General features: G+C 37.4%; 7 protein-coding genes across 7 annotated transcripts; 3 read left to right on the top strand and 4 right to left on the bottom strand.

Moving 5' to 3' along the window:
• Positions 1-14,876: 14,876 nt before the first annotated feature.
• LOC115926887 lies at positions 14,877-19,207 on the top strand. The gene is made up of 2 exons (XM_030992488.1): positions 14,877-15,595; positions 17,158-19,207. The coding sequence occupies exons 1-2, from the start codon at positions 15,097-15,099 to the stop codon at positions 17,778-17,780; spliced, it is 1,122 nt and encodes a 373-aa protein (XP_030848348.1). The 5' UTR covers positions 14,877-15,096; the 3' UTR covers positions 17,781-19,207.
• Positions 19,208-19,578: 371 nt separating this feature from the next.
• On the bottom strand, positions 19,579-31,949 carry LOC115926888 (carboxypeptidase B-like). Its single transcript, XM_030992489.1, has 10 exons — positions 31,840-31,949; positions 30,298-30,379; positions 29,459-29,662; positions 28,769-28,867; positions 28,041-28,139; positions 26,121-26,234; positions 24,257-24,347; positions 23,262-23,476; positions 22,241-22,325; positions 19,579-20,283 (listed from the first exon to the last, which is right to left on the bottom strand). Exons 1-10 carry the CDS (start codon positions 31,902-31,904, stop codon positions 20,099-20,101), a joined length of 1,239 nt encoding a protein of 412 aa, XP_030848349.1. The 5' UTR covers positions 31,905-31,949; the 3' UTR covers positions 19,579-20,098.
• A 2,389-nt stretch (positions 31,950-34,338) lies between these two features.
• On the bottom strand, positions 34,339-47,312 carry LOC580915 (carboxypeptidase B). Its single transcript, XM_780943.5, has 10 exons — positions 47,216-47,312; positions 45,520-45,601; positions 40,915-41,136; positions 39,988-40,089; positions 39,533-39,637; positions 38,913-39,023; positions 37,965-38,055; positions 37,188-37,396; positions 35,763-35,847; positions 34,339-34,898 (listed from the first exon to the last, which is right to left on the bottom strand). Exons 1-10 carry the CDS (start codon positions 47,272-47,274, stop codon positions 34,711-34,713), a joined length of 1,254 nt encoding a protein of 417 aa, XP_786036.3. The 5' UTR covers positions 47,275-47,312; the 3' UTR covers positions 34,339-34,710.
• Positions 47,313-55,411: 8,099 nt separating this feature from the next.
• LOC115926889 (proline-rich protein 11-like) lies at positions 55,412-63,746 on the bottom strand. Its single transcript, XM_030992490.1, has 9 exons — positions 63,637-63,746; positions 62,261-62,433; positions 61,520-61,706; positions 60,861-60,989; positions 60,113-60,437; positions 59,382-59,459; positions 56,976-57,112; positions 56,192-56,342; positions 55,412-55,776 (listed from the first exon to the last, which is right to left on the bottom strand). Exons 4-9 carry the CDS (start codon positions 60,929-60,931, stop codon positions 55,702-55,704), a joined length of 837 nt encoding a protein of 278 aa, XP_030848350.1. The 5' UTR covers positions 60,932-60,989; positions 61,520-61,706; positions 62,261-62,433; positions 63,637-63,746; the 3' UTR covers positions 55,412-55,701.
• A 6,988-nt stretch (positions 63,747-70,734) lies between these two features.
• Positions 70,735-86,122, top strand: LOC115926890 (spindle and kinetochore-associated protein 2-like). The gene is made up of 8 exons (XM_030992491.1): positions 70,735-70,875; positions 72,219-72,302; positions 73,285-73,461; positions 74,289-74,420; positions 74,921-74,999; positions 83,990-84,108; positions 85,123-85,242; positions 85,967-86,122. Exons 1-8 carry the CDS (start codon positions 70,810-70,812, stop codon positions 86,024-86,026), a joined length of 837 nt encoding a protein of 278 aa, XP_030848351.1. The 5' UTR covers positions 70,735-70,809; the 3' UTR covers positions 86,027-86,122.
• Positions 75,124-82,569, bottom strand: LOC115926891 (RE1-silencing transcription factor-like). Its single transcript, XM_030992492.1, has 2 exons — positions 82,447-82,569; positions 75,124-76,503 (listed from the first exon to the last, which is right to left on the bottom strand). Exon 2 carries the CDS (start codon positions 76,497-76,499, stop codon positions 75,831-75,833), a length of 669 nt encoding a protein of 222 aa, XP_030848352.1. The 5' UTR covers positions 76,500-76,503; positions 82,447-82,569; the 3' UTR covers positions 75,124-75,830.
• Positions 86,123-96,370: 10,248 nt separating the features above from the next.
• On the top strand, positions 96,371-135,496 carry LOC578449 (sodium-dependent alanine transporter 3; the record flags this gene model as incomplete). The annotated part of the gene is given in 14 exon segments (NM_001146194.1): positions 96,371-96,478; positions 104,294-104,493; positions 105,310-105,444; positions 118,591-118,822; positions 119,524-119,656; positions 123,573-123,707; positions 125,174-125,280; positions 128,334-128,458; positions 129,046-129,158; positions 129,932-130,072; positions 131,178-131,277; positions 132,236-132,336; positions 132,781-132,948; positions 134,466-135,496. Coding segments are annotated over 13 exon segments (1,821 nt in total). The 5' UTR covers positions 96,371-96,478; positions 104,294-104,315.
• Between the last annotated feature and the right edge of the window lie 8,683 nt (positions 135,497-144,179).

Below are 144,179 nucleotides of genomic sequence, written 5' to 3' on the forward strand. Positions count from 1 at the left end.
GCTTCATTCAGATAAGGATTAAGAGTCGAGAACAGTACACCGAATTGTCTGCTTTTAATTCTCATAATTTAATGAAACGTCAAAGCTTCCGCGCTTCGCGCGGGTGGGGGAGAAACTGAATTCAGACAAGGATTAAGAGTCGAGAACAGTACACCGAATCGTCTGCTTTTTCTCATAATTTAATGAAACGTCAAAGCTTCCGCGCTTCGCGCGGGTGGGGGAGAAACTGAATTCAGACAAGGATTAAGAGTCGAAAACAGTACACCGAATCGTCTGCTTTTTCTCATAATTTAATGAAACGTCAAAGCTTCCGCGCTTCGCGCGGGTGGGGGAGAAACTGAATTCAGACAAGGATAAACAGTCGAGAACGGTACAGCAAATCGTCTTCTTTTTTATAATAATTTAATGAAACGTCAAAGTTTCCGCGCTTCGCGCGGGAGGAGGGGAAAACTTCATTCAGCCAAGGATTACCAGTCGAAAACGGTACAATTAATCGTCTTCTTTTCCTAATAATTTAAGGAAACGTCTAAGCTTTCGCGCTTCGCGCGGGAGGCCCATCACTCACACCCCCCTAATGAGCGCGCTTTTAAGTGATTCTCTTGCTCACTACCGCCCCTCCCTAAAATAAGATCCTAGCTCCGCGCCTGCATTAAAATATATAGCTATGATGCTGACTAAATTGGAGAAATAATTCGTATATTTATGTCGTCGAGGAAAATGACCATTTTGCGCATATGCAAGTACTATAGATAGTCCATAGGCCCCAGGTTTATAGGGTTGAATTTGTAGATATTGGACATTTAATTTTGTCGGTAATTGGTGGCTGGTTTTGTCGGTAATCGTTGGCCTCTACACCCCCCACTGAAAAAGGTCTAGCGACGCCCCTGCACCCACGATGTATCACTTCATTGCCTTCAGCTTATAGTGCTTTTTCGTGTTTTTCTTTAATCGAAAAGGTGGCTTCTGCTCCCGAGACATGAATATGCTGTACGCACGGCAAATAATAATATACCGCAATTAACATGTACAGTGTACATAGCGTTTTACATAACATAAAATAAAAAACTTATACACAAAAATTATGGATACAATAATAAGATCGAGAATATACATAGAAATACATTGTATAATAACTGCGCAAATTTATCATGCAAAAAGCTATATACAAGGAAAAGAAACATAAACTTTTAAAAAGTATGTCAGGAATGTTTGACACTAGACAATGATAGATGCATGACACACCTTTGCCTTCAGCCCTCGTTTATCTGAAGTCTTCATGTACAAAGCGACACCTCTATCGGGTAAACCAATCAGGAGCTGACAGCCAATGTCAAAGATAATTATCATCAGGGCTGGAAATTGTCTAAACGGGTAAGTGAAAGAAATTGGCTAACCTGGCAGGCAAAACAAGGGTGGCGCGAAGGAATGCTATCTCTATAATATTAATTTTGAATGGCTTATAACCTAAATGAAGTTTAAGAATTGATGGGAGGGGGTAAATGCATCAATCACCATGGAAACCGATCAATTATTTACTGTGATAAAATTGAGTTATACTTATAAAAACACTTTTAATATGTTGTGCATATTAAGTATTTTAATACATAAAATAATGCTAGGATATGATGAAGGGAAGATAGGGAAGCTACGTATCTCTGCAACCTTCTCTACAAATAGAAAAGCATAGTGAATATAATGCATCTGTAAACAGAATTCAATCTTCGAAATCCCAATACAGCAATTGTCCCGTATTCTATTGTAGTGAATTTAGCATTCACGGGTTTATTGGAAACACAAGTATCTGTCATGTTGCGTTTTTTTTCTTTTCTTGAAGGTCTCGTTAAATGTTTTGCTCGTTACAAGGGTTAACGGATCTGATATTATGAAGTGATTTCCGGTTCTTCAGGTTATGGATTCAGCTAGGTAGCTAGTCCTACATTTTCAAGAGGCATTAAGTTATTTTTAGCGAACTTACATATAGCTGAAGATTTACTATATGCTTAGATCTGATGTAGATTAAGACCCAGCTGGTTCATCGGTATATCTGACATGTCTCTGATTGCAATTAGCGTATAGACATAACTTTCCGAAACACGCCAAAATATCTTGAATGAAATTAATTAGGCAAGGCCTTCAAATATGTACTCTATTAAATAAAGAATAAAGTAAATGAGATATATCGCAGCGATGGAATATGATAATGATCTCAAGCCTATATCTTATATCGTTTACCAAGACTCCCTCCCCCTTTACCCCAAGAATTCTAATTTAAACAATATGTAATAAATCGGTATAATAAGTTAAAGATGACGGAGGGTCCTACTTTATGGTTATTATATTCAGAACAATATCAAGTAGGCCGCCTACAGCTAAAGGGGAACGAGTTATTCTTCTCTGTGTATTAAAGCCTTATCGCTATTTTTCTTCACTATAAAATTACCATAGCATTTCAAAACAAATAATTTTGAATCGTAACAGGTGTGTTTGTTTCTTGTTGTCTGCAGGTGTCATTTCTGTTTATCGATATTCTGTGATATTAACCATAGCACTCATAGCTCCAGGATGGACCCATCACTTCACGCCTGTCTCTCGGGGGAGCTGACAGTCAATATAAGGGGGTAGACGGTAGTTGCTTCCTGCTTTCCATCATACCATATTCATTGTTTTACCCACACTCTGCCTGGCTTTAATGAATCTAAATTACTGACTGAGTGACAGGTTATTACAGACTATAAACGATTCAGATTAATTTGTTCGATTGATCATCATCTGCTCGTTATGCCGTGAGTCATGCGGGGTCGATGGGAAGGTAGCAAGCGGTTGAAAGGGCTCTTTTTCACTCTTGTTTCATAGACGAGCAGATACACAAGTCTCTGATTGAAACTGGCACTAATCCTTGTAATTTGGGAGTAACAATTTAGTGAAAACCTGTCCCAACTTCACTTGTGGTCCCTTTTAACAGTTATGCGAAAATGAGATTGTAATCAAAACAAAAATAACGATGAAACGATCTCCTTTTCTTTGTCCCCTCCCCTCTTGTAGTTGTACACAGGTTCTTCTCTGCCCTTCTATCCTAGACCTGGCCTCATAACTAAGGTATCCTACAGCACCTTCTGGATTTCTCCCGGCCATCTCAATACTCCAACGGCACACCTGCACACCTGCCTCATCCACCTCCTCAACCAACTATCCGTTTGAGCATCATCTCCTTCCCCATTTTTTCCTTTAAAAATCTCTCCTTCAATACCCCCCTTTCCAAACTTTCCTCGGTGTTTCCCTTCTACCCCATCAGCCTTCGACGGTTGCAAAGATCACTCGGAGTGTACTTGTACAATCTGCACGATGGTAATAACCTGAATCACATCGAAACATATGATACCAATCAAGACAACTCCCCGTCGAGCTGAGACGAGTAATATTAGATGAGAGACAAGCAAAATGACTTCAGCTGGACATACTTATATATACATTTCCTTTTTGCCAAAAAAGTACTCGACTTGACCGTGGAACTATTATGTTGCCAAGCTTCGTAAGAGAGATATAATATTTGGCATAGATATTAAACGGACCACCTGAGCGAACGCCATAGGATTGTCAATGGCCCTAAAGAACTCAATTCTATATCAGGAAAAGCCGTCAACCGATGGGGCGATCAAAATTGCAAATGCAAGAAGACAAGTCTTATAGCTATATTAAACCTATTAAATCTACGACGACTGTTTTCAGTGAAAGTCATATTAGGGGTTGTGAACATGAATACAGTAATTATTGTACGACAGAGGTGTCGGGGCCGAGTGGTTTAATCACTATATAAAGGGATACAAAGGTCGAGGGTTCGAGCTCTGAACGTCGCTTACCTGTCCCTATGCAAGGCAATAGGGACTTTTAGATTCGCACCAAGACAATAGGTCTATGCTACTATCGACGTCCTTTTAATGCACTGCCTTGAATGGACGTCACACGTATCAGTCCACGCAAATCTAAAAGTCCCTATTTTATCTACAAGGTGTCGTGGCTTATGCCGTAGTGGATAACGTGACCGGACTGTGGATCACATGGTTCGCGGAATCGCGGTTCAAGTCCCGCCGCGACACAACTGCCCATTGAGCTTTAGCAGGACATTAATATGCATTTGCCATTCTTTACCCAACTGTGGTGAATGGGTACTTCGTCATGCTCGTAGGTATTTATTCAATGAATGATTTTAGCATTATGTTTATAGCTTTTGTGCAGTTGGGCTAAATCTAAGGTAAGAATACTTTGTCATCGCCTTGGGCATCCCCTGGGATGGATCATCATTATTATCATCATCATCATCATTATAGTCGTTGTTCTTTATCAAGGAGTTATAAATGTATAACCTCTTGTCTTTATATTTCTGTTGTCGCTACTATACACCAGGTGCAAGATAGGTAGAAGTAGAACCCATTCCTATCCCATCACTTCCGCTATGATCCCCCAGGTGAGCATGACAAAATGTGGTATTGAGTTCCAGCATTCAAATCACATGATCAAATGACACATTAATGTTCTCGATACGTTCCAACAGAAATATGAGATCGTTCATACGCAAGTCACATCAAGAAGACCAGGGCCCTCCTTGTCTTACAAAGATTGCGATTGATCCGAATCAATCGCAAGTCCTCTAATCAATCGCAAGTCTGCAGTCTTCTATCTCCTATGGACATAGTTGTGATTGATATCAGTAGCTAATAAGTAACTTTTTGTAAGACAGGGCCCAGACCGAAAAACATTACGTACCTATCGGATTAAGGCGCATGCAGATCACGTTCTAGGATGAAATTTATGTTCTGGATGCGTTTTCACGGAATATCGTATCTTTCGAGCCTCAGTCACACCGACGAGCTTTAGACACCAAACCCATCGACCGATCGAACTATAGATCTATCACACAATGGCTAAGATCATCAGTCAGTTTGGAATCGGTTTGTTCATGTGGGTGGGGGTATCACGTATCATTTTATCATTTGTTTTTAGATCTGCAATGGCTGATACCTTCAACATGTCTGGATTATCCTTCCAACATATTTGGACCCCATTAATATACAAATTAAAGACGAAAACACATTTTACCATGGAGTTATAATAATAATAATAATAGCTCACATTTATAATGCGCCTAATACTACGTTTCTAGGCGCGGAACATATTATTACCCCGGTCATCGGATTCAGGCTTACCCGCACACAAGGTATGCACATTCTCCACTCCCTGGGGAGCATTCCAGCCAGTCGCCATTTTACAAGCGCCACTTGCTAATCAAACCACATTAGCTTTCGCATCCTACCGGGTACCCATTTTAACACCTGGGTGGAGAGTGGCAAATGTAGATCAATGTCTTGCCAAAGGACATTAGTGCCGCGGCGGGACTTGAACCGCGGACCTTGTGATCCACAGTCCGGTGACTTATCCACTCGACCACGACACCTCTACATATAAGCCGTATAACTACTTGGCTTTACAAGAAATATATTTTTGGCTACATCAGTTTTAACAATTATCAGGTCCTGAAATAATTGGAAGACCGTGTTTGAGAGCCTTGTTTGTTAATAAAAATAAACAAAAAACCTGCCGTTCGTCAAGATATGCAGCAATTTTGTGAAGGACAAGATTAAAATTGTTGAGTGTTTATGTCACTCCCAATCTCTTAAAAGTTTCCTTGGCCTGACGGACTTGACCCCGGCGTTGACCTCTTCTCGACTAGGCTGAGCTTGGTCAAGTTATCCATTGAGACCATAATGATTACCTACTTAGGTACAACGGTCAGCGTAAGATACAAAACTCTTGAGAAGGTGGAGATGGAAGGGTGAGGGGGAGGGGCGATTTCGTACTTTTTGAGACGTCTAAACCTTTTTTTTTTAAAGTCTATTTATCACATGTTTTATATTACGAAACAAAATAAGACAGGACAGACCGTCCTTCAAAGTTTATCCTAATCTCCCCTGATTATAATTGTATATGTTTCACACACACTTGCATTAATTAAAGTTTGACATTTTTGCCTGAGACTATGGTCCTGTCTAATGTCATCATCAGTCGATGTCTGACCTGGTCACTTTAATTAATCCGAAGGAAACTTTGACAGATTCAAGCCTCTAGTGACATGACTGAATGATTCATAACATGTCTTTCTTTAAGTTAAACCTTGATTAAAATAATTGATACATCATGACTTGACAATGTTTAGCAAACAGACAAGAATTTTCGCGATTTTTCTGTGCCTACGTTTTGTTACCTTTGATAATGCCATGTAGATAACATATAGATAACAAACGTAAACGGTACTACTACACTGCTACTACTACTGCCAGTTGCGTACGCAGGATTTTTTCAAGGGGGGGTTTAAAATCGGGCCCAAAATTTCGCAACGACTCCACCAGCCGCTGAATAAGCGGGGCAGGGGGGGGGGGGGGGGGGGGGGGGGAGGGTAAGAGGACATTTTTTTTTTTGGTCTCGAAATTTGAAAATTTTGTTCCGTTGGTGGGGGGGGGGTAAGGCCACCTTTTTTAGGTCAGCCATTGGCATAAATTTTGTTCTTTTTTTTTTCTTCTTTTTTTAAAATTAAAAAAAAAAAAAAAAAAAATCAAATTCAAAAGGGTTGGGTTTTCCCCCAAAACGTACACAAAACATACACATACAACAACCCAAGGGGGGGGGGGTTAACCCCGAACCCCCCCCCCCCCCCCCCCCCCTGCGTACGCGCCTGACTACTGCTACTATTTCTATTGCTACTTTTACTACAATTTCTACTACTACTTCTATTATTATTCCTACTACTACTACTGCGTTTGCTACTGTTGCTGAAGTGGGTCTTTAGTAGCAGCCCCCCCCCCCCCCCCCACAGAGTGGGGAGGATTTTGCCTCATGTTTACACGTTTCTGGATACGCCAGTGCATGTTGAATCTAGGTATAATTCATCACTGGCACGACCACCATCAAACTGATTTCATTTTCTTCAATTTCTCATGGGTATTATGTTTTTAAGTTCTACGGTCTATGGTCAAGGCCTAGAATCATATTGTAATACCCACCCCAGGGCAGCTCTTCTATTGTATTCCCCTAACAACCCTCTCTTTCATAATTATATTGGAGCTCTAATCAAGTTACAAGAATTCATTCATAAAATTCATTTCATATACATGCATTCTTCTCTCATACCCCGACCCCAACTCTCCCCCTCCCTGTCTCTCTCCCACATCTCTTGTAGTGTATTCTGTTTGTATGTCTGGTCGTGATTTACCTGTCTCTGTTTCCGTGTTTTTCTCGTTATCCTCCACCCTCTCTCCCTTTCACCCACTATATACTTGTCCTGGATACGGCCGAAGCTCAATATTATTCTCTAACCTATATGTATCCTGTGGCCTTCATTCTAAATCAGGTTACTCGATGTTATTAATATCTATTCTTAAGTTCTAAACCTCACAAAATACGAACATTGATATTTGTTCTGAGTTGCTCTATCTGATTTTACGAAGATCAACTGGGAGTGGATGGAAGGAGGGAAAATAAAATTAAGTAGGTTCTGTTGAAATGGTAACCAATTCTATAGAGTGCATGTATACATCCAACAACCTTCAACCTATCATAATAATAACTGAAAACTTGTGGGGCAAGAGGGCTAGGGGGTATGGGTTGCAGCAACACAGAACTTGACACGCTTCAGAGTTATATTAATTCCACCATAACTAATTTCATGTCAGATTGTAACACCTGCCCCGGGCCAATCTGCGCTATGTAAACGTAATTAGGCCATACGAATGGATGTATAATAACACAAGGCTATTGAGTAGATGAACAACGCACGAGGTGACATGAACAAGGACAACTTGAATGCACCTGTTCATGTCTTGTAATGTATCATGTTCATGGTGTCATGAAACGGTATTACCTCCCTGTCAGATTTGAAATTTCACTGCAAGGTTTATATGAAATCATTAGACAAAAACAAAACAAAATTTTAAAGAAAAGTCAGACAAATAAGCGATCAAGCCAAAAAAGAAAGAAAGAAGAAATTTAACCAATAAATCTCCCCAGGTGCTATATTTCTTTCGGAACAAATACCCCCCCCCCCCCCCCCTCTGGAATTGAACTGAAATCTTACGACAGGCCGGTGGTACACCAATCATAGCTCATCGGCTCATCCTGTCATTTTATCAGATTGCATGACATTATCTTTCCTGTGTCTCTCATTTATTTACTCTGAGGACAGACAGTGTCTTCCTATTCTCATACTTTGTGGTGATCTCGACCGACGTCGCGTGCGGCAGTTTTGTTTACAATTCGATCATTAAGGGGCTTTAAAATATGACAGTTATCAATGTCTACAGAACAGGGCCTACTAACGGAGGCGGGGGGGGGGGGGAGGGGGTAGAAGGGTTGTTGGCACCATGGGCACTTACCCCCCCCCCCCCATTGAATTGTGAAAAAGGGGAATAGAGAGATGGGGAAAGAAAGAAAGAGAGAGAGAGAGAGTCAAGGGGATGGGTAGAGGGGGAGAGGGGGGGGGGGGACGCAAATGGAAGATAAATACGAGGCCCTCCCACACATCCCCCCTCCAAAAAAAAATAATGGCCCAGATAGTAAGAACATCCCCCTTTACACATGACACCAGTGCCCCCCCCCCCCCCTCTCATGGCTGAGCTCATGCTATTATTCATGTGTGTTCTGATTTTTTTTTTTAATAGGCCTATAGTTTGGTGCTAATAATACATTTTAGGAGAAGTAATATAAATCAGGCTTCATATCATCTAGATCAAATAACCAGGTTCCCTTTCCCCCCATCTCCACGAATTAATAATTAACCATCGGGAACTTAAGCATTTATAGCAAACATTTTCAGAATGGAAACACGATACAGACTACAAAGCCCATAAAACACGACATTCGGAATGAACAAGATTGTAAAGACTTCCAGGAAATTAACTAAAGTCCAAATGCAATAGCCTCCTGTATTGGCTAGAAAATGATGGTTGGATAATCCAATATGTTATTGTAACACCTGTCAATAAGTGCTTTACGGGGCTTCGGAAATTTTGTTTTAAATATAGTTTTAGTCATCGCGTTAATTGTACTACTGTTTTAATACTTATACTTGGGTAGTGCTTACTTTATCCCAAGAGGTTGGGATAGAATTAAATATGATTCTTTAATATATATATATATCATTATGTACATGTTTTTCTGATAACCAGTGTATTTCTGGATTTTGTGACTGTACGGCTATTCTGTATAAAGAAACCCTCTCCTTTCCCGATACGGTTGAAACATTTTTTTTTGCGGCGTTAACAGTGATAATTACTCAACATCGCATGAAGCCATCCTCTCCCATCATCTCGCTCACAATCATGAGAAGTAATGATCGCTCGATATGCTATTTATGAGTCCGGATGTAATGAGATAAACAGTCATTTCATGGATTTCCGCGTCAAATTTTGGAATCAGATTGGAGAAAAGTTTGGCTGGCTTCCATACAACATCACCTGAAGCTAATGTTCGTACGTCAGTGATGATAGTAACGTGATGAACTGAGTAACCTATCCACCGACTGGGAGGGTTGATGTGAATTGTGATAACTTAATCCATGCGATAATGGTCGAAAATGATAATTGTATTACACATTTTAAAGAAAATACCATTTTGTAACAGAATGCTCAATCAATACAAAAACACGCTTATAGTTACCCTAATAATCAACTTTGTCAAGAACTTTATAATGTTTAACCGAAAAATTTAGCGAGAATGAAGTTAAACAACATATGAAGTTATAACGTTTTAAACCCGACATGAAAAATACAGCACGGTTCCAACGAAATCAATGTAGCAAGGTTAAGTGTTATTGCTTTTTACTCCACATTTGCAATTAATATTTTTGCCATGATTGTATGACTTCATCAAAATGCTTAATCTCTTTAGTCTCTTTACTTAATTTATAAAAAAATATATTTTAACAAAAACGCACATGTATAATGAAGTTAAAAATACAAGATCTTTCTCTAGCATCGTAGACAGGCTCTCAGCAGGGTCTCGCTCCAAGAATGCAAAGAGGGTATCTCACTTTAAACATTCATGTTTTTTGTTTGCATGCAGTTCGCATGCCACATTCTTGTAATATAATCTAAATAATGAGATCAAGGACACATTCGAGAAAAAAAGAGTTGTGATTAGTTCAAAATAGTTTGAAATGAATATCGATTGCAATAAAGAGATATGAGATGAGATTGGTGTCAATTGCAAATTATTTGTAATCAATCGCAACCCTTTTATAAGACGGGGCTCAGAAGATAATTATCGCTGTGATGATGACGATCATAATAATACAGCCAATGACAGTCAGAAGAACCCTGAGATAAGAAGACGACGGAGGAGCAAGGAGGATGACATGAAAAAATCCCTAACCCAACTCTACTTTCACCGTCCAAACAATAAGATTACCTCGAAATTCCTCGAGGATCTTAACATCGTCTACCAAGGCGTCTCGAACTCTTATCATAATAGCAGGGTATACAGAGCTGCTGAGAAACTAAGATGGCTTCCAACTTGACATGCAGGAGCCTTCCTCAAGGCTAGGATTTGACCCTCGTCAGTCAGGAGTTTGAGTTGTCTGACTCAAAATATTTCTAAGAAGGGAAGACCATCACTGACCATCTTCCATTATACATAACAAAATTACAAACAGCTCCAGTCTCATCTTACTAACCTTTTAAAAACGTTTAATTTATTATATTTGCAAAGCATTCAGGTCATTTTGAATCAAGTATTCATTCATAACAAGAATAATTAGTGGTTAATCTGTTGCCAACACTATATATGCACATATGAATAAGTGCAAAATCTTTTAGTTTAGAGAGACCCATGACACACGAGACCAACAACGAAGAACTCTACTACAGCCTACGAGACCGATCATTGGTGATGGTGGTTATTTTACCCGACTGCTAAGAATGCATAAATGCTTGTAAGTAAGCAGCCAGATCATTAGGCCAACATACGAACAATGTCGGTCTCATGAGACTGTCAACTTATTAAGTTTCTGATGGACCACGATAACGACAGCCCATGAGGTCGAATAAGTCCAGGTTCTTGTGTCTTAATCTATCTTTTTTCAGAGGGTTCAGTGGTCTGACGACCCACTAGACCGATATGCCGACGGTCCGGTGGGATGTCGGTCTACTGAACCATTATGTAATCATGTAAAGATAGCATAACATTGATATCAATCAATTACCTAGTATATCATACTGTCTATGCTATAATTCCCCTTGATGGTTTTTTAAAGTTTGATCATGGCATATTCGATCGAGTTGAAAATAAATTGGCCTATATCAAATTATTATTGATTTCATGACATTTATTACCATGACTTAGTATAATCAACATAATGACATATAGCACAACATGTGCCATTTCACCATCCGTTGTTGAGTAAAATTGTGAATTTGTCATTTATGATTTTGAAAGAAGGTAGTAGCTTACCTGGTGCGACTTCTTGGATATGCTCCCGAGTAGGAGACTTGACATGAAGCTAGCACAATCTGCATCAGAAGTACAATCCATGTAAGGTGTATACCCTTCATCATGAAACACACCCCTGAGCTTCCCCGGGATCTCGGCCCTACACGTCCGCTACAATGCTTCCACGGCATCACTTTTTAGGAAGTTATTTAAAAAGTAGATTCCTGCTCGCAGTCGTGACATGAAAATCACGACAACAAAGATTCTTCCTCTTTTGTTCTCCGGCTCAAATTGTTCTTTCCAAGTTCCCGTGAAGATGGGGACTTCAATTATTTGAAACCAATTCTAGTTGTACATTGTCGGGTTTCTGCTTCTAACAAAGTGCGTTCTCGATAAAGTACTGTCTCAGGACGTCGTCTGCTCTATGAACTTTCGTCTTCTAGTGGTCATCGCGCCAAGTACTTTCCTGGTGAACGCGCGCTCTGAGTGAACCAACTTTTCCTGCCCGTCTGTATAATGGTCGTCTGCTATCAACTCGCGTGAAACGCACGCAGAACCTCTTTATCAGCCAGGAACGTAGAGTATTTACTCAGAAGAACATGTGCATTTTAGGTTGACTCTTCGGTAGGGTCAGAAAAGAAATCAATTTTCAACAAATAAAAAGCTGATACTTATTTTTTTTTAAATATACAATAAATCAAACATCCGTAATGTTCTGTAAGACCTGCCGAACTATACAGGTGGCGCTGTTTAGAAGAGCTGAATCAGAGGGATGAAGCCTTTTGCTCTTTTAGGCCGTGCAGGCGTAAGCAGATAGATCGAGCTTTCGTTTGGGGCTTCCCCGTCGCGGGGAATACCCGTACTGAAGATGTTTTAAACGTTTAAAATGAATATTATATATTGATGAACAAGTGTATTGATATATTGATGAACACCTTTTGTATGATGTGCCTAATGGGCCCGGCCCCCTCACTCAGTGTTATTTAGGGTACGCATATGCGTGTTCCCTCCTTTTGAAAACACCCCTAAGTCCGGTGGGTAAAGTCAATTTTGCGTTGGTGCGTGAAAAGTACCCCTTTACCGGACATTTTGGTAACACGCATGCGGTCATTCTGACCCCGGAGTGGGGGGGGGGGGGGCTAATGGGTAATCATCGTTTCGATTGGTTAATGGTAAGAGGCAATGTTGGTTTTCTAGTCAATTTGTAATCATGGTGAAATAAACACAGCAAAAAAAGAAAAAAGAAAAATGGGGAAAACAAGAAAGAAAAGAAATTCATGAGCAACTCCTACTAATTTCTGAACCACAGGAGTTTCAACGAATTTACTTATAAGGGAGTGTGTCTATGGTTCTCAGTTAGCCTCGTCATAACACAATGAAGAACATTACTTTAATCAATGTTAAAGTAGCTTAATTACATTGAGTAGTTATATTCGTGATCTATTCTTTTTTTAAATACAAGTACTTAATAAACTGTACTTACATGTTTGTGACCCATTATTTATTTTTCATTACAAACGTGCAAATGTTGGGGTTAGAGCTTGGGTTAAATAATATTCATTTGAAATTGATTTCTAAACTTTTCTTAACATTTAGTGATTTTTTCACAAATAAATCAATTTGTCTACTTTTTGAGTATTTCTGTTATAGCGCATAACTAACAATCATTAATTCACGCCTGTTTTTGTTTTGCTTTTTATGATCAATAACTAAAAAAGTGTGTATCTTGGCTAACGATTTAGGTGCTGACCCTGTTTGGTTCACCAGGGTAAAGGTTTCGTATGAACTAGATTTGTCAACTGCTATGTTTTAGTATTTTTAAATAAATGAGTGAAAATTGTTTCCCTCTTATACCTTCTTAGCTATAAATTCCCATCACTTGAAATGTTAAGGTTTTGTTATCAAATTAAAAAGTATTTCCAACTAGAGTTTGGTGCATAATAGTCCAAAGCCGCCTGGTACGTCACATTATCAAGACAACAAATGGGCCTATGTCATGCTAAGAATAGTTGCATTTATAAATCTCTTGTACAATTTCGAAAGGAATATTGTTTATCATTAGGCAGGAATAAATCTCATTTTCCCTACACTTTTTCTTTAGAGTAAGATTTCCTTTAACGGGCTGAGGGCCCGGCCCGCACCCCACCCCCTCACTCAGTGTTATTTAGGGTACGCGTATGCATGTTCCCTCCCTTTGAAAACACCCCCTAAAGTTCGGTGTGTAAAGTCAAAAATGGGCCAATTTGTTGTGTAACACGAGCCGGACTTTGTTGAGTGAAAAGTACCCCTTTACCGGATTTGGGGAACATGAATGCGGTCCTTCCGTTCCCGGAGTTGGGGAGGGGGGCTGAGGGTTAAACCAATATGATAGAAATCGAAGTTGAAGTGCATTAGAGGGTTGCATGAAGGGATGGTCAGACCTGAACGAGATGTTTGATTAAAGGTTTACACTTTACCATGTTTTCGTGGTGTGTGTTAAGATCAGGGTGTTAGCAATTACTTAGCATGATGAAGTTGGACTTTAAAGTTTACCTTTCAAATCATGGATGATTGTATAGTCACACCTCCCTGGGATGATTGACATCAGCGCAAGGTCATTGTTGACCTTTATAAGCATGGCTATCTCGTGGTGGTTTATAGCCTTTTGGTCAACAACCACTTCGTCTACTACCTAATTGGTATATTCCCATATGGTCTACACACAGTCAGTCTACCAACCACATGGTCTAATAATCATTTCGTTTAATGACCTTTTGGGTCAATATAGTCATTTGGTCTAATTTTCATTTCATCTAATCTCCAATAAGTCTAATACCCATTTCGTCTATTGCTCATTTAGTCAATTGTTCAGTCATTCTAATTCCCATTTCGTCCTATACCCATTTCGTCTACTAATACTATTCACAAAGTCGATGACTTGTATTACTTTTGATTGAATGATTATACCTTTGATTTGATGCTTTAAAAACTGGTCATTAGACTTTGATGAACAATAGACCAAAGGGCTTGGCCTAAATTTTTATTAGACCAAATGACAATCAGGCGAAATGATTTGTATTATACCACATAGAGAATAGACGAGCTGGCTGTAGACCAAACGGCATTTCACTACTCGTGGTACCAAAATACTACACAACGGAAATATATCGCTTACGTAATTTGTCAATGTTCATTTGCATAACACTGTCAAGACACCATGAATATGACGGACACAGAAAGCGGACAAAATATACATTTCCACAGGTAGGCGAAGGAATATCCCTTCACTGATATTATGTAAAAAGGTGAATATGCATGTGACACCTGTTCTACACATTTTTACAAAATAGCAGTGAAGGGATGTTCCTTTGTCTACCTGAGGAACTGTATATTTTGTACGCTTTCTTTGTCAGTCATATTCAGAGTGAGATCACCGACGACGCAACAGGGTCAATAACGAAAATATACTGTTGCATAAACAAGATTAGCGATGTTGCGCAACATCCCCTGCTTTCACACAGTTAAGGACTTATAAACGTTGTACGCTCATCCATTGTGTGTTATACAACTGTAGAATTTGAGAGACGAGTTGACTATATTACCACAAATCGTTCTTTATCTATAAGAGATACAGTGTGACCAGCGATGTATTTCTTAGTCTTAATACTGTGTGTCGTGGTGATCAATGATGCCAGCCAGTATGACCCTCATCTTTACCCACCGACAGGGCCTTTCTTTGAGGGTTGGTACACCAGACTAACAGATACAGACAACGACAGATCATTTGGTGTCCTCTTTGGTCGTGTACTCCCGAGAAACAGCCAGTCGACATCAACATCGACATCAACATGGGACTCGAACCCGACTACCTACATCAGTCTGGTGTGCAGCAAAGGTCAAGGGTCACCCATGGTCGTCGTCCAGGCTTACCCTGATGAAGACGACATCGAGGTTACGGTGCGTGGTGGTCGACCGATAAACAAAGACCCCTCTCTGCAGGCACCATCTTACTTCGAGTACGTTGTACGTCCGTATGGATTCTACAACGTAACTCCTAACTCGACTGTTTTTAGTTTCACCATTGATGGGGTGACGTTTGCAGGAAACTTTACCAGACCTCTACTGTGGGATTCGACTGGGCAAGGTGAGCTTTCACAGATTCGGCTAATTGGTTATCTTTTCGTGATTTTTTTTTTTTTTTTTAAAGCAAGGAAATAACAGGAGAATCGTGATATGATAAGATTTTTTAAAAATTAAGGAAAAAGATTTGAAAAAATAAAATAATGAAAATGCAGCACATAACATGGATACAAATAAAAACTAAAGCGGTTTCAACTATAAGTTATTGCAAGTGAAAACTACATTCACGAAAATGTATAGTTAGTTTACAATTCCTTTTTGCCACCCGATATTCGCTTTCCTTGTTGACATAGGAACTTTAAAGCCTTGAAAATTGGGAGATTTATTCTGAAATTTACAAATGTAATATAGTTACTTCAATGTAAGAAACAATTATTATACAAGTGTATTTTTTTGATAACCAAATATGACACAACAAGTAGAGGGATTGAGAGTTGTATTACTTTTTGTTTGTTCCATGAAGTTGTTTATTTATCAAAACAGCAGTAGAACAAATCAAAACAAAATTAAAACAAATTAATCATTCAGATGTTAATCAATTACAAGGCAAAACTAAATTTTCTTTTTCATCCAAAACAATATACAAAAAAACAATATTCAAAATGTACATACCATTCTACACCAAAAAACAACAACACGTACATAACATGACAATAATCTTGCAGTATATTATTATTACCCAGTGGCGCAGCGTGGGTTCCGTCATGGGAGACCAGTCTTTGGTCTACTAGATCAGCGTTTGTCAAACCCATATTTAGTCACGGTACCCTTTTAGAAGTTGAAAATTTTCGCATCATCCCAATCCAAAATTCAGCAAAAAGGTTTTGTTTTCAATCCCTCCTATAGACGTACGGACACATTTTCGTGTGTGGGCCGTGAGGGCCTTTTGCCAGAAAATGTTCTATTCTGATTTGAAATATTGCGAGCGAGCGAGAAAAAAATATCACTTTGGTTAAAGATACTTTGTCCCTTTTGCAGCCAATATCAAATTATGTAGAACTTTGCAGTAATTATGAATATGTCACGTATGTCCTATCTGTGAAATCCAAACGTTAGTAATGTCCTACATGTAGTATTCATATTATGCAAGGAAACCTGTTGACTTTCTAGACTTCCCTGTCAGTCACTATTGAGGGACTGACTGACATCTTTTGTTCTCTGGTAATAACATACATAAAATGAGCTGTGAAGGGTACACATGAGCATTATTTTGTCTACATCAATAACCCACTTCTTGTAATGGCAAAAATTAAGACGAAAAATTGAATGAAATGCCCGGCCCTCACTCCGGGAACGGAGGGACCGCATGCGTGTTCCCAACATCTCCGGCTCGTAACAAAAGAAAAAGATCTACCCGTATTGACTTTACACACCGGACTTATGCTGAAAGGAGGGGGGTGCTGGGAACACGCATAGGCGTACCCTAAATAACACTAAGTGGGTGGAGGGGGTGGAGGGCGGGATAAAATGAAACAAAACAAAAATAATCAATACCCGCCCCCTCATGCTGCTCTTTAGGCCGCATCCATAGTAGGAAATCTCATTTTGTATTTTGTGTATGTTTAGGTCCAGAAGGCTGGCTTACTGACCTGCCGATGTTACCCATCCATTGGTTCGTCTACAGCCTTGGGACCCCAGGAAGCTATACATGGAACCAATCAGGACGAGTCATATCAGGCAAGGCTCATGCTCATCAGGAGAAGAACTGGGGACAGGGATTCCCGGCAGGTTGGATGTGGACCCAAGCATACAATCGTACCGCAAACGCAACATTCGCGGGAACCTTTGGAGTCGTGTCCTTTAATCCGGTTATCAGAGGCCCTGCCCATCTCTTCGGCTACAGAAATTTTGCGCGAAATCTTCGTCTTGATTTCAGGCCAGACAACTCGTTTACTACTCAGGACCGGCGTCCTTGTGAGGGTAAGGCTACAGTGAACATCTACAGTCTACTTCACACCGTGGAGTTAACAATGAGTGCTCCGGTAGAGACCTTTCAGAAGTGTCTACGTGGTCCAGTGGAATCAGGCTTCCAGTACAACTTGGTAGAGACGTATGTGGCCACCATACGGGTAGTTATCAAGAAACTTGGATTTAGGGGTTTTAGTGTAATTGAAGATCAGATATTCTATGGAGCGGCGTATGAGTTCGGTAGAGAGTACCTTTGTCCTCAGAATCCGTGCACTGATTGATTTCTTTAGCAGTCGTCTGATGTATGAGAATTCTTAGTCCACTGACATGACTGTGACATATGATATTCATGATACTGGGCAGCTTTAAGGGAAAGAAAAACGATCTTTACATATATGTTTGTTATTTTCGAGCCAATCTTGAGCTCTGGTATGGGAATCCTATTTTGACAGAAAATTGCTATGATTTATTCTTGATTTGTTTATCCTGCAGTAGAGTGGTTGTTTGGAACAGTGAAATTAATACAAACGCACAAAAACTTACCTAAAGGGCATTATCTTCGATAAAAACCACATCTCCCATTTGCACATAGTGACCTGTGTTAAGCACGTGTCGGGCCTACTTACCCAGATTCCTTAACTTTCCATGCTCATTTCCTAGCCACTAAACATTTTCTACCAAAATTGTTCGGCACTCGTCATTTATTTTTAATCTTGAACATTCAGTGTCAGTTTCATTGGATTCTGTAAGAATGTATTTTCTATATTTACCAGAACTCAAGTTTATCTTTAATTGACATGGAGGTACATAGTAATTTTCTTTTTATTTAGTTGATGTTGTTACTTTGGCAGTCTGTCTGTTTAACTTACTATATGGCAAAGGAGTTCCTTTTTAATGTTCACGAAAATGTTAATTGTTAAATAAAGTTGGAATAACAACCCTCCAAATATTAAATACCTTTATTTGGATATTGTGAAATAGTAAAGAAACTTCATACTTCTACGATTGCCCTTTGTTTTACGAGTTGGTCGTATGCATATGGATGTACGTGCCATGCACTTGTAGAGTATAATTTTATATCCTTGCCTTTTTGGTACCATATTTATGAGATGAGATTTCATGATTGGCTACACACAGGTCAATTTAGGTAACTTGGTCAAAATCCACTTGAATCTACTGAGAAGGTGGGTAAAGGATTGAAAAACAAGCAAGAAAGGGTGTTTATTTATCATATTTGGTTATAAAATCATGTTCAGGTTCAATTTCTTGGAATATTTTCGATCGCATATGACCACTTATCGATTTATCATCCATGGCAGAAACATCTCTGGAGAAGCATAGTTGTCTTGCCTGGTTCATAAGCCTATATGTGAGGGAGAACCTCTTGGACATGTTGGATGAAGTTCATACCTAAATCATCAGGAATTGATACAGTTTCACGTCCAGTGGAGTAAACCACTTCTGCTATGACCTCTAGGACAAGCCAATCCCATCTCCACGTGAAAAGCAGTGCTTACATTATCTGAATATCATTCCGGCCCTAACCATCAAAATACCCCCTTGAATATGGTATGGTGAGAAGCCAGCACGATTACTCTATATACAGGTGCATTTACATTTTTACCTGTGGCCAATTTCGTCCACTTTCAAGGCTCATGATAAACTTGCTATTGTTATTATTATTTGTATCTTCATAATAACTATTACAATTATTATAATTATTATCATTGTTGTTATGATGATGATGACTACTATTAATTATTATTTTAAAGGGGGTCGAGTTTTGGTCATAGGTATTCATGGGTTCCGTGATCCGGTGATATCATCTATTAATTTGAGATCCGTATTGTATTGTTAAATTGGCATTTTGGGTTTGTGGTATATTTTCTTTCTACCTGATATGTGCGGTTTCGAATGCTTTTCACCGTACTCATCAGTTGGTGGTAAATTAGAATTACTTATGATTAAAAGTCTGTGGGAATTATATAACAATGTCTTTTGCATTTATTTCGTCTCTACTAGAATCCAATATTCCACATATCACAACAGGTAGAATGAAATGAAATTTAACTACAGTAGTGATGCAGATATATTTTTATTGTATTTATTCGTGTTTTACAATATGCACAGTATAAACCGCATGAAGCATATGACATAAACATTTGTGTTTCATTAATTGTTTCATCACAATCTATTGCTTTTATAGTATCTATAACAAGTGTTTGGACATAGATACTGAAGGATACGATCCACTTGGTCCCTCCTAGTTAACCATTAACTTAGAACCAAGTTTACAGACATGTAAATCACGAAGTAGATTCCTTCAGACGAACCGTCAATCGTGGATTTCTTTTTCATTGCTAGTCTTATTTCAGTATGTCTACATCACAATTCGTAAACTGGGTTTGGATTTCAAAAAGAAAGAAGAGTTTTTCTATGTTCAAAATGAATGTCAAATGGTTAACATATAAGCTACTTAACATTATATGAATTTTAGATGTTCGTAAGGTTAATATTAGGTTCATGAACTTTGATTTCATTTCATGCTTCGAATCAATCAGGAATCATATGATGAATGTCGGGAAGGAAATCAAATACTTTAGTTGGCTTTGACGTACTCGAGAAGGGCCATGACTCCTGCATATGTCTCCTCACCAGTGGGGATGATCTGGCTCTCGGGAAGCTGGAAGCCGTACCTTCCTGTATCCCTCAGCTCCACCACGTAGGAGTACTTGGCTCCCAATGTACCATGACCCCAGTCAACACTGCAACCATCCGCAGCATCTACAATCATGATCATAATTACGATATAATAATGATCATTGATACAGCCAGGGAGACGTTCCCCATCCCCGAGAATATTTGATAACCCTTTTTTTACAGCCTTTATAGTTGTCAATGATGTTGTTCTTGTTTCGCTTCTCAGATAGTGACGTCAGAGCATCTTATGCCCCATCTAAGATCCACCTATAAGTGATAATCAGTGGCTAATGCCCGCTGGCTTCTGCTAAACTGTCGGGTAAAGCCGACCATAGCTGCACAGTTTCTTAAAGGGAACCAAAACTTTCATACTAAGTTACTTTTATTGTAAAGTTTAAGATATTTGAAAAATATGAGTGAAAATTTGAACAAAATCGGGCAAGGAATAAGATTTTATTCAAATCTTTTAAACTTTACAATAAAAGTAACTTAGTATGAAGGTTTTGGTTCCCTTTAACGGAGCCTTCCAGTGTCATATTTAAGGGGGAGGGAGCTTGAAGACATGTCCAGATCGGGATAAGTTTCAGGGTTTCAGTTACTCATTACGTACAGACATGAAAGAATGAAAACTAAACGAAATGTTTAAAGGTTCTAATTTTAAACCTCACATACAATTTCAAAAACTGAGTTATTGTTTTCCCGGGCTCCACATCAAAATGAATAATCTAAATCCATATAGGACTACATGTATGACATATGTTCCATGGACAACCCGTCAATTACCCCCCCCCCCCAAACCCCGATGACAATAACCCCAGACAAATACCTCTTCTTTGTGAACTACCCGATAATTTATTTTTCTTCAGGGGATAAAGGCACTTATCAGAAGTGAAAATCAGAGTACTTATCAGATTTGAAAGCGGCAATCGATGTAGAAAGGCAATTTTTCAAAAGAAGAAACGGACACTTACCTTATGTTTATTTAGATATCCTAATTTATATACATACCTGCATTAATCTTCATAATACAAGCTTTGCTTTTTAGTAGATCCCCTACTTTATTAAGCTTTTTCATTGTAAGTATTTTACTTTTGATTGTATCTTTTATTATAACTATCACCATGTACATTTTGTTCCTTTATTGTATGATAAACTATAATTATTAGTATGTATACTTTGTTCAATTATGTTATTTTCGATGAAGTGGAAATAAATTAACTTAACTTGAAACTTGAAACAATTACTACAAAAAGCACTAGTCAGATTTGAAAAGAGAACTTTGAGGTGAAGGACATTTATCAGAAGAGGAAACAAGCGCTTATCAGAAGTGAAAGGACAGAAAAAAAAGACACTTTTGGGGTACATGAAAATGTGGGGGCACTGCGGCCCCCTTCCTTCTGTAGCTAGGGGGTAACCTTTCAATTTTCCTTGGGGGGGGGGGGCGGGGTAATTGTCAAGGTGGTAGTTGTCACAGACATTTTGAAAGCGTTGTTTATTCCGAATAATGTTATACAGGGTGGCCCAAAACCAAAGCAACACTTAAGATCTGCTATTGAAACGACATCACTGACACCGTGTCATTTTTAATAAGGTATCAAATTCTCTTCCGAGTAAAATTTTGAAAAAGGCGTTTTTCTTCTACGGCTGTTTGTGTGAGGCAATTTCGTTCTTTTGCTTCTTTTGCAACTGTAGTGATGCTTGAAGAAGTGAGAAATTTGCGCATGGCGCCTTCCCGTTCAATCTTCAATGACTGATCTAGTTTTTGGCTCACAAAAAAAAAAAAAAAAAAAATGGCTAACCCAAAATTGATGATCTAGGAAGATAATTTTCTACCCAATAACACCAAACCAATGACACTGTGCAATATAAATCTAGATTAATGGTAGTAGTTTCATTATTGCGTTAGTATTGAGATGGGTGAAGGAGTCGAGCGACCAACAAGTAGGGAGGTGTGGGAGGGGTCTTCCCCTAGGTTAGGGACTTCTTAAACTTTAACAAACTTAAACTATGTTTGGTTTGATAGGGCTGAAGAGCAACTTACAAAGTGTCTGTGCTGAAGGTCCATATGTGTAGCTAGTCCCATGCACACTCTGCAGAGCAGCACATGCTTGTTTGGCACCTTCGACCTATTCATTACAAACATATATTAAAGCAAACTTTTTGAATAAAATATCTTGAAATGTTAAGTTCGACAATAAATAATGAGAGAAGTTGGGAAGAAAAACAGTCGAATGGTATCAACTAGCTTTTATAAGTTGTATCGAAGCAATTCCACGGAAAATGTTCACTTGCTGAAATTCATGACTATAAAAAGTCTGGAAATACTACGATAAACAAACAAAAGAGCTTTGAAAGGTCTTTGATTTGATGGGTATATCAATAGGTTTAAAAATATTTGGGTATGATTTTTTGATAAATAATAATAATAATAATAATAATAATAATAGTGGGTTCTTGTATAGCGCTCATGTCAGTCAGATTTGACCCTCCTGGCGCTCCCGATTATTACACTGGCTTTAGCACGGCTACCAAACGGCGCTCTAGCATTTCAGATTCAACAGCGCTCGTCTTTGCTATTAATACGTGTATCATTTAACACATTTTGTGTTATTTGTGTTGATCTGTTAGCTCTGTTAAAGGGATATTTGAGTATTGATATAGAGGGCGATAAAATATTATTTCGTTGTGAGATAATGAAAAACTGAGTGTCAAATTTGAAAGAGCATACAATTTAAATGACAAAATCATCTTTGATCAAAATCGGTCTTGACCATCGACTGCGAAAAATTGCATTCCGATCGTATTTTGCCCAAATACACATGATATATTCCCGGGGTAACTCAGCTAAAACTACAGTAGTAATAACGGCAGGGTCCTCTGGAAGAACAGTTTTAATACTTCCGAGGCTACCGTTGGTAAACAAGACATAATATCCCTAATAAAATAATAGTAATAACAATACCCGGCTCCAATCTCTGTCCCTCACCCAGACAAATTACATAAAAACAATATTTGATTCAATCAAGGGTCACAAATCATGATGGAAAAAGAAAGCAGCTTACTTGGTCCGCATATTGTGATGGTTTGGTTGCTCGATAAGACCACGGAGAAAGCCACAGCTGGGAGTAGGAGTGGAAGTCGATAAACAATGATATTGTGTTGCCCTGGTTCTTGAGATTCAACAGAAACTCAGTAGTCTGGGAGACTTCCGGTTCAGTATTGTAGTTTGTTCCTCGATATGTATCGGAGCACGCACTCCCACTGGATCCAGATCCCCCTGCATCAATGACAAGAAAAAAAAAACTTTTTAAAGTAAACCTCTAGGTTAGCTCAAAACAAAGATACCTGACTGTACTTATATCTAAATTAGGTCTAAGAGAAAGACGAATTATTGTGATAGTTGTGAAAAATATGCGCTCTATCATAATTATTTGTCATTCTTGTGGAAGAGTATTATAATAGGAATCGCTCCTTAAAAATATTGCTCTTCAAATGCCCTTATATTCGAAACATTACTAGAAAGACTTTCAAAGAATTATAATCGATGGGCTCTTGAAACCTGTAGCAGTATTAAAAGCAATATTTTTATCAAATAGATAGGAATTTGGCCGAAAGCATTTCGAATCGGGATGTCAGACCAAATTTGCCAACAGATTTGTCAACATTCTGATATTCACACCCGGTCTCCAGATTTTGAAGTTTAGCGACAGAAGTTCAAAACTTCTCATCCAACAAATGAAAAACAAAATCATCAATGTTGGTGATGTTCCGACAAATTTACCAAAATTCTATTTTAGTCAAAGACAAAATCCTGAATGGGAGTGTAACTCATACATACATCCTACTTATATGGGCTCCTCTGCTGAAATTTATTTCATGATATTTAACCGTAAAATAATTCTTATCTTGTTACTTAGTTTTAATCATCGTTTTAAAAACTTAGGCCTACTATTGTTATAATCTAAATAGTCATGTTCATCAGTTTTGCATGGCAATTTTGTCCTCCCGCACAATTGAGAAAAGCTATTATGTGTACAAAAGAAATAATGATAATTACCGTTCCACTTGTATTGGTAATTGCGGTTGGGGTCCACACCCATGCATACAGAGCCAACGTTGTTGCTTCGTGTCTTCCTCCACATTCGGTTCTGTATAAAGATGGAAAGGAATATAACATGTTAGTTGGGCCGTCGGGGAGATACTAAAGTAAGGAGAAATAAGGAGATGGTGGGCGCGTGTGTGTGGGGGGGGGGGGGGGGATGAGCAAGTAAGAATTGAAATGTTTTGCCCAATAGGAAGAGAATGACTTTGAATAATTTTCACCATACGTTAGTTGTGTATTATTAAAAACGGATAGGCTGTCTTCCTAAGTTCCACTTTTGCAGACGCAAAATATAGCCATTTTTAAACGCTGACCTTTCATTTGAAACCCTGCATCTTATCAAGCAACAGTAGATGGTGCATCTCACGTGGTAATGCATAAGCATCGATCCTTTAAATTAAGGTGGGTTTACACTTTAATTTTCACTTGACTAGTTCCTTAAAACGAATCAACAACTAAAAAGTTTTTTTGTTGCACCAAACAGTGGTACTCTTAAATCCAAAGAGGTCACGACTTCCGTGATTTTGTTTAATCTTTAGGGGGTGATAATCAAATAATTGAGCCATTTAATCGTTTGAAAGACGAAGTGTTCATGCGGTCTTACACATTATTTTATTCATGCAGTGCATGTATTATTATGTTCTTTAAACGTGACATAGATCCACCAGGCACCATCAGTACGTCACTATCGATAAGTAGAATCAGCAGAAGGATAACAAAACTTATAGGGACCCTGATGATTTGATAACATTTTGGTGTCAAAACATATTAATAAGTTGAATCTAATGGGAAATTTTTTACCATAAATTAATATAGCCCGAGTTAATCAAGACGAAAATGAATAGGTCAATTTTTAATTTGCAAAATAAACTATATTTGAATTAAAGTATGAAAGAATGTAAGAATAATCTTCAAAACAGTAAAGCCTGGCGCACAGTACACGATTATCCTGCGATTCGATGTTCGTAAAAGGGGTGGTTTTATTAGTTATGGAAACCTAAACAATCACTTTCCTTCTGATTTAGGTTATAAATATAAACAACCGGAATTTTAATTTATTCAACTCTCCTAGTCAGAATAAAAGCTGAATCGGCTTCAAATTGTAGACAATCACACTACTGGTCTGACGTCACTGGGATTCTAAGCCGATTTAGCCCCCCCCCCCCCCCCCCTCCTAGGGAGGATGGAATCCTTTGAAATTTAGATTTTATTAATCATATGAATATTCAGATCCTCGGTCATTAAAGTCTTACAAGTCTGAATGTTTATTTAAAATGCTGTCACAAATTCTTCCCGAATGGGATCGTAGTCAGATCGCGAAGTGTGCAGTGGGTCTGAGATAAAGACTACATAATTCCATAATACGATGAATCACTTCGTTAGATTTTCCATAAATAGATAAGGACATCAATTAATTAAAAAAAGACAATCAATTAAATCATATACAGCAATCAGTCAATCGAAAGATCAATCAAAGCATTACAAATAATTTTTTAAAACATCATTACATAGTTTTTATTCAATTTTCACTGTCAAAAGTATTGTTAGAAGGCAAATTTCGTTTTAAAGAGATAACTGTTTTTGGAGGACAAAAATGCACCTCCAAAACATAACGACCCGTTGAGCATTTTTTCCGGTGGGGGGGGGGGGGACTTTGATTTTATTTTTTGCTCATTATATATTTTGTTGTGCCCCCTCCCCTTCCATGCAGAGAATCCGGGATTACGCTAATGCGAGCTTGTCATCAATTCTTTTTTTTTAAACATCCCCCATAACAAAAAAAGTCCGATTGGGAACATGAAGATAGTTCAATACTTACGTCGGTATGAGTGTAAACATATCCATCGACGTTGAGTGACGGCACGATGTAGATGTCGAACTCTTTGAGGAGGTTTGTTTCTTGCGAATTACCATTAGCAAGATTTGTCAACAGCTAGCCACGGTTGACGGCAAGGGGTGAAGAGTTGTAACATGTTAACGAATAATTATCTTCTTGATTTCATTTAATTATTTATCTCTTTCATAGCGAATGTGGTGAGCAATTGAATTGGAGTTCGCAAATGTAAAAAGACAACATCTTAAGGTTTCAGTTGCTCCAAGTCATAAATTACTCTAGCAAATTGCCTCTCACATCAGCAAATATAATTAAACAAGTACATATATATATATATATACATAATGAAAGTTTATACAATGTACATGCAGCAATGGAAACACCCATCTGAAAGTTAACTTGGGGTCGGGCGACCTTAAGTCGACCGACCCTGAGTCGACTTCTGAACTTGGAAAAATTCATGCAGGATATTACGTTGTTTTGTATGGTAGTAACGCACAGTCATAAACTGTGGAGTGGACTTCTGGATGTCGTATTTTTAAAAATTATTATTAATGTTAGTGGAATAAACAATTTAATAACCACAATAGTATACCTTTAATGCAATGTCTAAATCAAAATTATTGCTCTTGATGATTCAACAATCACAGGGAGGATTTTTGTTTATTAGAACAGCCACCGTTTTTTGTTGTTATTGTTTTAGTTTTTAGGCGTGTGTCATTCTATTATCAATATTTACACGAATGACGTTCTGAATAGTCTCATTCAAAGGCTGAAGAAAAGAGCTTTAAACAAAAATGAATTTTGTCGGTATAATTCTCAAGCCAATACTCCCCCTCCATTCTTCTTTCTCTCTCCTCTCACACTTTCTCTTACTGGCTGTGCAACGAGGGAGCGATGTGAAATACATGGTATAGTATGGGGGGGGGGGGGTTGCTTGCGGCGCGTGTATGCTCTTATTAGCGAATGGAGCAAGTGAAGCGCGCGGAGCGGAGTATGTAGCCAGTGCTACTATATGGCTGCACTGTATACAGTCTATCAGAATACACATGTGATAATCATTGTGAATCAGCCCTCAATGTTGAAAGATGACGGTTTCAAGCTACGAATGAAGGTATTATTGGCAGCACAAAAAGGTTAATGCCCTTTGATGTCAATTTGTTGACTTTAAGATATCCTTTCCTTATATCTAATGTCTGGCAAAGTGGTTTCAATCGTCAATAGTAAATAATCAACCTCCAAAATATTATGAAAATGATATTAAAATGGGCTTTGATTTCATGCACTGTTCACACTGAGTTGCTTTTGAGGTCAGTATTAGTCGACTTCAAGACACCTTATACATTGTAGTATCTGGTAAGTTGGTAACCCAAGGTTGAATCTGAAATTTGTATTTTCCCTCAAGAAAATTTCCGAACATACATACAACCTATATATAATTAATGCAAATATGTTTCTATACAACACTTAAATGAAAAAAAAATCTATTACGTCATCAATAACGAAGAAAATGAAAGTTTATGAAATTGTATGTACTGGGCAAATGGGAGGGGAGCTCGCAAGATACGTCACAGTGTTGCAAATTTGTGTTTAATTGATCGCAACTTCAAAAAATCAAAAAAATCAACAACAACAAAAAAAAATCATAATTTCCTCATTTTAAATGAAATTTGCTCAAACGTTCACTGACCTGTTCTTCGCAATCTTCTGCTTTTATTAAAACAAACTTAATATCGGGGTGGACTTCCCCTTTGATAATAGATCGCACTCAATTTTTTCTTCTCCGCAATATATACTATGTAAAAGTTGTAAACAATCTCGAAACTCTGTAAAGTGCATAAAGCTAAACCAGTTTCGATGTAAGGCACAACTGAATGAGTAAATCAATTTTAAAAGTAGACTAACCTCGTTTGTCATATACATAAGAGTAGCTGGAGAAACCCATTCACGAGCATGAATACCGCCTTGGAAGTAGACTACGTTCCTTCCAGAGCCAGTGCTAATCTGTGAAAAGGTTGATATTGTGTACTCACTAATTTATTGGATTTTCTGTTCCAAACAAAGTCCTATTTCTGTTGGACAATTGCCTATTTATTGTGATATTGAACTTGTCACAAAATTATTGAGGGGATTTAGGCTTACCCTATACATAACCCCTTAACCCCTTAACCCCTTCTGATGGGTTTATTATCATTAGTTTCGAACTTCTGCGTAACCTTTTTACGGCGTGAATCTGACACAAAAGAACCGCCGAAGTTCACAGAGCCAAATAAACCTTCTAAAAAAATATGGACCAGCGAATCTAGACCTGAGTGATGATGCTAGCGGATAAACCATTCGTTTATATTCAAGCGAAGTAAAGTCACACACGTGATATAACATACATGTATGAATCATGTGATTTTTTTAATTTATTTATATTTTATTTATTTCGTTTTATTTAAACAGGGTAGCCCCATCAGTAGTTAAATTACTGTCATACTTGGGGGCCCCGCATAACATAAAAATACATATAAAGACATACATATACATGAAAACAGCATTACATGGTAAATAGTAAACATGATATACCAGAAAGAATACAGATTAAATTTCAAAAATTTCAAATGTAAATGTGAATGAAAAATAAATACCTTGAGCGCGTTGATAGCACGGTTCTCTGAAGATGTAGCAATTTGGAACTGCTGTGCGCTAGAGAACTGACTAGCCATGTCTTTCACCCATTGTTGTATCTGGCGTGAGGGGGGGGGGGGGGGGGGGAGAGAGAGAGAGAGAGAGAGAGAGGGAGTGGATGCTCTTTAAACTTGGAATGCAAATCGCAGCATTATTCAGATTCCTGTATATTCCTTTTTTTCAAATCTGTTCACACTTTGCGATAATTGAGATGTTGTCGAATGCAATGCGACCATAATTATGTCCAGTATTTGTATTTTTTTCTACCATTTGTCTTTGTTTTGCTGAGGTTTAGCGTATACCTCTATTTTTGCTTTGCTTGTATTTTTGTATAATCCTATTATGGTAGGATTTGATTTGAATACATTATTTTGAAAGTCATTATGAATATACAAATTTATTTTGTTGATATGAAAATGAAATCAGACTAATGTCATTTGATATTGCAAGGCAATTATGACTTTAAATCGTGTAAAGTAAATAATAAGACGAAAGGCTTGAATTGATCAGAGGCAGGAAATGAACGTTAGTAAAATAATCCATTTCATTCATTTATATGTGCTTATTCAACCGTGATATGTCCATGTACACTTACATAAAGCACGTATCTTTAGATACAAAAGATTATGAGTTTAGTTTATGATATATACCGCATCGTAATCGTTGTATTGATCATAGCTGAATCCAGCAGTTGGCAGAACGTCGCTCTCGTTATCGATGAGGGTTTGGACGTCCTCGACCATGACATGGTAGTCGATATTCTTGGAGTCTAGGAGATACTTCAAACCGCCTACCAGGTTTGGTGCCATCATAACATCGGTGTAAGCATTGGGAACGTGAGCCCAGAAGTCGTACTAAATATAACAGAGTAAAGTGAGAGTAGAAGTGGACATTTCGTTCTATCAAATTAAAAGAAATAAAGAAAAAATACGTCTCTTATCAAACTTTAGATCTTCCATTGGGGGGGGGGGTACAATTTTTAGGACTGGGGCTCATGATATTTCACCAATTATACTTAAGGAAATAATGTTTAGGATTCTTAATAAAATTTCCTCACTAGAGCAGGACAGAGCAACACCCTAAAAATGCATTTGTACAACTGTACGGTTATTATTATTATTTCGCACCACGTTAATACTGACTTGGCATTCACAGAACCTTCTCATATATAATTCGGGAGATAGGATCATGAACTTTTAATGACCTGGTGAGGTATATAAACGGTAGATCAAAATAGGGCAAGTGTTCAGCTTTTAAAGATAAAACTAGAGATCGTGTCTTCATTGAAAGTCGAAATCCACTAACCTTAAACCTCCATCAACCGTCATAAAAAACATCAAGGTTAATATCTTTATTGTAATTATCATTGATAATATCATCGATAATATCATTGTTATCATCATCATCATCATCATCATCATCATCATCATTATAAACCAATAAACTGGCACTCTACCGCATTGCAATATTAACAGACGGTAAGAATTACCTTCGCATCCACTGACTCGGCTAAGTGGTGAACGTAGTCATTCTGGATTGTGCCTTTGGGTTCGATGCGAAGAGTTTGGTAGCTGAGTTAATGAAAATGATATGATTATATCAATCATCTTTATTTCAGAGGAAAAAAATCAAAGAAGTTACAGGAAAAATGATTTGGTCCTCTGCTTGAAGAAGAGGAATATTTCTCATCAAATGATAATAAGCAGGGTCAGAGATACAATTACAAATACAAAAACAAATAGAGTAACAAACATAACGTAACAAATACAAAAACAAGAAACAAAAAATAATAAGAAAATCGATAATGTAGCAATTATAGCATAATGTGAATGTCACACTAAAATTATGCAACGTCAATACATAAGTATACTAAAAGTTTGATAAAAAAAAAACGAAGCAATTCGCCTAGTGGACACTACTTAGAGTTGGGATTTTTAAATGAATGTTAAATATAAACTTATCTTTTATAAATAGAAATAAAACAATTAATTCCCTTTAAGATGCTATGCAACTGTAATCATACCATTTACAATTGAGTGAGCATAGCCATTTTACAATAATTGAGTCTTTGAAAGAAAATGCAATAATAGGGCATCTGGCCATTCAAAATGGTGATGAGCATTTACAACTTGTACAGTCAAAGATAGGAGAATCATCTTTACCGTGATTGTAAAAACCATATAGCCCTGAGACTACAGCTGACATCCAGAGCTCAATCTTCCTATTTTGTTTTCCATCCTAAGCTTTCATTGCTTAATCAGTGTCTTACAGATGCACTTTTTTAAAATCTACATTTGAATAGCTGTCTGCTCTATTTTTTGAATTTTCTTTATCAGACTTTCTTACGGTAAGATGAATTTGCCCATCCAAGTGTTAAAGTTCAAATCTTGATCTTAATTGATTACGTGTTGGTAGATATTGATTTTCGTTTAATTTGATATATGTATATCATCGTATTTTATTGACGGTTTATATGAAATTCCTTAACAATGAAGAGTGTCCACTTTATTTCTTTTGCTGACTATATATTAACAATCAAGTAAGTACCATGCGTGGACACTGTATGGTTTCAGTTATAATAATCATTAACAAGAAGAGAATTTGAAGACATAAACTATTATTTATAAAAGGCGAGAGGAAATACACAAGGAAGAGTGGGAGAGGGAATATGCAAATGGGTAAAGCGATAATGAAAATGTATGGGGACAGAAAACGTGAATTTACACAACTAAATGGAAAATTCAAGAGAGTAAAACAACAGGGAAATTAATAAGAGCTGATACTGATGTAAAATATCTTCTACATATTAAACACAACCGGAAAACCGAATATAACCTGAGGCAATTTCAATAGTTTTGTGCGGGAATTACTTAGAGATTGCCTTTGGGTTATTTCTCCCAAGTTTTATTTCGTGTTATAGGTGTAAAAAGGGCCTCATGGAAGACCACTATAATTGGTGAAATGTGCCACCCTGTGTCAATATCAGACATAAATGAATAAATAAATATGATGAGATGGAGAATAGACTCACCCATCATAGCGAACCTTCTCGGCTACAGCTACAGCGATCAGTAGAGAGAGAATAAAGAGCTTCATGATGAAGTTTCAGTCTTGACGGACATCGATGATGACGAAGAGATAAGTGAGGGGTAAGACCACTTCTGGTCCTGTTTATAGTTTCTCCAAGCCCAGAGTACGGGGGTCCCGTTCCTATAATTAAGTGAATTCTTATGTATTAATAATTATGTAGGCCTCTGTCAATATTTGATTTTGAGTTTATGTGCGTATTATCTACGTGGTGGTTATATTTTATGGTCAGCCTAGTACTAATACGAACTCTGTGAATTTATGTTTCTCATTTCATTAAAGGCCAATATGCAACGTAATAAGATATTAGGCAAAAAACCCAACTTCTTTCAATATTTACATTGATATTTTCCATCTCAGCAAATAATGATAATGTTTACTCAACTCCAAAATGTCTAATTGAATAATTATAGCAGGTATTATATAGTTGCAATATTCATCCCATTATCATGCCTGCATATACTGTAAATAATAAATAATATGAAAAAGATTTTTGTTTTACCTGAATTTTTCCTAAATACAATAATCGACTAACAAAGAATTATGTGAACGTATAATACAGATATACAAACAATAATAACTTCATGTCGAAATGTGATTTACAAATATAAATATTAAACGAACTCATTATTTCTTTAACATATTATCCAAAGTATCTGCGGAAAAAATGCGGGAGACTGCAATTATTAGCAACGCTTGTACCGGATGGCGGCCTCAAAAGAAAAATCTTTAGGTGAAACTTTAAAATGAAAATGTGTTAATACGATCTAAGGGTATGAGTTTGTGAGTGTAATGTGTATGTGAAGTAGTATTAGTCGCAAAAATGACTTGCAATGCGACCTAAATTAGAGACATCACTAATCGCCTATTGAATGATGATATTTCGATATAAGAGGTTGTTTTAAAGATGCTTTAAAAGAAAAGATAGATGAACATTGCCTTAATGAATTTGGTAAGGAGTTCCAAACATCTGGGCCACGATGTCTTACTGAAAGTTGGGCTGAAATTGTTTCTTATAAATAATTAATTGATTTCAACTTGACCAATTGTTCCTCCGTTAAAACCTGTATGTTTATTTCGTTATTTAAAAAAAAACAGATATCCCATTCGGAAATTGGCCGCGATCAGGTTTTACTATATACTAACCCATTGAAATCTAATTCTCACACAGGAAAGTTCTCACTGGCCCTCACCAACACCAGAAACTCACACACACACACACACACGCAGAACTCACACACACAAACTCACACACGCGCGCACACGCACATGTACACAACGCACACACGCGCCCGTATCACCCATTCACGTTGGAATATGCCACCTACAACATATTTTCTTGAACCTTCATCATCCACACATTTCTTTATAAAACTTCTCATTCAGCTTTCTTTAAATAATTCAATCGGAACAGGTACAAAACATCTCAGTCTTGTTGTTATAACAGTTGCGATTATTTGGAATTTATTGTTTGGATAAAACATGAATCCTAGAAGGTTGTGTATTGTAAGAAGGAAATATAGAGAACAACAGCACCACCACCAATCACCACCATCAACACCACCACCACCAACAACAAGAACAAGAACAAGCACATGAACAAGATGGATGCAAAAAAAAAATAATTTGGGAATGAACTCAGATTCATACGGATATGAATATACTGGCCACTGACAGTGGGTTCACCTTGGTAAAACCCTCGATATGTTTTGAATACATCTGTAATGGTTTAAATTATGATTATACCCTCTGCGATTAGGACTACAGTTTGAACACAGCATTGAAATAGCATTTTGATTAATGTTTTCTTAAAAAACATGACATAAGAATTACAAAATCGGGCTTCAGCGTGCATACCGTAATATAATTGTCATAATGATGAAGTCGCTTCCCCCGTCCCCTATCATACATGGTATTGCTTTCTTGCAGACGAGACGAATGAATCGTTCATACGTGGCATATCAATATTACAAAGCCCAGCTATTAAATATGAGTATAACCCCTTATTTTGAATCGTTATCAATAATCCATCGATCATTTTGACATTATCTTATTTCAAGTTTGTGTCAGCCAAAGAAAAACTGCTAACAGGCTGGTCTTTTCTCATCGATGATTAGGAATATTTTTTGCGTCACGTTTTTAACACGTCTAGTTACAGAAAGGGAAGTTCGTGCATGTTATCTGTCATTTGGTATTACAGTTGTTTGAAATTGTTGAATTTCATAGGAGGGGCAATAACTTACATGTATTATTAATGTGTATCATCCATGAAACCAAGATAACGCTCTGAGTATTATCATCTTATTCTTCATTCCTTTATGTGTGTTTATTGGAATCTACACTTGAAATTAATATTTAAAAGACGCACAATGATACACCACTGCGTCACATTCACGTTCACCCTACATACACAAGAAAAACACAATTTTAACACAATGTAAGGATTTCAAATATATTTCTTTCTTTTTTCCGTTAACAATCATATACATTTACATATACACAACTGGGTATAATTAGTACGTCCTATGTTTGAACTAAGAATAAATGATGATATGATTATTTCATGCCAATGTTAGACCGATCCATTCAATAAACTCCAAGGAAACGTCATATGCGGTAGAGGCATCGAAATAATTCCTTCATAAGACGACATTAAATTATACAGTGCAGAGAGAGTGAGAGAGAGAAAGAGAGAGAGAGAGAGAGGGTAAATTTTTATGACATCTATTTTAATCTATGATCCGTTTCATACAAGATTGCTACAGTCCAGATAAGTGTTTTTGAATATTGTGAGCAATGGTCGCTGAATGATCTACTAGTATTCGTCCGCCATATGTTTGCAGAGTGCCTTGACTGCTTCATATGTCTCCTGACCAGTCGGGATGATCTGGTTAGCAGGGAGCAGGAAGCCGTACCTTCCTGTATCCCTCAGCTCCACCACGTACGAGTACTTGGCCCCCAGAGTGGCGTAGCCCCAATCTTCACTACATCCAGAGGCGGCGTCTGGTAAATATTGAAAAAGAAAAAAAAGGGGGGGGGTCAATACAATTTTTGACTATTTAAAGGCTATTACACGCCTGTTGACTGACTTTCATTTGATTTGGAGATAAATTACAATATCATTTAAAACCAAATGTCGAAAACGTATTGTCAGAGTGTTGAGTGTTGAATGTCATGGTACTTTAAAAGGCCAAGTCGGTTACCAGTTGGTGGCTAGTCTTACGACTGTTTGTTAGTGATGTCACTAACGTAACCACAGTTTGCTACTTCTTAGGACTTTTTCCCCTACTTGAAAGCTCGAAACATAAGTCCGATCCTAAGACAAGAAACATTAATATTTCGGAAAAATTATTTATATACATGTATGTACACTTGTTTTAATTTATTTTCAAATCCAAAGGAAGTCATTCTTTTAAAGTATGCTGTTGACTTGAGATCTTCAGGAAAATTCTACTTCACTCTTTTTTTTTTAATTTATAAAGGTATTACGCCCTTGTTATAAAATTGTTTTTCTGGATAAGGAAGAAAGTTATATATTATCTTAAGGCTAGAGATAAACTTTATTTCTGTTACGATATCAGATTTTCGTTTTACCCGCTTGCTTGTCTTTCTTAATTATATTTCGTTAACAAGCTTCAAATGTATTTATAAACTAACATGAACAAACATTAAAAATGGCGAAAAAGATGGATGCCCGATTCTGAGCTGCTTCTGCTGTTGCAAAGGCTCGATAAATATTCCCCGGCCTTTAAGTCTTCAGAATGCCTATTCGTATAAAATCTAAAAGTTTCATAATCTAAAGTAGAAATTAGTTTGAAATCTCCTAGGCTGGAGTATCAATAGATAGTTGTAATCATGGTAACTTACAGAGTGTCCTAGCAGACGGTCCATAGATATATTCGGTACCATACACACTCTGTAGAGCATTCACAGCCTTGGCTGCAGCCTCATCCTGTATACAAGAGATTAGTGTTACTATGTTAATATTGTTACTAGGTTAATAAATCATACAATACAATACTTATAATAATGATAATGATAATAAAAGCAAGAAAAGTAGAATTAATAAGAATGACAATAATAATGATAATAACAATTATAATATTTATAATATTATTATTATCATCATCATTATTAGTATAGTATTATTAAAATGTAACATTTTAATAATATTACTAATAATGATGATGATAATAATAATAATAATAATAACAATAATGACAATAATGACAATTATGATAATGATAATGATAATAATTTTCATGATACAATATGTTACAAAAATTGCTTATAGTACGATCGTAGCCGTGCAACATGTTCCATCGAAATTTCAGTTTTTTTTTTAAAATCGCCATTGTCATCAGCATGCAGCATATCGCCTTCATCACAAACAAGTAAACACATGAAATGTTACCTGCTGTCACATTATCATCACTAACGAGCACAGTTGAACATGAACATTTCTTTACACAATTTTCTCAATCATTCTGATAGTCATTATCACCAAATTGCTGTCACTGTCATCATCATAATCTTCATCATCATAATCACCACCATCATCACAGTATATTCCTCATGTTCACCAGCATCATCACAGTATATTCCTCATGTTCACCAGCATCATCACAGCATAATCCTCATGTTCACCACCAGCATCACAGTATAATCCTCATGTTCACCACCAGCATCACAGTATAATCCTCATGTTCACCACCATCATCACATTATAATCCTCATGTTCACCAGCATCTCCACATCATAACCTGCCTCATTTTAACAACCATTATCATGACCACGACCATGACGACAACCATGATCGTTACCACGATGTTCATCATTAGAAACGAAAGTAGCACCATCACCATCCATCCGTCTTCATCCTCCTCCTCCTCCTCCTCCTCCTCCTCCTCATCATCAATTTTAAGATCCAGACCCATTATCATTAACATCATTATCATCCCCATCTACTATGCCTATAATCATCTTTATCTCAATTGCCATCAATATCCATCATCATCGTAATCATCATCACATTCAACATAATCATTGTCATGATGAAATTAATAGGAGTAGCATACTCATCAGTATTTTCACCTCCGTTCATCATAATCACCGTCACCTGTCCATCAATATCATCATCATCCGTCATTATTGTCATCATCATTATAATGATCAAGAGTCATCATCACCATTATCTCACCGTCAATCACCATACTCACTACCACCATCATCGTCATCATCGTCCTTCTTTGCGTCATACATCATCACAACTCCTAATCGTTAATTTCTTACGTGATCATCCATGTCATTTGGAAGGCGAGCTCTGGCCGTGTATGACCAGGGAGCAAGCCAGAGCTGAGAGTAACTATGGAAGTCGATGTAGCACACGAACTCCTGGTTAGCGTTCAGAAGGAAAGAGGAGGATCCAGCGATCTCGGGTTCAGAGAAAGCTGTAGGGCCTCGGTACGTGTCTGAGCAGGCACTGGTGCTGGCACCCTCGCCTGAAATTAAAAAGGACACATTGACTAACAGCATTGGTAATGTAGGGATTACATGTAACAATCAAACTGTTGATGAAATGGGCGGTTTGGTCAATAAGTTATCTGCGTAAAGTCTTTAATAGCACCAACCCCCCATTAATTTCTTGTGCAATCGTTTACCAAGTATTAACAGTATACCCTTATAATTTTTATTATTAAAAACACTACTCATACATATATAGGACAGATAAGTTAAACTTCGGGTAACGATAAACTAGAATAAGAAAATAGAACATAAACTCTTTCTCTCACACACTTATTCTGTGCTTGAAGAGTTGTGTAAGTCATTATTCTTAATAATGCATATATTATGGCATAAGTACAGAAATTGAAATCGATCAGGGTAAACGAAAATAACTCCTAAACAAAAAAATAGAAAGAAAATGTTCATAACGATTTGCAAAAAGGGATAGTATTTAACTACATGTAGTTTGTATTTGGTAAAGATGTACCAATATAATTAGAGCAACAGAATTTATGAAATTAACAAAGGTGACAAACTATCTGGCAATAGCCTATTTGTACGTACCTCCCCATTCATACTCATAGTTTCTGTTAGGATCTACTCCTCGGCAAACGCTACCGCTGTTAATTGATCGAGTCTTTCTCCACAAACGGTCCTGTAATATCATGAAAATAATTTGACACCATTATAAACGAAATGGTATTTATTTCATAAACAAGTTCGTGTCACTGTTTGAGGAACGCTATGCTACTGTTAATATTCTCTGATCTTGTTAGTTCATGCTTGATATATTGCCAATACAACATAATTTCATTTTTTTTGTCTAGAAAGGTCTTTTTGAGGGCCAAATGAATTATTGAAAAAAAAAACCTGTTTAAACATTGCGTTTAAAGCCCGAGAGAGCTAATCTTTACACTGAATAAATCATGGACTTATGAATGAAGGGGGAATCAAAACGATTTCTCTTCCCCTTGAAAGAAGGACAGATCGTCCGACGCCTTGAGTACACGGGGTTTACAGGTTTACACTGCTTCTATCTATTATCATGTCAGAGGGCATCGAGAGCTATAATGCCAGAATCTCGGTCTTAGAATGACGAACCTTGTATTTAAGAGCATTGGAACGCCGCAGAACATAATTATAGTCATCATTATTATATTTTTTTCCAAACCCTCCGATGTGTAAGATGGAATAATGTTGCGCTCCGGATTCCGGTGCCTATGGTAGATAGAGTTTTTACACTTTCCTGATACACAATCTGTGCTCATATTCGAGGTAGCATTGATTCTGAAATGCCGAAAGTTTGCATTTGATTGCACTAAAAATTATCTGATTTATTTATCCATTACAATGATAAATATTGTAATGAAACTGATGCTATTTTCTCTATTTCTTGCAAAGAAGAAAACAGAAAAAAGAGGGAGAGGGCAAACTCGAGTATGCCCCCCTTGAAATTTTTGAGGGGCATCAGCCATCTCCCCCCCCCCCCCCGATTTGGTGGTCTATGCTTACCATAGTCCATGTATAAGAATATCCATCGACGTTGAGCGAGGGCACGATGTAGTAATCGAATTTGTCTAGGATCTCAGTCACATCGCTGTCAACACCGTAGTTCTCAAGCAGCTGTCAGGGGAAAGATAAAGTAGGGTCAGTTAAAACGAGGGTCAAACATAATGTTCGATCACATTATTTTGAAATGGATTGTTTTTAATTGAGCTGGCTTGTACTGAATGGGATTGAAGCAAATGGGCATAATGGTGTAATGAATTTCACTACATTATAGTTAACTTATTGTTTATATTTAAATGCAGCGAGACAAATTGGGTAATTTGAGGAACCAAAAGATATGAAAAAGGCTGTATCGCATCGAAGCGCACAGTGCATTTTAAGGAATAGATCCTGCCAGGGACCCAATTAACAGTGCTGAGCAACGCCTTAGAGAAAATGCCTTATAAACATACGCATCAATTGTTCATTTGAATTGAATTGAATCAGGTAAGTATTCGATCCCTAATCCTTTTGTTTCTATGTCTAGGAAGACTATTTCATGATGTAAAGATTTCAGAAGCCTTCCTTTTTTTTAATAATGTGCTCTCATGATTGATTTTTACTTAATAAGGAACATTGCTTACAGACTTAGTAATGAACATGACAGTAGCTGGCGAAACCCACTCACGAGCGTGGATACCTCCCTGCCAGTAGACGGCCTTCTTTGTACCAACACCTCCAGTCATTATCTAGAAGGAAAAGAGAGGATGTGGAGGAAAATGTGAAAAACTATTTGAGAGAGGAACAGAGAGATCTATGAAAGAAACGGTGAAGAGAGAGAGAGAGAGAGATAGTGTGACGAACGGATTCACAGTTAGGAGGATAACATACATCTCGATAATAATGAACAAAAATAATAATGGATGTTCTTATTTATGGAGTTCATATTCATCTCGATCCTGCAAAGAACATGAGAAGACCTTATCAAGAGAAACATTATACATTTTTCCTCACATAAGTCGACTCGCGTATTTAAATTTGTTTAATGCTGACAAAAAGGCAAACTAAAAGTTGTAATCGTTAAGATGTTATTGCTTACCTTTACAGCATTGATAGGACGGCCTTCAGAAGACGTAGCGATCTGGAATTGTTGAGCAATGGCGCTGTGTGCGGCAGTGATCTCAAATACCCAAGCTTGGATCTATCAAACAAGTGAAAAAATAACAGTCAAAATAATCAGACCTAATAAATAAATTCATATGATAAAACAAAAACGACATTCAAACACCAGAAGATGATAGAAAATAATATTCATTTTAAAGTACAGCATTCATTGCTTTAGTATATGGTACAAATTGTTTACATTCATGAATTAAGATAAGAGAAGGACATTCCGTATACTTTAATTGGTAACACAGTAAGGAAGAAAACATTCGGCATCTATTCTGCTTTATAGATATACAAACTCTTGCCAATTGACATTTTACATCGTTTTCATCTGATTGGCATGTAATATTTTAATGTAGAAATCTATATCTAGTGTCTTGAACAAGTAGCAAGTTTGAAATTATTATACACTTGTCAATCTTTCCCTTTCGATACATAAATTGCTTAATTCTTTTTAAAATAAATTATGCTACTTTCACATTTTTAAGATAAACTTGAGTTCTGGTAAAAAAGGAAAATGAATTCTCACAGAATCAAACGAAACTTCCACTGAATGTTCGAGATTACAAATAAATGTCATTTGCCGAACAATTTTGGTAGAAAATGTATCCTGGCTGGATAATGAGCATAGAAGGATGAGGAATTCAAGGTAAGTAGGCCCGACACCATTTGTGTAGTCCCATGTACTTCTTTCTGTGTGCAGTGCTTGTTACTTTACCAAGATTGGGCCAAATTTATAATGATTTGATGACTCCAGAACCTTCTTTCACAATGCAATCGCATGACCAGAACTCAAATTTACCTTTAAGCTTTTCCATTTCATTTTACTTAAATTGATTTCTCGTTAGGATAACTTCACCTCTTCGTATGTGTGGTAGACACTGTAGTCGAAATCCGCACTGATCTTGACATCATCGTCGGAGCGGGACTGGGAGTCGATCAAGGTCTGGACATCATCGATCATGACAGAGTACTTGATCTGTTTGGCATCCAGGATTTCCTTGAGGTCATCTTGGAAACGAGGTTGGACCACGATGTCGGTCGGCCGCTTGGTGGTCAGGGGTTGAGACCAGAAAGATATCTATGGAAGGAAGGGAAAATTAATTTTTTACTTCTTCACAAATAATGGATTACATGATTAACTATCGTACTTTTTTTACAGCAGGTAATTTTCTGTTTGGTAACAGAAACATCGAACATATTCGAAATGACACACTACTACGCATTGTGCGAACAGTTTGATTACATCATTAAAAGTGTAAAAGTGTTCACATTACACTTAGTGATCACATTGCAGTGCTTAAACTCACTTTGGTGCTTTCATCTTGTGATCATTTTTTTCTTCAATCTGTGTTCTCACTTTGATGTTTACTTACTGTGTTCAAACTTGAATTTTAGATATTTGATCAAACTGTGGTTTTCACAGATTATACTCTGTATATACAGTGTGAGTCAAAAAAAAGTTTTCACCTAGAAAATTGCTAATTATTTTAAAAATCATGTATGAACAGTAAATTAGTATACATATTATAAAAGAGTGTTTTATCCCGAATCTTTTAGTAACATTTTGTTTGGTATGTGTTCACGTTTGGATGAACAGGAGGCTCTGTTTGCGAGAGTGCAAAAATCGACTTGCGCCAAAGATGCTTATGTGATGTTTGAATAAAACACTTGGGCCCGTATTCTGAAGTCAGGTTTAACTTTAAACCTAGGTTTAAGTCTAGTCTAAGCCTCGCCTAACTCTCAGATTTAAACCTAGGTTTAATTTTGCGTTTCTGAAGTCAGGTTTAACTTAAACCTAGGTTTAAGCCTGGTCTAACTCTGTGGAAATTGTACACATATTTAAACCTGGGGTACACCTAGTTTAAGTCTGGCTTAAGTCAGGTCTAACTATTTGTTGGAAATTCAGAGGAGAAGAAGACACCATTAAAAGGCATTACGACGAATTATTGCAAATAATGAGACCGGAGAGACCTCTTGTGGAAAGAAAAGAACCTTTCATAATCATTGCGACGATGATTTTTTTGCATCGCTGTTGTTTTTTAAATACCAAACAAACATCGATTTGCACTGACTCCAACAGTACAAGGTGACACACACATCGCTTGCGGATGAAAGTGGGCCTTGCGATTTTATGCCTTCGGCAAGTTTGAACATTAATTTGGATACTTCATTTGCTTATTGAATCTTTATGCCTAATATTTTCTAAGTCTTAAGATTTTATATTTTATATAAGATTGTGTGATTTGTATAGTACGACAATACTTGAAACTAAAAAGTTGCCAAAGTAAATCGACAACACGTATCACTTTGTTGCAGAGGAAAACAAATATAGTAGCCCCATACCTTTAGTTTGACGTTATGCTCACGTAGTTTTGAAACTGTGAGTGCAATGCACATTTTTGAATTGGGTCCCAACGAAGTAAACAAATGCGAGTTAAAATAAAACTGTAGGCCTAAGGTTGAATTAGAATTAAGAGTAAATTAATGAAGAGCTAAATCTATATTTATAAGACAATCATGGATTAGCATAATTAAGAGCCAACGAGTGTGTTAAGCCGGAACTCTAGACCTAGTAGAGTTTTGGGTAGAATCTAATCCTACAATTTCTGCCCTAGATCTAGTCTAGACTCTAGACCGATTAGGCGCGCCTAGTCTATTAATATTATGATGTCAAAACATCCATAACATCCTAAAGATGCCCCGAAAGATGCATATAGAGGTCTAGATCTAGATATCTAGATCTAGACCTAAATAAGATTAAAATGACTTAAAGAGAAATGATCACAAATACCTTCTTGATGCAGAATAACTAGTCCAAAGTCAACATTGAAGCTCATATAATATGGTCGAATTTCAAGCGTTTTTTTTAGGACAATGCAATATTTCTAAACTGTGTGTACTTGAACGAATGAATGCGCGCACGATCGATGATGCGCGCACGGTGACCAAGAAGGAGATTGTGATACCCGAGGTATCCGATACCCGACACGTCGGTTCGAAAAAGGATTCCATTGTCCTAAAAAAAAACTAAAAATCAAACAAATGAGCTTCTGCAATGTTGACTTTGGACTAGTTATTTTGCATCAAGAAGGTATTTTTGATCGTTTTTTAGTTTCTCTTTTAGTCATTTAAATCTTATTTAGAGCATTTGTATGATGTTCTGGAATTGTAGAATCCTGATTTTTGTATCATTTATTTTTCGTAAAGAACAATTCCACCTCGATTCAGACTTTTTCAGCAGTTTAACAATAAATCAAAGGGTAAAACAAAACAAAAAATCAGGTCATAACGTTCAATGGTTGCTTCGAAAGAGATTTGTTTGTGTCGAATATTTTAAATTGAAGTTATTAAATTTGCAGCACGAAATCCAGCTATAAAAAAGCCTATATCAGCTACCCTTGAAGATGGATGAGCTGTACTGAGCATGTGCAGTAGAAGCAGACTACATCTCCATGGTAGTTAAACCTTGGCTTAACTTTAAACCTGGGTTTTAGACTTAAACCTGGGTTTAACTAAACCTGGCTTTCAGAAACTGAAATGATACTTAGACCTGAAGTCTGGCTTAGTTAAACCCGGGTTTAAAGTTAAACCTAGGTTTAACTAAACCTGACTTCAGAATACGGGCCTTGGGATTTGGGTAATAATTCGGTCTTTGCAGATCCAAATAACATCTCTAACAAATTTAATCATGCCACACATATCAAATATCGAATATCAAACATCAAACGACATTTTGCGTATGTGTGTGTGTGTGTGTGTGTGTGACTTTGCTTCTGCAAAAAGCATAGCAATGCGTTTCATTCTATACATTCAATCCATTCTCTCACTCCGCTAATCTCAACATAATACATACTGTAGGCATCACTCTGGCGCAAGTCGATTTTTGCACTCTCGCAAACAATGCCTCCTGTTTATACAAGCGTGGGCACATTCCACGCAAAAATGATACCAAATGATTTGGGATAAAACACTCTTTCATAATATGTATACTAATCTACTGTTCATAGATGATTTTTAAAATAATTAGCAATTTTCTAGGTGTAAATTTTTTTTTTACTCACACGGTACATTGCAGTGTTCACACTGTGGCGCTTGCACTCTGAGATCACACTAGTGATTAAAACTTTTTTATCACACTGTGCTATTCACACTCTGTGATCACATTATGGTGCACACACTCTGTGATCACGCTGTGGTGTTCACACTCTTTGACCACACTGTGGTGTTCACACTCTGAGATAACACTGTGGTGCACACACTCTGTGATCCCAGTGTGGTGTACATACTCCACGGTGATCACGCTGTGGTGTTCACACTCTGTGACCACACTGTGGTGCACACACTCTGTGATCCCAGTGTGGTGTTCATACTCCACGGTGATCACGCTGTGGTGTTCACACTCTGTGACCACACTGTGGTGTTCACACTCTGAGATAACACTGTGGTGCACACACTCTGTGATCCCAGTGTGGTGTACATACTCCACGGTGATCACGCTGTGGTGTTCACACTCTGTGACCACACTGTGGTGCACACACTCTGTGATCCCAGTGTGGTGTTCATACTCCACGGTGATCACGCTGCGGTGCACACACTCTGTGATCACAATGTGGTGCACACACTCTGAGATAACACTGTGGTGCACACACTCTGTGATCCCAGTGTGGTGTTCATACTCCGCGGTGATCACGCTGCGGTGCACACACACTGTGATCACACTGTGGTGCACACACTCTGAGATTACACTGTGGTACACACACTGTGATCACGCTGTAGTGTTCACTTTTTTTTCTTCTTCAAATTTGCACTTCCCCTATTGGTTTATTATGTTGGAAATCTTTTTTTTTATTTTATTGATTCCAAACAATACAAATTAATTTTAGAAATAAAATACAGTTGTTTTTTCTTGACATGAATTTAAACATTTTCATTACATAAATTGTACAATTGTTGAAAACAAAATTGAAAATCGGTTGTAACATAAAACAAATAACCCCATCCAACCAAACACCCTACTCCCCCCACCCCCTCCCCACCATGTGACACACACATCACCCGATCACACTTCCACCACACACTGTTCCTAGCCTCCTCAGAAAACCCCAAATCTGTGATCACGCTGTGCTGCATACACACTGTGATTACGCTGTGGTGCACACACTCTGAGATCACATTATGGTGCATGCGCACTGTGATCAAGCTGCGGTGCACACACTCTAGGCCACACAATGGTGTTCACACACTCTAGGCTACACAGCGGTGTTCACACACTCTAGGCCACACTGTGGTGTTCACACTCTGTGATCACACTGTGGTGTTCACACTCTGTGATCACACTGTGGTGTTTACAGAGTGTGAACACCACAGTGTGATCACAGAGTGTGAACACCACAGTGTGATCACAGAGTGTGAACACCACAGTGTGTTCACAGAGATCCAACCGTGACCGCTTGTTGCCTACCTTTCCTTCTAGTTCCTTTTGCAATGAGTTGAGGAAGTCAAGCTGAAGGTCATCCCGTGGCTCCACACGAAGAGCCTGGTATCTAATAGAAATGAAGAAAAAATGTGAATATCGAAAGAGAAAAAATGCCTCAGAACATTTATTTCTTATTATATATATTTCTTTTCAATTCAAAACAGTATTTCCAACTCATTCTAGAAAGCAAACAATGATATTATATATATATATATATATATATATATATATATATATAATGATATGCATACAGAATAACATAGCGAAATACAAAAATAGAACAAATAATAAAAACAGACTACAAAAATACTTATATTACAAAACCAAGTAGGTTACTCAGAATCATTTACAGACGTGACAAATGCACAACAAATTCTAAAGAATGAAAAGAAAAGGAAGAGGACAGGATTTTGTGCGTAAAATGCCTTAATTAGGCTTTTGAAAATCGCTCATACCAATTTCGCTTTTGCTTACTAATTTCAATAACGATATGATATAAATAATTGAGTAGCAGGTTAATAATATAGTTCTTTAAGGCACAACGAAACAAAGCAATACACATAAATAGGACTAATAGAGATTATATGGGATATTCAAGAAATTCTATAATTACGGAACAGTAATTTTATCGATATCTTCTGACAATCTACTTATTTTATTGGAATTATCATACATTTCTTGTTTCATCATCCCGTTTACAATGATATTTTTTGTGTTCCCAGCGATGTCGGACTTAATGGTTTTCAAATATTTTGCTCCCGCCTCCCTTTGACATTTTGGAATACAGTTTTACAGTTTCCCCCTCAATAAATGCCTTAAATGTACTACAACTCTTTTGCTGTGTTTTCAAGCGTAATGCCATTTGGCTTTGATCAGTTTTTTTAAACATAATTATCATTGCTTAAATCCCACAGACATAGTTATAGATTATACAATATTAAAAAACATCCATCAAATAAATGCTGATCATGGGGAGCCAAGTGAAACAGTCATCATTGTCACGAATTGCTTCCATGGGCAAAACCATTCCCAACATCGATTTCGAGAACAAACCATTTGGTACATTTCATTTCTTTTGAGAATCACTATTGTGCTTGAGATTTCAAGTGTTGCTCTTTTCGCTTCGTACAACTTATTTCCTCTATTGCTCCTCGCCTGTGGAATTCCCTCCCATCGTCTATTCGCGAAATTGACAACCTGAACCACTTCAAAGCTTCACTCAAGACTCACATCTTCCTTCAGACATTTAAATGCTAATTTTATTGGAGGAGCTCGCGCCTTTGAATGTTTTTTGAGACAGATATATTATGGCGCCATACAAATGCTGTGAATCATCATCATCATTTAAGACACATTTCTGCAAGGATTTTAAAAACAAATATGTTTGAAGTCGAATATAGATGAAGGAATACTAAATTTTTCTGGGGGGGGGGGGAATCTGGGCAGAAGTGTGTCTTAGATGACATCGTCTTTCACATTATGATGCAGTTTAAGTGAAATTTGCCATCAAATTTGGGGCGAATTTGGGGCTCCCAACGCTTTAGAGGGGCTTTAATGAAAACTGGTTACAATGACTTTTTGTTAACATATATCTTTTTTTAATAGTCCTTTTAGCAAAGTTTGAGAGGTAATGAAGTAACCCTCACAATGAACGAAAGTTTAGTGATTATTAGAGACTCACCCATCATATCGTACGGCTGAAGCCGCAGCAACGAGAGCAACAAGAATAAACAGCTTCATCTTGAAGAACCTATCGTCCGGTTTCCCACAAGAACAACAATTTGAATCTTTTATATGGATTTCATTGACTCATTTATATTTCATTATCTAACGCTATCTTAATCACAGGACGATTATAATGACATGCCTGCTTTAAAAATAATACTAAGCGGATCAATAACCGCAGGTTAAATACGTAAGCAAACTGTGAAGACAGCTTATCAGTTTGCGATTGAAATGCTATTTTATGATATATCATCAATATTCTCTATAAGCGGGCCTGTACGACGCGCATGTGGTCAGGTTCTAAATAATGTTAGCTAAAGTCACTAAAAATAGTATCTTTTTCTGGGGGGGGGGGTGTGAAAGTATACTGAAGTTTACATCAGCACCTGAGTGCATGTATATGGAAGTCATGGATTCGAGCATTGCTCGGAACCTAGGTTTGTTAATTACCCATTGACCGATGAACCGGTATGCAATATAAGTATTACATTCTTTTAAGTTGCATCTCGAGCTCCATATGGACATTATAGACAGAGTCAAGTACTGATCATGTAACTAAATTGTAGAAACCATCCGGAAGCAATTTGGAAACATTGACGAAGCAGTAAAATAAGAATTGATAAATACTGTTAGGTTTTCGTAGGATCAACATGAAAATAAATGTACTCATTCTTGCTCAAAATAACATAGATTCCACATGAAGGTATATGTGACTACACAAACAAGAGGAATACAAGTTTTTGTCTCGTCATATTTCCTCAATGAGATTTTTTGAAGGAGTAATCTTTCAGGGGACATTTCCTCTGTGAATTTCTTCCAAACAGACATCAAACATGTCAAAGAAATGGGAAAGTTCAAAAATTATTATTCATCTTACGCAATACTCATATTTATCTTCTGTGTTTATTCAGATATGGGTCGAACTTCTTTCATTTTTCTGATTTTCTGATCAGGGTGGACTTCCCTTTTTACTTCAATTGAGTTACAGCCCATCCATTTCTTTATCATTAATAAAAGTCCCAAACTTTCGAATAATACCAATGACATTTGTTTGGGTAGGTAACATTATGTATACACTTAGTTATCATCTGCAGAACAATGACAATTAAAAGAGTGACATTGCAAAGTCTGTTTTAGACCACTTAAATAAATTGAAAAGAGAATGACATTTTCTGGTACCGATCGGTGGTAATAATAATAATAATACTCAGTTTTTATATAGCGCTTATCAGAATGACTAAGCGCTTCCAAACTTGGAGATTATTACCCCGGCTTTAGCTGTAAATAGGCCCCTGAAGATGCGTTTTGCTACCTTGCTCTCTCTGTCTCTCTGTCTCTCTCTATCTGTCTCTCTGTCTCTCTCTATCTATCTATCTATCTATCCCTATCTATCTAACTATTTTTCTTACAACAATATATTATAAGGAATATTTCTCAAACATATCTTTCTTGCAACTATATATACGGTTATTGAATAAATGGAAATACATATCTCCTAAGGATTATTCTTTCCTCAAAATATTGTGGTTTTGATTAATTTCGTCGTGTTTACTATACGGATAAAAAAAGAAGACACTAAGGATATTCCAATATTCCAAGCATGAGGGAGTGAGATCAGAGAAGAAACACCGGTAGAAATAAAGTGAGGTGGCCATACAATTACAGAGGAGAGGGTATTGGACGAGGGGCAGAGGGGCAGAAATAAAGGAAGCGAGATAATAGATTGAGGTAGATATATATATATATATATATATATATAGAGAGAGAGAGAGAGAGAGAGAGAGAGAGAGAGAGAGAGAGAGAGAGAGAGGGAGAGAGATAGAGATAGAGAGAGAGAGAGAGAGAGGAGGGGGTAGAAGAAGAAAAAGAAGGGGGGCAGAAAGGTTCATGTGGAGGAAGATAAAGAGCGCTACAGGGCAGAGACTGTGAAAAGAAAAAGGGAGAAAGATATTAAAATAGGAAAACAAAAATCAGCTATTATAACGAATTGTGCAGGCAAATACAATAAGAAGGGACAAAAAGTTCCCTGAGATATAAGGCGGATTCACGAAAATATCTCCGAAATATTCGTACATGTACATGGATAGAAAATGTATATGATTATGGTTATAGCAGTGGGTTATGATTATTGATATGATTATTGAGTATGGTATTGCCTTTGGTTATGGGGTTATAATCAGCCAGCACATCTTCCATACATCTTTACCCCAGAGACAAATGTTTGACTTAGAGGATCATCCAAGGGAGTCCATGTTTGATGAGAATGATGCAGATGTTATTCTATCCAGGTAAGCTTCTAAATGAGGATCGTGCACATCGCATAATCTTAATCTCACTAAATCAATACAAAATAGACTATGATTAGGGGATGTTGATAGTCATTTACTAACATATGCTCTAAATCGCAGAAGATATTGACCTGGCCACACGTATTGAATTGAGGGCCGTGTGCAACTCTGAACACTTTACGTCAAAGGACAACAAATAGAAAGGAGGGGTTTAGCTGCCACTGATCTACAAAACCAAGATATAACATCTTGAAAGCAATTCAACACAATTAGTATGTGGTCTTTTTTGTATTTCTCCTACATTACTTTTCTTAATTTCATAATTAGCCTCTGAATAGTTTCACTAGTCTTAGTGGTTGTATGATTATGTTTATGATTTATTATCTTCAATATTATGATTATTACGATCATTAAAATTATTCTCATTATTATTATTATCGTCATAATTGTTATCATTATTATTATTATTTCGGAACATACAATTTCGGAGATGTACTCTCAAAACTTTGTTGTGATCACCTCTTGATGTAGAAACTGGCTGCACTTTTAAAGAAGAATAAAAATGTACATATTATGTTCTAATGAAGCCTTCTCTAACCGTCCGATCAATCCAACCCACCGAGTATTCACTATAGCGTACGTTCATTGTAGGTTTTGTATTGGTTTGTATCACATTCCATATAGCAAGATTGCCTCATACATAAGATTTACCAAGGGAATGCATAATAAAACAAAGATAGAGACGAAACATGTTTTTCCGCCATCGAAATAATCGTTCATGAATCAAAATCTGTGTGATCACTTTCTAAAAAATGGTTTATTGTAGTAAATGGGAACTGTTAATTATCATGAACTATGTCTCTCAAAGCAGTCATTATTACTATACTATCCTGTCAACTAATGAAATCAATTAGTCAATCAATCAATCAATATAACATTGTCATGAGGTTACGTGAGCGCCAAATTATGATTGATTCTATATTTACCAAACGCTTCAACTCGTTCAAAATACGACATTTAAAAGCTTTGTTTGTTTGTTAATTCTGCTTTGATAAATACAAATTGTTAATCGTTCTATAAAGATCAATTTGCAAAAAGGTTCATGAAACCTTCGTGCAATGATTATGTGAAAACAATTATTTTCTATCTTACAAGGGTCCATGTATGAGAATATCAATCGACGTTGAGCAAGGGTACCCGGGGAGGGTACGATGTAAGAATTGAATGTATCTAGGATCTCAGTCACATGATCACTGTCAACGCCGTAGTTCCCCAGTAGCTGTCAGTGAACACAATGTTCCATCACAAAATTAAAATTGCCTTGTAACTTTTTCCTCAGACTTTTATTCATATCTTTCCTCATCTTTTGGTCAACAACTCACACTATCTTGACTATATTAGCAGGGTGTATTTTCCCTCTTAATCCTCTATTCAGTTTTCATATCAGAATGAGATATAGGACCTATACAATCATTTTGAAAGTAATGTCTCAGAAAAAGTATGGGCAGATACAAACAACAAAATAGTGCATTAGAGTAAAGTGAATGAAGGACCATACATGTACCATGATGTTATGTTAAACCAGTTTTTCTCATGATGATTTGTTTTTAATTGAATAAAGAACTTTCTTAATTGAGTTTAATTGAAATAAGGACCAGTTTTTACAGACTTGGTGATGAACATTACAGTAGCTGATGAGATCCATTCAATAACATAGCATCTGAACGTTTTTTTAATAATTAATTGAAATATTATTCAATCTATACATATTCTTTACCCCTCCATGTTTTCAAAAACAAAAGTTTGACTTGGAGGTTGATCGAAATCCACCACGATTGGTGGTAATGACGCAGATGTTATTTCATCAAGCTCAGCTTACATTGGAGAATAGTGCATGACCCATAATCTTTATCTCACCAAATCAATACAAAATAGATTGTCAAAAGGGTATTGATATACGTCATGTAGTATCACAAAATATGTTTACGTCTGCCAATGACTTGAGGGCCGCGTGCAATACTTAACTTAGCCAATTAGGCCTATATGTAAAAAAAATACCATTACACGAGGCCTAATAAAAATGAATAACCAACTGTAATGTCTCAGTGTGAGAATGATATTAGTCTTAGAATAACAAAAAATATACTGTTTGTAATGAGGTATTTGGGTACTTTAATTTTAACATGATATAACATAATGTGTTCAGCTCAGAAGGGTTTATGGGGCCGTGTGCAATGTAGGTGCTGAATGCAAAACTCTGTGACCTTTGTTCATCATTATATACACTGAATTGAAGACGCCACGTCATATTTTTGGACAAAAAGATAAAATTCTGTTTTTAGCCTAAACGTTGACAGTGTTTGTATTGCGGTTGGTATAAATGATAAATGGAAAAACGTAACGATACAAAATTAATTTACATGTAGAACCACAAGTTAATATATCACCTTCTTAAGTAATCGAAACGGAATTCCCATTTAAGATATACAGTGGGAGACAGGACAGGGAGAGACAGACAGGGGCACAGCCCCCCACCCCCACCCCCCAAGATTGAAGTGATATTTCATTGTTTGTTGGTTTGATTTTTGTGTCCTCATTTGTTTTAATTTTCACATTATGTTTGGTTAATTTTTGTTTTGGTTTGTTCTGTTTTCGCTTGATCGACCTGGAATTTTCGGACGTCAGTTGTGCTCCTCAAGCTGAAGAAAAGTCGAATTTTCAAACTCAATTCGTGCGATTTGGTGTAAATTTTTTGCCAGGAATTGATTTTTTGGGGTCATGTTATTAGAAAGAATGGTTTGGAAAATCTTGCACTGACTGGAAGAATCGAGGGGGAGGAGGAGTTGGGGTTGAAGGAGGACTCTGTGGATGAGTAGCTCAAGGAGTGGGATTTCTGAAAATGGAATTGATCTTGGGGAGAATGAATTACTTCATAGAATATGGGACAGAGAGTTGTGGCACTCCATGGTCGCCAACGTCTCAGCACATCCCCTCTCAGACACTCTTACACACATACACACACACACACATCTCTAACCCCACACAAATCAGCCCAAGTCAATCAAAAACGACATGTACATCATTCTTTTCAAATATGATCATAAGCAAATGCTAAATAGAGCTTTTTATTGCAACTTTTGAGTAATAAAAGAAAAACTTTTATCATAAACCTAACTCTAAAATATATAAGCACAAATACAAGTTGCATATAATCTGCTGTAGTTAATAATTCATGCCATACGCTATCTAATGAAGCATATTATTCATGATAAATTAGTACTGTCAAAATTGACATATGGTGGAGGCCAAAGTTCTTTGAAATTTGTAGTATAATTTTTAAAAAAATTGTACAAACACTAATTAGGCAATTTATACGTATATAATTTTTTGCTTTACTAATTCTAGATATTATAAATGTTTATAATACAAATAACACAAAAATCAAAAACTTTACATCAAATTTGATAGAAATGCTCAAAGGTTGATATATATACACATAATTAAATAATGCACCAATGATCCAGTAGTAGCATAAATAGACAGTAATTGAAAACCACTTGTATTGTGACTCAATGAATGTCATGAATACAAAATACATCATAATTGTACATCCACAGGTTATATCAGCTACAAATTCAATTGAGCCACCATACCACTACTTCCTGTAAAAATGAAGTCATCATTGAATGAATGTGATAGATTGAAGTTAAAGAATCTACAATCCCAGCGCAAAATATTTTCTAGTATTTAACTACTAAAACTCTTAGTCTTTTGTGATCTTCTTTAATGAGCGAAAATTCTAATCTTAACAAAACATTTAAAACTTAACTGACAAACATGCAGTTCAACAAAAACATTTAATACATTGTATCGTACATTAAATATCTAACTTGAATGGAAGACAGGTTTTGAATCTCAAGCTTATGTACTGAAATAAAAATAGGTCAAAATTTGAAAGACTTTATTTATTACACAAGAAGCACATCGAGAAGCTAGTACATATCATGTGCTTCATGAATTTAGTAGTACATGTTTTTCACTGTTATTATTAATATGTATTGTAACACTTTACCTTGAAGTCACTACATTAGCCATGCTCTTTTACTTTCAAACAAATTTGGCATCTGTGCCCTGCATGACCAAAGGACTTGCCTCTGAAACTTACAACATATGAGTCAGATGTAAGGATGTATTAATGTACATTACATCTGCTCACTAATACGTTATTATATCAAAATTGCTGAAAAAGAAAACACATCCATAAATGCATTCAATATAAATACAAACTTATCCTCCGTTCACCGGAATATAATGTATAAATATGTCTCTCTCTCAAAAAAAGTTTATAGTAGGTGACATCTTGCCTGTCATAGTAAAATACGTAAATGCATTCCATATAGATAAAATGTATCCTCTACTCACAAGAAATTTGTAAAATTCCGGGAAACAGCAGGAAATTTCTGTAGCGTAATACTCCACCTACATCAAAAGGCAAAGTGAACAACTCTTTATCAAGTATAGCTTGATGAAGTGATCATACATAAACCCACTTTCACTATCCATTACTCAATCACTATAAGCATAATATATGTAGCAAGATATTTAAACAAAATAAACATATCTATGAGTTTTCATGAGTAAATTGACATATTATGTTTGAAAATAAAATATTTACATGATGACTATAAATACATCAGCAATAGAAAAGAGGAAAAAAGCAATGTAAAAAATCTTCAATAGAAATATGGAATATCAAAAATATAATTGGAACAATGCAACTGCATATCCAATATAACTTAGCCTATAATCACTAAATACCAATGACCATTTGCAAATGTTTGTGTACATGCATTAAAAAAATATACAGCAATCAATAATACAAGATTTACATTTATGTGTCATTACAGCGCAAAGTGAACTAAAACACTATCTGGCGCCAGGTTGAATTAACATGAGAAAACTGATGGTTCACTGACTAAATGCACTTATAGTACAGGCATATGTTGTTTGCTGGCAACTCAACCTTGTACAGATATTAGAATAAGGGCCTACGATTAACAACATTTGATTTGACCTTTGACCTTTGAACTTGTCATGTACTATAATTAGGTCATGAGTCCACCTGTATTGGTTTGTGTGATGAATTAATACAAATATAGCAGGATCAAATGATTTTACACACAGGCTGACACTAAGAAAACTTGTCAACATTAAGCCTCTTCATAACAAAATTATTTGGCAATTTATCCCTATCATTCATTTGAACATTTAGTAAAGGAGTCGTATGATTCTAGAAGAATTTATCTTTATTTTCCCTCAATACCATAACTCAAGATTACCTTAAAGTGTATGATTCATGAAAACATCTTTCTCTCTTGATGTATGGCTTTCTTTGGCACATTAATGTATTCAAAATATAAGCTTCATGTATTACTTCTACAAAGAGATATTGCAGTTTAAATACATTCTAAGTGAACAGTAAAACATCTTGTTGAGTAAAGGCCAATGTCTTTTGACAATGCTCCCTCAGACAGAGGTCTGAAGAAGCTTGCAGCACAGCGAGTGAAAGCTTACCAAAGCAGGACAATTTCTACTGATTATGAAGAAAAAATTAATTAAGTTAAATTACCAATCAGATGAACCTCTTCAGTGATCACCATCACCATCACAATCATAACTGTCATTATCATTACCATCATCAATAACATCATCATCGTCATCACCATCACCATCACCATCATAACTATCATTACTGTCATTATCATCACCATCATCAACAACATCAACATCAGCATCATCATTGTCATCATCACTATCACCATCATAAATCTTAGTACTGTCATTATCATCACCCACATCCTAATCAACATCATCACTATCACTATAGTTCATCATTGCCAGCTATGACAAAGGTCTGAAAAATCCTGCAGCACAGCGAGTGAAAGCTTACCAAAACAGGACATTTTCCACTGACTGTGAAGAATTTTTTTTCTTCAAATACCCAAATCTCCCTTGGGTGGTTTGATGTCTCCTTATTCATTTTTTGCTATGAACTCAGCATGTAGAAACAAGCTCAATAGTCACATGAGAAATATTTGGTTGTGTAGAGATGTAAAGTGTTCTCTTCTGAATGGTGGATGGGTGACCTTTGACCTCAGATTCTAAACCCCGGTGGTGTGGCAGGTGATGTATCGCTACTACAAGGTGATCGATGAGGAGTTGTCACACTCTACAATAAAACAAAAACAAAATTCAATTGAAATAGAAAGACGAAAATCATGAAGTTCAGGACTGCAATAGAACAACTCAATTATTAATATGCAAAAGGCTTTACAATTCTTACAAGTTACTTACATAGATTGAATTTTACAGGCACCTCAATCTGGAGAAATATATGTTATATGCAGGGATCATAAGAACCTCAGCGTGGGTAGCATATATTTGGAAGTTGGGAAATACAAAAAAGAAAATACTTCTTTTTGACGCAGTGCAAATGTTATTCGGGGGGGGGGGGGGGGGGGAGGGGCCGCATGTAGCTTTCCTGAATGCTTCATGAAACAGTTCAGGATAAATAAGTACCTCAGATAATATGATCTACATTAAAGTTGTCTTCATCACAAGGAAGAGCATATTAATTTACTCACCCTAAATTTCCTCTTGAGGGCCCTAGTCATGATAGGAGTAAGACCCACTCCACTTTCAGCAGGCTTGGTGCGTAACGGGGTACCTCCTGGACTCCTGGGAAAGCCAACCCTCTTCAGAGAGGTCCTAAACTCTATTGCCTCTAATGATAGCCTGTCAAAATACAAGGTACATTTATATAACAGCCTGAAAATTTATGCCATTAAAATGTCATTAATATGTGCTCAATATTTATTGATACTATACTGAAATAACAAAGAGAAAAGGTTTTATTTAATAACATCAAAATTATCATGATATGGGTTGAAAAAATCTATTCGATAACTAATTACATTCATCTATGCATCAGATCTTTTGAGACAGCAAAAAATAGTTCAAATTATGAAGTGTAAATTACACATTTTGCATAGATTGGTTTAGGAAAATTGATTCAACTTAAAAGGGAAAATTAGATTTGTGCGACTTGGAGTAATGCAGAGTTAACTGCATATCATTGTTCACTGTTTTTATTTCATGTGATCCAAAGGTAGACGCAGTTGCCTTTATATATTTCATATGTGTCGACTATAAGGCAGCATGGAAGTCAATTTGTAGCTAACTTCTGCTTACTCCATATTTCATGCGAGTGTGAGTCCAAATAAGGGTGTCAACTGTTGCAATCATAGTTGTCTATTCAATCATTTCTTTGCAGAAGTATTAAGGTGATTGGAAAGCATCATGGATTCCCTAACATGCATCGCAGAGCAACATATTATGTGGAGATTGGTTTCCTTGATAAACACTCACCTTGTCCTAAGATTCATGGGAGATGTGATTTGAGTGGATTGAGTTGGATGCTTGAAGGATTTCTTGAGTTGTACAGCTTGAAGATCTAACAATGTTACAAGAGGACCACCACCACCTGCTGTAGAGGAGCCAGACTTCTGTCAAAGGAAATAGCATTAGCAACACAATGTTAAGAAAGTGTCTTGCTTTTAATTTGGATGTAGCTGGAATGCTGAACAAAGGGGACTATTTCACATACATGTAGCTGCACTTCACCCCATCAAATGTAGGTATCATAGAAAACTAAATTGGTTCAACACATGTATTTCGTGGAAGTGTCTATGAATTTAGGGTACGATGCTTTTTTCAAAGGGCCCAAGGCACGCGATTGTGCTGAGAGATCATTAGTCATCATGAAACAGAGTGCACCATCAGCAGAACAGTAGGTCAAAGGCTATGATATGGAAACAATCACATACAAATATATTCGTTTACAGCTAGTATACATGTATATAATCAACAATAACATGTTATTCCGGCATTCTGTCGGTAGACTGTTAAGGAATATGATAGAGGATACAGGGATAACATTAAAAAGGAAAAAAAAACAAAAAAGAAGAAGAAAAAAGAAATGCACATCCGACTAGGGTTCCCTTCACATGCATGTGTGTACAGTTTTTTCAACCAGTCCACTCATTAGACAGTTGTTACCTTCATTGAGACAATAATTTTGAATTTCTCATTACAGAAGGAATTGTATAGCTAATGGAAGCCGATTATATGAATATATAGTATACCAGCAGAGCTGCCAACCTTGTGCGACCAAAAAAAGGAGTCATGATGGCAAAAAAAAGGAATATCAAGCAAAAAAAAGGAATTTGTGATCAAATCACCATCTTAGGGCAGTTGTTTAATGTGCGGTATGTAAAAAAAAAAAAAAAAAAAAAAAATTATTAAAAGACGTATTTTATGTAGAAAAAACGGAGTAATTCCGGCAAAAACGGAATCGTTGGCAGCTCTGTACCGGCATGGAAAAAAAAAGATTCAGAGAAAGAAATTAAAAAAAATCCTTTTCGGACTTTGGTGACTGGTCATCTTTAATGCCTTCATACCAAACAGCATAAGGCCCTGTTTCATAAAAAAAAATTAACAAGTTAAAATAACCATTACACACTAATGAAATCATGGCATTTGATTGGATGAGAACATACTAAATATTCGATATTATTATTATACTACCATCATCAAATCTTGTCTATATTCAACAATATCTCAGAAATCTCAAAGATTGAGTTCTACCATTTAACTACCAACGACTTCATCATCGCCCATTTCAAGGAGTGATTCCTGCCACATTCCTTCTTATCACATCATGACATGGACCAAGAGGAGACTGACCGGTGATGAATGGTATTGAGCAGGATATATGCACCAGGCAGAGATTTGAACCCTCAACCACTCATCTGAGATTGACAGTGAAGTCAATTTAAATTGCTTTACTAAGGTGCTCCAAAGACTATTAAAGCCCCACTGTCCTACTTGTAGCTACTTGCTCCCTCTACATAGAAAACTATCTCTAATCGGTAACCATTGGTCCCCCATGATCCTCTTTTTCTTATGTTAATTGAGAGCTGAGTTGATGAGATAGCCACCTGTCATTGACCACGCTGTGTGGTCTAATCCCTCCTGGCCAAACTAGTACTCTCTCTCTCTCTCTCTCTCTCTAAGTGCCATATCGTTTGACTTTGGCGATCAAGCTGTTCCACAACCCTCGGCTCCTAGCCTTCTGTATTAGTGCCACTCCCAGTTCTTTCACTCCTCTCTCTTCCAACAATTTCTGCAGACTGTCCATCCAAAGTATCCTCCTTCTTCCCACAATTTTCCCTGTCAAAGCAAGATTCTCTAGGCCTTCTTTATGTGTAATGGACCCATGAACTGCAACTGCCTACCGGGTAATCAACATCTCACGTATCATTTTCCTTTGCACTCCAGCTCGTGTAAGAACTTCCTCATTACTAACTTTGTCAGTCCAGGGGATTTTCATCATTCTTCTTAAAAACCACATTTCGAAACTTTCCAAACGCTTTTTAGTATCAGAGGCTAAAGTCAATGTTTCACTACCATACATAACTAGTACAGCTGGCCTTTAAAGACCGTCAATACTACTGGGCCAGAAGGGATTAGACCACACAGCAAGGTCACTGACAGGTGGCTATCTCATTAACTCAGCTCTCAATGAACATAAGAAAAAGAGGATCATGGGGAACCAACAGGCACCGATTGGGGAAGTTTTCTATATAGAGGGAACAAGTGGCTACAAGTAGGACAGTGGGGCTTTAAGCCATTGACTACTGAAGTCACTTATTTCCATAGGCTTCAATACAGGAGCAATCAGTTTCTGTAGGCAATGGGATAATATGATCTCACCTTATTTTTCCTGTCCACTTTCTTTAGTTTCACTCCTTTGATATCAGCCAAAGAAATCCCAGGATTCGTATTGGATTCCTGGCGTTGGAAAAGATATGAACGGAAACAGTGTAAACTAAAGGCATTATTAACTGTTTTAGTGAAAAGGCAAAATGATAAGGTATTCACAAACACACTTTAGTGATGTGTATTGTTTGCAGGCCTAACAACACATGCACACAAAGCTGCTTGGATTTGTGCCTTTTCTAAAGACTCTAATAGATTGCTAGGATCGTTGCTAGAGTGAGACCATCATAATGACTTGCTGGATACATGTATGCTCTGCAACGATAGGTTTCAATGTAATACAAGTTTTACAGTATCACACAAAGACAGCAGGAATTCAAAATTATATTCTTGTTTGGGTGGGAGGCTTATCCAATCCCTATTCCATAATGATGTTCAAATTTCTGGCAAAAGTATTATAGAACTTTCAGAGGAGGTACTAGTACATACTGAAAGGAATTTTTATCCATTTATGAAATGAACATTAGTAAATACCTGGATTATAATTTGAATCTCAGTTAGGAATAGTAAAACCTAAAATAGGATATTGATATTGATTATTATTGAGTGGAAAAGTAGACAGCATAGCAACAAATCCTCCGTTCATTCACAGATCTACATACCCACATGGTACAAGAGGTCCATGACTCACATAATTGTACACTGTAATCAAATTATAGAATTACCTTTTTGCCACTGTTGGGGCCTTTTTTCCTCTTTGGTAAATTTAGTCTCCAGTCTTTGGGTGGTGCAACTGCTGGAGGAGGAGGGGGGCGGCGGGGGAGGAGGAGGGGGAGGCATAAGAGCTGCTGGTGGTGGTGGTGTCGGTGGTGCTGCTGGTGGTGGTGGTGGTGGTGGTGGTGGTAGAGTAGGTGGAGCTGAGGATCCTGGTGATAATGATAAAAGTTGATGTACTGTACCCAGTACAGTATGTGTGGTGGTTGTAGAGCTGTGTAGTGGACAGCAACAATGGGAGCAACTTGTGACTGCAGGAATGTTTGTAGCAGAGTTCTGAAATATGTGACACAAAATAATCACAAATGCATTGAAAGTAATTGGGGAAAACCAGAGTTTTTTTTCCATAATGTAAATAAACAATATCACATCACATTTCTTGTTTACCATGCCTAACAATTATTCTCTTGACATGAGTATGTACATGTAAATACAGTTGAATATTATTTAGCACTCTTACAAACTTAATAAGGTTTTCACATTTCTTTACAGCAGCGAAAGTTGTCAAAACATATACATATAATTTATTTTATTCAATGATCTAAAAGGAGAATTTTGACAGACGTCTTAAAAACATTTTTTGTTTAAAGGATAGGCCTATAACATACATGTATGTGTATACATAAATAAATCATAGAATGAAAAGAAGAAAAAAATGAATGAAATCTTCATACTGGCTTCCATATAAGAACCCCTTACCTTAGATTCCATCTCTTGTTTGACTCTCTGAAGCTGTTCTTGTAGGAGATTAATCTGCTCCTGAGTGGCATAAAGCTCTCTCCGGTAAACACGAGATGGAAACACTACATCCTTCGCCAGCTCAAAGCTCTGTAGTAGTTGTATTTAAGCAAATAATTTGTTCCATCTTATCCTGTATTCATTACTCTGTCATTATAAATTACAATTAGCATAGTAACACTTAATTTCAAGTCAGTTATTTCAAGATTAGTATATTAGTGAAATAAAGAGGATATAAGAATAAAGAAGACAACAATCATGCTTCTATATTTCTTAACCTTTTTTTATCAAATTACTAAACACTCAAATTTCATAGCTTTCACCATCTTAGAATTTAAAAAAAATAATGAAATGACCACAAGTTTACACTTTGTGAAGAAAATAATACACCTTTTTGATTAATGACTGAGGGAGGCTTGCCTGGGAAAAAAAAGACTATTATTATTTTTCATTATATTACGATCCACGTCCTGTGTGATTTCAGAAAGACCTACAAAGAAGCAAAACACCATGCTAAAGCATTCCAAGCTTCAGAAACATCCAAAGGTATCTCCTATGCTAACTAATGCCTTCAGAGCAGTATTCTACAAATTTTTAAAAAAGTTGTTGCATTACATTACCTCGTTCACTTTGGTTTTCCACCAATTACACACATGATACAGAGCAGATGGCAGCTTGGTTAGACTCAGTTCTCCAGCCGCTCCTAGCCAAGAGCTTGCATCTATGAATGGAATCATACTGCCAGCAGATGATGATGAATGATCTAACTCCTGGACATGATCCCCATCACCATCATCATCAAGTAACCTGTGCCATAGACATATAAAAAGGTTTCAGAATCAATTTTTCTTTTTTTCTCGTCACTGGTCATGCTAAACGGGGACAAACTTATTACACAAGACTTTGTACAAAACTTGTATAACAATGCACTTTCCACAATGTACCAGTATTCGAAATGTGATAATTTGGCAGCCCATCAGCAATTACTTGCATACAGAACTATATCTTCTTTTACACTTGGAGCTAAATTTATCGGCACCTGTTCTAGGTTTGAATGATTTACATGCAGTACTGTAGATCTGACTACAAATTGTCAATGATATGATATGATAATGAACATTTGTATAGCGCCTTTTCTACAAGTAGATACAAAGCGCTTAATCAAATTTGGATACCTTGCATTTAGATGCCAAAGAGTTTCAAATCAGCTATCATTCCTATCTTGTAAAAATACCAAAATGATCCGAACCAATAGAAATTGTTCCAGGAAACTGCAAGTCTACAAATTTGTGATAATCTTGACTAAATCAATTACAACTTTTAAAGATGTCCAGAATCATTACAATAACTGAAAGGCTTACATTTGAGAGACATCAATCTCCATAGTACATGAAGCACCACTCTCCTCAACGAGTCCTGAATTTGTTGAGTCTGACAGACTTTTGGACAGTTCCCTAACTTTCCTCCGATTGCCTCTTCTCTTACGCCGAGATGAAAATGACAAGAAGTTCACTTTATTGCTGCGGTGCTTCATCTGGTAGAAATAGAGAAATAGAGAGGGAGAGAGAAAGAGAGAGGAGAGAGAAAGAGAGAGAGAGAGAGAGAGAGAGAGAGAGAGAGAGAGAGCAGGATTAAAGCCAAGAATGTGAAAACAGTAAGCATTGTAATTTGCTGGTGTATTTCTATCTCTAGGGGTATGGTATGCCATAAATCTTAATGCAACTCTCAACTCCTTACATCAAATGATATTCCTTGAACTGACCAAATCTGTGATTCTCATTGGATAAACAGATGAAGTTGCGTTTCATTTTTGAAAATGCATTACATGGCATACTTTTGTATACCCGGTATATTTGTTTTCCTGTTAATGTTGTTTTTGTTAATTTCTTGATATATGTGTCATGGTTGGTGCCCCAACCACAAGTTTGTTTTCAAACTTCTTCAGGGGCTCCTAACCCCATGTTTTTATGTTTTCATGAATTATTATATTCAGCTTGGCCTGAGGCCGTGTTCTGAAACTTGTTTTATCTCTAATATTGTTGTATCTTTGCTGTTATTGTTGGTTTTATAGATTGACCAAGTTGGTTTTCTGAAAATTGTTGTAACTTTTGTCTTCTTTTCTGACATCTCTTTGAGCTTTGCCTGTGCTCAAACTTTTGACCTAGTACTAGCTAGTACTTATCATGCTTATATATAATAGATATTGATTGGTATTGATTGGTACTAATTTGGTAGGGTCCACAAAAATGGGCGTGTCAAACTCAAAGAAAAAGATAAGATAGAATTAGAGGCGCGGCGGTCCTTCAATTCAAGAGATTATAATTAATAATAAGGCCGGCTAAGATAATTTGCAGAATACCAACTTTTAACAATATTAGCACTCTATTATGTCTGGAAGATACAACAACAGATGAGACAAAACTTACAACAATCTAAAATACTGCCCCTGGCCTTTGCCTTTTTGAATGCTGCATGCAGCTGAGCTGCGGACGTACGCATTGACAATGAATGTAATCACACACACAGATCATCACATGCACGATCACTACCACTGTACACAACTCCACATTCAGAAGTGGCACAACGCGAGGGCATGCAATTCAAGCTGTTATTCAGGGCCTTATTCAAATTAATATAAATGTATATAAGACAAAAGAGCAAAGCATTTATGTCCCTGAAGTTAATTTAATCAATTCTTTCTTTTCTGTAATAAAATGTAATTTTAGAAGTTGCTTACCTTAAGGCTTAAAAGTTAGGAGGGCACATCTGTTTCCGTATTTACCGCTGCCAGCTGATCAAACTGACGTTTACATTGAGCTCAACCAATCAGAATTCTTTATATTATGTTGAAACGGCGGGTTGATATTTCAGCGATGATTTTATGGTACCTTTCAGATGACGGTAAAGAAGTAATTTCAAGACAGTGAAAAATAAATAACGATGTATTGTGTTTAGGCCCACTTTTTGATGATAGTATAATACAGTATTTATTTTTATTGCAAAATCAAAGGCATCTGATTGTACTTGAAGACAATAAGATAATAATAGGTATTAAAAAGTAAAAATTGGGATTCTTGGTGTGACAAGAGTACAGTAGGCCTACATTGTATAAACATATGACACATGAAGAAAAAGTATTTAGGTATTATTGTTTATTGCTCATGATAGCACTTTGTACTGAAAAATATCACCAGTAGAGAAAAAGATGGAGAGGGGGAGGAGGAGGAGGAGGAGGAGGAGCCTGTGTCGGAGAGGGGGGGGGGGAGAGAGGGAGAGAGAGAGCAGAGAGAGATATAGCTCGGAGACTAGGGAGTGGGAGGGAAATAGAAACTGAGAGATAAGGAAAGATGGGATGTAGTTCGTTGAGATATAGCCCAGGTCGAAAATCCCATATAATAGAGACCATTAGAACAATTATATTGGTCTCTGTTGGAGTCTATCAGTTTATGTTGGACCCCTAGAATTGAATCCAATAGAGACCATTCAAACCATCAGAAACCAATAGAAACCAATCGCACCCATAGAAACCAATAGAAATAGAAACCAATAGGAATAGGACCAATAGAAAACCAACTTGAGACAATGTAGAACCCAATGGGACCAATAGAAACTAATATGACCAATAAAATTGAGAAACATAGAAACCAACAGCCTAATATATCTCATGCATATTCATGATTACTTTACATTTATCATAATTTGTTAAGTAACTTATGACCATGCATCAATTTTGTGATTTTCATTTTCTTTCGGCAACTAATGACCAATAGATTATTTGTCTGACCATGTTACAATTACATTCACGTTCTAGCAATAGATATATTGATTATAATGATTACTAACCAAGATTACTATCTCGTACCCCGGGGCAACGTGTCTGACACGGCCGGCCTTTTGTAGCAAGTGAGATCAAGATTACATTGATCTTGATCTAAGGAGACACGAACGAACGAACTAACCAAGACACAACATGTATGTTTATCATCTAGAATCCCTTACAAAAAAGTTCTATAGAATTCTATAAAAAAAATTCTATAGAATTTCTATACGCAATTCTATAGAAATGTTTTATAGAGATTCTATAGAAAAGTGGGCCACTTTTCTATACGAATTCTATAGAAATCTATAACGGACCTCTATAGAATCTCTTTAAAACATTCTATAGAATGGCCTATAGAAATTCTATAGAATTTGTTTTATAGAATTCTATAGAAATGTTTTATAGAGATTCTATAGAAAAGTGGGCCACTTTTCTATAAAAATTCTATAGAAATTTGTAACGGACCTCTATAGAATCTCTATAAAACATTCTATAGAAAGAATGGCCTATAGAAATTCTATAGATTTTTTTTATAGAATTCTATAGAACTTTTTTTGTAAATAATTCTATAGACCATTTTTTACCAGTTGAAAACCAGTTTACTATTCAGTAGCGACCAGCAATCAATTGATTATTAATAATCAATATTGCATGACATCTAGCCACCGACTACACCATAATATACCCAGATAGCAAAATATCTGGGGCCCATCTGGGTTTTGTATGGGATGGCTAAAGCCCACGTGGCCCATACAAAAACCAGATGGGCCTTCCCACCCAGAACCCACGCATATGGGCCCCATGTGGGCCCCATGTGGGCCCCATGTGGGTTTTTGGTGGTGAAAATCGCACGTCGAGCATTGGCTGGGCCCAGCTAAAAACCAGGGGTATACCAGATGGGCCTTCCCACCAAAAACCCACAAGTACCAACACATATGTGCCCCATGTGGGCCCCATGTGGGTTTTTGGTGGTGAAAATCGCACGTCGAACATCGGCTGGGCCTAGCTAAAAACCAGATGTATACCAGATGGGCCTTCCCACCAAAAACCCACAAGTACCAACACATATGTGCCCCTTGTGGGCCCCATGTGGGTTTTTGGTGGTGAAAATCGCAAGTCCAACATTGTCTTCGCCCAGCTGAAAACCAGATGTATACCAGATGGGCCTTCCCACCCAAAACCCACAAAATATACCCAGAATTTGCATAATGAATATGGGGTGCGTGCATATCTATGTTTTTTTACAATTTATCTGAATTTACAGGATCTTTCCTAATTGCTGATGATTTAGTTATAAGCAATTCATTTCGAAAATACTATTAAATGTAAATTGCTAATTCGTCGCCGTTTTCACGAACCGGCACAGCCCAACGCGCAACGAAATAAGTACATTCTGAGAAAAACGCGTTTTACGTTTAGCCCGTTTTGAATTCGCCAGAAACATGCCTTATGTCAAATTTTATATCACAAAATACATATCAATGAAAGGAAAATATTCTGTATTTTCTATACATTCCATTTGTTAAGCATAATGACAATTGCTATTAATATTACGAAGCTTTGGACTCTCGTGCCGGTTCGTGAAAATATTATTTTGCTGTTTACGTAGCAAAAATATTTTCACGAACCGGCACAAGCCACTGTGTCGTTTTTCCTATGTAACTTTACGCGCAAGACAAAAGCGCTCGCGCTGTCTTAGCGCGTATTTTATTTTCACGAACCGGCACAACCGCCTGTGTCGCGTCGTCTAGGTCTTGTAAGCGCAAAGATAATTTTCACGAACCGGCACAGCCCATTGACTTATAACGGCGCGTGCCGGTTCGTGAAAATATGAATCGTGCTTTTTGGCTCGTGGGTCGTTTTTGTCATTTGTGTAACCATGGATATCTCAAAAACTAAAGCGTTTTGGATGCTGAAATTTGGTGAGATGAAAGATTGTTGATAACTTATGCTAAAAATGCAAAAAAAATAAAAACTACATTTTGAAGGGATTTCGGTGGCTTGTGCCGGTTCGTGAAAACGGCGACGAATTATTAGGACATTTCACTACTTTGTATACATTACATTTAATTAAACATGAATTAGGAAAAACACTAACTATGAGTATTGACCGAAAAAAGATTCAATAAAATACAAGTATATGGAAATGTCTCATCACCGCAAAATAACCAAGTCTTCTTAATACCAATGCCTTTACATTGGAAATTTTAGACGATGTGTTGTTGCCAACGGCAAAATTAATTAGTACAAGTGCTACATAAATTACTAATTAAGACTGCTAATTGGAGCTAACAACTGGTTGAAAGTTGTGCCAAATGGTACGACTGGTCCAGTTAAACCCAACTGGTAACCCTGGAAATTGAAATGGGATAAATGAATTCAGCAACTGGGTAAAAATAGAACCCATTTAAACAATGAAGCCCATTTAGAACCACATTGGATCATATGGGACCATATCAAACCCACTTGGCCCATATGGATCCCATGTAAAAACCCGCTTATAGCCCATATGGGGCCCATATAGAACCCACTTGACCCATATATAGAATGTGGTAGGTCACACATATAACCCACATGGCCCATCTGGTGCCCAATAGGTAACCCTTGTGTATATTGATGGGCCAATTGTGGGGCCCATCTAGGCCAAGTGGGTCCAATCTGGGCCGCCCATCTGGGGCCCTTCTATAACCCGGGTGCAGATTGCTGGGCCCCACATGGGGCCCATCTGGGACCCAAATGGGCTAACTAGATGGGCCAAGTGGGCAATAGATGGGCTGGCCCATCTGGGCCAAGTGGGCCAGCCCAGTTGTAACCAGATAAAACCCAGATGGGCCCCACAACATTTTGCTATCTGGGTAGGCTCCTGCAATTGCTCCATCACAAAGATCATTTGAAGCAAAATACAGTTGAGTATATTGTTAATTAAGTAGTGCGGAGATCTTACATACATATATACAAAATTATACATGTTTTTACTGGTTAGTAAATTACATATATTAATATATCTATTTTACGTCTTAAGTTACATGTTTAAAAAAATCGGACATAATATTATATTTGACAATAATTGACTAAGAAAATATAAATCACAAAATTGATGTTAATTGTCACATTTGCTTGACAGATCATGATAATTACATTTTCTGTGAAAACATGCAAATTATCATGAATATGCATGAGATACATATCTTCATATAGAAAAAAATTCTATAGAATTCTATAGAAATTTAGATCTATAGGAAACTTATTCTATAAAATTCTATAGAGAAAAAAAGTTTCTATAGACATCCTTAAAAATTCTATAGAGAAGTGGGGACGCCATTTTTTATATTAAATTTTCTATAGAAATTTATATCTATAGAAAACTTATTCTAAAGAATTCTATAGAGGAAACTGATTTCTATAGACAACCTTAAAAATTCTATAGAGAATTTACTTTTCTATAGAAATTTCAATCTATAGAAAACTTATTCTATAGAATTGTATAGAGGAAACTGATTTCTATAGACAACCTTAAAAATTCTATAGAAAATTAACTTTTCTATAGAAATCTAAATCTATAGAAAACTTATTCTATAGAATTCTATAGAGGAAACCGCTTTCTATAGAGAATCCTTAAAAGTTCTATAGAGAATCTGGAATGTTATAGAGTTCTATACAACTTTTTTGTAAGGGATAGTACAAGCCTCCACTTAAAAAAGGGACATTCTTTTAATAAACTCACTTCAAGTGATCTCTGTGATGGAGTTAATGCAATTGAGTTTTTAATATACCTTTTTAGTGGACAGTTGCTAAAATCGATTTTTGATTTATCATTATTGATTTACCGATAGAAGCCAACAGAAACTTTTGCACCTCTAACAAGTAACAACCAATAAGTCTATTGGTTTCAATAGGGAATTAAGAATATGGGACCATTAGAAACCCAAAGAAAGATCTCTAATGGACCAACAGGAACCCATATAGAAGAAAATATCTAATGGACCAACAGAAACCCACAAGACGTGGATGGATGTTGGTCCAATAGAAGCTTTCTGTTGGTCCATTAGCATATTTTTCTGTGCGTTGGTGTTGGTCCAATAGATATTTTTTATTGGTTTATGTGGGTCCAATATAGGCTATCGGATCCTATTGGAATTTTGATCCGGGAGGCCGCGACCTTGGGTTATATTTGCCTGTGATGGCCTTAGTCTTTTCATTCAGATTGAGATCGAACAGGAAATTATTGGATTTCATTCATGTCCAAAGCAAAATAAAGACAAGAAGTTTTCACTGTTAAAGATTGAATGTGAGAAAAATTGCCCTCATCAGTAGGCCTACGGAAAAAATGTCACTCAAAATCTCAAATTCTTTCCACAGACAGAGTATGCCTATTTGTTTTCCTCTCACAGTAAAAGCATGCATATTATGTGTGGAAACAGATAACGGTTCAATTATTGATTGTTTCAAAGATACCATAATGAATTCGAGGTAAACCACAGTTCACTACCTTCAGTTTTCAGACCCGGCGGACGCGAATTTTTTTTCCGTACTCGAGAGGGCAAATACCCCATGTGCGCATGCGCGTGGACTTGTGATTTCTCTGCTACTTCCCATACGAAATGTACATGTATTCGCATCTACTGTGCACGATTCGCGTTCTACGAGTAAACGATGGCATAGTAGTCTTCAAACACAGACTCTGATTTGCCAGTTTGACAAATCAATATGCGTATGTGTCGCGATGTGCTTATTCAAGTCTGTGTAGTTGTATGATTCAGACCCAGTAGTGCATATGGAAATACATTGCAACTTGTATAGAATGGTATAGTAGTCTGCAAGCACAGACGCTAATCTGACAGTTTGACAACATACTAGTAGTGTGCTGAGAAGTACTTTATTCAAGTCGCCAACTTGTATAGAATGGTATAGTAGTCTGCAAGCACAGACGCTAATCTGACAGTTTGACAACATACTAGTAGTGTGCTGAGAAGTACTTTATTCAAGTCTGCGTAGATGTATGATTCAGACCCTACTGGTGCGTTCGACCATTGATTGCACTGACAAAAGAGTTATTAGACCAAAGTTAGAAATATTATTACAGAATGACGGTTTTGAGAAGGCCAATAAATGACCTTATGGTGTGTGGGTTTATCATATATAGGCCTACTATCGTTTGTTCAGAGCCAGAAGGGCATTCGTTGTGTTAAGAGTTAACATCCTTCTGGCTCTCAGCAGACCATGATTATAAATAAAAGTAATACAGAGAGTGCGAGCATACTGGAGGGAGAGCTAGAGAGAGAGAAAGAGAGAGAGAGAGAGAGAGAGAGAGTGAGAGAGCAGTGGCACAACACAGAAAACTACGAAAACTTGAATAAAAGCACTACTCAATACACAATAGGCCTTTATTATTCTGTCAAACTGTCAAAGGAGAGTCTGTGCTTGCATACTACTATGCCACTCTATAAGTTGAGGTGCATTTCCAATACACGCACCAGTAGGGTCTGAATCATAAAACTACTCAGACTTGAATAACACTATTTTGTCAAACTGTCAGATTAGCGTCTGTGCTTGCAGACTACTATGCCACTCTGCAAGTTGAGATGCCTTTCCAATACACGCACCAGTAGGGTCTGAATCATAAAACTACACATATTTGAATATAAAGCACTACTCAAGACACTATGTTGTCAAACTGTCCGATTAGCGTCTGTGCTTGCAGACTACTATACCATGCTATTCAATTTGGGATGCATTTCTGTAAGCACTAAAATGTCTGAATCATACAACTACTCAGACTTGAATACTAGTACTATTGCTACGCACGATATACGCATATTGATTTGTCAAACTGGCAAATCAGAGTCTGTGTTTGAAGACTACTATGCCATCGTTTACTCGTAGAACGCGAATCGTGCACAGTAGATGCGAATACATGTACATTTCGTATGGGAAGTAGCAGAGAAATCACAAGTCCACGCGCATGCGCACATGGGGTATTTGCCCTCTCGAGTACGGAAAAAAAATTCGCCCGGCGGACAGATTAAATTTGATTTTCTAGTTTCTTCGGCGAGATTTTCGGTCTAATAAACTGAAGAAAAGTTGGAGAACATGACAAATATGAGTGGAGACCAAGCACAAGAGATGGAGAGGATGGTGGACAAGCTTGAAGCAATGGTAGTTGCCTATTTAGAATTATGTAAATTGAACGGGATTGAAGTCGGGATAAAAAAATAGTGGAGCGGTCGCGAGCGCGAGAGTGCAATGCACTGCCACTAACTCCAGGGAGCTCCGACGCCGATGCCGAAGGCGTCGGAGCTCGTAGGCCTACAGGAAAACGATTCAAACACCGGGTTGGGTCACCTTATTTTCGACATGTCAAAAGGTAGTAATTAAAATTTTGATTTACAATGTTTTTCGGCTCCTCTAGATCTAGGCATCGTTCCAAGTTCCAACCACTTGATAATTTGAAGAAGTCTAAAAATAAAGTCTTTGAGTTTGATGGGAAAAAGGGTGATTCTTCGTGAACCCGACGATTCATCCATGGACGTGAATCATCGATTCAACCTCTGTTTTTCGCATCCTTATTTTTTAGGGCGCAATTTGTTCGCATAGTCTTATGTCCCTCGTAAACGCGTCCTAAAAATTAGGATTGTCCGCATTTTCGCGGAGGTTTTTTTCTTCGGCGCTCTGCAGGTTTCTTCAGGTTCCTGAACTGTGCGCTGGCGATGTGAAAAACAGAAAAAAATCTACCGCGCAATAAAATACCCCCAATTCATTTCACCGTCTACTTTTATAGGGTGTCTGTCTTCCCGGGATTTATCACTCGTAACGTGAAAGTCTCTGTATAAAGTCAATGTGAAATGCATCAAGAAAATCATTGCGAAATGATCCGAAATCTGTTTTTCGCATCGCCAACGCGCGGATGGGAAATCATAATTGTCAGCGAAAATGTGGACGATGCTTATTTTTGCAGACGATCCTTATTCCCCGACCAGCGCCCCTACAGATAAAGGTCAATTAATATCAATTAAGAATGTACCCAACTCGTGATTATTTGATTCTAGAATCCGGTCATCCAGTGTAATGACGATTTGCTTACCTTTCACATGTTCCTGATGATAATGAGTTAACATAGGATTTAAATTACAAAAACGCTGACTTTTCAGTCAAGCTTAAGTTCTCGTGAGATTTTTGAGAGTTCGTGATCGGTGCGATGTTTTTGTTCTGCCAGAAATGCAAATACATGCGGTGTACTCGAAAATAGTTTTTTTTTTTTGCGTTGACAAATTGATAGATCAACCTACTTTACAATTATACTATGTATTACTATAGCATAAGTGTAAAAAGTAGCAGGCAAAGGGAGGTCAGTAACTTGGCCCTAATTGATATCACCTATCCTCAGTAATAGTTGGCACTAATTTGCCTGCATGAAGCTTGAATGTGATGTAAACGAAACCTAAAATGGTCTTGTCAACAAGGATTTCTTTTAGACTGAATATTGTTATTCATTTGTTTAGTTTCAGAAGGCCGAGTCTGATGTAGAATACATGTCCAGGAAGGTTGAGAGTGAGTTTCAAGAAGGAGCCCAAGAAAAGGATCAGGTAAGAATCTTTTGTCCTTGTCCTTTCTTCCAAGATATGTGTACTAGGATCTGATCTTGGTTGTGAGATTTCTATCAGTCCTTTTCTTTGTAGTTATAACACTTTTTGAACCTAAGATCACCCTGGATTGTTTATTGAACATAAATCAAATTGTTTCCAACTGGTCAAGATGATTAATAATAGACCTAATATGTTACTCTTTTTCAAATACTTTTCATAAGATTTAAAAAGTTATGTCTTAAAACTGTTGTAAGTATGGATAATTTACCAAGGCTATTAGGGAGTGATTTGTTACCCTTCTTCTAGAATAATGATTGGGCAAAAAAAAAAAAAAAACATGTTTAGCGTCCTGTTTTTTCGAAAAATAGGAAGGAGGAGGCCCTTTTTCTTTTTTTTTTTCTTTCAAAATGGCCGCTCAAAATGGTCGCTCTGTACATTTTCCCTGACAGTAGGGGCTATTTTTCAAGATGGCCGCCGACATATTTAAAAAAAAAAATTTTAAATCAGAAATAGATCAATTTTAGCAGTGTTTTTCATGTTTTTTTTCTTTAAAAAAAAAAAAAAAAAAATCAAAAAAATTTTTAAAAAATATTAGGCGGCCCCCAAAAAGGAAGCGGGCGGGGACGCTAAACATGTATATTTTTTTTAATGGCCTTGTATTAGTGATTGAGATCGAATCCTTAACTGGAAATGAATTGTCTCTTCAGCCATCTATATGCCTTTTGTGAAAGAGAGTCATAGGAATGATGTTTTCATTTACAAAATTGCTTTTACAAAAGATTTTGTTAAAATATAACAAAAAGAAGTACCATATGGTTGAAATGAAATCACATGTAACGCAAACAAACAATATCCCAGGAAGAAAATGTATGTTTTCACACATTTGTTATAAAATGTTCAATATACACTACATAATTAAGACTAAGCCATGAAAGTGTGTAGAATAGAACCCTAAGGCATGTATGATTAACTTGTTTTGCAGACCTCACCCCTTGAGCTTAGCCAGCGACTGCAGCAAGTCAAACATGATTATAAGAGCATCATGGAGGAAGCTCAAGGTATCAAGAAAGCACAGGAAGAGATGGTCTCTGGTATCAAACAACAGCTTATGTCAGCTTCACATGCATTACAGAGGCTTCATCAAACATCAGGCACAGAGGTTAGTCATGCCTTGAAAGCAGGAATTTACACTCATTTATTCATAATATTGTCAAAACAAAGGGATCCTGTCATTGTATGACACATGCTTGAACAATAAGTGCTCGCAGTCACTTTTCTTATGCTATTAAAATTCTTAAATTCAACCCAATCCTCAACAATGTACATGAACCTAACCATAATCAAACCTCTGCTTAACCTAAAACCTTACCATAACTTAACTGTAACCCAAAAGCTTTGACTAAATAAAGTCCTGAACAATGTCACATAAGCAAATTTTGGCTCACCAATCCTGCTGTGTCTGTTAATGGATGGCTAAGATGTGAAGATTTTGGATTTAGAGGGTCATTTGTGCTTGGTACCTAGTTCATAAAGAGCTTGGCTACCTAAAGTAAAGCCCCATTATACAATCTATCTTTAGGTGTGGCTTGCATCAAGCTTTATCAGTTTATTCTGAAAAGACAAATTTTCATTGGGATTGTTCTTTGCAAACCACGCCTTCCATCGATACATGACATCTTCTCTACTTTAGCGTTATTCAGTGGTGATGTTACATTAAATATTGATTCATGCCACATATTTAAACGTTTCTCCCCCCCCCCTCTCTCTCTCTCTCTCTCTCTCTCTTGCTTCACCACTCTCTGTCTGTCTCTCTGTCTTACTCTGTACCTCTTCTCCCTCCTCCTCTTAGTCTCTCTATCTCTCTCAGTCTCTCTGTCTCTCTTTGTCAGTCTCCATTTCTTGCTTTCTCTCTCTCCTTTGTCTCCTTTCATGTATACTCATTTGATTTGAATTCTTCATTATTGAAGACGTTTGTTTTGTTGTCAGCTCCCAGATATATCCGAGCAAGAAGCTCTTGTTCAGTCCATCCTTGGTATACCGGTATCATCCTCCGCACCTGCCCCTGTAGCTCATTGCTCAACCTCATCTCAACCAGGATCAGAACAGACTCGTGTACCAGTAAGTCAGGTTTCATTTCATTTGGTAAATACTTCTGTTTTGATGACTTTCTGTGAGGTCAATGTAATTTCAGTTAGAATGGTTATTACTAAAAGTTGGAAGCATTTAACAGTCGTCTTTGAATGGGGGGGGGGGGGGGTGATGTAAAACTGATATTGAGTGTTTTGTACAGTAAAATTATATATAAACGTTCTATATATCAGAACCAATAAGAATAACAGTAATGGATTTTTTTTATTTTTTTATGGTGTTAATGAAACATTTAAGCTGTGAGAGAGATTGGGGAAAGCAATGTAAAAAGAAGATGACGATTTTACCTCCTTCCCCACCCTCTCCCTATTTAGCCTTGTTTGCTTTCAAATTGAAATTGAAATTGAATTCATTTCACTCCTAGTAAACATGATGCCTGATGGGAAGTAAAAGTGTTTCAACATCTATGTCGTTTCTAGCTGCTGAAAATTGGCATATTTTATGACAAATACTTTGTGTTTCTACTGCAGCCTTTGCAGCTTGATGAGGAGTTACACACTGCGGAGGGAGAAGAAAATCTTTCACCCATTGATACAACATTTGACATCGGTAAGATACTATTTCATGAATCCTTTCATATATAGTGTGACGAGATCTGGTTCCATGAACTTGGTAGCAATTCCGAACGACACGAACCAGGTCTCGTCTTATAAATCAGTCAACTCTTCCAGACAGTCGACTCTCACAACTCACAACTATTCAACGAGGATCTCAATCATGCATTCATCAATCACTTCAATCAAAGTAATATCCGAGACAAATAACGACAACTTACAATGATGTTTGATCTTTCAGCTTACTTTACTGCATTCCTTACTGCATCAATACAAAACACGGACTGCCTGTTCGCAGCGTTATCAAATCACTTATATCAATCTGACCAAAATGTCGCCCTCTTCAGGTTAAACACTGTAACATTCCGTCACACAACCCCCCACTTAGACTAGAACGTCCTCGTTCTAAACCTACCGAAACGACATTTTAAACATAGCTCAACAATATAGGCATTAAAAACATGTAAAACGGTTTTTACTATTAATTCTTGTTTTCCTAACCAATCTATAAGAAAGTCCAAGCAAATCAACGTAATAAGCTACACATTTGCCTTTTTCTCTTCTTCCTGTTATTTTTATAGATATATAATTATATAACACAAGTAATCACAAATACAAAGACATTGATCAACAATGTCCAAAATACGTTTGGAAATGTAAAGAATATCAAAACACTTTTCTCGTAAGATCACTAGTAATACTTAAGTTACAACAACAACAAAAAACCTGACCTCTAGTAGGCCTACCTGATTTAAGCAAATTGTAAACTGAGGCCTATAGTTGTAATCAAAACAGATCAAGTAAACCAGTAAGACTTAGTGTTAACTTAAACAAGTATGAAGCGGTCGAAGAACTCCTTCGTCTTTCTCGTACGAACTACGCGTCCTTCAATAGTAAAGGTCGTCGTAATCCTCTTCTCAACTCTCGCTTTCTTGAAAACCGGTCTGTCTGTACGCGCATTTCCAGTGGCACCCTCTCCTCCACTCTCAGCTTCCTCCGACGAAGATGATGCTGATGACGATGACGAAACCACCTCATCCTGGGATGCGGCTCTCTTAAGCATGGCAAGAGGCTTGCCTCTGGCATCTCTGGAAGAATCAATACTAGGCACTGGAGTTGGATGTACACTTATAATGGCTGTGTTGTTTTCCTGTGGCTGGTCTCTGTCGTCTCTCTTCGTCTCCGGACAACGTCGATCTGGGGATTTTGCCCTTTCACCGCCCCGGCCCACCGGTTCTCTTTCTTTGCTCGACTCTCTTCTGGAAACCGTGCGCTGTTCATCCTTTCGGTGTCCGTCCACGTGCCTTTCATAATTCCCCCGCCTGGTAGAGGAATAATCGCAGGTCTTGCAGTTCCACTTCCGGGATCCATCCCGATGGTTCTCCCCGATATGGCGCATCAGGCTGCGGTGGTACAAGAACGTGGAAAGACATTCTCGGCACTTGTAAAGCCGGTCCCCATCCAAGTCCTCTGGTTTCTTCCACTCCTCAGACATTATCCTGCAATTGTGAAGAACAAAACACAAATAATTATTTATGTCGATAATTCTTATTTAATAAAAGAAATCTGGTGGTTTTCGTTTTCTTCTGGGATAGCGACTCTCAATCACGGGAGTCTGAGGTAGATCAGTGGGAAGATCGAACCCGGGTTGATGATCATCAGGCAAGTTCTCATCAAGCTGGGGTTGGTCATCAGCAGGGGTCTCATCAAGCTGGGGTTGATGATCATCTGACAAAGTTTCATCACTGGCAGGGCTGATCTCTTCTGGTATGACCTCAGGGGAAAGATTAGGAGAATCAGCAAAGGGAAATTCCTCCTCAGGAACTCTAAGGCGATACTCCCATGCAAGAAGATCTTCACCAGTGTACAGCTTGAGCCTATCTACATGTACTACCTTTGCTTTCGATCGGCGACTCAGCTGAATCCGAAACGTAACATCTGAGATCTTCGTAACCACTAGGTAAGGACCCATCCATCGCAGCTGTAATTTCGGGGAAACCCCCTTCTTCTTGCTGTGATCATATAACCAAACAAACTGTCCTTCCTTGAGATTAGTGGTGGTAGCTTTCCTGTCATAATTGCGTTTCTGACGCCTGGCACTCTTCCTAAGACACTCGCTAGCCCGTTCGTGAGCTTGTTGTAGATTCTGGCGTAGCTTTTCAGCGTAGTCTGTTTTTGGTTCATCACAGCTAGGATACTTTGGATTCTCCATAGTCAGGTCTATTGGAAGCGTCACTTCTCTCCCGAGCATGAGCATGTTGGCTGACTCTCCCGTGGATTCTTGTGCAGTACAGCGATATGCGCTAGTTGCATATGGCAAGCACTCATCCCATTCCCTAGACTTCTTTGACTGCTCGATGAGCATGGCGGTGATATTGATGAGGGTTTTGTTGAACCTCTCAATGAGCCCATCTGATTTCGGGTTGTAAGCTGTTGTTCTTGTCTTTCGAATGCCCAACAGGGAACACATCTCTGCAAACACCTGCGATTCAAAATTAGTTCCTTGATCGGTATGTAGTTCACGAGGGACACCAAAACGGCACACAAATTCTTCGACAAACTTTTGGGCCACTGTTGTAGCTCGAGCATCCGGAAGCGCATACGCTTCCATCCATTTGCTCTTATAATCCCCTACTACAAGGATCCACTGATTCCCATGGATGGTCTTTGGTAAAGGCCCGACAAGGTCCATTGCTACTCTTTCCATTGGCTCTCCCACCTCGTACTGTTGAAGTCGAGCACGTGCCCTCTTTGAGGGGGATTTTCTTCTGGCGCACAGGTCACACGACCGGATGAATGACCTCACGTCTCCTGACATGCCTGACCAATGAACCCTCTGTTTTACGTTTGACAATGTCTTGGTAACGCCTAGATGACCTCCTATTGTACCCCCATGGATTGCTTCTAGGTATTCTTTTCGGTACTTCCGTGGCAGGATAACCTTCCATTTCACGCATGCCCCATCCGACGTCTCCCATTTTCTGCATAGTACTCCTTGCTTGCAATCCAATTGGTCCCACTGAGCCCAGTACGTTTTCTTTGCAGCTGTCGAGTTGGCTATTGTTTCCCAATCTGGTCTACAGCTTCTTCCTTCCTTAGCCTTCAATACCCAGCTCATACTATCATCTTCCAACTGGCCTTCTCTTAAGGCCTCTCGAGTGACCCCAGGTAAGGCAATAATTGCCCTACAATGGAACTGGACTTGCTCGGAGGGAGTATCTGTCTCTGTAGATGTGTCTTCGCCGTCACTTGTGTCATCAACAAGGCCACACTGAGAACATGGTTTTCTGGACAGACTGTCGGCATTCACATGTTTCTTTCCTGGACGATGGTGTATTGTCAGTTTGTATGCTGCGATAACCTCGATCCAACGTGCCAATTGGCCCTCTGGATTTTTGAAGTTGAGGAGCCACTGCAAAGAAGCGTGGTCTGTTCTAACGGTCAGCTTCCTACCGTAGAGATACTGCTTGAAGTATTTCAAATAGAACACAACTGCTAGCAGCTCGCGACGGGTCACACAGTAGTTCCTCTCAGCCCTCGATAGCTTCTTGCTTGCGTAAGCGACTACTTTTTCCTCGCCTTCCTGAATTTGGGACAACACAGCCCCTATACCATTCTGACTGGCATCAGTGTCAAGCAGGAAATCCCCCTCTGGTAAGGGACATACTAGGATCGGAGCCTGGATAAGGCACTCCTTCAACTCTTCGAAAGCTCTTTGACATTCGTCATTCCACTCGAAACGCCTAGCCTTCTCAGTCAGTTCATGAAGTGGTGATGCGATGGATGCGAACCCGCGAATGAACTTGCGGTAATAGGATGCAAGCCCCAAGAAGCTTCGAACATCCTTGCTGCATGTGGGATTGGGCCAATTCCGAATGGTCTCGACCTTGGCAGGGTCGGTTGTGATTCCTTCTGAAGACACGATGTGACCTAGGTATTTCACCGACTGTTGAAACAAATTGCACTTGGATGGTTTCAATTTCAAATTGGCTTCCCGGAGCCGCGCCAATGTTGTGCGAAGTCGTACGATTTGCTCATCAACTGTCCGACCGAACACTATTACATCATCCAAATAGATGAGCAATATGTCCCATTGTAGACCAGCCATCACTTTCTCCATCAACCTCTCGAAAGTTGCGGGGGCATTACACAGCCCAAATGGCATTACCTTCCACTTGTATAGGCCACCGCGAACCACAAAAGATGATTTGTCTTGAGCTTCATTATCAAGGGCAACTTGCCAATAGCCTGCAGCTAGATCTAAGGTTGAAAACCACTTGGCCCCGCCTAGTGCATCCAAGGTCTCATCTATTCGGGGGACAGGGTAGGCGTCTTTTACAGTTGCTACATTCAGGCCGCGGTAATCTACACACAACCGTTTTGTACCGTCCTCCTTAGTCACAAGCACTACATTGGCTGCCCAGGGGCTATCGGAAGGTTCGATGAGACCTTCTTGCACTAATGATTTGACTTGGCGATCAATCTCTTGCTGATTGACGATAGGGTGACGTCGAAGGCGTTGTCTTATAGGTCTTGAATTGCCGGTTTCGATGTGGTGTCTGACAGCATTGGTCCGGCCCAAATCGTGACTTCCAGAAGAAAATACATCTTGAAAATCCACGAGGCACTGTTTGATAGCTTGGTGATATTTCGGATCGATGTTGCTCAGGCTTCGTTGCAACAAGTCTTGTAGGTATGAAGGAACTTCATCGTTTCCACTATTCTCTGTCCTTTCCCCACTTTCATGCACTTCCGCTGGTGAGATCATCCCGACCATTGTTCCCCGGCGAAGTGTTATCTTGTTGTTCCCCGGGTTAAACAACCTCAGTGGCAAAACATCTGCCTCTGCAGTGACAAGGGACCTTGCCAACACCAGCCCATGGCGAGCCAATTCGCCTCCGCCTGCAACTGGTTCGATTATGGCAGTACCCGTCATCTCGTCCACACAGTTGGCGATCTCACCTTGCGCGAGCGTTTCTTGACCTGGTTGCACCTCAATAGTTTCTTTCACTAAAATCCTTCTTAGGAATGATCTCCCTATCTGGTTAAGGCATCGAATGTGTTCCCCGTTCAAGATGAGTTCCAGCCGGAAGAAGTCTAGAACCCCAGCGGTTGGAATCAAAAAGTCCATTCCAAGTATTACCTGGTTCCTAATATTAGCAAAGATGACCTTTAATGGAAAGATTGTCTTTCCAACTTTGACTTCTGTCCAGGCAACTCCTAGCACATCAAGTGGCGTTCCATCTACCTGCTGAACCCTGACGTTGTCTTGTTCAAGAACCGGTCTCTGCTCTTTCGCAATACTGTAGTACATGTCAGTTCTAACAATTGTGTCAGTTGAACCTGTATCGATGAGGAATCTACATTTTATAGACCTGATGGTACCCTCTACAAATAAGCCTTGCTTGGGTTCTTTGTTAGGTGTAAGTGTTACAATCCTTCCATCATCAAGTCGACTAGGTCCGTTACTTCTTACAGCCTTCCCGTGGACCTTCCGGTCAGCTGTTCGTCGTTTCCCGACCTCTCCTTTTCAGGAAGAGGACATTCCCTTGCGAAATGTCCATTTTCGTTGCAGTTGAAGCATATCAAATCTTCTTTTCTCCGCCATTTCTTGCCGGAATTTCCAGGAGTTGGTGGTTTGGGAACTCTCTCAGAAGAAAGAAATCTTTCATTCATGAGCCTTGTCATTGTCTCGAATTGTGTTGCCTGCCTTTCACACAAATGCTCCAATTTCTGGATGAGTTGCTCAGATTCCTTTTCTGAACCCCTCACCAATTTGTGCGGACGTCTCTCCGATCTTCGTTCTTCTTCGATTCTTTCATAGTTCTCTGTCTCTATGGCCGCACGAATAGCTTCGTCAATGTCCTTTGGCCTAGCTCTGTGCACTCCTTCTCGGATAGTCCGGTCTTCTATTGCCTCAATAAAATGGTTCTTCTCGAGCCTTTTTCTCCCAACCTCTGGAATGTCTGGGTAGGCTTTGATTGCCAATTCACATATGACTTGGCCAAGTTCCTTCAGTGTTTCTGTTTGGCCTTGACGGCGATGACGCAATTCAAACAGAAAATTTTCTGCCTGTTGACTTGGGCCAAATCGCTGCTCTAGGAGCTTGGTCAGTCCCCTATACGTAAGTTTGCGATCGTGCTGATGGTCCAACAGACGGAGTGCTTCACCTTGAAGGCTTACAGTCAGAAAAGCACTTGCCTGCTCCTCTGTCCAACCATTTATATCTTTGCATGCTTCAAAGTGTTTCAAGTACTGATGCCACGATGTTTGTCCATTGAACCGATCAGGTGTTATGCAAGGCCTTTGGCTCTGTTTTGTTCCTATTGAACAATCTCTAGAAACTTCTTCTTTTATTTCCACATCACCCTGCTTGTTGTCAGGCTTCTTCGTAAGAGCCGATTTCGTTCTTCCACTGGCCTTTTCCCATGGAAAATTGGGATCGAATCCTTCAAGGAAAGGGGACCCAATGTCCCCAGCCAACTCTTGAGAAAACATGGTATCCGGCACAGGAGTCGAACAATCGGTTCCAACCTTCCGGTCTGGGGTCAATAGCTCAGGATACAAGCCCTTCTTCTCTCCACATTCGGGCGTGTTTTCACCCTTGTTTCTCTCAGTGTACGGTCCATTGAAAACTATGTCCGTATCTACTCTCCTTCTCACAGATGGTTCTTCGAACTGTCCAAGCTTGACGGTACTTTGTGAAGACAATCCCTGTTGTCTTGCTTCTATCAGATTAATTTTTGACCGTGCATTGTCACGTTCCAACTGTAAAATTTGATTCTCCATTCGTAGACGTTCCAGCTCTGTGTTCAATTGAGTTAGGTCACATTCATTAACTGAGGACCTTTGATGCTCCTTTTTATCCATGGTGAATTTATTAAGAGCTGTAGCACAAAGAACTTCCACCTCAAGTAGAACCTCAATTGGCACCTCAACTGACACCTCAACTTGGCACCTCAACTTGGCACCTCACCTGGCACCTCAACTTGGCACCTCACCTGGCACCTCAACTTGGCACCTCAACTTGGCACCTCAACTTGGCACCTCAACTTGGCACCTCACCTTGCACCTCAACTTGGCACCTCAACTTGGCACCTCACCTGGCACCTCAACTTGGCACCTCAACTTGCACCTCAACTTGGCACCTCAACTTGGCACCTCACCTGGCTGCACTTCTCGATAGTTCGCAGCTCACGTTAGCACCTAAAAAGGTGGCGTGTTTTGAGTCCGTGTCTTAGTATGTAGTTTCACGCTGGAAGCATGACCCATGAACTTGGTAGCAATTCCGAACGACACGAACCAGGTCTCGTCTTATAAATCAGTCAACTCTCCCAGACAGTCGACTCTCACAACTCACAACTATTCAACAAGGATCTCAATCATGCATTCATCAATCACTTCAATCAAAGTAATATCCGAGACAAATAACGACAACTTACAATGATGTTTGATCTTTCAGCTTACTTTACTGCATTCCTTACTGCATCAATACAAAACACGGACTGCCCGTTCGCAGCGTTATCAAATCACTTATATCAATCTGACCAAAATGTTGCCCTCTTCAGGTTAAACACTGTAACATTCCGTCACAATAGCTATAACATTTGATGTATAGAAGGATTGTATTTCGTGAATCTTTTCGTAAATTCTCTTAGGGTTATTGTCTGTTTGGAACCAGAAGAGCAATATCTCTATGTAGAATGATGAGTTACCACCCTTCTGGCTCCATGAAGATGATGTAGATGAATGACATCAATAAATAGGATAATGCTGCCTTTAGTAGGAACCATTTCACCTGTAGATATAAAGATGTAATATCAATTGGAATCCTCCACATAGAGATACATCATTTGACATGACTAAAATACCTTTTTTAAAGGAATCCTTTAATTAACATGTATAGTGTACATACTGTACATGTAGATATAATATGTTACATTAGTACGATGCTATTTTCAGAATCCTTTCATAACTCGATAAAACATGAGACACTTCTGTTTTTCTTGTAGTGTTATGAATTAAAGCTTTCGCTACTAAATACAACGTTTATTTTGTTGGGAAAAGAGTGCAGATGTGTTTCTGTAAAGTATATAAGATAACATTATTCTATACATCAGAGATAATAGCCACTATAATTGAATGTATGCATGATAGAAATTGGCAATAGTTATTATGCTGAAAGCCATTCTGGTTGCTACTGTGGAAACATGTATAGTAGAAACACTACCCAGGGAGTGGAGATGGTGCCCATGTATTTTCATATGGCTCCGTTTAGTCTCATTTCACAACGCCCCTTGTCGTCAGAGCATGATCAGAGTCAGCAGCCTAACATGTTAGCCTATGGACGTTTTTTTTTTAAAAATCGTTAAAAATTCATTTTTTGTTTAAACGAAAAGCACATCCACCCTGACGTACGTTATCACTAGCTCTTTCATTGGAGCCCTCATGTCTCATTAACTTTTGAAAGTTCACCCACCGTAATTTTTCAAAATAGGTTGCAAGCTCGTCCTTGCCTATAATACACATGTGAAACAAGTCTAACTTTGGACTCAGTTTACCAAGCGATTTGAAGATTATAGGTCGAGCACACGAAACATAAAAAGCATGAATTATCATAGATCACTTCTGCCTATTTCATTATGTCCATTTCATCCAACCCCCCACTGTAATGTTTCCATTTAGTAAAAGCAAACATTTTGCAGAGTTTAGCAAAAACATGAATATTCATGAACGGTCAGACAATACAGCCTTTTAGTACGTAACGTATAGTGAATGGGAATGGGCGATGATCCGTTCAGGAGGTAGAGGTCAGTGGTTTGTGCTGGCAATGTTCACGCGAGCGAAAATGAGACAATCGGAGCAATATGTGCATACATAAATATGATGACTAGGGTATTACTGTTTGAACACTATGCTATGGTCTAGATGATATAATTAATGACTAGGCTGACAAATTCTTTCATGATTTTGTTGATTTGACAGGTCCTTCACCAGCAGAGCTTCGATCCCAGTCTAGTGACATGGTCCCTATCACCGAAGAGGAGTTCACATCAGTCTCAGATCTCGTTAGGGCAAGAGCAAAGCTTGAAGATGTGAACAGGGTGAGAACGCACCCATCTTTGTAATGGCTTTAACATGTTGTATAATTATTGTCAGTTTCAATTTCATCGCTATCAATGAAAGAATAAGGGAGTTTACAGAAAGCTCATGGTACAAATGACCCCAAATATCCACAGATCTTTTACACATGGAGAAGTTCCACTTTGAGCATCTTAGAATAATAACTGCCAAAGTCCTAGATGTGCTTCATGAATACCTTTTGTTTGACCTCTTGAAAAGAATACTTCCACCTGCGTATCATAGAATGTACCGTTGGTGCATAAATGAATAATGTTACATAAACTTTCATATTCATCTCTGTGGGTTCTACCATTTTGGTACAAATGACCTTCATCTGCCCATGCGCAGATTGCATCTGTGAACTAGCTGATTGATTCAATCCACTCCATAGCCCCTCTAATACCTTTCTACCTCTCCATCATCAAGCATGGTACTGTGTGCAATACATTATGAAGCTGTCTGGCGTACAGGAGGTTCTATGACACCAACTGATTGTTCAATTGTTCAATTCAATAAAGTCAAGCTGAATTAAGCAATGAATGCCCTACAGATAGAGAAGGCAGTACCTGATGCTGTCTCACAGACGTCCAGTGTTCTCATATGCACTGATTTCCAAGAGATTATTCAATTCAATAAAATTCATGATTTCTGTGTGTATATTGTGTTGCTGATGTTCCACCAAGAGAAGAGTTTAGGATTTAATTTGAGATTTGGTGGAACACCGGCGCGGCAATATACACAAACATGTGGACAGCGAACTTATTAGATAAAAATACATTTTGATTTTCTGATCAAAATGTACTTAGTTTTGATTGTATTATTTATGCAAATTAGATGACAGTTGTCAAAGTAAATTGAATCAATATTGAGTGAGCATATTTAAGAGAACATGGTATTCATCTTGCTTCCCAACATTTTCTAGAATGCCATTGTTTTCAATTTTCAATTCTTTTGTAGACAGTTAATTCAATATTTGGTTCTCATTGTACACGTAGGTATACAGTAGACTCCATGATCACTTCAAGACAGAAGGGAACACTGCTGCATTGAGTGTACCTGACATGAGTAAGATGGGTATGAAGATAACAGGGGCTACAGGAGAAGCTAAACTCAAGGTAAGTGATTAAAGGCATTGTTAAACAATGTTAAATCTGAGATGCATGTTACCTGTAAATGATTGGAACGTAAGAGTGCTCAAACTGAGTGAAACACCAATGCATTATTTAGTGAGGATGCTTGAGCTCAATGAGCCTGAATTCTATACTGAATAAGTCTGGTTTTAAATTTCTCATTTGCCAGGAATTTAACAGAGTGTAGTATATTATACATAGGTTCATAAAGAAGTGAGAAGACGTAATAAGAAAGAAATTGTATTGGGTAATACTTTATTTTCAATGTTTAAAGGGAGAAGTATGCTGTAATATGAATCTAAATAAAGTAATGTCATAGTATATATTTTGTATATGTATATCCTACTTCATAATGTAAGCTATTCAACATTTCAGTCTGCTGGTTGTGATGCAGTGACTTTCTCATAAGCCGTACCATCATTTCGTCGCTGTTTTCACGAAGTGACGGTAGTGAAAAAAAATTGCATTCACTTTGCGTTACGATTTTCCTCACTACCGTCACTTCGTGAAAACAAGGACGATTTGAATTGTAACTGGTTTAGGAGCTATGGAGATGCGTTCTTCATGAGCTTCAATAGCTGTTGTACTGATCACCTTTTAACATTATTCATTGAGAAGACCGTTTATTTCAACAGATACATTTTGACTTTTTTGTAACAGATACTGATTGCTATACTGTACGTTCTTTTTCCTTTTTGTCCCCTTGCAGACTCTGCGATCACTGAAGATCATTAACATAACGAGGACAGGAGCAGTGAAGTTGTTATGATGTGTATGAATGTGGAAAGAGCACATGACGCTATCCAGGGTCTGGTGATTAGACTATGCTTGCCATGCCAGGTTACAGAAATAAGCCCAAGAACATTACAAATAGCAGACTCTCTAAAGCTATCTAGTCTTTAGAATGGCCTAGACCAGACATCAGTGGGTTTATTTTAAAAATCCTTTTGACCCCACGATCTTACCATTCCTCATCAGTGACTTGAAACCCTTCAGGCAATTCTTGTATTCCCAGAGAAAATTGATTTTCATTATTCTGTTGTTAACAGTTTACTCTCCATGTTTGCCCTGGAGAGGGTTGAGCAGGTTATCCTAGATCATGTTCCAGGCCCAGGAAAAATTGAATGTCAAGAAAATATTTAGGTCACACCTCCCCCCTTCCCTAGACTACTTTAAAGCCTGAAACTTTCACAAGTGGCTGCCATCAACAATTCAAAATAGTGTCAAGCCGCCAAAGTCTATGATGTTAATATATATACATCATTGTCCTCTCTCATTATTTTCTCTCTTTCTCTATCTCTCTCTTTCTGTCTGTCTCTGTCTCTCTGTCTGTCTGTCTCTTTCTCTGTCTCTGTCTCTCTCTCTCTCTCTCTGCATCTGTCTCTTTATCTGTCTCTGTATGTCTGTCTCTGTATCTCTCTCTGTGTCTGTCTCTCATTGTGTCTGTCTCTCTCTCTCTCTCTCTGTCTCTGTCTCTGTCTCTCTGTCTCTCTGTCTCTGTCTCTGTCTCTCTCTCTCTCTCTCTCTCTCTCTGTTTCTGTCCTATCACCCCTCTCCATATCTCATTGTAAAGCAGGTTGAATCAATATGGAGAGGATAAAGGACCCCATTTAACCAAGAAAGCAGTTGTGTCATCCAATCCTTCCTTTCTCACCTGAGTTTCATAAAAAATTATAAAAGATTTCCGTTACATCTTAACCTTTACTTGAAAATACAATTTTTCTTTTTAATCAAAGAAATATCTTGCACTTTCACATCCTGTCTTAAGAACGATTCTAGTTGGTGACTCCAATTTATGTAAAATAGTTCCATAGGAAAATAAAAAGAGATCAATTAAATATATAGCTTTATAAATTGTAATGCTTGTACATGTACTGGCCATGTTAGCATATCAACAACCATCAGCATGTATATATTTATAATCAGACATATGTCTATATATATATATATATGTAAATATTTTACAAATAAACAAATAACCTATATTATATGATGCTTTCAATGCCTTTTCATGTTGTGTTGTATTGAAGGTAACTGTGTTTGAGAGTTGTATGAGAATGCATGCCAAAGCAAGTTGCAAGATTGGTCAGCTTTTCTTTATCAAATTGGCAACCCTGAATTTTTCTTTGATGCTACAGTTTTCTAATAGCATGTATCTTGCAGAATATACTAGTATTTCTAAAAGTCAAGAAATGACGAATCGGTATTGAAAAACAGTTTATTGAACATTTTTGGTGTCGATGATGATATCAGGCCTGATAATTACCCGCTTAAAAAAAAATCCAGGTTTTTTTTTTTTTTTTTTTTCTTCTTCCTGATTTTACCCCTATTTTCCCTATTTTCTTACTCAAGGGGGGGGGGGGATGTTAGATGCCTTTTTTTTTTTTTTTACTCAAGGGGGGGGGGGGGGGGGTGGTTGGAATTGGAACGGGATGAGCAGACTTTTTTGGCTCTTTTTTGATAATGCATCCGGTAAATTTTGCAAGGATTTCATCAAAAGTTTGATTGAACCACTAATCATGGAGAGCTTTCCTGGATGGATCGAGATGGAAGGAATGAATTTAAAAAATTATTGACGGACGGTTTGAAAGGGAAGAAATGTGAAGTGGAGAGGCTCAGGCTCAGTGTTTTAAAAGGAGAAAGTCCTTTAATCGCAACTAACAAGATAATTTTAGATGGCATTTGCAACTAAATCATATTGAGATACTTGTATTGAGAAGTGCTTTGTGACCGGAAGAAAGAGTGGGTTTGAAATTGATTGGATATGGTACAGGAGTATTGGGACATTAGCTCATACTACATTTCAGAATTATGAAATCTTGGAAAAACGATGTGTAACCTTTAAACAAAAAGTTTGCTACAATAGTACACAACAAGCTAAAAAACCTTTGTAGTTCATGGGGAATTTCACTCTCATTAACCATACTTTAAATTTGCCAGAAGAAAGAGAGAAGAAGAGAGAAAGAAAACAAAGGGGAAACCAAAGGAGGTGGAGAAGAAAACCCAATTGCATAGGTCTAATTCTAAGAATGTGCCCCTCTCCAGAAGACAATTGTTTTTTTTATTGCTTCCTTCTGTGTTTGTCAGAGAACTTCATAATGAGAAGGCACCACCCAAATCAGGAAGGTGTTATTCAATGTGCGTTTTTAGTGAAGATTTGAACGTTGCAGAAGTGGGTGCCTGTCGTAGGAATTTGGGAAGATTGTTCCAAAGGTTTGATCCAGCAACTGCAAAAGATCTGCCCCCATAGAATATAGTATTGGTTTTTGGTACATAAAGTAGTGCTTGATTGCTTGAACATAGGGTTCAGGGTTTGTGGTATTAAAAAAAAGATAATAGTAATACTAATAATGAAAAGAATTATTATGATAACTAATGAATATTATGATAATCATCATCGTCATACAAATTGGAAAAATAATCAGAATGATTATATAGATGATTATAATATTTAATGATTATAATTTGTTTTAAAGGCCTTAATATATACACCAAGAAAGTCTTTTATCTGTCTTCACATACTAGTGCATCTTTACCTTTATCTTTACCCGAGATTCTGGAAGAATGCTGTGTTCTCAGCAGTCGGGCTTCCAGTTCAATTTCATTTTCTTCCTTCTAACTCGGACCAAAGACAACTCAGCCCAGCTCCAAACACGGTCAGTTTTTGCAAGTTTAGGACTAGGGTTAGGGTTGGGGTTAGGGTAAAATGACAAAAAACTTACCGTTTTTGCAGCTGGGCCGAGTCGTCTTAATTGGTCCGAGTTAGAACGGATTCATCTGTATACATGGCTGATACGTTTTTTAAACAGACAAAACAACAAACTAAGCATTTCGTTTGTTAAGAGGCCATCATTGACCTGTCTTAAGCAGGTTGATACAGTAGAAAATTTCAAGAGGAAAAACTGTTGTATATCTGTATTTTTAAAAATAGTATACAGGCGCGGATCCAGGATTTTCCGATAGGGGAGGGAGGGGGGGGGGGGCGGAAATTTGAAAATTGCACAGACCGTTTTTTCAACTCATCATACCAATACTGACAAGGTCACATTAGAATCACCATACCGGTACCTACAAGCAGGCACAATTTTGGAAAGAGGGCAGGCTGACGTCACGTCTTTTGTCCGATATCAACATTCCCCGTCTTTAAGTTATACAATTTTCATCGGGGGGGGGGGGGGGGCTGAAAAAGCCAGAAAAAGTAATTTTCTGGTTTCACAATTCGGCTAGTGAGCGAAGCGAGCGAGCAAAAATGTGTTATTGATCACCAAAATAAACGAGAAAAGATATCAAAAATTCATATTCGGGCAGCTCGCTGTCCCCCCGCCCCCCCCCCCCCCCCCCCATTACGTGCGAATTCAGTTCCCCACCCCTCCTCCTGCGCGAAGCGCGGAAGCTGTGACCTTTCATAGTTTAATAAAATTATTAGAGAAAGAAGATGATTCGTTGTTCCAATCTTGACTCTTAATCCTTGTCTGCATTCAGTGTCCCTCCTGCGCGAAGCGCGGAAGCTGTGACCTTTCATAGTTTAATGAAATTATTAGAGAAATAAGATGATTCGTTGTTCCAATCTTGACTCTTAATCCTTGTCTGCATTCAGTGTCCCTCCCACGCAAAGCGCGGAAGCTTAACATTTCATTAAATTACTAGAGAAAGAAGACGATTCGTTGTACCGTTCTCGAGTCTTAATCCTTGTCCCATTTCAGTTGCCCCCTTCCGCGCGAAGCGCGGAAGCTTTGCCTTTTCATTTAATTATTAGAGAAAGAAGAGGATTAGTTGTATCATTCTCTACTCTTAATCGTTGTTTGAATTCAGTTTCCCCTCTACCGCGCGAAGCGCGGAAGCTTTGACGTTTCATTAAATTATGAGAGAAAGAAGACGATTCGTTTTACCGTTCTCGACTCTTAATCCTTGTCTGAATTCAGTTTCTCCCCTCCCCCTCCTACGTCCTTTTATTGCCCCCACCGCCCTTGGCTACGCGTCTGCTTTAAAGGGAAAATGAAACAATCATGATTGTGATAACACACAATTATGTAGTAGAAATGAAGAAGAAAAAAATCTATTACACCAACTATGGATAAATCACAGCTGGGAGTGTGGGCGGAGTGTCATAACTAGTAGTTTTGTGTTATTGGGCGAGGGGGCGTAGCGACCAAGCGAGATTTTGCAATGTTGAATGGTGAAATTAAGCATTGTAGAAAATCCCTAAGCCCAATATGTACGTTTTTTCTTTTTCTTTTTTTTTATTCGATTTATTTGATTTCCAGGTACATGTATAAACAAAATAAAAATGACAACACAGAGCATATAACATTACGAGTTACAAGACAGTGAAAATGCCACCAGCGGACGCCTGAGGATTACCTAAAAGAAAGTTTTATTCTGTCATGAGGTTCTCCACGTCCGCTGGTGTCACATGTAAATAGATTTTTAAGAAGTAACTGTAAAATAACATAACATAATTCAATTTAATGTTATTCATTTAATGTAATACCTGAAGGGATCAGAGATCCTCGCGTAGAGTCGAGACCTCCACCGAAAAGGCACTCCGACACAAGTGCCAGAACTCAACTCAACTCAATTCAACTACTTTACTTAATTTAAGCAAACTCGCTAAACCGAACCGAACCAAATTCCAACACCTACATCAGAACGCCCTCTCAATGGGAGACTGCTCAAAGAGCAACCCTCTCAGCGCACTCAATTAGGGCGATATACCGTGTGAGTCAAAACAAAGTTTACACCTAGAAAATTGCTAATTAATTAAAAAATCATCTATGAACAGTGAATTATTATACATCTTATAAAAGAGTGTTTTATCCCAAATCGTTTGATTTGATTTGATTTATTGGTTTCTGCATCTTTTTTCTTTTTTTCATCATACATTTTCATGAACATAATATGGCTTGATACAATATTTCAAGTGTATATAATTTTTATACAGATAATAAACGATATTAAACACATATATTGAATTTAAACAAATATATTGAATGGAAATTAACATACATTAGATGCAGGAGGGCTACAGTAATAAGCAAAGTAGCTTGACGTGCCGGCAGCCCTCAACTTAGATACAACAATACAAATAAAAATAAAAAAGAGTGACTTGCAGAGAAGAAGGAGGAGGAGGAGCGTTGGTAATAATACAATAAATCTCATACAGCTGCTGATTGAATACAGGTTCATTCATGAATGGAAAAAAAACGATGCTAGGTCATGGACGATTACACATCATTGTTGAATATACAGTCAATGTACACACGAACATGAATACAGTAGAATTACACACGACATGATCAATACTTAGACAATAACATAGTTTTAACTGCCTTCTTAAAAGAATACAATGTCCTAAGGTTTCTTATTACAATGGGCAGAGAGTTCCAGATGTCTGGGCCGGCGTGTCTAATGGATTTGAGAGCCAACGCGGTTTTTGGATTTCTTAAATGGAATTTTTCATACATGATTATTCCATCTCAGATTTTCATTAATAAAAACACCAAGGAATTTCGTGCTATCCTTTTTTTCCAATAATTCACCATCCAAAGTAATTTCAATGTCAGGAATATCGTAATTTTTTCTGTTCTGAAAGTATATATAGTTTGTTTTCTTTAAATTAAGAGACAGTTTATTACTTCTAAACCATTTTGATAATTTTGGTAATTCAGCGTTAATATTTCTTAAAAGGATCTGAATTGGAACAAAATGCATTAGCGTCATCAGCGAATAAAATATACTGTAGTGCATTTGATGAATTATAAATATCATTTACATATATCAGAAATAACAAAGGGCCGAGGATTGACCCCCGGGCACTTTACACGTTATAGATACTAATTCTGATTCATTTGAATCATAACATACATATTGTTTTCTATTTGTTAAATAATTTTTAAACCATTGTATAGCAACACCCCTCAATCCATAGTATTCAAATTTACGTATAATTATTGTATGGTCAAGAGTGTCAAATGCCTTGCTCAGATCCATGAATACTCCAATATTAACATGCTTATGATCAGCTAAGGCATTTGACACTCTATCAAATAATTGTAACAAAGCTAACTCCGTTGAATGAAATTTTCTAAAACCATATTGATTTTCATACAACAGTTCATTTTTTGTTAGAAAATCATACAGTCTATTATAAGTCAGTCTTTCTAAGACTTTAGAAATACTTGGTAAGATAGAAACAGGTCGGTAACTTGAAATTAGAGAAGAGTCGTCTTTTTTGTATATTGGAATTACTTTTGCTATTTTCAGAGAGTCCGGAAATACTCCCGTTGTAAGTGATAAATTACAAAATTGAGGCGTTACAATACTTCCTATACTATTTGTTTTAAAAAGTGCGTACTCATCTCATCATGACTACAAGAATAACTAATTTTCAATGAATTGACAATATTCAAAATTTCAACACAGTTTGTAGGCATAAAGAAAAACGATTTATCACATTTATCATTTGGTATCATTTTGGTGTAGTATGTGTTCACGCTTGGATAAACAGGAGGCATTGTTTGCGAGAGTGCAAAAAATCGACTTGTGCCAAAGTGATGCCTACAGCATGTATTATATTGGGATTGGCGGAGTGAGAGAATGAATTGAATGTATCAAATGAAATGCATTGCATATGCTTTTTGCAGAAGCAAAGTCACACACACACGCACAAATGTTCGTTGATATTTGATTTTCGATATTTGATATGTGTGGCATAATTAATTTTGTAAGGGATGTGTTATTTGGATCTGCAAAGACTGAATTAATACCCAAATCCCAATTGTTTTATTCAAGTATAAGCCACTTTGGCGCAAGTCGATTTTTTGGGGGTAGTGAGCAACAATTTTTTTGTTTTTGGCCGGGGGGGGGGGGGGCACGTGTCCCCTGTGCCCCCCTGGATCCGTCCCTGACATGAGTTCAAATACAAGCACAAGCGAGTTGGTATGAGCTGAAGCCAAATCAAGGGCAAAATAAGCAGCCCCTCTACCGTTAATTTAAAATTTGACTGTTGAGTATATAGCTTCTATTTAAAAGACATCCAAAATATTGTGCCCTTTTCAAATTTTTCACAAAAGAGTGATGACCTTTGTAGCGCAGGGGCTGTTTTTGACGTTTAACTTTGAATCCGAGGCTCGAGATTTTATGCGGCCGGCCCCCTCTATTGTTTCCCAAGCCTTCTGGAATGACCCCAAATCTCCCGATTACAGTTTTTCCCTTATTCGTCGTTTCTGTCACTAAGGCCATTTCCTTGTCTTTTCCCCTTTCTCACCCGACGTTTCTCTCACCCACTCAGTGTTAACTAGGGTACGCGTATGCTCCCTCTTTGAAGCACCCCTCTATCTCCGGTGTCAGTGGCGTAGTGAGAAAAAACGTTTGGGGGGGGGGGGCGGGGGGGCTGACAAAACAAATCTGCATCACCCCCCACTCTTACATGCAGGTCCCGCTGAACGTTTTTCAAAGTGGGGTCTAGTGGCAAAGCCCTGGCGGGGGTACAAGGAGCGGAGCCCCCGAAGCTCAAGGGGTATGGGAATCAGTGGCGGATCCAGGAATTTCTTACGGGGGTGGGGGGGGGGGGGGGGGAGGGGGCACAAAATGGCATGGGGTGAAATAATGTAAAACGATAAAGTGACAGAGCGAGGCTTTAGCTGCGAGGGAGCGGAGCGACCAAGAGGGGATGGAAGAATGTGCAATTTTATAACCACATTAGACGCATTTTCAGGCACTTCCTGGAGTAATATGACGTAAAATTGCTTTCTGCTACCCCCTCCAAGAGTAGTGATCTTTTGCAATTTGAGAACCACATTTGACGCTTTAATGTCCTGCGTGAAGCACGGAAGCTTTTACGTTTCATCAAATTATTACTCTTAATCCTTGTCTGAATTCATTTTCGCCATCCCGCGCGAAGCGCGGAAGCTTACACCTTTAATTAAATTATTAGAGAAAGAAGACGATTCGTTGTATCGTGTCCCTGTCTGAATTCAGATTCCCCCATTCCGCGCAAAGCGCGGAATCTCTGACGTTTCTTTTAATTATTACTCATAGTCCTTGTCTGAAATAATTTTCGCCCATCCGGCGCGTAGCGCAAAGGCTTTCACCTCTCATTGAATTATTAGAGAAAGAAGACGATTCACGTTGTACTATTCTTGACTTTGATCCTAGTCTGAATTTAGTCTCCCCCCTCCCGCGCGTGGCGCGGAAGCTTTGATGTTTCATTTAATTATTACTCTTAATCTTTGACTGAAATCATTTTCGCCCATCCCGCGCGTATCGCAGAAGCTTTCACGTTTCCTTTAATTATTAGAGAAAAAAGACGATTCGTTGTACCGTTCTTGACTTTAATCCTAGTCTGAACTCAGTCCCCCCCCCCTTCCGCGCGTAGCGCGGAAGCTTTGTCGTTTCATTAATTTATTCGAGAAAGAAGACGATTCGTTGTACCGTTCTCGACTCTTAATCCTACTCTAAATTCAGGTGCCCCCCCCCCTCTCTCGCGCGAAGCGCGGAAGCTATGCCGTTTCATAAAATTATTAAAAAAAGAAGACGATTCGTTGTATCGTGTCCTTTTCTGAATTCAGTTCCCCCTCCCGTGCAAAGCGCGGAAGCTTTGACGTTTCATTTAATTATTACTCATAATCCTTGTCTGAAATCATTTTCATCCATTCTGCGCGAAGCGCGGAAGCTTTGCCGTTTCATTAAATTATTAGATAAAAAAGACGAGTCTTTGTACCGTTCTTGACTCTTAATCCTAGTCTAAATTCAGTTGCCCTCCCCCCCTCCCCCGCAAAGCGCGGAAGTTTTGCCGTTTCATAAAATTATTAGAGAAAGAAGACGATCCGTTGTATCGTGTCCTTGTCTGAATTCAGTTCCCCTCCCGCGCAAAGCGCGGAAGCTTTGAAGTTTCATTTAATTGTTTCTTTTAATCCTTGTTTGAAATCATTTTCGCCCATCCCGCGCGTAGCGCAGAAGCCTTCACGTTTCATTAACTTATTAGAGAAAGAAGACGATTCGTTGTACCGCTCTTGACTTTAATCCTATAGTCTGAATTAATTTGCCCCTCCCCCCTTCCGTGCGAAGCGCGAAAGCTTTGCCGTATATATTAGAGAAAGAAGACGATTCGTTGTACCGTTCTCTACTCTTGATCCTTGTCTGCATTTAGTTTCCTCACTGGGCCCCTTAACGTTACACGTGCAGTGTTACATGATTTGTATATGTGTGTATTGTTATTGAGACAGGGCCTTATGGAAGACCAGTTTTTAATCTGAATGACTGATACCCTGAATAAATATGTGAAATAAATAAATAAATGAATAAATAAATGTACGTATGGAACGTTCGTTCGCAAATCTGTGCATGCACAGCCCAATAATGGTGGATACTGTTTTCTCCCGGCAGTGCTTGTCGCATTAGCTTTTGGAGAGGAATTTTCTACTAGGTGTTACTGTTAGTGGCCACTAAGGCCCATCAGTGACTATAAAAAAACATATGCTCTTCCTGGCTATTTGGGAATGTGTCACTTTGCAACAGAAATGGAGAAACACGCATTTTGTTGAAAATCATGTGATATCACGAACATTTTATAAATTACTTGTATGGAATTGAAAATAAGTCATGGTTGAATTTTATTTGGGGGGCTGGCGCCCCCCAAGTTTTAATTTTGTGATATGCGCTATATAAGAATAGGTTTATTATTATTATGATGGCTAGTTGTGCTCGTGAAAATTAATCCTTTGTTGTGTTCTTTTCCGTCAGTATTCCCGTTTCATTCATAAAAAGGGACTTGTACATTCCGTAATTAGTCTGCATATTCAGACTCTCAAGGTAAAAATGCGTAGAAAATAAAGCATAAACACAAAATCGTATTTTAAAAATGTATTAGTGTGGAATATGAATACACGCATAATGTTAGAATAGATACAAGTTCTAAGATCCTACTTGAGTAATTCATTTTGGATATAAAAAACTGGAAACAGTTGAAATCTATGTACTATATTTCCTAAATCTAGACTAGATCTAGAAATCTAGACCAAAAGCCCGCCGCCGCATACTACTACCGATACCGTATGCGATATGGATTATATGCATCGTGCATCATATCACTTCCTCTTCGACCGCATGTTATATGAACTGAAAGTTGGATTTATTTCAAGTACAGTGTACTCAGCTCACAGGCCCGGCAAGCTTTGCGCAAGTGACTGGAGCTAATAATATTTCAAACACTTCAGTGCAGGTAATATTTCAATTTTTTAAATTCATTTGCTCTGTGGCTTCTGGTTGTGGTAAATTAATATAAGTATCTTTTTATCGCAGAGCAGAGCGTAACTATAGTATATGCATGGATGCATACTGCTTGGCACCAGTGCACCTGTTTGGGCGGTGTACATGTATATGCCGTGCCTCGCCTTGCCGCGCCTCGCCTTGCCGCGCCCTCGATATGCGGCAAGCCTTGACCAGAGTCAGGCGTACAATCTGACAACAGACCCACTTTCATCAATCCTGTTTTATAATTATTTGTTGAAATGTTTTTCGATGAAAGTATTACTGGGTCATTTGCCCATAGGCCTAGATCTAAGTCTTAATAGCTTAGTCGGATCCATTGCAGGCGTTTGCTTGAAACATGATGCAAAGATTTTAAAGAAATGAATCTTTAGAAATCTACATCAATATGTATCGGCTAGCATCCTATTCCTACATGTACAGTAGTGTAAATCATATGTACGTGTGCTGTAATTCTAAATGAATAATTGTGCTTATCGATAATTGATATTTTGATGATGATTGTTTTACCTGATATCTTCTGGTTTAGACAATATTTTTTTCACCTGGCTTTCAGATTTTCCTCAACCCTTCTGAATCTAAATCTGAAAATAATTAATATGGCTCATTACCCTTAGTGGAGTAAAACAAAGCAGACAAATTTAATAGTGATCTCATTATACTCATAAAATTTCAAACATTCATACAGTAGGCTTAACAAATGTACATGTACATGTATCTTCCTTATTATTGGTCCCTTTCAAACTTGCCAATCTGTTTTTTTTCCCTCAATTTTTCTGATTTCATGCAAATGAACTTTAAGCTTGAATTTTGTGTGGTTTTCCCTTCAATGTTTTCAATACCTCTATTACAGTTTACTAAACAAAAGACATTTGCATTCACATATACATGTATGCTAACCATTGAATGGATTTACTGGTTCTGGGGGGTGTTTCACATAAGCTGAACTTATCTCTATTAGTTGGACTTACAATTATGGAAAGCCGTTAGTAACTTTGAAAATATTTTGTAAAAGTTATTTTAAAAGGCAGCAAATGTTGATTCAAATCATTCATATTTTATATGATCAAGGAGATTTCATGTTCATGATGTTGAATTCATTAGTTCAAAATACTTGAACTTTTGCTTTTGAATATATTTCATTCTAAGGCTACAAATGGCTCTCCATAATGTTTAAGTCCAACTTGAAGCTAATCTTAGTCTTTGTGAAACACTCCCCTGGACATCTTCCTAATGACTGCTCCAGGTCTGTTCCTTGCTCTCATGCAAACCAAATAGTTTCCTCTCACTGAGGTCAGAATGCCTGCAGTCCTGACAATCAACCATATTAGTCAGAGTCTCACGTTCCTCAGGGGCAGGAGGATCTACACATTAAAGGGGAGGTCTAACCTCATATGAAGTTGGGTTGCAATAGAAGCAGAAAAATGAAGAAACGGGTCATAATTGCCCTTTAAAAAAAAAAAATTAATTATACACTCACCCTGAATATAATTATTTCCAATATGTATTTCATTATTAATTTAGAATATATGAAAGTTTATGAAATTTTCAGTATATAGCATAATGGAAAGGAGCTCCCAACATACGTCACAGTGTTGCCAATTTGTGTTCCACTTATGTTGACTTAAACAATTCATAACTGTCCTATTTTTATTTGGATATTATGCTCAAACTTTCACTAGATATTTTCTGCTTGCATTATTACCAACTTAATATCAGGGTGGACTTCCCTTTTAAAACTTTTTCACGTATGTTGCAATAAACCGTAAGGTATTTAAATAAAATAGTACTGTAGGCCTACTTCATATTTTGTATCGTATAACACAAAGATGAGTAGTATACGTACACGTGTGGGACCATTTTTCTGTGCAGGAACATTATGACTCGGTATAGTCATGAAGACTAATTTTTTGTATTGGTTCCATTTTGTTCACAGAGCAAAGAAATTAATCCTGACATGAAATTGTAAATGTTTTATGTTTAACATCTCATATGCTGAAATTACTATACTGTACAACAGAAAAAACTGAGAATTGTGAATTGAGATCTTCATGTCTTTCGGCAAAGAATTTTGACTGAAATATCTTTATGTCTTGTCCCCCCCCCCCCTCCAAAAAAAAAAAGAAATACAAAAATAATGGAGTTACATGTATGTATCATATTTTGGGGTCATTTTGAATTCTAGAGAGTCATTTGTGCCTGGTTTTGATAGGAGCAACAAAATAAGTTACCCATTTCCTTTGTAACTTTTACAGTACTCAAGAAATATTTTTGATAGTTGTGGATGCGGAACAAGCACTTGTTTCTCTTGTATTTAGAGTGTTTTACCTGTATACATGTTTGCACAGGGGCCTATATTTATTGTTTAGGTACAATGTACAATGCACAATGTATCATTTATCTGTGTCATTTTTTTTGTTTTACAGTGCCCTTTTGCTAGAAAATACTAGTAGAACTAATTGGCTTTTCCTCAAGCTTTCACAGATTTGCTTCTCTCATTTTTGTCTAACTTTAAGCCACTTGATGCCACAGATGCCACTAGTGTACAATATGACTAAGGATGGGGACATGGAGACATCAAAAAAAATGAAAGCCAACTCTTTCCGACAATAGGCCGGTTCACACATACAATTAGTGCGATTTGGATCGCGATGCAAAGATTTTTTTTTTGGGGGGGGGGACCATAAGATGTCAATTTAGTGCGAATTAGATTGCGATGCTAAAATTTGACTGTTTTTGGTAACCACTCACACGCGGAGAATTCTCACTCGATGGCAAGAACGTCTGAACTGTGCAAGTGTGAATCTTGAAGATGTACGCGCGCTTGAAATCCTGGGATCGAATAAATCAATTTTTGATTCTCAATACCATTCACACACACAGCGCCGGGCAAACTATCATGATTATTCTGAAAAATTGCAAGACTTACTGCAAAAAGGCAGAGAATAGTGAAATTAATCTGTCCACACAGGCAAATTAGATTTTTGGATCGCGATGCAAAAATTGATTTTTAAATCTCACTTTTTTCTGTAGGTGTGATCGCCCCTAGTAGCCTACACTACAGTACATACTTGGGGCACATCAAGGGCTTGTACCCCTACATATCTGCTAGTAAAACATATTTTCAATCTGCATACTGTGTAGGTCCTCCCAAGACACACCCCTTTCATTCTGCAAGGCTTTAGATTTAGGACCAAGGGTTAACAAACTTTGTGTAAAGGTTGTAAATGCACGAAGATTCCTTTTACAGCCTCTAGACATGTACTGTAAATAAAAATAAGATCTTACGCCTCTTTCTCTAGCTTTGTGAGATATGACAATGACACTGTCAATGACGATGATGTGATTGGCTCATATCATGGTTTTGCTACATGCATGCGGCCACATCAGCTTGCTTCTTGAACCCATGGTGCAATATGATTGGCTACCAGTAAATCACTCAGGTAGTGACATCAGAGCTAGTTTTTAATTATAGAAAGTGTTACCTTGCATGTGCAACAGGTCTATTTATTACCGGTATGTCAATATATTGCAAGGATATTTGTTCCTTCATCTATTGTGTTTTCTTTGTGAACACATAGGAGGGGGGATGCAAAAAGCAATGTTTACATTGTTATTTCTGTCTTTTGTACCAAAGAACCATCATTATCTGATTGTTATACTCACTGTATGTTTTCCGATTGGTCAAATAAATAATAATAATAATAATAATAATACTGTCTCATATTATCCTCATACATGTAGGCAAACACCTTGCACAATGCAAAAACTGCAAATACTTGTCAAGTAAATGTACATGTATACATGTACCGGTAAATGTTTGCCAGATCAACACCTTTGTTCCTGGATATTTGCCAAGACTACATGTTTATTTATTTCAATTTAATAAGATTTATTCATTTGGAAGGTCTTCTACGATTTGTTTTGGAGGGTGTCTCCGTGTGTTTGCATTTGAAAGTTAATATTGAGGTTAGAGATTGGGTTTGCTCCCGCCCCTTTGAGTGGCAGACCAAAGTCCGATAACATAGAGATAATTTACTTCCTATCTTTACTGCTGTCATTCATTGTTTTATACAATCAGTCTTTATTTACTTAGTCGGGAGATCAACGGTTCTTAAATCCTGAAGATTGATAGCATTACAAAATCTCTTGCCCTGTCTGGCTTCAGCGGTAATCAGTTTCACATAAAGCTCAAAGCTTACAGGAACATCCAGCCAGCGCTCTACAAGGTCCGTCCAACCTAGCTCAGTCGTGCACCTTTAATTTCAGTGTGACATTGGAAGCTTACCGGTCGCATTAGAATTCAGGAAACCATTGTTATTTGAGGGATACTGAGGAGATTCGAGCTCATTTTCATCCAAAATGGTTGAGAAGACTGAAGAAAATGGTTTGGGTATAGACAATCCAGCTCTTACTGAAGATCAAAAAGACATCAGGTAAAGTTCTTTATAAACTGTATAATCAATAACAATTCACCTTTTCTTGGTGGTGGTGGTGGTGGGGGGGGGGGGGGAGGGGGTTAAGTTTAAATCTTCTTAGTTCATTTCCGATAAAATTCTAGGAGTTGATGTGTCATTTTCTCTGGTTTTTGTTTAATGCGATAGTTCTGCTATTTCATTGAACAATAAGCGCACAATATTTCCAATCTGTTAAGTTGTTCCAACCCTATATTCATGTTTCCGTCTTTATGGGTATTGCATACGGTACCCATACGTCTGGATGAAAAGAATTATGTGCGTTGCATATATTCAGTGCCATTCTGATGAAGAGTTGAAAATTGATCTGAATTAATTAATTGCAATTGTATACATATGATAATAACAATCACAACTATTGATAATACATGTACATTTCATGAGATTTAATATTTGAAAATGATTAGAACACTTTTGAATGATTCAAATGAATCACAACTACTCATAAGACAAGGCCACTGGAATTAAACTGGCTGAAACTGGCTGAAACTGGCTGAAACTGGCTGAAACTGGCTGAAACTTGATGATTTTGAAGCTCAAATTAATTATGTAGCTTAATACACTAGTTACAGAAAGAGCAAGTACATGTAGTACTTGATAAAACTTTATTCAAATTTAAATGTTGAAGTTATTTAAAAGTAAGAACAAGAACAAGGATATGGCTGAATGAATTCAAGGTCTCATATTGTTCATGTACAGTTCAGGTAAATTAATCAACCCAGTTCTAGGCAGTTGCTGAAAAGGCTTTTGACGAGTACCATAGACGTAGACGTAGGCAGAATAGTTATTTGCTAGATCAATTCAGTCAGTCATTAAAATTTGTAGTCTCTAACAAAGGGTGCCCAACTTACAGTATAAAAGTTTTGGGGGTACCCTCGCTTTTCATAAGGACCGCTATTCAACTTCCTAAACGTGAAGGACCGCTATTCATAAAACGACAAGGTGGTCACTATGCATAAAGGCATATGGACTGTTATTCAAATTTTGAAAAGCAGTCCTTCTCAATAGTGGTCCTTATGAATACCGTTCCTTACTGTATGAACAGTGGTCCTTATGAATAGCAGATTAGCTACCGTATGTATGAATAGCATTCCTTATGAATAGCGAGCGGACCCCAAAGTTTGCATATATATATTTTCTAACTACATGTACAGATAGATTTGTATTTAGATACAGATGTAGATACAGGTAGTGCAAATTGCTGACTCACTATGACAAGGCAGTTTTACATCGTACTTCGTTCCTCCTTGAAGATTTAAGAAATGAATTCATCAGGTTCTCTAATGCTGCCTACGAACACAACAGTGATTAAAGGTCTGCAGTGTGTTTTTATCTGATCAATCCTTCACACCAGACGCACCTTCCTAATAGATTGCATTGAGATCACCATGCTCATCGAATTTATGACAGTATTCCTGAATTCCAGCAAATAATTGTAGACATCGATCCTGGGGAGTTTGCAGTGAGTTATTTGATTGACATTCAGAAGTGCATGGCCAAGTGGCTATCAAGTGTGGCGAATATATGAATGGATTTGCAATATGTCTTTGACTTACGTGTATGCTGAATGGAACTGTTGGGACTTCTAAATTGTAACCATACTAGAGTAGACCAGTTGCTAGTTAGAAATGAATAAATGCTGTTTGTCTCAGATTATTAAGATAACTGGTCGTAGTAATCAGTTTTACTTCTTAATTGCCTTGTGACCTACACTGTACATGTATAAGAGTATACCGGTAGACAATTGGTTCAAACACACCAGCATCCCAGTCAGGGTTAGCACGCAACACTTTTAAATCTGCGTTTTAAATTGCCCATTTAAGAATTTAAAAAAAAAATGATTTAAAATGCCTCAATAGACATGTGTGATATATCAATTTCATATGCATTTGCTTTCAGTTGGTAATCATTTTCTTGCTGCTAAAATTGCTTGGTTTTGTATTTATTTTGGCATGTACAGTGTATAATATGAATCCACTGTTGCTTATTTAAATAAAGGCCAGTCTCGTGAAATATATCTCCACCATGTCTCTCTCCTCTTGGGTCTTCTGGAAGGTTATCTGAGGATTCTAGCGATCAACAGTACATGCATGATACTGATGGTCTATGAAGACAGATAAAGCCCCCAAGACCGATATATATTGGTCTCAGCAGCCTCTTCACAAATTTCCTCTAGAGGGTTTTCACGAAACCAATTTTGTCAATCTTGTGGAATGCGGGTCTGTAGGGATGTACCCATTAAAAAATAGTTAAGTCTTCAAAGTGTAGCCAAAGCTAGTGTAGCCAAGCTTGATAACATTGCCTTTTTACAAGGAAAAGGTATACATGATATTCATATCTAATCGTAAATGTGGAATAATTTCCCAGAGAGAGAGAGAGAGAGAGGTGTAGAGAGAGATTCCCAGAGAGAGAGAAGGGAGTGAATCTTTTAGAAATTGAAAGTAAAGTTTCAACCACAGGAAATGAAGCAAAGCGAGTGAGTCTTATGGCCTATTCAGACTTGAAGACATTTATACAAAACTATCATCTAAAATTGTAAAGTAGGACTCTTTTGTAAAATGAAGGAAGCATAGAGAAACTACTTTTGAAGAGATCAGTAGACCCGACAGCAGGCCATTCATTGTTCTTTCGCGATAAGCCCCTCCCAATTACGCGGTTTTTATATGATACTACATTCAGACTAGACGGGGACACCGATTGTTCATTGAGTTTTCATTCAATGCGCAAACACAAGTTTTCATTATACAATGTTGCTTTATCTGATGTTCAGACTTTAAAAATGGTAATGACCTATCGTATAGTGCTATTCAATTCTGGTATGAATGGTTTGTAGCTACATGTATACAGTGAATTCTGGTAGTGTGAATGTGGAGTGAGTATAAGAGGTTCATGTTATGAGAAGATTTCAGTTTGGTTTCACGTTTATTTTTAGGCTTGAGTATATTCACAATGATCTGAAAGTAATTAATACCCATTATAAGTGGTTACACTTGATGTGAAGATGTCAGTTAGGTTTGGTAAGTGTAGCTTTGTTTTGTTTTGTAGGTTTTAGTATTATTCACAATGATCTGACACTCACTGAGTACTAAGTACTCATTGATCCTGTTGCTGAGTGGCTTAGGCAATGAGAAATTGAGAAGTACATTTAAACAAAATATAACAAAATAGAAGAAAATTTAGGTTTGAATCAGTAATTTTTTTCCCATGATTATGAGGCAACCTACATTGAACAAGAAATCAAGATTACTTTTGACGAGGTACATTTATTTCTTTTCTTTTTCGTTATCATGCAGTCCCAAGGAGATTGAAAGCACAATGCCATCCAAGGCAAGTTTCTCACCCCTCAAAGCGCCGCCTGCTACGGCAGGTTATCCTGGGGCAACCAGGGAGAAGTGGGGTAACAAGGCTCAGTTCATCCTAGCCTGTGTAGGATATGCTGTCGGTCTAGGGAATGTCTGGAGATTTCCTTACCTCTGTTATAAGAGTGGTGGCGGTGAGTACACATAATATGGATCATTTTAAATGTTTGATGATAAAGAAGTATCATTGATGCCGCAGAGATGCGCTATGATGTCAAATGTTTAACATCATCTAGTGGTACAGTGTCCTAGATGATAAATCACAGTTTGTACTCTTTGGTAATATCTACTTTATTTTAGAAACTGATAATGGAAGACAAAAATGCTTTGTCATCTTCTAATTTTGTTAAGTCATTCCAAGATGTGCCAAGTCTTACCTGTTGGTATCATGTAAATATCATGTGTTGGCCTCCTGATCGCAATCTAAATATTCTTCAAGGAACTTTGAACTTTTATTACGTGTAAATGTACATATTGGTTCACACATGGCATTATCAAACGGTTCCTAAGATGAGATTCTAGTTTTTATGCTTTTGAAGATGGTCAAATAAAAGCTTTTGCGCCTCAATTTTTGAACACGCCACAAGGTCATCATGTACATTATACACACAAGTTTTTGGCTCTATCTTTCCTTGTTCTTCTACAGTACATGTACAAATGTATATTACAACCCCGCATTTTCACCCCTCCCTCTCTCCCCTCCCTCCCTCCCCTCCCTATCTCTCTTTCCTCTTCCCCCTTTCTCCCCTCTTCCCCCTCTCTCTCTCTCTCTCTCTCTCCCTCCCCCCTCCCTCCCTCCCTCTCCCTCCCTCCCCTCCCTCCCTCCCTCTCCCTCCCTCCCTCCCTCCCTCTCTCTCCCTCTCTCTCACCTCTCTCACCTCTCTCATCCCCTTTCTCTCATAACAAAAAAAATATCCATTATTATTTTCCCCATCTGTCTCTGAATATAGGTGCGTTCCTGATCCCCTACTTCCTCACCTTGTTCCTGACCGGTCTACCTCTTCTCCTTCTTGAGTTTGGTCTTGGTCAATACATCCGATATGGACCGGTAGAAGCCTTCAAGAAGATCACCCCTCTCTTCAAAGGTGAGAATCATACCCTTTTTATACTCACTGCCGAAGAGAATTGAGTCTGATACAGTGAAACCTGTCTATAAAGACCACCCAAGGGAGACAAGAAAAGTTGTCTTTATAAGCAGGTGGTCTTTATATACAGGTTCCTGTAGTACATGTTTCAATGAGAAACTATTTTCAAGGGAAGCAACAAATGTGGTATTTGTAGACAGGTGGTCACTAAAGCAGGTTTGACTGTATTACCCTGTCGAGTGCATCAGTATTATCTTCATTATGGGTTATAGTCCGGCAGCCATCTCGATATACCTTGTTTTAGGGTCTATAGTTTTTTTTTCTTCGGATTATAGTTCCTTAGACCATCAATTTGAAAAATTCGATTGCTGACACTCTGTCAGCATTGAGCAATTTGAGATATGTGACGTCATACAAAATGGCCGCCAAAATCCCCTTTTTAACCAAAATTAATGATATAAAAAGTTTTAACAGCATTTTACTACATTAAATGGCAGTCAAATATCTTGATTTTTTTCTAGAATCATCACTAAATAAAAATTGCAATGCTGTATGATCACAAATGATATGCAAATTTGCATTATTCGGAATGGCGCCCTCTATAGACACTTTAACTTGCATAGGTCAAAATGATGGCCAAATACCAATTTCTAACATGAGATTATCATATGTCATGAATCAGATGCACTGAATACAGTGAGTAAAGATTGTGCTGCACATTTATTTTTATTTTGTAATTTGATACTCGAACAAAACACGGTTGAATTTTATGCTCTCTGTCCCATAGATATGAGGTAGCATATGGTGATAAATGCCCATTTTCAGTGACAGCGTTAAGAAACTAGATTTGTATTCTAAGGTACTAGATTCTTTTAAATTAACCTAAAATTACGAACTACCACTACGATACAGGACTATATCCGTTTATAAGTTTGCTTCAAAATCTTGAAATTTGTTTAAAAGCTCTCTAAAGTGTTGGGAACCCTAAAATATTCCATGTGGAAGAGGGTGTCATTTAACACTTAATTCTGCAAAGTAAGGTCGTGACTGTAATGCGTGCTTCCACACGCATGTTTGCAAATGAGTTCTCTTAACATTTTCTACAAACGCTTCAGTAGTTTGAGGTAGTGAGGCAAGGTTTGGGGGTATTTGGAGCTCCTAGTCTTCGGACCCTTGATAGCCACACGTTGATACGAGCCTCTGACATTCAGTTGGTTGTTGACTGTCCATAACATGAAGCAAAGCATTGAGTAGGTTGAGTGATGACATATGACCATGCTGCATCAATATTGCCAACTCAGTCCTAAGGGAGTCGAATCTTCTGCTTCATCACTTTCAGCATTGTACCCTATCCAATGCCAAAGTATGCCCCAAGAGTGTCGCATCCCGTCAACGCATGTCCTGCCAACATCGATGGAATGATATCTCCTAACTTGTCTACATTGGCAGGAACATCAATAACAGTTTGATTTGTGAAGGGGCGTCTCCATGGTAATTGGCGTTTTATAAGTCCGTCATGTAGATAATGATGCAAAAGTAGTACGTAGACGTCTGTGTCATCCACTAGGACCCTATTAACATACATCTTCTCATTAGCATCAATTCCAATCGCTTGCTGTTCTTTGATGTTGCCTGCTTCATCATAACTATGTTGTGGACAGACCTTTCATTGGCATGACATCACTGCCTGGAATCACTTCAACAAGAACCTCATCTTGACGGTAAAGGCCTGCTTGTGCTTTTGCCTATTTCTGAGCACCCAATCATCCTGCAGACTCGCGCATATAATTATGATGTCGATCAAATGTAGTTTGTTGTCATGAAAAGATAGTGAAGTTAGCAACACTAGAGACACGTTTCAACAACTTCTCTCCCTAGCTTTATTGATCTTTCCAAAGCTTTTGACTGCGTACAACATAAACGCCTATGGAAGATTATGAGCTAGATGGGCTTTCCAGCACATATATCAACTCATCCAGTCGCTCTACCAATACCAAGAAGCAACAGTAAGAGCAGAGAATGGCGACACCGAAAGGTTCACTATTGGTCAATTTGTCCGTCAAGGCTGCAACCTATCACCATAATTTTTCAACATCTATGCTGAATTCATCATGAGAAAGGCATTTTATGGTCAAGTTTCTGTTGGTGGACGAACGATCACCAACCTAAGATACGCCAACAATACAACACTCTCTGGCGTATTAATGGGGAAGGGTATGGGGGGGGGGGGGGGTTGGGGACAGTTGCACCCCCAAACAAAATTCAAACTGTTTTTTTTATATATTCGATACCAGTCATTTACAAATGTTGCTGAAATGACATGATTTTCCTGGGTTTTTTCTCACTTTTTAGTAAATCCACAGTCAAGCAAAAAATATGCTTATTTAAAAGCCTACATGTCAGGGTCCGCAGAACAGCGGGGCTCAGGGGACTCGAGCCCCCCTCACTTTTTGTATAAAGTATGTTAAAGAGAACTAGACAGAAAGAAAGAAAGTGACCCGAGGTGAAATGAGGTATCAAAATATGTTCATCTTACAGTTAATAAATGCCTGAAACCCTTGAGCTTCCGGGGGCTGTGCCCCTTGAACACCACGCCAATTTGCGCTCCTCTCTTCCTGATCGTAAATACTTCAACCCCCCCCCCCACCCCGCTTTAAAAAAAAAGTTCCGCGGGGCCTGCATGTAACATGTATGAGTGGTGGTGATGCAGATTGTTTTTCTGCCCCTCTAAGTGTTTTTGCTCAGTATGCCACTGACAACACTTATAACAAGAACATCAGAAGAACTACTAGAACTCCTTAAAAAAGAGTGAAGGATGCAAGTGAATAATTTGGACCCTACCTCAATGTGAAAAAGACCAAGATCATGATTGGTGGAAATTAACTACATGCAACAGAGCATGGTGGTTGATGGAGAAGAAGTTGATCAAGTGGACAAGTTTATATAATGTTCTTGGGTCAATGATTGTCAAGGAGGGTGGAAGCTCGGCAATCTGCCTTTGAAATGTGGTGTTGGAGGAAGCTACTTGGGATATCATGAAGAGATTACAACACCAATGTACACAATTAATGTCCATCATCGGAGATCAACCGCCACTTGCTACCAGGATTGACAAGTACAAGCTACAATAGTATGGTCACGTTAGCAGAAGATCAGGAGACAACCTTGACAAATTATCATTCAAGGTACCTTTGAAGAAACACGTAACAAAGGAAGACTCAAGCTCAGATGGACTGACGACCTTAGGGAAATCACAAGCCACCCTCTAAATACTAAAGACACTCTACCGGATTGCAGGAGACAGATGCCGATCAAAAGGTCTCATCAAACGGGTCACAAGGGTGAGCCATGATCTATATGACAACGACGACGACGACGAACAGTAAGAGGTAGTTTCTTGGAGGGCAGCAGTGACGCGGGACTCAGTTGGAAGACTCTCGACCCGTTATGACCTCTAAATACTCTCGGATCTGTCAAACACCAAGCAAACATCATCAGATTTTCATCCACAGCAGCTATAGAGCACAACCATCAATGACTGTACAAGGTTGTTCCAGTGTCTCATGCCTGGCTGACATCTCAACTTTTGTCAAATTCTATAAGTCCGTCTTTGACATGGGAGTGCTCGTTTCCAGAATCATCAAAAAGTGCTGTTGGGACTGGTGAAAGCTCTTATGACAAAATGTCCTTGACATTGACCTCTCTTGAACTTGTCTGCAGTCCTATTACTCTGGAGTAGATCAACTTTTCATAGACTTTCGTACCCCAACATTGACTTCTTCATGGCTGCCACGGTTTGAACATTCTTGGAAATTGTGACATAGAATCCACCAGGTAATTTCTTTCGAAAATCATGCATCTGTCTAGTATAGATTTCAACTGCTTTATCCACATTCACTGACGTTGGAGCAATGCTGGTCTAATTAAAGCCTATTAATTGAATAATAATATGTGCCGTAAAACCACTTCTCACTGATTTGTTGAAAAATAAATTCTTTCATAGCCATTTTTTTCTTGACATATGTAGGGTAGGTGTAGGGAATTGGAGACCACCAAGCTTGAACCCATCACTGTCTGTCCGTGTTGGATCCAATATTGATATAGCAACATATGTGGCCTTCAACAACACTACTGCATATATCCAATTCATTTCGAAGACTACAGTGCGTTCTCTCTACGAGAAAATTGGCAAAATTGACCAAGATAAGCAATTTTGATCGTAAAATTTTGCTCTGATATAAAAACACAATTTTCACTGAATGTTGTGGTGTATGCAGATATTTAGGGGTGGCCCTTAAAAAAAATAGTTTTAAAAGGAAGTTTATGAAATGTGCCAACCATCACAGAAAGTTTATGGCCACTGTGTGTTGTGCATGGGTGTTGCAATTCACATTATGAATGGTGTCTGATCAGAAATGTGTGTAGGTAATGGGGGACACCAGGTCCAAGATGGGGGCCTTCTTCTCCCCAGTTGTTCATTTCATGTTGAAAGGCACTATCATGAAACATATTTGGTTGTACGTGTCACAATTCTAATTTGAATGCATTTAATTTTAAGAAGTTGTTTCTATGCTGTGAGTTTGATAAATGTAAAAGTCATATTGCCAGAACATTATTCTGAAAGTATTTTAACATATTTGAGAGCACCTTTATTACGGTAAACAAAAAACTACAGAAATATTTTGGGCCCCATTGTTTTAAAATCGTTTCAAAATTACAGTAAGTTCATTGGCGGCATGTATATCATTCAAAAAGTGTTTGAACTAACTATAACAATCCCATTTTCATTCAAATTGTATTTAAAATGTCTTGATTTGTAACTGTCCCTTATTACCTACACATGTAGGTAATGAGAGACCTTTGGTGATGACGTCATTAATCATTGTTATCTTATTAATCAGTTACATCATCACCACAATTTCGTTACCAAATAAAGAGAAAAAATACTAAAGAGAATACAAAAATGTCTGTATGTGTAACATTGTTCATGTTTATGTAAATTATGCAAATGTGCTTAAGGGTCTTCCATTCCCCACACCTACCCTATCTAAATTTGTACCAAACACGATGAAAGATTAATGCAGCACAACTGCAATTGTTTCCCCAAAAAAGCATTTAATATGATTTCAACGTGACATAGATTTAAGAAATTGGCATTTGGCTGGCACACATATTTTATTCAAATTAATATGTTTATAGAGGGCGCTATTTCAAAATATGCAAATAAGCTGGTCATCTCTGGCCATGCAACACCACGAAACATATTTTTAGTGATGGTCCTAGAGAGATACAGACATTTGGCTGCCAAAAATTGAAGAAAAAATCCTTATTATATATTTATTATTCATTTTTAAAGGAAAATCATGTACTTTGGCGGCCATTTTGTATGACGTCATATAGCTTAAATTGCTCAAGGCTGACAGAGTGTCAGCAATCGGATTCTTGAAATAGAAGGTCTAAGCAATCAAAATCCATTGAAAAAAAAACTATAGACCATAAAACAAGGTTAGGCCAATAATCTGGATTTGGCTGCCGGACTATTATCAAACCATGAATAGTAATATTTTTCATCAGTCATGATACCTTGATTTGCTGTAAAGTTTGTCGATCTTTCTGAGATTGGGGTACCTGGTATGTAAACAGATGCCATGTGATACATACATTCTATACCTGGCCAATATCTTTGTTACTTGTTCTTTGATTTCATGATCATTCATTTCCTCTTATCTTTCAAAGTGGCTGACAAGCAGACAGATGTTAAAGATTATTATTCTAAAGATGACCATCATCACACTGTATTCACACTGTTCTTAATCCTTTCTCCATTATTGTACCTGGCCTTCAGAGCCTTCCAGCAAGACTAGACTGTTAGGCTGACGAATCATTGTAACCTTTCTTTGAGGCAGGCCATGCATACATGTATACACACAGCCATACACATCAAATTCAATATTGATATTTGAATTGACTTTAAAAAAAGTGTTATTGTCACACTCAGTTGGATCTGCAAAAACGCAGGATTTTATTTTGATACCCTTGCAGATATGAATTCTCCATTAAAGTCTAAGCTACTCTATCTTAAGGAAAATGAGTAGAAAAGAACCAAAAGAAGAGAGATTCTTTTGTTATAATCACACAGTAGTTCCCCAAGTAATTCAAAAACTTTGAATGATACAGTTGAATAGTTGATCGCTTCAATGATTATTTCCACAATCTCTTTTTTTTTATACTCCACAATCCTTTGAACTTTGTGCATTCCTTGGCATAGTGCCAGGTTAATACCATGAAGACGATTGAGCGACAAGCAGTTTTACCTTTAACTTCATATTCTGTACATGATGTTAGCTCCACTGTACAGTTGGTAGCAAATGTGCAAAGTTAGTTATAAACATTTTGATTTAAAGTGGGAGAGAAACATTCATAGAACACATTCTTTTCAAAACTTAATGTGATGTGAAAAAAATACACGAGGCTCAGGGTGAAATAGCCCCCGAAATGCCCAAAAGAGCCCCCGAAAATCAGAAAAGAGCCCCCATAAATTTGCATAGAGTTCAATGCAAAATAATTTTAAGAATATCATTTTCAGGCAGGCAAGCTTGAAGAGTAGCCCCCCCAAAAATAAACATTAATTTTTTCCCTGAAAATTTCTACAGTATCTTATTTAACATGCTTACCAGAGTATGAACAGAATTTGGTATTAAATGGTTTCATGCATGATTGGATGAATGGATGAATGGATGAGTATTGCACAGGTGCTTTTTTTAAAAATTTGATTTGATTTATTGGTTTCTGCATCTATTGTTGGATGTCACTACATATAATTTGCTTTTTGATTCTCCAAATACTGTCTCTCTCATTTATTTACCTACAAAGCTTTGCTAAGTCTTGTTTATTTGTTGTTGTCTTTTTTTTTGGGGGGGGGAGGGGGCATATTGAGCATAAAGATAGTTAATTGGTTTATGCCTGCTTCCCCCATCACATGCATTTCTGCTTCTGAGAAAGTGACTGAGATGATAGAATTTCTTTTGACCTCTGCCACACCTCAGAGCTATTAACCTACTGACTGCTCTATTCTCTCACTTCCTCTACGTTTTTATATATCCTGTTAGCAACAGGCCTGATAAAAACCCGATTTAAATCAGTTTCCTGATTTTTTTTATTTTTCCTGATTTTTTCCCGATTTTTTTTTTTCTTCCCGATTTAATTTCTTTTCTTTTTTTTTTCTTTTTTTTTAACCAATTTTTTTCCCCCCTATTTTATCCTGATTTTCCCGATTTCCCTCTTATTTTCTCTATTCTCCCCTATTTTGCCCTATTTTTTTCCCAATTTTGTCCCAATTTTCTTACTTGAAAGGGGAGAATGTTGTTAGATGCCATTTTCCCCCGCGAATCGTCTTCTTTTTTTTACTCAAGGGGGGCGTGGTTGAGGGGAAAACAAAAAAAATCTATTTTTTTTTAGTGCTCACTATCACCCCTGTAGCAATGGGTTAAGATGGAAGCAGCTGTATCTATTTCAGTGCATTCATGTTCATTGAGTGACCTTTTTTCATCAGCTCGAGATTGCCAAATATCCTGCTATTTGAACAATCCTGATAGAAATTATCCAGTTTATTTGCATCTTCACCCTTCATCAGCCCGCAGTTGCAAGTAGCGGGATAGTTGGACGAGATAATCATTGTAAGATATCTTGGACTAGTTTGCAAAATATCCCGCTTTTTGTCCGGTGCCTCTTCACTTGCGAACACTGAGCAAAATATCTCGAGCTAATTTCTTGAGCTTGAGTTTCAATTTTCGAGGTCAAGTCTCGAGCTGATGGAGATGCGATTTGTAACTTCTGGATCATTTCCCAAATTAGATTTAGCGGGCTATTTGGCAATCTCGAGCTGATGAAGACAGGCCTATTGAGTAGCCAGTTGATCTTTTCTTCACATGCATTCTGTGTAGAAAAGGTCACTCTTTGTAGGTCATCGTTACTGCCAGGTGGAAACGCACCTGTCATGGTTGATATGCTGGTTCCTCCATTAAAGCACGTTCACACCATTACTAGAACACTCATTAGTGGAGAGGGGAGGGCATGTTTTAAAAATCATCAGGGGTTGTCCCTCCTGCCCCTGTGAAGCCATCTCGAGCCGTATCCACATTGACCAGTGACTATCATCACTCCTATCTTTGTAGCTGATAGACCATCCCAGTGTGGTAGTCGTATCTTATACTTGCAGCTTACTTTGTTGGTAATCAATAGAATTCCCAAGAGAAGAGCTCTTTCACAGTGTCAGTGAATGACAATAGCCCCACTGGAATATTTTAGTTCAATTCCTTTGTAGGGGGCGTTGGTATTGAATTCTGTTCTTTCTTTCTAAACTGAATGCCTATATATATCCATTGTGAATTGTTGCCTTACAAGAAAAGCCTTCTTCTCATGGTTAGTTTGTTCGCCTGCAGACGAGCTGTCAGTTAAAGGGAAATCCTACCCAAATAGACAATCACTCTAGAAGAAAGCAGACGAATCAGAGGAGGAAACTGATGAAAGTTTCAATTAAATCTGCTTGAATATAAGAAAGTTATGAATTCTTGAAAGTTATAATCGCTGTACGTATGGGCACTTCAAATTAGTTGAAGAGGTAATGTCAATGTGATGTAGTGGCGGACTACTTCCCCATCTGTTCCAACATATAAAATGACTAAAATTTTCAAAATATATCAGCAGGGTATATTCTTTTTAGAGGACACACAGGTCTATTATATGTTTTGAGTTTTGAGAACTTATGAAAAAAACATTCTGTTTGTTATTTTTCTGCTTTCATACAAATAAACTTAAGGCATAGTAGCTCAGTCGGTAGACCAGTGGTCTCGTAATCCGGTGACCCGGGTTCGAAACCAAGTGGATGCGCTAGTGCCCTTTGGTAAGGCATTAATCCTCATTACCAGGTCCATCAAAAAGGACCTAAAGCCGTCAGTCCTCTGGTTGCTTTATACTAACAAGCATTTATGCTTTCTTAGCCATCAGGTAAAATAACCACCACTATCCAACTTATTACAAGGGTTGGATAATTGTCCTTTAATACGGTAATGAATAATGCCAGGGTTTGTCTAGGCTACAAGCACACACTCTTAATTTGAGCCTTGAGCAGAGCCTAGATCTATCAGTTTCTAGCTGTTTCAAATTAAGACAGAAGAGCCTGTTACAGTCTGGTAGCGCAGACGCTGTTACGCACAACGACTGGAAAGTGTTTGTGCCTGTAAACTAGGGTGTGTCCTTAATTCAACGGGCATGCATGAAGATCAAGTGATCTAGCCGCCAGCGGCTCAAAGCAGATAGAAATTATTACTTTATTCAAGATTTCGTTGACTTTATTGTCTAGATTTCTTAAGAATATCTTAAAAATTACATGTAAACCTAGAAATAATGTGAGTGTCGTCATTTAACAGCAGGTTTCAGGATGCTATCAGGCTAAGTGCTGTCCAGATGATAAGCTGTAGCCATGACATTGACAGCAAGCAGTAGGGCTGCGACGAGTAGTCAAATTGCTCGAGTACCCGCACTGTTGACAACTGCTCGAGTATGATTTCTCGTACTCAAATATTCGGCCGCAAAAAAAAAAAAATCCTGGTCCAGGCCGACCCTTACCCGTGCCAGGGAGAGCTGCGGCCGCTGGCATGGTACCATCGGTAAAAATGTTTCCCAACTCAAGCACTGTCAAATTCACCACTCAGAAACTGGGTCCAAATGTCTGGATTTCTGTTTGGAATTGGAGGAAAATGGATTATTTTGGTTTTTAAAACAGCATTGTTTACTGTTATTATTTTTATTAAATCAGCGCCTTCAACTGCAACTCGAGGCAAAATGGCATGCGTTTTCAGTGATGGACCTGGGATACTGCCCCAGTGGTATGGTGGTGGCAAAAAAAAATCAAAAAAAAAAAAAAATTTAAATAAAAAAATTCAAAAAAATTATTAAAAAACATGGCGTCCGAATATTCGAGTATTCGCTTGTAAGCCTGAAGACGCAAATTTGCTGGATAGTTTGCGATCGGGATACCTGTAGTTCAAATAGCTGGATATTTGGCGATCTTGAGATAGTGAAGACAGGCCTCATGTGTTGAAAAGCTCTGTTTTCCAGTGCCTATTAGTATCAATCATTAGACAGCTGCATGTATGCTAGAGTATAGTTTCTACATACTTTGGGAATGCATTAGCCTGTGAGCATGGAGATCCTAAATGGAAAAAAATGAAAAAATTCTGTCAATATTTGATTAATTAGAAATCAGAGATGGGAGAAATAAGATAATTTAATCTAGATCTTTTATTACTAAAAAGCCAAGATAAAAATCTTTCAATGAAGCATCGGTCTCAGATGATTTTTATGTCAATTATGATATTGTATTGACTGGGCTTGCACCCCGAAAGAAGCCCTGTCAATATACATGCAACTATTATTACCTATACTAGGCTCTTTTTACAAATGATATACAACTTTGGTACCAATTACGGCCAGCGCAGATGCCATTGAGTGAGGTGGTTTTGTAGAATTCTCTGTCAGCTTTCCTTACTTCGAGATAAATATTGGACAAAATAGCCGGTAGTTCATTTTTGTCCAGTGCCTCAGAATCAGTGGGGTGCCCTTTTTTTTCACTAAATATACACAGAATAATCCAACTGCTCCTTTCGTGGCTTTTTTTGGTGTTCTCTGAGTCTTTAAAGGTAAAGACCAGTTTTGGAAATGCCCCCTCTCAAAAAATGAAATGGAAGCTCTTATTTATACCAATCATGTGAAAGAACATGTTTTGACTAATACCTGATGGTACAAATTTTGCCGAGAAACCTCCTACTAATTGATATATTTGGTAAATTATTATATCTATTTGGACCGGATAGATATCTCACATGTGTCACGTGGTCCCATATACATCTTTCTGTGTACAGTGCTTGTAACCCTACCAAGACTGGGCCAAATTTCTTATCATTTTGATGATTCCAGAACCTTGCAGTACACACCAATACTTATATGCCAGATGATCAACCTTTTCTGATCGATTCCACAATGTTTCTTTCACAATGCAATCGCATGACCAGAACTGGTCTTTATCTTTAAACCTCCCGCTTACTACTGGAGGCGGCCATCTTTGTTTGCGTTCGCGATCGTCTGTGATTCAGTATCTGTATGGGATTTTACATTCTCCCATGGCAGCTCTCAGCTGACCGGGTGAATTGAAATTAGCGATCAAAATTGAATCCTACTGCGCAAGCGCACTGATGGAATATGGCAGAATGTTGCTCTCTGATTTAGTACAGTGGTCCAAGGGGAAAACCCTAGAAGAGGGCAACATGGCAAATGTTGTCCACTCTCACCATGACAACGTATTCTTGTATCACACTCAAAGCCATCCAATATTATATAAATAGTCTGAACATGATATTGAGATAAGGTTAACACTGCTACAGAAAGTGTATATTGGTGTGATGAATGATAACAAGTCTGTGTGTGAGGTCAAATCATATTGGTCAGTTTACAGTCCAGTACACATCTTAAAACTCGTATCTTCAGAAATCAAATGCAAATACACATGTATATCTTTTCGTATTTGTGTTTTTGTGTGATCTACTGAGTACCGTGTACAATAATTAATAAAATGCATCTAGATCTACATGTACATTACAAAAATAAACTTAGGGCTGATACTGTATGCTTCTTTATTACTATATAAATCAAACAAAATGAATATTGCAAGAATCTGGTGTCTTTGTCACTATTTTGGCTAAAGGTGTGCATAAAAATTACATTCTTTGAGCTGGAAATGACCTTTAGCTTTACACATGCACACAGATAAATCTTCCTACAAACAAACTGATTGTTGTAAATGTTATTGAATGATATTTCACATTTGTAAGACAGTAGGAATTTACTATATAGAGAGAGGGAGAGAGAGGGGGAGGGTGGGAGAGAGAGGGGGAGGGTGGGAGAGAGAGAGGATGGAGAGAGAGGGGGAGGGTGGGAGAGAGAGGGGGAGGGTGGGAGAGAGAGGGGGAGGGTGGGAGAGAGAGGGGGAGGGTGGGAGAGAGAGGGGATGGGGAGAGAGGGGGAGGGAAGAGAGAGATTTATGATTTTATTTTGCTATGAGACAAGTTATAAAAAAGGGTTCTTTTTTAATATGTGTGATGTATAGACAGTGTTACACATCAGCAGACTTCAACCAACCAAAGTTTTACCCACAAGTATTAGGCCAAATATGGGCATTATACAAACAGCCTACAGTCCTGAAAGGGTGACAATTTATAAAGGTCATATTCATTATGATTTAGGTTAGGGTGAACAATGCTACAGAAGGTGTTCATTGCTTTGGTTAATAAACTCCCTGAGTAAGGTCAAATCTATTGACCAGTTACAGTCCAGTACAAATACGATCGATATCTTTGTGTTTGTGTGGGATTTACAGAGTAAACAATAATTTATGAAAACGTGTCTAGATCTACAGTAAGAGATGTAGGGCACAAACTGTTTGCTTCTTTGTGACTGTATTTCTAAAAAAAAAAGACAATAGAAGTGACTGTGTCTTAGTTTTTGGCACACTGTATGAGAACATACTCATACATGTAGGCCTACTTGCTTTGAGCACGGATATGACATTAAACTTAAAATAGCATACAGTATAGACCAAGCTTTCTGAATAACAAAGTTATTCTATAGATACATTGACTGCTATGAGAGGCATCGCTGTTTCTATAGGCCCTCGGCTCGCCTCAGGATCATAGCAGGATGTAACGTCCCTGAGAGCCAGTATAGAAACAGCTATGCTTGGAATATCATAGCAGTCCATATGTCTTTTATATATACCGAATTCACAAACAAATCTATAAAGAATTCATACCTTATCCTTTTCTTGTATAGATTCTAAGAAAGTGTATAAACCTTTCACTCACATCACGTAAGCAGTTTTACGGACTCACATTTCAAGATGGCATCTTATGATTTGGACAGATAATAGTATGTCTTAATTTTTTTTTAATGAATGCATAATTATGAAGTAGATCCATGTATCATTGGGCAATGAAAAGAAGGCACTGTGATTACTTCTCACATAAAATGTTTCTTGTCATAAAGGTTTTTAAAACTTAAGTTGCACCATTGTTTTTCTTTTCTCACCTGCAGGTACTGGTGTAGCAACTGTGATGATCACATTCCTCCTCACAACCTACTACAATGTGATCATGACTTGGGCCCTGTTCTACCTCTTTGCCTCATTCCAGAGTGTGTTACCATGGTCTCAATGTAATATGACCTGGAACTCGGAGGATTGCTGGTCCCAAGATGACTACCTTAATCTGGGTCCTAATGAGACTCAACCTAATGGATCCATTTCATCTACCCAAGAGTACTTTGAGTAAGTTTTTAATTTTTTAATTTTTTAAACAGTAATTATACTACTCGATCTTAATGAGCTCACAGCAAACAGAACTGTTTCATTGAATTACTTCAGAGGAAATTGAGAAAGATGAGATTTGTCCTTGCAACATTCTTTCTCAATGGAACTACTTAAACCCCTAAAAAAAAGTTTGGAAACTCAAGTATGATCGATTATACTGTAGCTGTTATATCATGGCATGACCATCGCTATGTTTAGTATCATTGGAAAGTGAGTTTATTACTTACTTTGTAAAATGATATCCCATTTGTTATGATTTTTCAGTCATGGAATGTGCAGGACAGGTAGATCAAAATAAGGGGCAAGGTCAAAATCGAAAAGTTACAAAACGCACCGCTCTTGTATGTGCATTCAAATTGCTCTATTGCCCTGGCCTTAAGCTAGGCATGATGCTTCAGACAGTTGATGACCAAACAGTAGCACATCTTACCTGACATATCACTATACTAGTGCATGAACTTCAAGTTCAGATTCTTTATAATATGGCATTCATGAATGACCAGTTGGGAACAAAAGCACCACTGCCATTTATATCACACTCTCATATATGAGAAGTGTGTGTAGCACTTAGAGACTTCGGTGGTAAGCGCTTTATAAGTAACGTTTTTATTATTATTATTATTTGTCATATTGAATGATTTCCTTGATTGATTCTACAGCCACCGAGTACTGCAGATCAGTGGTGGAATTGATGAACCAAATGGCATGCGCTGGGAGCTGTTTGGTCTATTATTGTTAGCCTGGGTCCTGGTCTACTTCTGTCTCTTCAAAGGTGTTGCTACGTCTGGCAAGGTGAGGACTTGGCTCATATTTATCAGGTCCTGATCAGGTCTGGTATCTGTTGGTAGAGCAATGATTTATACAGTTGTGTGGATGGATGAGCAACTTTCATGGGTATAATTATTTGCAACAATTCTTAAAACATCTACTTTGTAATACTGCCAGATCAAATTAAATGCACAATTTTTCATATCGTTTTTTCTTCAAATCTTTATACTTTATCAAGGGCTGAGAACTAGGGAGTACTAGACCCAATGAATGTACTTTGAGTTCCTATTTTGTCTTGAGATTTTATGAGAGACAGCTATTGAGATACTTTGATGCTGCATGCTAGGTTTGTGCAAGAACAGAAAAAAACTTTCAATTAAGAATGAAACGGGGCAAAAGGTAACAAGATACTCATGAAAAGTGTTGATCCATTCACATATTACACATCATATGCTTGGTTTATATGTATGCTGATATCAGGCTCAAAATCATCAATAAGTTTTACCTAATTCTAATCATTTGTGCACTCTTTTTGGAAAGATTCTTCATATACTTTCATGTAACATAAAATGTTCTGCCTGTATATAATGGGAGATATTCCACTTTTCATTGTTAAGGATGTGTAACTTGATATACCTCAAGTTGATTTTAAAGCCCCTATCAGAGGGGTTAATGTGTGTACAAGTAGTAGTAGTGTCTGTAGATACCGGTATAGTACATGAATTGAAGTAACCCTTGTTGTACATTCCATCTTTATAATCCTTTTCTATACATTCATTTTGTTTTATCACAGGAAACTATTCTATACCTTGAAGTTGGAAGGCTACACACTTCACCACCATGCCTCATCACACCAGTGATCACATTGTCCGCTACCAACTAATCATTTTTTTTCCTGATTTATCTTTCTCAGGTTGCTGGAACGACATTTTCTATCTCTCAACTATTATACTTTAAAGGTACTATGTCCCATTTGCAGGCCAAACAAGTGAAAAGGTTAAATTCCAACAGGATTTGAAAGATACTAATTTAGAACTTCCCTCAAAACCAAAGGGCTTGAAAGTGTCTTTTTGTGCGAAAATAAAGACTATTAGTTGTCAAATCGAATTAGCGAGTGCTTCGCAAATATTCAAAGAGTTTAATTTTGGCCATTACAACAAGTGGGTTATTGATGTAGATCGACAGAATCTACCCTTTACAGCTCATTTTATGTATGTCATTACCAAAGAAGAAAAAAAAGTCAGTCAGTCACTCAATAGTGTCTGACAGAGAAGTAAAAACAGGTTTCCTTGCAGGATTTGAATATTAGGACACTTTTAACGATTAAATTTCACAGATAAGACTTTAAAGCTCTAGAGAATTTGATGTTGGCTGCAAATGGGATACACTACCTTTAAAAAGATAAACAACCCGAGCAAGTTTCTGATCAAGTAGCGAAAATCATCCCGATCAAGTCTCTGATTGTATATTTGATATTCAGCCCGAGCAAGTCTGATGACCTATGACCTACCAAGAATCATCTTGATCAAACTTGTTATTCTCTGAGTCATTGCTTGGCTCTAAGAATAACCCTTGATGACCAATGTGTGCGTCTATCTTTTATTCTTGACAAGGTGAAGACATGCTGGCTCCCTACCTACATGTAGATCTCATACCCTAACTCCTCTCATTAGCTTGGTTTTGCTGAGGAATGATGCATGCATCCTTGCAAGTGAATTTATTTTAGAGGGGGGGGGGATACCCATCCAAATGTTTTACAATTACTTGAAAATATATTACTTTGTTCTCACTTGAATGATTTAAAATTTTCAATTGTATGTATTTTGAATTACATATATTTTGAGAAGGGAGTGGGGACTTTAAAAAAACACCTGCCATAAGCAACTAGTGATGGAGAGGTTATATCTAAATTTGCTTGTCTGCTACCCCCCCCCCCCCCCCCCCCTCCCCCTCCCCCTGAAGTAGAATATAAATGTGTTTTATGAAGTTTAATAGTTTGCTAGGAAGAAAAATAGATAAGAACACAAATACTGTTCAGTGATGTAAAAACATTGTCATGGTTAAGGTTAATACCATACCGGTACTTCTTTTAGATATCCCTAAAACAAACATATGAAGTATAGTCATATTTGTTTTACCTCTAGCCACCCCCCTCCCACTCTTCTCTTGTGTGTATAAATATTTATATGGCACCAGGAAATAATTTCCTTTCTTTTCTTTTTTTGTGCTTTTTTGTGCAATACCAAATTATTCAATGTTTAAAAAAAAATTAACAACTTCTAATTCGTTGATATTATTTCACCTTGGTGTACATGCATTGTTCATATCATAGATGGAGTGATTTGCATTGCTCCAAACTTTCTTTTTATTTCCTCTTCTTTTACTTTGTTTTACATTTCTCTTTATTGGACAGGGTTGGATTTTAGTTTTCTGCTTTTCTCTTTTTCTCACTTTTTGTGATTTTGCTTTTTTTCTTCTTCAAAATCCCTCTATTATTCTCATCCTTCTATCTCTCACTTAGTTTCTTGAAGTCTCTGAGAGTTTTGCCTCTTGTATAATCTTGTTACTCAGTCTGTTTCTCCTCAATCATCTGCCCATTCTCTCTCTCTCTCTCTCTCTCTCTCTCTCTCTGTGGCATATATAAGATCTCTGTATTTCATCTTTCAGTTTCAGCCATCTCTTCTTTGTTCTCTCTATTGCTTTTTACTTTTGCTGAATACCATACTTTATATGTTTTTATGTGTTTGACCCTTTTTCTCTTTGATTGAAAACAATCTTTTAACAAATCAATCTATGGATTCAAGCAGTTACTTAGGTACACTGGGCCACAAAACACAGATACAGAGAAATAGCATTAAATGAAACCAATGCTAGAGTTTATTAGGGATTTATTTGTTTTATATTCACATATCCTTTGTGTCTTTTAAACCTTGTAGACACATGAAGCAGGTACATTGGAACTGTCTTGAAATATGCTACAGCAAATTGAATATCATTTTTGTTTAATGATTTGTCAGTTGGGATCTGGGGAAGAACCCCCCCCCCCAAAAAAAAACAATTAGCTGCCTGGAATGTTCAAAGATGATTAAGATACACAAACTTGAAGACAATACAATATTGTGACATCACTTTATTTAGCTGCAGCATGTTTGTGTAGATGGTTTACCTTGTACGTAGATGGCGCATTTAAATGCTTGAAGACCTTAATTCAGTTCCGAAACAAGTGTCAGTAATAGTTTCAATGCTGTCCTAGTCTCGGTACCCTAATGCTTTAAAATGCTTGAAGACCTAAATTTGGTTACTGAACAAGTGTCAGTAACAGTTTCAATGGTGTCCTAGTGTCAGTACCCTGGCGCTTTAAAATGCTTGAAGACCTAACGTAAAGTCAGTACCAGTTTCGATGCTGTTTGATTTATGTACCGATACTGTTTATAATATCAGACACATTCTTGTAAATTTTCTTTTTTCTCAAATGGAACAAGTAATATCGATGCATTTTTCTAATTGACATTAATATTCATTCAACTTTTTTTTCTTCTTGTGTATGATTGAAATGAAATGAAATGAAAGGTTATTGACACCTGTTCATGACTGAATTATGGTTTGTTTGAACAAGAGCTTTAACAAAAAAAATAACTCCTGTACAAGTAATCTGGTTTTAACTGCCTAAAACTGGTCCCAGGGGTTTAGTGAAAGAATTACATGCTTGTATTGCCTCTGCTTCTCCTTCCTTCAAACTTACTCTGTATGTATCACTATGTTCAATTTCATAATATATACGTTTATCTTGAAATCATACATCCAACCATGTTTCATTTCACATATTTGTTCCTTTTTTAATTTGCTTCCTTCGCATATTGTATATAATGATTATTTTCTCTCATGTATTAGCCTTAAAAGTTATTTTGGTATTGATTTGTTCTTACCCGCCCATGACTAGGTTGTGTATTTCACAGCCACCTTCCCTTACCTGGTTCTGATTGTACTCTTGATAAATGGTGCCCTCTTGGATGGAGCTGGCGATGGTATCAGCTTCCTCTTCAAACCACGCTGGGAGCTCCTCAAGAAAGCATCTGTAAGTCTTCCAAAATTTACAAACATGTGCATACTTATCTATCCCATTGGAAAAAGTGTTTCATCAAATTTCACCTCCTTTGTCATCATTTTAATGTAGATATATTTAGATAACCAGGGGGGTGTTTCCTAAAGCTTGTGCGTAAAGTTACAAATGACTTTACAAATGATTTGAATATGAAAAGCTAAATGGGATGCCCAAAGTTTTTCCTGACATTTTAACAAAGTGTGACTGTATTTCCCATAATCTCAATTGAATTGTAGCCAAAAATACACTTAGCATTAAAATGTTTTGTTAATAAAGATAAGGTTAACTACATCTGCATATTTCAGCTTTAGCTTATATGCAATTAAAAGGATTTGGGAATCCCATTTAGCTCTTCATATTCAAGTCATTCGTAAAATTCATGCGTAACTTTACGAACAGCTTTATGAAACATGCCCCTGAACCCTCATGCAAACCATATTACAGACATACTCTTATCTAGATGCTGCTTGTAAGTGTCGGCTTGCATGGTGATGTAGATATACAGTAGGTTTGCGGGTGCACCATGTGAGAGAGAGAGAGAGAGAGAGTTGAGGAGTCCTGAAAAAGGACTCTGACTCAGTAATCTTTCTTGGGGGAGTGTAGTCCTGAAAAGGACTGTTTGTTATCTTTCTTAACTCATCCTCTCCAAGTGCTATAGTTCTCCTTAGAACTATATGCTAAGAAAGATAACAAACAGTCCTTTTAAGGACTACACTCCCCCAAGAAAGATTACTGAGTCAGAGTCCTTTTTTCAGGACTCCTCAACCCTCTCTCTCTCTCTCACTCACATGGTGCACCCGCAAACCTACTGTATACTCTTATCTGTTTCCATGTGCATTACCTTATAGCTCACATACAGTACATTGCACTTATGATTTTACAACGGAATGACTATTTTTTGTTGTGTTTACAAATCTCGCACACAGCAGCAGTTAGCTCGGTGTCCAACTGACAACTTGCTGTGAGAACCTGGATAGCTTAATTAATATCATTTTTGAATTTTGAATTTATAATAGACTTTTTTTTTTATGGCCGGTTCTTTTCAAGTGGGTGGAAGGTGCATACATTGGTCATAAAAGTAAAGTCCACATTTGGGGATTGATAACACCTGTTATTTGATAAACTCCATGAGAATCACTATTATGTAACTTTTCGAATGCATGTAATCGATATACATTAGTATCAAAGTAGACAATTGGGAGATAGTATAATTTGTCATAGCAAGTACTTCATTTCAACCTGATATGTAATTTACATGTATGCTGACATGTTTGTTGGACTTGTTTTTGTTATTGTATAGGTACTGCTTTGTAACAATAGGCAATACTGTGTTGCATAAGAGTCTGACAAGAAGTTCTTGTTTAAATGGAAGTCAATTAACAAAGGACAAGGAATATGTATAACTGAGAGTTTTTAATAACTTTTTGTATGAACTGTAGGTTTGGGAAGCTGCAGCCGCTCAGAATTTCAACTCGATTGGGATCGCCTTTGGATCTATGATAGCACTTTCTAGCTACAATGAGTTCAAGAATAGGTCTATAGTTAGGTAAGTCATCTTCTAGTACAACTCTCCTGAGAATTACAATATAAAGCTGTTCTATTTTAGTGGTTTTATATATATATATATATATATAAAAGTACAGCTACGTCTCAAGTTCCTAGACCATTTTCTTCACGCCTGAATATATATATATATAAGCAAGTTTACTACCTTGCTGAAGTAAATGGGTAAGATTTGTTTCTTGAATATGCTCCTGTTCTGAGCACTTGTCTGGTTTGCCAGGCCTAAAACTGGGGTAATAAAGTCTTTCAGAAATGCATAGAAATGTTTTTTTTTTAAACAGGAATAGCATTTAATGTAGATTAAATGTGATGTAGATGAGGCCTATAATTCATTTTTAAACATATTTAAAACTTCATATGATCATAACTTTGTTGTTCTTAAAGTGAAGAAAAGAAAACTGCCACGAAAACCTTGGATAATCCCTTCACTGTTAAAAAAGATTAATAAAAAGTATAGATTATATAAAACATTTTGTAAGAGAAGAAGCAACAGCAATGAATGTAAATATAAAAAATTTAGAAATAAATTAAACTCAATCCTACAGTCTGTAAGAAAAAAATATTTTTGTGATTTATTACAGAAGAATAGGAATAATATGTATAAAACTTGGGAAGTTATTAATGATTTATTAGGAAAGCGAAGAAAATGCCAATATCCTAATTATTTTCTTAAAGATAAGGACAAGTTTACTGATCGTCAATTGATTGTAAATGAATTTAATTCTTATTTTTCTAGTATTGCTACAAAACTAAAATCTGAACATATTCAGAAACCGAAATCCAATTTTAGTTCATTTTTACGAGATCCTTGTAGCAAATAAATATTTTTTCATCCTACCAATGTAACAGAAGTTTGAATATTGTCAAATTGCTCAATTCAACCAAGAGCACAGATTTTGAAGGAATAAGTCAGTTCATTATGAAACATGTTATACATTTCATTGTCAAACCAATTGTTTTTATATGTCATCCTTTCTTCTTGTCAGGAAGAGTCTCCAAGAATTTTATAGTAGGAAAAATCATACCCATATTTAAAAAAGGTGATCCCACATATTCTCCAATTATCGACCAATAACATTACTCCCTTGTTTTTCTAAAATACTGGAGAAATTAATTTATAATAGGCTCTTTAATCATATTAATAAAAATAATCTTCTGACTGTTTCTCAATATGGTTTTAGAAAAAACTCATCATGTGGACATGCTCTAATTGACCTTCATGATTACATACTCAATAAATTAGATAATAAATTGCATTATTGGGGCTTGTTTCTTGATTTGTCGAAAGCTTTCGATGTCATTAACCACGATATTCTCCTCACTAAATTAAAACATTTTGGTATACGCGGTATTGCTTGGGAATGGTTCAGGGACTATTTAAGTGATCGTATTCAATTCACATCATACAACAGCTTTATTTCTGACAGAGAGAGGATCCAGTATGGAGTCCCACAGGGCTCCATGCTGGGTCCTCTCCTATTTTTAATTTACGTAAATGACCTTAGTTCTGCTTTATCTTTTTTTCATTTTGTCTTATTTGCTGACGACACAAACCTGATTGCGTCTCATAATGATTTTTATAAATTAATGTCGGAAGTAAATAAAGAATTAGAAAAGGTTGTTGAATGGTTTAATGCTAATGAATTGATTATAAATTATGACAAAACAAGTGTACTTTATTTTCATAATAAAACTAATCCTTGCAATATTAATGATGTACAAATATTTATAAACAATATAAATTTGAATGCGTGCTCTTCTGTTAAATTTCTTGGTATCCTTTTGGATGATACTTTATCTTTTCAGGATCATCGATTGTATATAACTAACAAAATATCTAAAAACATTGGTGTTCTTTGTAAATTACATGTATTTCTGCCTGAAAAAGTATTGTCTATGTTGTATAATTGTTTAATTTTGCCTTACTTACATTACTGTAATATCACCTGGGCCGGTGTGGGAACAACTAAACTAGAACCTCTCCATAAACTTCAAAAGAAAGCTTTAAGAATATGTACAAACTCCCATTATCAAGCTCATTCACGTCCCCTGTTTTTTCGTTTAAGAACCCTCAATATTTATGATATACATAAAATTCAAAGTGCTATTATGATGTATAATGTTATAATAATTATGTACCTAAAAGAGTTTGTCAAATGTTTATCCTTAATAAATCTGTTCATTCATATAATACTCGTTCCTGTATCAAATATCATTATCCAAAGGTCTCTACCCAGTTAATGCTTTACTCTTTTAGACATAATGGTCCCCGTATTTTGAATGATTTAACTGATAAGCTAACATTATGCACAACTATATCATCCTTTAAAGTTCTATTGAAGAGACAGTTGGTCTCTTCTTATTTCCCTTAACTCTTTCTTTTTAGTTGTTCTACCTTGCAAGTGTGTGCGTGTGTGTGTGTGTGTGTGTGAATGGTGTTTGTGTGTGTGTGTATCTATAATGTGTAGTTTCTTATTTGTATATTGTTATTATTGTTGTAACGTGTACAAACATGTAATCTCGTTATTTATTATTTATGTCAGGGGACTATTTTACTTACAAGTTTTTTCAAACTTCCTCTTTAGTCTCCGATTTCTTAATTCCAGAATTGTAAGATTACGATTGTTTCATGTTACTTTTGTATATATATTATGTTATGGTTTTATGATTGAAATAAATGAACTGAACTGAACTGAACTTAAGTAATATCAGTCTTAGATGTTAAAATTTACCAATACAAATTGTAGAGGTGTCTTTATCTACCCGTGATAAAAATATCCCCAGGCTGGTTTAGATTTGAATCCTAGCCTTGTAAGGCAGATGGTACTTTTGATCATATTCCAATACTTTGAAATCGGATTTGAGAAATTAGCCATTGAATGGAATAGATGCAAACAATATGACGAGAAAACTTGTGAATAAAACATGTACCTTCCCAAAAAGTATATTGCACACCAAAATAATTCCCTAGAATTAATATTGTGGAGATTTGTCATGTTTTCAGTGTGTTTTCTTTGTTGCTCCTTCTTTTTGCAGAGATACTCTGACCATCTGTGGGATCAATTGTTTCACGAGTATCTTTGCTTCTTGTGTGATCTTCTCTGCACTGGGTTACATAGCTAAGGTCCAAGGAGCTGACATTGAGGATGTAGTTGTACAAGGTGAGATACATTCTAGGCAAGATATTGACGAGTATTCATAAATTAACTTTGTGAACTCTGGCTAAAGTGGGTAGAGTTAGTTTACTCATGTACAGAGACCTCTTCATCTGGTAACAATATGACCATGATTCTATAAGTGACCAAACTAAAACTGTGTCCCTATGACATATTTCCTTCATGACTGGACTCATCATTATCATCTTGTTACAGAATGACAATGAGTTGTAGGGAGTATAAAAAAGAGTTGACACTTGGTGTCCCATAATCAGTAAACTAAGTTCAACTTTAGCTTTGACTCTGTGAGGGTATCTAAGATCTCTCTTAACATTATCTGCTTTAATTTGAAGCTAATCATCAATGCACAGGTCCAGGCCCTAGCTGTTTTATCAAAACTCTCTATCAGTAACAAGTGTCACATTTCTGTAACAAATGTGCCCACAAAACCATTTCAAATGCATTATTTTCAGGAACTAGTAACTGTTATTGTTACTGCTTGTGATATCAAGCTTTATGAAACAGTGCCCTAGCTGGTCTACACAACAACAAAAACTAAGCTAATCACTGATTGTTTTTCTTTCACTGTGCAGGTCCTGGTCTGGTGTTTGTAGTGTACCCGGTTGTATTTAACACCATGCCTGTTCCTCAGTTATGGTCTGTACTCTTCTTCCTCATGCTGGTCTGTCTGGGAATAGATAGTCAGGTTAGTTGAGTTTCAAGGGAAAGAACAGAATTACATTGTGGTCAGTGGCGGATCCAGGGAAGGGGGTCGGGGTAATGCGCCCCCCCCCCCTCCCCTTCCCTGATATCCAATTATCATTATCCTCTGTGGTATTATTGATTGCATCACCATCATCTTTTGTTGGTGTTAATATCAAGAGTATTGAGGGATTTAAAAAAAAAGTATGCTATCAGTTGCTTATATATTTCATGTAACAGACACTGAAAGATGACACAATTACATTTCTCTAGTTATTCGATATGTAATGCTTCCAAGTCATTGAGATATAATCATGTGATAGATAAATTAGTGATGGTTACAATCCATTTCGGCTAAAGAGACTGAAGTAAATTCATCAATGAAATAGATCTTGAGAAAGTTCTTGAATTACCGCAACAAATGGCACCACATTTGAGACCATGTTTAATATAGCCCTAAAAGTGAACCAAAATAGAATATTGCTTTGCAGTGAAGCTTTAATTAGAAAGGCACAATGGGATATCTATAAGCTGCACCTACATGTTCAGATAGTATTATATGCATTAAGGTAGCTGTTTACAAAACAAACATTCCATGTTAAAACATAAACATAACTCGATCTCAGTTGAGATACAAAAGACATACACAAAATAAAATAAATAGTTGTGTGTATTGTCATAGTGACATCAAGGGAGAAATATTTATATTAGTTGAAATCAGTAACAAATTGACAACTTTGTTATAATATGTCACATGTTCTCTGTTATTATACTCAGTTTGCTATGGTTGAGGTGGTGGTAGCGACCTTCAATGAAGGTTTCCCCAAGCTTCGTCAATTCTATTTCAACCGGAAAGAGATCCTGGTCCTCTATATATGCATCATCTCCTTTCTCCTTGGTCTACCTAACATCACTAGGGTAAGTGTAGGTTTGGTCCTTAAACAGTTCTAGGTTACTAATCTTAGTCCTAAAGGCTACCCAACATTACCAAACAAAGTCTAGGTTTGGTCCTTAAACAATTCTAATCTTAGTCCTAAAGGCTACCCAACATTACCAAACAAAGTCTAGGTTTGGTCCTTAAACAGTTCTAGGTTACTAATCTTAGTCCTAAAGGCTGCCCAACATTACAGAACAAAGTCTAGGTTTGGTCCATCTAGGAAGCTCTTTGTTACTAGTCTAAACTTTGGGCTACCCCACATCTTCAAGATAAGTGCTGGTGTGATCTTTCTAGGTAACTCAAGTTTCTCAGTCTACTTGAAACCTGATAGCACCAAGATAAGTGTAGGTTTGATCAATCTTGGTAGCTCTGAGTTACATACCTGTCTAATCCTTGGTCTACCAAACATCATCAAGATAAGTCTTTGTATGCATCTTTGTGTGCTTCTTAAGCCTTCATTTCGTAGATACATTGGATATGTATCTCCATAACAAAAAAGAAATTTGTAATAGATTGCTTTAAATTGTCACCATTTATCTGACTTTGCTTCCCATTAGATTTTGGACTGATTTTTCATCATGTATTTCACTACACTGAATGAAGAGAACCTCTTACAGACATGCTCATTGTTTTGAAAAATAGTTTCAGTAATTATTATGAATGTTATAAATCAAAAAGTCATAGTATCATCATCACAATCAGCAGCACCATTTTCATCATTATCATCTTCCCCATCATCATCGTTATCATTATCATCATCACCACCACCATCATCATCATCATCATCATCATCATCATCAACACCACCATCATCATTATCACCATCATCATGATCATGATCATCATCATCATCATCATCATCATCATCATCATCATCATCTTCCCCATCATCATCATCATCATCATCATCATCATCATCATCATCATCATCATCATCATCTTCCCCATCATCATCATCATCATCATCATCATCATCTTCCCCATCATCATCATCATCTTCGCCATTTTCATCATTATCGTCATCATCATAATTATCGTCATGACATGGTCTTAATCTCATTTGTTCTGTCATGTTTATTTCTGCAGGGAGGGATGTACTTCTTCCAGATCATGGATTGGTATACAGCAGTCATCTCTCTTTTCTTTGTAGCTATGGGCGAGGCTGTAGCTGTATGCTGGGTGTATGGTAAGTTGATCACTATCCTCAAAAAGTGACACAGTCAGACTTCTTCGGTCTTGAAGCTGCCCTACATGTATTTTGATAAATAGCTATGAAAATTAAACTTACAGAATTATGCTCAATGGATGCCTGATCAATTTACGTATAATTTGATTCCATAATATACATTTTTTTGAGATTCCTAGAATACAAGCATGAAGTTGGAATAGTTTCCATTTTTCAGTTTGAATTTCTGTTTATAGAATTTAACTGCAGTATTGAATACTCAAAAGTAATTGATAAGGAATTAAGAAACAATCCGATTGGAACTAGAACCACTGTAAGTTTGTGTAGGGAATAATACATGACTGCATGTATGAAACAGAACCTAAATGATTTAGACAATATGGGCACTATCAAAATTCAATCTGAAATGACTATTCCAGTTTAAGCTCATAAAAATGATGGTGAATGTAAGAGGATTACATCACCAAGGTGATATTATTTGTGCATCTTTGTAAATGTAAATAACATTTTTGTCACTCAATTGTTTAAATCATGTTTTGATATTATGTAGTGTATCAATATCGTTTTTATCTTTGTGTCATTATCTATGTATAATGTATGTGAATTGTATTGATAAGTCATGCATTGTTATATATACTTTTATGTTTGTTTGTACTCTCATACCCCGAGAGGGGGTCAAAGAGTCAATAAAATTCTACAAAAATTCTACAAAATCAAGATGTCATGAAATACTTGGCAATGTTCATCAGCTCAGTTAGATATGTTTACACACAAAGAGGACGATTAGAAGGAAAATAAGTAAAGTCATTTCAGATATAGAGAGAAATGTTTGTAAGAATCTTGGTACTTTGAAATAAAAACAATTAAAGGGAATGAAATATTCAGAGTAAATCATTGTTTCATTCAAGCACAGATTGGAGAGTCTCAAAATGAGTTCTTGATTATATCTCCTTTGTAGGTGGTAATCGTCTTGCTAAGAACATCGAGGCTATGACAGGATCTTATCCTAACATCTACTTCAGAGCCTGCTGGTTGATCATCTCACCCCTCCTCATTCTGGTAAGTCATAGTTCTAGATGATGATGATGATACTGGCAGGCTATGACAGGATCTTATCCTAATATCTACTTCAGAGCCTGCTGGTTGATCATCTCACCCCTCCTCATTCTGGTAAGTCATAGTTCTAGATGATGATGATACTGGCAGGCTATGACAGGGTCTTATCCTAACATCTACTTCAGAGCCTGCTGGTTGATCATCTCACCCCTCCTCATTCTGGTAGGTCATAGTTCTAGATGATGATGCTGATGGTGACGATAATGATGATGGTGGTGAGGATGATGATAAAAAATAATGGTGGTGGTGGTGGTTGCGATCATAATGATGATGGTGTTCTATGTTCTTGGTACTGGTGATGGAAGATGGTGAAGAGAACCATGTACCGGTAGTCGGTTCAATTGCACCATAAGGTTTAATTGTCTTCTTTATATATTTTGTTGTCAGGCCATCCTAATCTTCACGATTGTGGACTATAAACCAGTGACGTATGGTGATTACGTGTACCCTGCTTGGTGCCAAGGCCTTGGTTGGTGTGTGGCCCTTCTATCTATCCTGTGTATGCCTATCGGTGCCATCCATACATTGGCTACGTCTAAGGGTTCCATGAAAGATGTAAGCAAAGCCATTCACTTGGTCCTTTTATTCTTCATTTCATTTATTCATCCATTTAAAAATCGTACATAAAATGTAATCATATACAAGGTAATATAGGTTAAGGATCCTTAAAGAACCAAAAGCTTGTAAACAGGGCCCCTTTAGCAAATTATACATACATAAAATAAGTCATGTAATACAAATATTCAGTCATCAACACACATGACATACACATATATACATCCACACAAACACAGCTAGAAGGAAAGAAGAAGAAGAAAAAAGAAGTTAGTAGAAAACGAAGAAGAAGCAAAGAAAGACAATGCTGATGACGCCATATGATTCAACACTCCTTTGTCAAGACATGACCATGACCGAGGAGTGCTGAAAGTAAGAATCTATCAGCCATGTAAACAAATCTAAACAAAGGTTACTCAGCCAGTATGTACTAAAATCTTGTCAACAAGAGATTTACGACAAAGCGTTGTAAACCTTGACAACGTAGTACTAGCCCGGATATTCAGTTCATTCCAGATTGAGAGGATTCAGAAGTCAATGAGTTGATGCATGCATATTCAACTAATGATCCATAAAAAAAATTCTTCCTGTATGTAGGAACTGTAAGAGGCATATTGATCCGCGTAACAATCTGTGTTTATTTTTAAGAATACAACTTTTGGGATTAAAGAATACAGTTTTTGAACTCCAGAGGTTGGCAGGTCTGTTGATATATTCAACCTGAATGTATCACCAAAATTAAGGGATCTGGCATTCTACATTCAAAATATCAACTTTAAGTAGTACTTGTGTAAATGAGATTTTGCAAATTTGAAATTGAATGGCACCTTCTCAAAATGTCCATTTAACGTTCACCAGTCTTGTGCAGAAAGCATTTCTTGAATGTTCTTACCATCCAAATAGGAGAACGAGAATGAGTGCCTTGATAGTTTCATTGTGGTATGACCATACATGCACATGGTCTTGTAAACACTTTGTTCTTATCTAGAAGTTAGAAAAGTACATGTAATCTTCAATCAGGAAGATGATGGCTTTGGAGCAAATGATTTCACGTACAGGCCCATTTGTCTGAAATCATTTTTGTAGGGCGTAACCCTGAATGGGTAGTGAGAGATCTGATATAAGAGGCTAGTATTAAAGAGAAAAACCTACTGTTGTATTTCTTTCACAACATTACCATTTTAATGAAATTCCATTTCTACCATAAATGAATGAAAAGATGTGATGGTACAGCCTTATATGAAATCAATCAATCACACCAGAAAGTTTGATTAGCCAAATGAACGTGATATCACATTTATTCAACACATTTCCCCCTGATTTTCCACATATAAATGACTTGGCAGAAGGCAATATATCTAGTCTTTCCTAATATCTCGACATGTCCTTTTGCTCTGTACCTCCAAAAATAACAAATAAATGTTGATACTTGTCGTGTTTCTTCAGTAGATTTATTGGTCAAAAATGAAATATACAATTTACACACTTTACTCTTTTTCTCCTTTTCTCTTTGCCAGCGTCTGTTGGATGGTCTCAAGGCTCAGTTTGATGATGAAACTCACATCAAGCAATGTGAAGGACACTATGACCTTGATCATGACCATGACCTTGACCTTGAGATGACTAGCAAGCCTCCATCCTATGACATGGTCGTTGGTAATGTTGCCTAGATACCTGGAATGTGGTATATTACTTTCTCATGATCAGGTTATCATTCTGAGCTGTGAGAGTATATGTATATATATCTGTAGATGAACTGATTGTGTTTGTATAGTGATATCACTTGAATCGGATGTGAATACAATTTGGGTGACATATGTTTTGATGATAATTGCTGCAAACTCCTCTCATGACTTCAACGCAGGCACCTAACCCTAACCCTAACCCTAAACTCTACCTAACAGCTAATCACAACCCATGTTATACATGTAACCTTCTCTATTAGAGGGACTAAAGCCTGGAGCAATGTCACCAGAGTGTTGTTAGATCTCCATGGTGATAGGTCAGGATTCTCAGGAAGTAGTGATACGTAATTACCTCTGAATTCAATTGTATTGCTTAAAATGTGAAAGTACATGTATATGTTTATAAATCTGTAGATATAACTGACTTTGTTGATGGTATAATGCAAGAATACATGTTGATTAATCCATCTGATTGGGTGTCAATACTATGCATACTAAGTTTGTATGATCTGCATTGTAAAGGCTCTGGAATAATCACTGTTACAAGAAAATAATTTGGGATGGTATTCTGAAAACTATGTTTAGGGTATGGTATGTTTTTCTTTAGGTAACGCCCCTGGCATGCCCATTTTCTCCTCTGATTAGACATGTTAACTTGTATCAAGTTATGGAGTGTTTCATCTTGTATCTCGATCAGAAAATCATGTTAAGATAATATAAATAATTAGTGAGAATAGCCTCTTGAATCATGTAGAGCGTACAGAACAGAAAACATTCAAGTGTTAAAAAAAGATCATGTTTTATGTATATGAACAGCTACTGCTTCAAATCACTGCATGAATAATTAGACCCTGAGAAAGTGATGGGTACTGTAGTGTCTATTGTGTGATTATAGAAACTATATATTTTTTTTTTTAGATTGCAATTATGAGAATTTTTTCAAATTATAGAGGTTATTTCACTTGATTTAACCTTCAAAAACTTATTATATGTTAATAGCTTTTTCACCAGGACGTCTCTTGTTTGATTTGTGACCTTCATAAAATGACCTTCATAGAAGGATTTGGTCTGAGGCAGTATCTAAAGGCATTGTCTGGGTTTTAAAAATAGATGTATGGAAAGCTCTAGAGGATATAAACTCTGTTAAGAGGACAGATATTTACTGTGATTCTTAGTTATTAGTACAGGGTAAATTAAAGTGAGTGTGTTTAGTATAAAATGTATAGTTTTTTATTGAAAGAAGGGTGGTTCACCCCCTCCCACACCTCCATCTGCTTACACAGTTTCTCAAATTATATCAACTACATTGAAGATAAACTTCCATGTTTGTTGTATTTCATCTATCTCAGTTTACTTTGTTGGAGCTTATTATAGTACTAAGAAAGTGTGTGTGTGGTATAGAAGAATGGTAAACTGGCATGTAAGTGAAAATACCATTCAAGTTATCTTTCAACAGATTAACATGATTTAAAAATCTCCTTTTTGGTTTGGGAAGTAGTAGTACTAATCACTTTTTATGTGGACCCTGCATTGAAAAATGATTCTATTTTTATGCTTCTTTTTCTATATAAAGACCACATTCATTGTTCATGTAGTTTTGGTGTATCAGTTTACTACATATGATGTAGTGATATGCCTCTTTGTTTTTTTAAGGCTAGGTGGAAAAGATTCCCAATCGTCTGTTATACATGTAGCTGTAACAAAAATGAAGCTCTTGTTTCTATGTGCTCAGGACAGAATTGATAAATGAACTTTCAGGGATCATTAACAAAAACAAGTCTTTCATCCTTAATCTATGTACCAGAAGAAATAATTATGATGAAATGAGCAAGTGCAAATTATAGCGTAACTTCTGACCGTCATTCATGTGCCATAGCAGAGTATTACAATGTTGTAAAATGGGATCCTTTAAACTTGTGTCAGTATGATTGCACCTTTCAGTTATAACTATATAAAAGAGGCTAATTTGTGTTTACTGTTTTGAGATGATAGTGGTATCAAATCAAACTATGCCTTGATCTTTTTTATACTTTTAATAATCTCTCCAAGCTAGCCCAAAGAAAAATATTGAAAGTTATCAGAATGTTAATAGAATGCAAGCTGAATTTTGTAAAGTAGACATTCATTAAAAATGATAAGCATTGCCAAATGATTTATCACTAGAAACCAGGAAGCTTAAAGATGATAATCTTATCAGTTTTTAGGTCAACTGCATTATAAAGGATCTGCGTGACAAAGGATCTGAATAGGAAAGGCTTAATCGGTTCAGAATCCCAGTGCTTAGTTCAGGCCAGTAGTGTGATTGTCTATGATTTGAAGCTGATGCAGCTTTTATTCTGACTAGGAGAGTTCAATGCACAGTAATGTGTTAGTATTCTTATCATTATTTAGAAGCTAAAAAAGAAGATGCTTTTTGTTTCTGATTTCCTATCTGATGCAATTGCCATTTCTTTGTAAATTAGATCGCAGGACGATAGTGTAGTGTGTGGTGGGCTTAAAGCTGCCTTATAAATACATTTACTTGTATGCCTTGTTTGTTGTTATATTTCTAGGACTAAACATTTATCTGTGCTGTGTAGTCTTTCATGTGTAGTTGTCTTGTGTTAGGATAGCATGTGTACTCTCAATCAGTTTAAAAGTTTACTTTAAATGATTATGTTGATGCAATAGATATTTTATAACTGAAGTTTAAAACTTTGTATGTTAAGCTTTAGGTGATGAGATAAAAGGTTGATTGTTAAGAGTTAATTTTTGTTGAAAACAGGGTACCATACTGATCACAGTACATGTAAATGGTTCTGTTGGGCTAAGAGTTTGAATGATTAAATGTGTTAGCCTGTATCAGGCACACATAGCAATAATAAGAAACTCTTATTTCCATTAAATCTCAAATCATGAAAATTTAATATAAAGAATGGCTGAATGTGTTCTCTCGTCTGGAAATCATGAATAATGACCAGCATGTACATCATTCCTATACAAATTCAAGACAAGATCATTTAAATGATTTCAGATCACTATGCATTTTACTCTTAGTGAGATAGGTGTGTGAGCTCACACTATGCACATTCATAACTAAAACTTTATTTTATTGGGCTGTATTAACAAACTGCATGTAGCAACAGCCTAGCAATTCCTATCAAGTAATTGCAACAAATTGTTTTCTGGCATATTGTATCGATTACAAACATCTAGATCTGATCATGTAATATGTCATTGTAATGTTAGCACATTTCCAAAGGTGGTATACGTCATGATGGTTAATAAATTAGTGATAGTTTGATGAATTAGACCCATTGTATTTTGTTGGTTTATTCTCATCTCAAACATTGTACAACACATCTTCTTGCAGATAGCTAGATAGCTTTCTTTTTCCATGTATTTGAGTGTATCTGTAATATGTATGTTAAATTGTGTAAACAGTAATCGTGTTGGAATATAGAAGGGTAGAAGTGGGCCATTTGGGGGACAGTCAATATGACTAATCAGAGAGACAATGAATTCTATTGATTATGAATACTTAATATGAGTAGCATGTAATCTGACTTCTGTCTCTCTGAGTCGTCCTAAATCTTTACTTCTTACGGGCTTTTAACCATTTGGTGTCGAACAAAGTAATGGGGTGCATTAACTCCTTGTTATCTGTAAGAAGTTAAGAGTTTAGGGGTCAAGGAAGGGTGTGTGTGTGTGTGTGTGTGTGAGTATAGAACCCCTAGTAATGTTGAGCCCTGACCAGATATTATGCAAACTAGGCCTATTGACATGATCATTTACTATTCAAACTTTACTGGTGGAAAACAAAAGGCAATTTAATAGTATTTGATAATGTTTTAGATGTTAAGGTTCAAAGTTTCAACCAAAATCTAACTATTTAGTGTTTTAAAAGAAAGAAAATGTCTTTCTATGAAACTTTTGCAACATGGAAAGACAAAATTGAATAATTGTCCACAAAAGTCATTTAGGGGGTAATTTGTTAATACAATCTGTAAAAACATTCTGGGTTCTTGCTGTTCATGACACTTTCACTTCATTGCGCTCCATGCCCCCCCCCCCCCCCCCCAATTTTTACAAAGTACCAGTAGATGTTCATGCCATTTTTAGTCATCTTAAAGATGACCGGTCCGTCACATATCACTATGTGTGTAAGTACTTATGTAAGGACATTCAAAAGGTAGGTCAATATTTTTATGTAATAATAATATATAGGAATTCTATTTTGATGTTATAAAATATATGAAAGAAGCCATATCAAGTGAAGAGAAACTTCAGCTATGTTATATACAATACATTTGTTATAGATTATAAAAGTTATCTGAAATGTAAATTTCTTAACGTTCATGACATTGTCCAGTTAACCCGACTATGTATATACAGATCTCACAAGCAGCCTAAAGAAAACATAAAATCACCTAGTCTGATATGTACTAGTGTGGGTGTTATACCTGCTACAGGGTGAAATACAAAATGGATTTTGGTATCACTCGTAAGATTTCTTGCTAGGTTATCTTCAAGATGCTTTTTACCATCTTAATATCTTTGCTTAAGTAGTTGAATTATTAATTAACTTGTTTTGATATATAACAATAAACAATCCTAGGTGATAGTTGATTACTAAGGGGAAAAATCTTGATGATTTTGAATATAAATAAAAGGACCCTCTTTGGGTATGGTATGAATAACTCAAAATTTATAGATGTCATATCCAAATGAGGGATTCCACACCTTTTCTACTCCTATGTTTGTTTGCTTTTCATAACCCTTTGGACTGGTTTTACATTACGTACATCTAAATACTACATGTGAAGTAGTTCAGTATATCTTCATAATCATTCCTTATCAATGGTGTGATATTTTTCAGAGATAACCAGCATCCATAATGTGTAATGTCACTTAAATGTAGGTATTATTTCTGATTTTTGAAAGTCAACTTTTCTACCAGTTAGCTACAATTTTGTATTTCTTTTCCATTAAAGATTGATTGTCCAACATACCTGCTGAGTTTCAATGACCATTTATGTGTTTTCTGGAGGTTTGTAGATTTGAGGATATGATATGGAAAGAGAAGGGAGACAGAGATTGTTGTTTGTGTTTCATGTCTCTATTATTAAACATACAGGACCCTAGATAATCGTGTAGCTATTACTTTAACTTGAAATCATTTGCAAACATATTTGTTACGACTACAAAAATAATTCATAATTCCAGGAGTTGAGTTGAATAACAGGGCACCTTTTTACTTCACCCCCCCCCCACCCCTGCACTATCAGGAGGACAATTATTTCCTGTACCATTTCAGATTCACGGTGTGTTGCTACACCATACAAAGTAACAATCGGATAACTAATGATCAACGAATATACAGTATACACAAAGCTCGGCAACATTGGCTTTAAAGCCTATCTGAACTAGTTTGGCCAGGATGGATTAGACCTCCCTTCTTGGTCACTGACATGTGGTTATCTCATCAAATAACCTCTCAATTAACATTAAAAAAAAGGGATCATGGGGGACCAACGGGTACCGCTTAGGCATTGTTTGCTATATAGAGGGGGTAAGTAGCTATAAGCAAGGGCGTCGCCAAGGGGGGGGGGGGGGGTGCGACACCCCCCTGTTACACCCACAAATGTAATAATGCCCACAAATGTAATAACACCCACAAATGTAATAACACTTTACCCACAAATGTAACAACACCCACAAATGTAATAACACTTTTCCCACAAATGTAATAATTTTACCCACAAATGTAATAACCACTTTACCCACAAATGTAATAATTTTGAATCACCCACAAATGTAATAATGACTTTACCCACAAATGTAATAAATTTGAAGGGATATTTTGTCGAATTTAAAACTAAAACCCTGTAATAAAGCATGGGTATAGCGCGCAGTCTTTGCTCCAGACCCGGTTATTTCAAAAAAATTAAAAAATCTTCAAAACTAAGACCCCACCATCTTCCAAACTAAGACCCGGTAATAAAGCATGGATTTAGAGCGTAGTTTTTTCTTCCAGACCCGGTTATTTCAAAACTTTTTAAAAATCTTCAAAATTAAGACCCCATCATCTTATTCCTGTGGAAGAACTGTGTGTGTGTGTGTATTGGGTTTTTACAGACGTGTATCAATCAGATATGATTATTTACGTCTGGGACCGACCTTTAAACGTCACCATCCGAAAGACGTGACTCAGTTTCGAACCTGCGTCCTCGGCTGAATCAGTTTGTAACTTCCACTCTTTAGCTGGATTACAGGCGCACGCCACAACGCCTAGCGTAGTTTTTTCTTCCAGACCCGGTTATTTCAAAACTTTTTAAAAATCTTCAAAACTAAGACCCCATCATCTTATTCCTGTGGAAGAACATAAGTATTGAGCGTAGTCTTTCCTCCAGACCCGTTTTTTCAAAAGTTAAAAAACAACAAAAAACAAAACAAAACAAAACAAAACAACAAAAAAAACTTTTAAACTAAGACCCCTCCATCTTCCAAATTAAGACCCGGCAATAAAGCATGGGATTAGAAAGTAGTCTTTACTTCAGACTCGGTTATTAAGAAAAGAAAATCTTCAAACTAAGACCTCACCATCTCACCATGTAAATATTCTAACGCCCACAAATATCCTGGAATTCAATGTTCGTAGAAAAAAAAGTAATTGAATAAGTGACCTTAAATGTATTTAAATATTGTCGCTGATTGTTTTATGCATGTGATTATGAAATATGTTCACGATATGTAACATATATTTATAATTATGTACGCTATTAGTGACATTGGAACGTTGGATTGCGATGTTATATTTTCATGAGTGCGTGAATGAATTACCTTTCTTCATGTGATGAACGTATCAATTACTTATACTGAAGACTACCAATTGGTACGCGGTACACGGTGTGAATTCATGAGAACGAAATTTATTCAAAGGCAAATACAAACAAAACACATTTATATTACAGTTTTCCCTACTTCTGAAACACTCAACTCCCATAGATCACTGTATATAAATAACATGAACCTACCTGATTTTGGTCAGTACACACTTTCGTAACAGAAGAAGCAGTCCTTGCCACTTGCTTTTATTGTTCTATGCTTTTGATTTCTACAATATCTTCTGGTCTTTCTGGATATTGTACTACAATGAAGTAATTGATATATCTGCCTGATTTAAATGCTCAATATTAAAAACGTCTCCGTCACAGTTTTGTTTATTGCTGTGATTTGTTGTAACTTTAGTGTTCTGACACTGCTCATTACCATGGAGGTACAACCACGAGAGAGGGGACTCCCCCGAAAGAAATGTCAGAATTAATCTCTAATCGAGAATCTAGGACACCTACCCCCCTGCCAACTACCCCCAGGTAACTACCCCCTAGAATGACAACCCCCCCCCCCCCCAGCTAACTACCCCTGGACATCTACCCCGGACAATACCCCCGGACATCTACCCCAAGTCAGGTACCCCCGGACATCTATCCCCGGGCAACTACCCAGGCACGTAGCCAGAGTTTGATATTTGGGGGGGGGGGGGGGGAGGGGAACATAAATTAAATCGATCGAGGTCAAAAAAAGGGGTCTACAAAATTTCAACCGATCCTGGAAATTTTAGGGGGGCACGTGACCCCCCCCCCCCCCCCCGTGGCTACGCTCCTGCAACTACCCCCAGACATCAACCCCCCGTCAAATACCCCCGGAAATCTACCCCCCCCCCCCCAATCCAACTATCCCCTTCCAACTACCCCCAGCCAACTACCCCCACCCTGAAAACTACCCCCAACTACCTTAATTTGCTTGGGGGTAGATGTCCGGGGGGGGGGGTAGTTGGAGGGGAGTTAGTTGTCCAGGGGGAGGGGTAGTTGGAATGGGTAAGATGTCCGGGGGTAGATGTCGGGGAGGGGGTAGTTGACTGGGGGTAGATGTCCGGGGGTAGTTAGCTAGGTGGTAGTATACCCATGCTTTATTACAGGGTTTTTGTTTTGAACAAATTCGACAAAATATCCCTTCAAATTTATTACATTTGTGGGTAAAGTCATTATTACATTTGTGGGTGATTCAAAATATCACTTCAAATTTACTACATTTGTGGGTAAAGTCATCATTACATTTGTGGGTGATTCAAAATTATTACATTTGTGGGTAAAGTGGTTATTACATTTGTGGGTGAAATTATTACATTTGTGGGTAAAGTGTTATTACATTTGTGGGTGTTGTTACATTTGTGGGTAAAGTGTTATTACATTTGTAGGCGTTATTACATTTGTGGGCATTATTACATTTGTGGGTGTAACACCCCCCCCCCCCACCTGTCAGGATATTGTCGGTAAAATTGCGCTGCCGTCGGGAAAAAGAGAAAAGGGGGAGGGAAAAAAAGAGAGGGAAAAAAAAAGAGGGAAAAAAGAGAGGGAAAAAAAGAGAAGGAAAAAAAGAGAGGGAAAGGGAAGAAAAGAAAAAAAGAAAAGGAAAAGAAAAGAAAGAAAGGAAAAGAAAGGAAAGAAAGGAAAAGAAAGGAAAGAATAGAGAAGAAAGAAAGAGAAAAAAGAAAAAGAGGGGGAGAGGAAAGAAAGGAAAAGAAAGAAAAGAAAGAAAAGGAAAAAAAAGAAGAAAAAAGAGTGAAAGGGAAACAAAAGAAACGGGGGATGAAAGAGAGGAGAGAGAGGGGAGGTAAGAGTCTCAGAGAGGAGGAGTGGGAGTAAAAGAGAAAAGGGGGTTGTTGGGTGGAGTCGTCTCGTCGAGGGAGCAAGAAAGACACGGGTAAATACGTTGCTGTGTCGGGTCAGCTGTGTCGGTATTCTTGCTCGATCCTCATCAATGCATAAGTTTGAAGTCGGTGAGATGTATATTGTCGGTCGGCCGACAAGTTTTTTTCCCTACGAACTGCGACTTCTTATCCGCTGTGACGACTTCGAGAGTGACTACAACTACAATACTTGTATTTTCTCGAAGTTTCACTTTCCTATGATATCAGCTAAAGAAATCAGAGTTTTAAAATTTTCGGGGAAACTAAATTCAAACAAGTTTTAAGTGTCAACAACGGTACGACGAATCATTTTCCTTTCTTTATATTGTGATGAAACGCGGAAGGGGAAACTTCATTTAGACGAATCGAGAACAGTACAACGAATCGTCTTCTTTCTCTAATAATTTAAGGAAACGTCAAAGCTTCCGCGCTTCGCGCGAAAGTGGGAAACTGAATTCAGACAAATAGGGCTTACTAGAAGTCGAAAACGTTACAACGAATCGTGTTCTTTCTCTAATAATTTGAGGAAACGTCAAAGCTTTCGCGCTTCGCGCGAGAGGGGAAACTGAATTCAGATGAATAGGGCTTAATAATAATAATAAGATTCGAAAACGGTATGAGGAATCGTCGTCCTTTCTCTATATTGTGATGAAACGCCAAAAATTTCGCGGTTCGCACGGAAGGGGAAAACTTCATTTAGACGAGTCGAGAACAGTACGACGAATCGTCTTCTTTCTCTAATAATTTAAGGAAACGTCAAAGCTTCCGCGCTTCGCGCGAGAGGGGGAAACTGAATTCAGACAAAATTAATAGGG

This window comes from Strongylocentrotus purpuratus, unplaced genomic scaffold (assembly GCF_000002235.5).
Source record: "Strongylocentrotus purpuratus isolate Spur 01 unplaced genomic scaffold, Spur_5.0 spur5_scaffold_2, whole genome shotgun sequence".
Lineage (NCBI taxonomy): Eukaryota > Metazoa > Echinodermata > Echinoidea > Camarodonta > Strongylocentrotidae > Strongylocentrotus > Strongylocentrotus purpuratus.

Coding starts and splice junctions, on each gene's coding strand:
- LOC115926887 (XM_030992488.1), top strand. CDS start 15,097: ATGTATTTCTTAGTCTTAATACTGTGTGTCGTGGTGATCAATGATGCC. Junction 15,596..17,157: donor GTGGGATTCGACTGGGCAAG/GTGAGCTTTCAC, acceptor GTGTATGTTTAG/GTCCAGAAGGCTGGCTTACT.
- LOC115926888 (XM_030992489.1), bottom strand. CDS start 31,904: ATGAAGCTCTTTATTCTCTCTCTACTGATCGCTGTAGCTGTAGCCGAG. Junction 28,868..29,458: donor AATACAACGATTACGATGCG/GTATATATCATA, acceptor CCCTCACGCCAG/ATACAACAATGGGTGAAAGA. Junction 28,140..28,768: donor GTGCTATCAACGCGCTCAAG/GTATTTATTTTT, acceptor ACCTTTTCACAG/ATTAGCACTGGCTCTGGAAG.
- LOC115926891 (XM_030992492.1), bottom strand. CDS start 76,499: ATGTCTGAGGAGTGGAAGAAACCAGAGGACTTGGATGGGGACCGGCTT.
- LOC580915 (XM_780943.5), bottom strand. CDS start 47,274: ATGAAGCTGTTTATTCTTGTTGCTCTCGTTGCTGCGGCTTCAGCCGTA. Junction 39,024..39,532: donor TCATGTTCATTACTAAGTCT/GTAAGCAATGTT, acceptor TTCCCCTGACAG/CTGCTTGAGAACTACGGTGT. Junction 34,899..35,762: donor ACCGTCTGCTAGGACACTCT/GTAAGTTACCAT, acceptor AATATTTACCAG/ACGCCGCCTCTGGATGTAGT.
- LOC115926890 (XM_030992491.1), top strand. CDS start 70,810: ATGACAAATATGAGTGGAGACCAAGCACAAGAGATGGAGAGGATGGTG. Junction 72,303..73,284: donor GAGCCCAAGAAAAGGATCAG/GTAAGAATCTTT, acceptor CTTGTTTTGCAG/ACCTCACCCCTTGAGCTTAG. Junction 74,421..74,920: donor CAGAACAGACTCGTGTACCA/GTAAGTCAGGTT, acceptor TTTCTACTGCAG/CCTTTGCAGCTTGATGAGGA.
- LOC115926889 (XM_030992490.1), bottom strand. CDS start 60,931: ATGCCACTCAGGAGCAGATTAATCTCCTACAAGAACAGCTTCAGAGAG. Junction 57,113..59,381: donor AAGTGGACAGGAAAAATAAG/GTGAGATCATAT, acceptor TTCCTTTGACAG/AAGTCTGGCTCCTCTACAGC. Junction 56,343..56,975: donor CCCATGAATCTTAGGACAAG/GTGAGTGTTTAT, acceptor GTATTTTGACAG/GCTATCATTAGAGGCAATAG.